The sequence below is a fragment of the Vigna unguiculata genome, chromosome 11, assembly GCF_004118075.2.
Source record: "Vigna unguiculata cultivar IT97K-499-35 chromosome 11, ASM411807v1, whole genome shotgun sequence".
Classification (NCBI taxonomy): Eukaryota; Viridiplantae; Streptophyta; class Magnoliopsida; order Fabales; family Fabaceae; genus Vigna; species Vigna unguiculata.
In genome coordinates this window covers 32742027-32886205 of record NC_040289.1, presented here as the reverse complement: position 1 = coordinate 32886205, position 144179 = coordinate 32742027, and the positions used below count along the sequence as shown (strand labels likewise).

The 144179-nt window shown below is 30.3% G+C and overlaps 8 protein-coding genes across 10 annotated transcripts; all 8 read left to right on the top strand.

Moving 5' to 3' along the window:
* Nucleotides 1-41466: 41466 nt before the first annotated feature.
* LOC114169766 (BEL1-like homeodomain protein 1) lies at nucleotides 41467-46089 on the top strand. Of its 2 annotated transcripts, none has more exons than XM_028055064.1 (6): nucleotides 41467-41717; nucleotides 42069-42147; nucleotides 42265-43268; nucleotides 43978-44351; nucleotides 44522-44582; nucleotides 44774-46089. In XM_028055064.1, exons 3-6 carry the CDS (start codon nucleotides 42312-42314, stop codon nucleotides 45590-45592), a joined length of 2211 nt encoding a protein of 736 aa, XP_027910865.1. In that variant the 5' UTR covers nucleotides 41467-41717; nucleotides 42069-42147; nucleotides 42265-42311; the 3' UTR covers nucleotides 45593-46089. The 2 variants fall into 2 exon arrangements, with proteins under 2 accessions (XP_027910865.1, XP_027910864.1); XM_028055063.1 differs by lacking the exon at nucleotides 41467-41717 and adding an exon at nucleotides 41727-41940.
* An 18332-nt stretch (nucleotides 46090-64421) lies between these two features.
* On the top strand, nucleotides 64422-68182 carry LOC114168357 (coiled-coil domain-containing protein R3HCC1L). 2 transcript variants are annotated; one of them, XM_028053140.1, is made up of 6 exons: nucleotides 64422-64776; nucleotides 64884-65023; nucleotides 65614-65862; nucleotides 66128-66289; nucleotides 67034-67123; nucleotides 67834-68182. In XM_028053140.1, the coding sequence occupies exons 1-6, from the start codon at nucleotides 64517-64519 to the stop codon at nucleotides 68022-68024; spliced, it is 1092 nt and encodes a 363-aa protein (XP_027908941.1). In that variant the 5' UTR covers nucleotides 64422-64516; the 3' UTR covers nucleotides 68025-68182. The 2 variants fall into 2 exon arrangements, with proteins under 2 accessions (XP_027908941.1, XP_027908940.1); XM_028053139.1 differs by having other exon boundaries at nucleotides 64426-64776; nucleotides 64881-65023.
* A 2458-nt stretch (nucleotides 68183-70640) lies between these two features.
* Nucleotides 70641-71381, top strand: LOC114170387. Its single transcript, XM_028055866.1, has 3 exons — nucleotides 70641-70738; nucleotides 70855-71042; nucleotides 71158-71381. Exons 1-3 carry the CDS (start codon nucleotides 70710-70712, stop codon nucleotides 71379-71381), a joined length of 441 nt encoding a protein of 146 aa, XP_027911667.1. The 5' UTR covers nucleotides 70641-70709.
* A 15772-nt stretch (nucleotides 71382-87153) lies between these two features.
* On the top strand, nucleotides 87154-88857 carry LOC114170386 (cytochrome P450 703A2-like). Its single transcript, XM_028055865.1, has 2 exons — nucleotides 87154-88080; nucleotides 88219-88857. Exons 1-2 carry the CDS (start codon nucleotides 87154-87156, stop codon nucleotides 88855-88857), a joined length of 1566 nt encoding a protein of 521 aa, XP_027911666.1.
* A 1982-nt stretch (nucleotides 88858-90839) lies between these two features.
* LOC114170028 (E3 ubiquitin-protein ligase PUB23-like) lies at nucleotides 90840-92620 on the top strand. The gene has a single exon (XM_028055495.1). It carries the CDS (start codon nucleotides 91125-91127, stop codon nucleotides 92358-92360), a length of 1236 nt encoding a protein of 411 aa, XP_027911296.1. The 5' UTR covers nucleotides 90840-91124; the 3' UTR covers nucleotides 92361-92620.
* Nucleotides 92621-110310: 17690 nt separating this feature from the next.
* LOC114170479 (E3 ubiquitin-protein ligase PUB23-like) lies at nucleotides 110311-111911 on the top strand. Its single transcript, XM_028055966.1, has one exon. The coding sequence runs from the start codon at nucleotides 110431-110433 to the stop codon at nucleotides 111631-111633; it is 1203 nt and encodes a 400-aa protein (XP_027911767.1). The 5' UTR covers nucleotides 110311-110430; the 3' UTR covers nucleotides 111634-111911.
* Nucleotides 111912-119564: 7653 nt separating this feature from the next.
* On the top strand, nucleotides 119565-121918 carry LOC114168224 (protein FAF-like, chloroplastic). The gene is made up of 2 exons (XM_028052970.1): nucleotides 119565-119664; nucleotides 120043-121918. Exon 2 carries the CDS (start codon nucleotides 120095-120097, stop codon nucleotides 121658-121660), a length of 1566 nt encoding a protein of 521 aa, XP_027908771.1. The 5' UTR covers nucleotides 119565-119664; nucleotides 120043-120094; the 3' UTR covers nucleotides 121661-121918.
* Nucleotides 121919-138044: 16126 nt separating this feature from the next.
* LOC114169799 (protein FAF-like, chloroplastic) lies at nucleotides 138045-140361 on the top strand. The gene is made up of 2 exons (XM_028055108.1): nucleotides 138045-138140; nucleotides 138472-140361. The coding sequence occupies exon 2, from the start codon at nucleotides 138503-138505 to the stop codon at nucleotides 140027-140029; it is 1527 nt and encodes a 508-aa protein (XP_027910909.1). The 5' UTR covers nucleotides 138045-138140; nucleotides 138472-138502; the 3' UTR covers nucleotides 140030-140361.
* Nucleotides 140362-144179: the final 3818 nt, after the last annotated feature.

Genomic DNA, 144179 nt, shown 5'->3' with positions numbered 1-144179 from the left:
ATTTATAATTTTTTTCCATGAACTTTTTAGTATCTTTTTTTTTCAAATTAATTAACTGTTTATTAATTTATTTATATGTAAAATCTTAATTTAGAGAAAACAGACAATTCATAGAGAAGTCTAACTTGACAGCACTTATAAGGTTTCTCGTGACTATTTAACTTTATTAATTCTATGATGTGTTTATTACTAATACACACGTATATATATATATATATATATATATATATATAATTTTCCAGTTTTATGTAATCATAAATGATTTCATAAGTAAACATGATTAAACTTTACAGTAGCCACATGAAAAAGTTGCATATTTGGAAAATTTGAGGGCATTTACTGATAATAATATATATAAAAAGAAAAAGAGTGATAATAGAGATGGAGGATAAGAGAAAGTTTGAAGAGATATGGAATAAAAGTGAGAAAGGTGATAAGCATGAAGAAGAATTAGAGAGTGAAGTGGATAAGGCAGAGAGAGAGACATAAGAGAGGACAAGGGAATTTGGCAGTTGCAGGCTTAATGTTTATAACAACAACACTTTCTCTTAAATCTGCCAATAAAGTGGGAGCAATTTGCATCTACATACTCCTGCTCCAGATCAGACCTGATGAATATTAGAGAGATTGGTGGGACAACATACCATGTTTCAAATACCACTCAAATAGTTAATAGCTCCTAACCCCACAAAATAAGAATTTAAGGGTTTATTATTCATCATGCCTCCTACGTAAAACTGCAACAGCCACCCAATAACCCAAATTCTGTCATTAATTTCTCAAAATTTTCCCTTTCACTATTTAATAATAACAAAAATAAATACTTAATAATAATATTATTTTTTATAATTTAGTATTTAATTAAAATTATTTCAATCAATAACATTTTATTTTAAATTAATTATATTTATTAACATTTTATTTTAACTAAATAAAGCTTATTTTTATTAATTTTAAATCAATTTTAAGTAATTAGATTTTATTTTACATTAATTTTAATTGTAAGACTGAAATTATAATCATAATATAATCTATGAAAACAATTTTCTTTTTTATCTATTACATGATGAAATCAATCATAAATTTTCCTTTTCAAATCTCTTCACTTTAAAACTAGTAACTCCACTCCGCCATCAAATCCATCCTAAAATATAAACAAAAACTAAAAAAATTCAATTCACGCAATTAGATATGACAATTAAATTTAACTTCATGAGTATTGTCCGAACTCGTCATCATTTTGACAGAGAATTCCTGCATTGATTGGGTATCGGTATAGGGAACCTCCGACTTTTGCAATTGGGTATTGGGATGAGTATGAAGATGTACATATCCTCATCATAATATCTGCCCCCGTCATACCTCCGTTCCCGTTTAAATTATTAAAATATTCACAATTAATAAAGTAACCATATATATATATATATATATATATATATATATATATATATATATATATATATATATATATATATATATATAATTGTTTGTTATGAAACTCATTCGCATCTCCAATATATTTTTTATCTTATCATAACTTTTATGTAATTTTATGTAATTATGTTAAAATGATGTATGTCAATTAAAAATTTTTTATTTCTCACATTTGAATATTTCTATTATTTTTTAATATTTTTATTTATTGTATATTTTTCATTTGACATGATAATGTTGGTTTACTATTCTCAATTTAAGTGTTTAATAGCATAAACATTTCATTTACTAGGTAATATAAAAAAAAATTTACTTATTATTATTAATTTTTGTTTCATTTGAAGAACTTTTGTTTCGCTAAAACAATTTTCGTTATTTTTCAACCATTGAGTATATATGTTGATATTTGAAAAGTTTTATTAGATCTCTAAAGTATTTTTCATCTTATCATACCCTTAATTATACATTTGTTTTCCTTTGTGCAATTTCTTTCAATAGTCTCTCAAATTATTTTTAAGACACACATTTGTTAATTTTTTATTTGTTGTTTATTTTCATCATGTAAAATACTATTTCAATATATTTATCTAATTATTTTTTATTTTCTAACTCATTATAAATCATACTATATTTTTTTCACTATAATTGTATAAATAACTTTTATTTACTACAGTATAAAAATTTAATGTAATTGTCATGAATATTTTTTATCACCATCCAACATATATTGGAGTTCAAAAGATACAAAATTTATGTCAAAATTCTATTATTATATTAATTATTTGTTCTTTGCATCATTGTGATCAAGTGATGTATTATAACTTTTATTAATGTATAAATAAGAGATTCATTAGAATTTAAAAAATTGAAGTAAATAAATATTTAAAAATATTTTAATTTGAATATTTGTTTTTCTTTTATATTTTAAAAAAATATTTTTAAATTTTATCAACTCGATTTCATTAATGTTTGTAAATTTAATAAATGTTTTGGTTCTCATAAAATTTTAGTTGGTATTTTAATCTAAAATATAAACAATTATAATTTATTTCAAAGTATTTGATATCGAAGAAACAAGTATCCTCCTAATATTGAATATATGATAATATTATGTTTTTTTTACCGTAATTTTTTATTGTTTTATAAAAATTAATTAAAATTGAAATAGTAAGAAAACAGATACGGGTATGGATATGAGATTATACCAGTTACCCGATGGGGATGGAGATGAAACAAAAATTTAATACATGTTGAATTTGGATATCAGGATGAGGATGAAATTTTTTCTATTTTTTCTACGAATGGAGTATGAAATAGTGAAATCCATTCCTATCCCGTCCCGTTGTCATCCTACTCGCAATGTGAAGTTCTCTTTTTTCTTTAAATATTGTTCTTCAATAATTTTAATAGCAAAATATACCATTTTGATGAAACTAAACTATGAATATGAGGATTACCTCATCCTAGCTACCTCTACGTTGACCTGCTTAATTTAGAGTTCGTCAAATATACTGTATTTACAATTTTTTAATTGTATAATTTATTTAAGTACTGTATGTACACGTTCCTTAGGTATTGTGACGTAACACCTAATTTTTTATTTATTTCATAAGTCACGAAAAAGCCACTGCAATAATGATTGATGTACATACATATCCGATGGTTGAATGTCATTAAGAATGAAGAAAATGGAAAATTGAAATATCCAAAAATCATGGATCGAAATAATTTACACTTGCATTAGAACTCTCATATTAAAGGAAAGAAAATATAACTTTTTATAGTTAAATAAATACTATAAATTAAAAAGGAAACTAATGTGCTTATGCATAACCCTTGAATTTAAGTCCTTGTCATTCCTCGGACCTACGTTAATGGTTTGGTTTCCTTAAAAAAATAAATAAAGATCTTGCACATCATGTTATCCACAAATTAAGATCACAAATATATGATGATTTCAAAAGAAAATCTTTACAATGATACGGGACCATAAGAAAAAGAAAAAAAAAAACTATGCATGCAATAATAAACAATTTCACATCATGAAGATTTTTATCCTTATCGGTTATTACAATTGGCTAATCCATAAAGATTATTTGTGTAGTTTTAATTAAAGCAAGAACCCTAATTTGATCAAGTGTGAACAAAAGGTGATTAAAATATTGATGTGCGTAAACTATAAAGTCTGCATGCTTTTATTATATTATTTTTCTACCTTCTTTCGGCTTCATTTCATAGACCAACTAATATTTAAGATTCAGAGTCCAAAACCTAAATGAATCGTACTTTTAAACGTAATCTACTTTTCTGTTCCAGAATCATATATGCATCAGCATCGTTGACAATTTTGGAACAAACTGTGAACACCAAGGAAGAAAAAGAAGAAGGAACACTCGATTGGATATAATTACAAAAATAAAATAAAATACTAACTCTCTGATGCAAATCATTTGTTTAAAAATTATACTTTTTTTATTTTAATTTAATTACATGTTTGTATTTAGTGTGTTACAAAAATAAAAGAATATTCTATTTTCTTCACAAAATTGATCCTAGAGCTAGCTAGTAACTTTTTCATTAGGATCACTTTTGTTAGTTTTTGCGTAAAAATATTAAAAAAAAAACACTACTTTCGTACTACAATTATTATTATAACTTTTAATTTTTTTACATAAACTATTAACTAACAACAATAATAAATGTGATATTTATTGAAGCAATTTATTAAAGCAACCACACTTTTTCAATAAATGTATTATTTTTATCTTTTGTAAATAAAAAAATTAACCAATTTATTTAAGAGAGAATTGTAAATATATTTTATTAGAAATTGAAAAAAAAAGAGTAATTAATTGTAACTTTTAAAAACTAAAACTAGGGTAGGCAAAATGAGGAAGTGAAAAAGATGAAAAAAAAACTATTACTGATTGATCAGATGCATTAATTAATAAAAATTGTTTCAATTTAACAAATGATCTAGACAGTATAACTATGTTAAACATATACTTTTTTTAAAATGTTAAACATAGTACTTTTTTTTATATTAAACCCTAAACATAATTATTTGTTATAGAAAGATACATGTAAAAGCATAGGAAGAACAAAAAAGATATAGTCACTAACAACAAGGTAAATGGTGTAAAATGAGTTTTAGGGCAGTGCAATGCAAGAACCCCTTTACACTAAAAATGAAGTGAAGCATGATGGTGCATCATTGTGTTTGCAAAAGCATTGATCTTCTACTCAAAAGATAGAATTGCAGCAACAGCTTTAACTTTTCTTCTTTAATCTTTTGCTATTTCTTGTTTGACTTTTTCATCTTGGATCACTTGTGCATTTTATATGATTGGCAAGTTATGTACATTGCATTGCTACATCATCATTCTTAACATGCCCACAAAGCAAAGTCAAGGAGACACCATAGCCACTACATAAATCATGATCATCATCCATCATGCATCACCATCTATGATCCATGACCATGATTGTGATAGATATTTTGAACAATAATGAGACCTGAGTTAAATCTACATAAAAGAATGACGATCCTTCCAACCAAAAGCTTTAAGATGATGAATTTATGAGTTTTCTATAAGATATATTTATATTCATCTTTCTCGTTTTTACTTAATATGGAACTTAGACTTACATTTGTATCGTGAACTTGTACATTATTGTTGGAAGTCCCACGTCGACTAGAGATAAGGCCAATTCAAAATATATAAAGTGGGTGCAATCCTCATCTTACAAGCCGGTTTTGTGGGGTTAAGTTAAGCTTAAAGTTCACTTCTAACATGGTATCAGAGCCAAGTTAGAGCCTATCCTAGCGAACTTTTTTTGACATTTTGTTCCACCCGATATCGTGCCACTAATAGACCACCCACTAATTTCTTGTCCCACGCACGAGATGAATATACCTCCAATTCATAATATATAAGTGGGTGCAATCCTCACCTTACAAGTCAGTTTTGTAGGGTTGAGTTAGGCTTAAAACTCTCTTCTAACACACTATGTTGTGGAATTTCTTGTTTGAAGGTTTTGATTGGTTGGGGGCAATGCTCATAGACGTGTTAAAGTGGGATACGTCTTAGTGGTTTTTAAGAAGCAATAATATAGTACCTGCTAAAGGGTTATAATTCATGTCTTCTAGTAAATAATTCAATGTGTGTGTTCACACCAATGTGATCGACTTTATTGTTTGGTACATGTATGATCCACTTACTAGGTCAACTCACGTTTTAACTGTTTTTTTCAAGCTGGTTTGACTAGTTTGAAATTAAAAATGAAAGGGGGAAATGATTCATTTATAAAAGAATATAAAATAAACTTCATTTATTAATTCCCATGAATGAATGTGTTTGTTATATTTAAAATGAACCAATGTACATGTCCCACTGGTGTATTTAATCTTTATTCGTACTAAACTATTTTACTTTAATTTCTTTGTTTTCTTCAATATTGGAACACTATATTCTCTTTCAAGATCTTGAAGCCCGAAGGGTTCTTATATCTTTTAGATTGATACCTTTATAATTAGTTTTTTATAACCTGCTTTCGGAAAAATATATTGAGGTTTTTTGACATCCATTTCCGTAATAATTTTTTTTTGAATATATTAAATAATGCATAACCAATAAAAATAATAAAGATGGAACCTTTTGGGTTGAATTAGCCTATTTTATAGTTGATATTTATTTATATTTTGAAAAGTATATAATGAAAATAAAATTCTTAATTTTTTTTAATTGTATAAAGTTTTATTTGTCTGATCTATGACTTGAGAAATAAGTGCTCCTCTATGGGCTCTCTTATTTTCTTTTAATTTTAATTTTAGTTAATTATTTAATGTATGATTTACATTTAAATTAAGTAAGAACGTAATTTTAATTTCTGACTTTATAATTAAATTATTTGAAGAGACACACCTATCCAAATTTTTGAAGAGAGATAATTCATTTATATGATTGAGGGAACATGCTTCAGAAATTATATCCTTTATTTTTTGTGAAACAAATTATTCCTGTTAAAGTGGCACAGTGAAATATCATTAACAAAATGGGCTCTGGCCCTTTTAGAGTAATACATAGAAACAGTAACAAGTACAAGTCGCGTAAAACATGAGATCATTTTTCGGATTTGTGTAAAAAATTATTTGGACTTTTAGATTTATATTATGACATGTAAAATACTTGTGTAATAATTTGATAGAGATATATAAAGCTAATACAGTAAATGTTGTTTATATTAATCAGTGTGTCTTATATAAAATATGAAAATCATAATTCGATTAATCGGTTTAAGTTTTATATTATATATAGTGTTGTTTTTCCTTGACCACCTCAATAACTATGATACTATTCAAATGGGATATAAATCAGCCTTTAATTATTAATTATAGGTTTTAATATGTTTTGGTCCCTTAATTTTCAGTTAAAATTAAAATTAGTCATTCTTCAAAATTTTTAGTCTAATTTAGTTCCCAAACTTTAGATATGTGTGAATTTAGTCCTTTTAATCAAATTTTGTTTAGTTTATTTGACGTTTCAAATGTGTTTCATGATAGTTTATTAGTTAACATTGAAGCTGAAATATGCCAAACAATGTTAACAACTCAATTACTATATGGACAATCGTTTGACGTCAAATAAATTTTACAAAATTTGAAATTTGGTTGAAAGGACTAAATCTAAACATTTATAAAGTGAAATGACTAAATTAGGCTAAAATTTCAAAGAGGGACTAATTCCAATTTTTAGTGAAAGTTGGAGGACCAAAAACATATTTAACCCTTAATTATAATATCAAGCAATAAAATTATTATTATTAACAGTCAAATAGGACTTTTTAAAGTCAAAACTTACCCTTTGAGCGAGGTGGAAGAATTTCTTCTTGATCGCTAAATAAACTCTTAATAGACCCAAATGAAAAAAATTAATGCAAAAACCAACCTTACTCTTACCAGCTAAGATACAAATTCTCAATTTCTAAATTTTTCTCTTCTTCTAGAAATAAAAAAAATGATCCAAACATGTTCTTGATTCCACACATAAAGTCTTTTTATTTCATCTTGATTTTTCATGAAAAGGGGACTTTTATGCATAAGTTTCATAATCAGAGCTTGCTTAAGGTATTGAAATTCAGATTTTGTGAGACCAATACAAGGTTGCCCTGTGCAGAGTTGACTGTAGCACTAGGAAAAAAAATGTCCGAAAGAAAAAAAATAATGAAATGGAAATGTTCCGAATAATTAGGCAATTGGCATAATTTTTGTTTTTTATAGGTTGAAGTTATGGGCTATCGAATCGAAGTAATGGACCTGGAAATGATTGAAGGACCACAAGAAGTTGTGTGAGGGTGAAGCCCATAAGAATGGTGGTTGGTGAGAAGGCCACTATTTTTATTTGGTCAATGGCGTGGGCCATTCAACAACTCACACAATCTTTCTCCATTTTCACTGTCACATTCACAACAGATACACAACCTTCACTATTGGATAAGCCATTGACATTTTCAAAATTCTTATTTCACAGTTTTTTTTTTTCTTTCAGAATTATGGAGAAAAGTTTTGTTGTTTTCTATATGCAGCAGACTCAGAAAATTTGTTACAGATGAGAGTAGTTTGCTATACACGCAAACACTTTTCATTAGATTTACATTACGAGAAAATTATTGCTGAGATAAAATTATTTTTTAATATTTTTTTATTTGTTGAATCTTATCCTTTTTTAATTGTTTAAGATTTAGTAGCTAATGAAATTGAGTTCTACTGAGATGTTTTGATGGTGGGATTTTTTTTTTTCTGGTGGATGATTGATATGAGCTATGGTTAGACTTTATAATAGGTTTTGATATAATATAGATATTTATAGGTGATTTAACATAATAGTTATAAATAACAACTTAGTAGATGAATTTATGTTTCATTTACTGTCGCAAATGTGAATATAAATTCCATGTTGGAGTTAGTTTATTCTGTAAAACAGCAGTCATTCTTTAATTTATTCAAAAACTGTTGCAATAAAAAAATTTTAAAAAATTAGTGGGAAACGTTTCAGGTCTGTTTGAATAATTTAAAAAAGAAAACTAATTGGAGAAAATAATAAAATTATAATAAATTTATAAATTAAAACTCGTTTGTTAAGAGTTACGATCAGAATATTTCTGTAAATTAAATTGTATATAAAATAATTTTAATTCATAAAAAAAATATTTTATTTTCATATTTTGTACTCGTTTTAGTATTTTTGAAGAAAAATATCTAAAAGTCAATTATCCAAACAACCTCTGTTTTGTTGGTTCATGCAACGGGTGATTGAATCTGGGTTTGTTTTGTGGCATTGTATTTGGATCAGACAAAAGCCCATGTTATAAGAATTTGGGCTCCAAGATAGACATGACATAGTGGGCCATTTCTTCTTACACCTCCATACACTTCATCCTGCATCCCTATACCCCTATACACTTGTGAAATTACCTATTTATCTTATTTTTTTTCCCTTTAACTCATCTATTTCTTCCTCCTCCAGCCAGCACCTTCTCCTCCAGATCCTCTCCCCGGGTTGTCTTTCCACCACTTTACATCTTTTTTCTATCGAAAAATATATCATGGATTTTTAAATTTAGAATACAATATTTTTTTATTTTATATTCTAAAATGTAAAATTCAAAATATAATTTTGAAATGCACAATTCAAAATACATTATATCCCACATTATATGTTTCAAAATGTCTCTAAATTGTATATTCTATAACATAAAATGAAAATCCTAAACTATAAGGAAGAATTGAAAAATTCAAATATATAAGGGTGCAAGATGAAATTATGGAGGTATAGGAAGAAATGGCCTCATGCCTGTCATCCCATAAGAGTCAAATTATAAAAAAAGGGCTTATGTGTCTTGAGAAACTTAATTCAATTTAAATGGTTGCCTTTTTAATTCATCATCTTTATTTTATATAATTTAAATTTAATATTGAGACAAATTTTAATTTTTAAAAGTGTAAATTCTATTTTACATTTATGACAAACAATTTATATTATAAAAAAGATTATTTTAACTTTCAGCATTTTTTGAAATATTAAAAAAAAATACAAAAAAGGTTATAGAGACAATGAATTAAGATTTTTTTTTTCAATGAATATCTGAATGAACAAAAGGTTGTAAAGACACTTCCATAGATGAATATCAAAGCAATTTGTGATGAGTGGTTCTAAATTAGACCATCTGCTAAATAGCTTATTCAAACAATTTAATTCTACAATGGAAGTGAATATTAGATTATCTACTAAAGACCATTAATTGTATTGAAATTTAATTAAACCGTATAGTGCATTTTGTTGTAACCGTATTAACGATTTTGTTTTCTTTTAATGGTGTTATTATGTTTTTTTTCTTAGTTTAAGTTAGTGACATTTATAAGCTTAAATCTTGTATTAGATTCTATATGTAGAATCTCTCAATATTAATGTGTGTTTTCTTTCAATTTTATTGTTGTGTTTTCTTATTTGTTTGTATATATTAACTACTGGTGTTACCTCTCTGAATTCACAAAGAAAATTAAAATGATTTGAAATGGTTAGTTGATTCATTGGTACTTATTCCTCCAAGTTTGCAAATTCTTGACCATATAAATTGTTTTCAACTTTTGATTTTCAAATAACATTAAGAATATGACATTTTAAATTCGTTTAGAAAAGTCCAAGTCTTCTTTGGCCTTTTCTGTGGAAGTTTTTATAGATAGAATTCCTATGAAAGAAATGTGTTCCCATAAACCACGTTTTGTATTTATCTCAGATAATAATTTTAGATTCAACTAATTTGATGTCTACCTACACATTTTTCTCATTTTCCCATGTATTAAAGTTTATGCATGGCTACCATTATTATGACTTTCTTCTTCATTCCACTAGATTTTGTTTTTTTAATTATATATATATATATATCTACGTCATATATATCTACCTTCTTCTAAGTAGAAAAACTAAGCAAATTGGGTTTCTTTCATGACTCACTTTTCTTAGGAAGAAAACAAAGCAAATTAGGTATCATTTATGGCACACATTACTAGGTCGCTTTGCCTAAAACTTTATAAAATTTGCAGAAAGACTTGTATATAAAATTTATTTTTACAATTTTTATAGAAGATTTGTGAAAAAAGTTTCAAAAAATATAAAAATTCTATTGGTCACTTTACAAGTTGAGGTGATATACTTATCCAAGGTGGTGTATATGAGCTTGTAATATATGTGTTGAAGTGATAGCAATGCAATTTTAGTCTTTGTTGATCTCTAGATGCGTGTAAATGAGGTTATGGGTCAAACTCACAACTCTATTTTTGTCACTAAACTATTTCTTATAAAAATATAATTGGAATTAATTTTATTTTCATACAATTTTAGACAATATTTCCTTGAGTTTTTTTGCATGTTTTTAATATATCATAATCAACTTAGTTCTAATTTACATAAAATGGTAAATAAGTGATGTGATTTAAATTCTTAAATCATGACAAAATCGAGATCATTACATTAATCCACATATGTCTAATCCATATAAAATAGTATAAGAAAGTGGTTCAATTAATCTAGATTCTTAAATCATTATGAGATCTAAACAATCAATTTGTATAAAATGGCGAGCTTCTAAATGATATCAAGAATGGAGCATTAGTTGTTAGAACTTGTTTTTTGATCTCATTCTAATTTAAGAAGGTTTAAGAGGCATGATATTGTTCCATAGCCCTAAGATTCATTAAAAAACATAACTGCTTCAACACTCGTTATTTTGGTGTTAGAATCCTGAAAACTTTGCCAACATGATCATACATATGCATGTGTAATACTTGTTAGGTGGATACATTAACATGTATGTTTGGTTGGAGCATCCATTAACATGTACGTGTCTAACACTTTATCAAGCAGACTTTTTTGTAGTACAAATCTGATATCTTATTACTAAATTTCAAACCCATTTCTGTCTCAGATAGGTCATACCACTAATCATATCACACAAATATATATTATATACACAATAACTTTCATGTTAACATAGGCTCACGAGCGTCGTTTTCTTTTTACCGACAAACGCACATAATTAACTTTCAAAAGTTAGGTTATACTGTTCCTTATCATCATGTGTGTATCAATTAATAATACACAAATCTTTATCCTATTTACTTCTCACCCCGGAAATGTATACAAAACTTTAATGAATGAATAAAGGGCATGATCACTAGCATACTTCCGAAAAGGAAAAACTAGCTTCAATACTTGTGAAAATCGTTTCTGAATGCTCATTTTCCATGTTTAATATCAGTAACGATTGAGAAAATGGCCTTTTTATATGTACTAGCTGAACAAGAAAAAGCAAGAAAGAAATCGCAGTGTTGCAGAACTTTCTTATGTCTGCAAAACCTGTCTAAATTTGACCTTATTATAAAAGAAGTGGCTTCATAAATAAGATCTATATTTTTAGGGCATTGGCTAAAAATAAACACACTATTGAATTTAAATTGATGTGATAAGTTGGCCATATATTAAAGGAGACGAAATAATAATAGGTTAAATATGGTTTTAGTATCTCAACTTTGATATATAATTAGATTTGTCCATTTTTAAAATTTTGATACATTTTGATCGTTAAATTTTTAAAATAAATGAATATAGTCTTTTTAATCCAATTATGTTGATGTGTCAGACGCATTTTTCAGTTAACATGTAAAATGTTAAATAATATAAATAACTCAAATATTAATATGAAAGATGTTTGACACGTAAAAAAATATATATTATAATTGACTTAAAAAAAGACTATTTTCATTCATTCTTAAAACTTTGTGATCAAAATCTCTCAAAATTTTATACAGGACTAACTTTAATTTTGTCTCAAAATCGTGAGTAAACGAATGTTTAAGCCATAACAATCATAAAAATAATGGAGTAAACCCGTGTTTGAAAATGTAGGTTTTTGATTGAAAAAACTGTACATGAGGCATCCCTTGCGTGTGGCTTAGCTCATGTTTACTCTGAGAGAGAAGGCGTAGAAAACAATCCAAGGTGAAGTTATTTTCAGAGAAAATTGAAAATTGTGTTGAAGAGACGACATGAACAATAATAAACCATAGATTCATGAACCAATACTACTCTGCAACACCTTTGTTTACTAGAAAACAAAATAAAGTTAGCCCCCTTTGAATAAAGAACTCTATCTATCACATCATAATTATATATATTTTTCCTTTTTCCCTCTCCTCTCTTTATCTTTATCTTTTTCCCTTGTCTCCAATTCCACCTTTCACTATTGACATTGATTAGTAACGCTCACTCCCATCTCTTTCATTTTTTTAACTTCAATAGTTAAATCATCATAATGCCCAAAATTTCAAATGACCTCCTCTAATTCCCTGTTCCAAAACCAGACAATAACAACTTTCACTTTCAATCCTTTTATCAGTACTTTCAGATTTTTTTACATGTTTATGCTTCACCTGCAATCAAAGAACAAAACATATATACTGGGGTTTTCTACCAGAACAAACACCAACGTTTCTTTTTAATTTAATTAGTTGGTTGAGATGGTGATGATGATAATATATTTTCTACTAAATTAGCACAAACAATTCAAAGTTAATTAAGTTGACTCTGAAGCAGTCTTTTTCAAAGTTAACTGCTAACTCCTAACCTGTGCCTGATAAAAGCCTTTTAGCTTTATACTACTATATATATATATATATACTTCAAAATAATTTTTTTTTATTGGAAAGGTCTGATTCTAAACCACCTAAAAACCCTAATTGAACAAAGCATTGAGAAACGTTGTTTCCCTTGAAGGGGACAGTACATTATGAGATGACCTAACAGAAGAAACTGGGTGCGAAAAAAATTGTAAAATTTGACCTTGTCAATCATATATAAATGCATGGTACTAAAATTTCATTGAAATGCTTTTGATGTGATTTGATATATTTTGGTGCAATGAGACCCCACAATGGGGGCTGCATATATGCTTTCATTTTATCACACAATCGCACGTGAAGAGCTTCCCAACCCCTTAATTTCTTTTGACATCATCAACTATATATATATAGTTAACACCACTCCCTCATAAAGTTTATTCAAAGTTTTACACATCCCAACCATATTATGCTAAGATGGCCGACTAACCCACGCCAAAACTTTATTAAAGCTCTTGCACATCATTTAACAACACTCACCCTTTTACTTTTGCAATCTTTTTCGATCAATACCAACAGTGCTCACAAAATATCATCATCTCCAACAACAACAACAGTCTTGTCAATTTTCCACCCCGAATAATGAATTTTGTACAGTCAATGAGATTTCTTTGCCAAATTGTGGAGATTAATTAACATCCAAATTCGCATATCAAGTAGCCATGCAAATGGAGTCGGATTTGTTAGGAATTTAAGTGTGAATTTAAGTCCTATAGTGAGTGAAAATGAGGAAGTAAAGAACTATACAAGGATAAAGACCCATAAATCTATTCTCTTAAGGTTTTGGATTGAGAATGGTATCAATGTCTTATATAGCTGAACTCAAGTCTCATGGGTGTGGTTGAAGTCTCACATCGACTGAATAAACCAATTCACAATATATAAGTGTCGACAAACATCTATTTATAAATTAGTTTTATGAAATTGAATTAAGTTTAAAACTCGATCTTTGCCCGAATAGTTACTGTTTTTTTTTTATTGATTTCAAAATTGTGAAAACTATGGATGTTGTTTTCATGGTATTCAACATTTCTGGGTAGAAATAAGAGATAGCAATGGCAAAGGAAGGAGTCAAAATAAATAATAAATGAGGATAGTCTCTCCATAAAATAATAGAGATCTTGGGGATTTGAAAGACCATTGATATCCTTAAAAAATTGGAATTCTTGACTGTGTGAGGACCAATTGAAAAATATAGATGGCAGTTGTGCAATAATTCTTAGACCACTCTGAATTAAGTTCAAAATATTGATATGTACTGGGATAAGCATGAGGAAAAATAAATGTGCTAAAGCATTAGTTAGCAATCAAATCTATGTATGGTATGAGAAAACTTTAAAAATGTCTGAAGACGCTATTAATTAGCTTGTACTTCTGGAATGTTTTCTTCTAACTGTGTCGTTACTTTTTTTTTTTTTTCTGGAACTAAATATGAATTATATTTTTCAAGTAAACCATCAAAGTGGGAATGGTGCATGTTACTATTTGTAACATGTGAATGTTTATTTACGATCATAACCATTTTTTTCCAACTTTTTGGATGAAAAAGAATAAGTACAAAAAACGCAATATTTCTAAAAACATGTGACATTTGCATCAAGTAATAGAAAGTTTTTGAATATATTTTGTGAGCTATTTTGGTATGAGAGACAGATTTTCAAAGTGGGAGATATGAAGTTTGGTGGGATAAGTATTTAGAATTGGTCAAAGTTTCGACTTTAACAAAGATGTTGGGTGCAAGACTCACTACCACCTTCGCAAATACCATGTCTTGTCCCTTTCAACTGAAAATATTGTTGTCATCTTGTTGGAGAGGTTGATGACAAACGCATTATAAAGGAGAGGAATCAAGTCTGTTATCATTTTCTAATTACATGCTTATGTATAAACAAGAAATTAACTCATTAATAGTTGTAATTATGCATACTTCCTTATATAGATTATGTAGGTTAGAAGAAGTAAGAGAGAAAAATAAAGTGAGAAGTAGAATGAAAATAAAGTGGTTTGGTCCAAAGAAAATAAATTGAAAGTTAATTTTTTAAAACAATTTAATTTTAATCTTGTTATTCTTGCTAATATTTTTTTTATAATTTAATTGTGCCTTTGTTCATATAAATTTGATAAGATTTAGAGATAATAGTATACTAGATAGTAACTATGCTTTTCAGCCCAATGTTTTAAGACCCAGCCTGATTCCTATGCCATGTCATACCAAAACATTGGTCAATTCTCATTGGGTCAAAGTTTTTTAACTTAATAAGTTGGCTCAGATAATTTTTTATAACCTTACTAATTTATTTTGAAACTGAAAAATTAGAAGAAACGTAATTTTTAAAATAAAAAATTTATTATTTGTTGAAAATTTTGACATTTACAACTGACAATATCCCAAATGAAACCTATACCTTTTGTAAAGATTATAAACTCTTCTTATCTAATATAGAAATGAAAGAAATTAATTGTACGTCCACTGTTTTGTCAAGAGTACTATAGTCAAAAGATGACATTTGTCATACTGTGTTGATTTTTTTTTCTTTTTATATAAGGAAGACAATCAAAGAGTACCTTATTATATTGTATTTTTCTTTTATGTTGATGATTTTTATTGATAACTTGTTTTCTGCCTTTTATTGATATTAAGTTTTGTGAATAAAATCAACTTTTACATAACTTTTATCTTGTTTAATCCTCTAGTTTATGTTGTTTTTACATTGTTTCGTATTTTAGTTCTTTTATGCTTTTTTACTTCTAATCTCTATTATGAGTGTGTGAAATAAAACAATAGAAAGCAATTCTAGTGAAGGAAAACAAGCTGAAACTCAAGGAAGCATGATTGGACATAAAAAATTGACTTTTACACAAATACCCATGTCGAGGGGCACCGAGATCAAGTCCAGCACTGCAAACATCGAGAAAGGACTCACTTATATGTATATACTGCCTTGGACCAACCTTGGAAGGCCAAAAAATGACCATTGGGCACCAGGGTCACTCGTTGGGCGAGCTGGTAGCTCGTTGGGCGAAAATGATAGACCAGAACTGCAGTATTTGAGTCGCTGGGCGAAAATATGGCTCGCCCAACGAGTTACATGTCCGTGAACGTCGATTTTAGGTCTCGCTGGGCGAGTGTGACGATGCTGGGCGAGAATATCGACCCCAATATGCGAATATGGTTATTTAATCATGTTTCTACGAGAGTATTATGAGATTCCTCATTTTTCAGGAATAGAAACACCTTGGGTGCTTGGGAGAGACTCTTGGAGGCTATTAGGGGTGTCGGAAAACTCTCTCTTCTCCTTCTTGGGTTTCTTTCTTCATCCATGGAGGTTTTACCCCTTTTGGGTTGGAGAGGATGATGGGCTACAAAATTGGAGGCGGAGATGCGAATGGGAGGTGCAATTGGAGCATGAAGCAGTATTCAAGAACCTTGGGAGAGGGATTATTTCTACTTTATGGTTCCAATTTCTTCCCTACTCTTCAATTTTGTAAAACCCTAGGTTCTCCCCCATGGAGAGCAATTTCTATTTGTTGAGATTAGATGTAAAACATTAAATTCTTGTGTAAAATTGTATTGTTAATTTATATGCTTTTCCAATTCATGTTAGTATTTGATTTCTGTGCTTAATGCTTGATGTGGATTGTTCCCATGCTTGATTTGTGATTCTTGAGGTGTTGGGAAACATCTTTAGAATCTAGATTTGAAATTAAATACCTAATGGATGCTTGTATCTAGGAATAAAACTTGGTTCATTAGTAATCTTAGATTCTTGAAACTAATGCATGATTTCACTTGTTGAGGATTCAAGGAATTGAAACTTGATGAATAATCATAAGCTCAAAGGCTCTAGGAATAGGATTTGAGTATTCTTGTGAATTGATTTTAACATGAATATGGAATTGGGATAATTTAGAATGCACAAGAATGAAATGGTTGAAGTTGACAAATTGTAAATACACTATGTTAATTTCTTGTTGCACACCAATTGTTTCATAAAATACAAAAAGAGTTTCCATTGTGTTTATGTGAACTTTGTGTCTAATTGAGTCATGAATTGCGAGAGTTATTATGTGTTGCACAAGTCCCTTGGAAGAGAACGATAAAATACTTATTACTTGTTATGTGCGACCGGTGCACTTGCCGTGTTGGTTTTTCACTAACATTTATGTATACGATTAATATATTTGTTTTTGTTTATAAAATAAAAGAAAAATATTTTTAACCATAAATTGTTTTTTACACATTGTAGTACTTATCAAAACATCCTACTAAATATTTTTAAATCTTTATCTTTACTTCAATTTTTCAAATGCAACAAAAATCATTAAGATAGAAAAATTTATATGTAAAAATCTTCTTAAATCGGTGAGATCTCCAATAAACTCTCTTAATGTTATACATTTACGTCGAAAATATTTAATGAGAGGTAATGTCTAAATCACAATATACATATATACTTAATAAAATAAAACAATTGAAAATTGATTTTATTTGTGATTCATGTAAAATCTTTAAGAAATTCTCAATCCGAGGACATCAAACATGAAAATTGTAGAAATCTTAATAGAAAATGACATTATATATCCAAATCTCGATAATGATAGACTCTAATTAACTTCAATACTATATTAAATAATAACGCTTAATTCAATCTCACTAAAGTGGGTTAATAAAATTTTAAAACAAAGACAGTGTGAAATTAAATTTAATAATATGAATAGAAGAAGTATGTGGTATGATAAATCCATCTAAAATATCCACATAATGTAAGGTCCAATTCAATATTCGTTTATCTTGTAGTTAAAATATGTTTAGGTTGGTCCAGCTCATGGACCTCTGAAATAACCTATCTAATTAAATAATAATTATATTCTTTTAAAAAAGATTATATCAAAATAACGTTTGTTTTTAAGCTTTTAAAAGTGGAGAATGTTCTCTCTTCCTTTTCTTTGAGGTTCTGGTACTGTGAACACATAAAAAATGTTCTTGATTCTTGAGTTTTAACAGGAAAAGAGGAATCGAACTAGTTTTCTAGATGTTTCTATGTTGTACTTTGAAGTTGTTGATTTTGGCCATGATCGATTTGCGATACGAATAATTTCCAAATTTTGCTAAATCTGATCAGCACAATCAAAGCCAGCCATGCAAAGAACGAGAGGTTTAAACATGGTCACATGGAGCCAAAAAAAGTAGCAAATATTCTTCTTGTTCCCGCTTCAGATACCACTCTCATTTAATTACAACCATCTTTCAAACGATGAAATTTTAAATCACATCGTACACAACATAATCACTTTATACAATTCTTTACAAGTCTTGCTCACAACTTTTTAAAATACTCAGAAGTTGAACAGATGCGAAAAACTACAAAACATTAATAGTGTATGATGAATAGTAAATCAAACACTGTATTTGTCTAAAACTAATGAGTGTGTTCTTATCTTTGGCACCAATTTAAAAGTAACTCATTAAGAAAATATCCACACTAGAGGACCCACATTTCCTCATCTTCAACTCATAGGATATATATATATATACGTTCAAACTTCAACTACAAGTCCAAATTTCCTTACCTACCGACCCCAGTAACCTAAAATTCAATATTTTGGATGAGTTCTACGTAAATTTTCAAACCAGTGTTGTGTATTCGATACTGAAAATAATAGGGTTGGACGAAAATGTTTCTCTTTCCTCCTTTTTCTCCACCTACGTATCATTTCATTTTCATGCAAGGTCTTTTTCCTGTAGTTTTATACAGGAAATGGATATAGTATAGTAGAACACGTCAATGAAGAATACACGAAGTTCTTCAGGGTTTACATGCATACAATAATTACGTAGTATATGATCCAATCAAGTGGATCTTATTTGGATTCTTCATAACGACAATCAGAAAGATATATGGTGATTTATGATTGATATATATATATATATATATATATATATATATATATATACTTTTTCCGTGTGTATTTGGTTTGAATAATTTATTTTTACAACTTAATAAATAAAATATTAAATAGCTTTGAAAAATATGTGTTTGTTTTTTACTTCATAAACTATGTAAATTTGACAACGGTGAAAGAAAGAACAGAGTTTTTAATCGTCATTTTCTGAAAATGATGTACTTGACAAACGTGTCAGAGCTCAAATACGAGGAAGAGATGGCCACCACTGGGTCGAGTCCTCTCTGACAATCACAGAAGAAACAACACTGAAGAAAAAAACAGAAAATGGAAAAGGGTGTTGTTAATCAACTTTTCAAATATTAATTACTTATTAAACACACTTCTATTTATAATAACTTTGAAAGTACTAATTAGTAAAATTAATTAATCATTGTATTCGTAGCTATTGGATTCGTAACCGTCAATAACTCTCTCTGCAAGATTGAACCTATCCGCTTACTTGCGTGTTGTGTTGAATTTGAAAAATTCGATAAAGTGGATTTGAAAGTAAAAAATTAGGTGAACGTGTAAGATTTAAGATTAATAAATGATAGAATAAATTTCACAAATTAAAATTTATTATAATTTTTTATGCATAAAAAATTAGATTTTGATAATAATTATTTTATTGACTAATACAATTTTTCCGTAAATCTTCTTCATTTAGCAAAGTTTATAATCAAAATTTGTCTCAATTTCTATAAAATTTCACGTTGATTTTCACACTTCGTGCCCATGCCCCTTTCTATTGCAAGGAAACAAACATTGTAACTACATGATAAACATTGTTATATTAGTAAAATAATATAATACATAAATGTAGAAAGAATAAAATTTTCAAAAAAAAAAATTAATTGTTTATGTTCACACTAAATAAGACCATAACAGTTCACAAAATATATGTAATACTGAACTAATTTAAATTTAAATGATATATATATATATATATATATATATATATATATATATATATATATATATAACTTAGATTTTCTTCCTTTATCTACCTATGGTTTTTATTTGTTTTAAGAAATGTAACTTAACTTTTCCGAGTGTTGAGCTACAATAACTAATCTTTGGCATTCTAATTGATGTGTCATGTATTTTTTTTCTCATATGACGCCATTTTGATACTTTATTTATAAAGTTTCTATTATTTATCTCTTTGAAATTATCTTTTAAGTAAAAGTCAATCTCACATGAAAAAAAATTAAATAAGCTCTTAATTTAATATAAAATGTATTTTAATGGTTTTTAAAAAATGTTAATGTCTATTTTATGAGAAATAATTTGGAAATAAATTTTAGAGAATTTTAATTATATTCAATAATTGTACACCCGTTCTCGTTTATAAAGAAAGAAAATTAACTTCACACAACATTACATTTTAGTAATTTATTGGTAATAATTTTGTTGAAGTATCCGCGGACACCATGCGGCAGAGAAAGAAGACACGCGACGAGCAGCGCGAGTGGGTGGAATCTGAGGGTGGGCCTGCACTTTGCGACAACCCTAGCAAGTGAGTGTGTCGAAGAGAAGGGAGAGCCACTCGACCTTCCATCTTCATCTTTCGACACGTGCCGACGCGATGTGCTGGGCCACTCTTCTTTTTCGCAAAGTCGCGCACGTGGGGCACCCTGGGACCCACCTCACTTCTCCATTAGTGCGTTTCCAAATCCCACCACGTGGCTTCATCTCAACCGTTCTTACTCCTTCTCATCTTAAAGCAAAACAAGATAAGGAATATGTTAACCTGCACGTGCCTCTATTGTCTACTTTTCCCTCCTTCGCTTCAGACCTTTCGATCAAACTTCTAATCTTCATCCTTTGCTTTATCTTTCGGTTCATTATGTTGCCAACGCTCTATCAACCTCACCAACAACACTAATTTAGTGCATGTTATTATTGTACTCAACACCAAACTCCTACTATCAAATTATCAAATTATCTTAAAACAATTTTTTTTTATTCCTATTTACTTTAATTAATTAATTAATTATTTGTATTCTTCTATATATCTTTCAACTTTTATCATTTTACAAGGTAATAATATTATTACCACATTTTTAACTATCCACACACACACACATCTAATATTCGTATCATATACATAATATAACAAATTAGATTGCTATAACTATTTATTTACAATAGTTTTATTACATTAAAAATGCATACTTTTTAGTAAATTATCCAAACTTTTTCATTACTCCTCGCCTGTTTAATACGTAAAAAGTGTACACAAATTAATGAGGTAATTTAAAATGAAAATAAAATGTTAATTGCTGACTCGTTTCACGATAATGAGTTTAAATATTCATTTAATCTTGTCGATAAATAGACTGCAGAATGAAAGAAAAAAAAAATAACATAAAGATTATAAAACTAAAAATATTCTTAAAGGAAAGAATAAATGTAACTGTTACTATCCTTTGTTCACTCGGTCCTTCATGTTTTTAGTATATTATTTTATTTCATTCCTCTTACTACTTTGTCATCAATGGTAACAAAACAATAGCAAAATTTTTCGCATGCACGAAATTTTTTTTAATTAGTCTTTTAATTCATGTTTTCATATAAAAAATGTTAAATATCCTTCGGTATTTTTAGTCGTAATTTTATCTTAATTTTTAAAAACCTAATGCAATTTAGTTATTTTTATTAACTCTATTGAAGTGTATCAATTATATTTTCATCAAAAATTGACATTAAAAATATGTTCAATACACCACCAAAACAAATCATCATTTAATTTTGACAAAAAATCATTGATTTCTTTCAAAAAAATTAATAAAAAGAATTAAATTGCATTAAATTTTTAAATTTAATAATGTAAATTATAACCCCTTAAAATATTAATTATTAATTATATTTCTATATATAATTATATCCTAAATAATAAAATCATAATAGAAATATATGTCATTTTTTTATTTTTAGTAATTGAATAGAAATATATTTAATGTTTCATTTATTTTAAATAAAATTACAAGATATTATATTTTTTATTGACATTTATAATACTTCATAAATATAATATTTTTATTCATAGATTTTTGCAAAAGATTATTATACTTGTAAAATAACTAAATTAAAAAATTATATAAATATTTATTTTATTATATTTTATATATTTATCTATAAAAAATAATGATTATTTTAAAGAATTAAATTTTACATTATTAAAAAGCTAATTAAATATAAAAAATTACAAACATTAATAATTTTATCTGCAACTGATAATATGGTATTAAAATTTGATTATTGTGAATAATATATTATATAACAATATTAAATTATTTACTTGTTTGAAGTTTAAATTTCTCGACATGAAATTGTTTTCTAATATTTTCTTCATTAACTAATTATTGAATTAATACTTATTAATAAATCGGAGAGAGAATATTGTAATACTCAAAAGTATATCGTAAAAAAAGTGGTTAATGATTCTATAATAAAAATTAAAGGCATGCATTATTTAATAATTTTAAAAAAGAAAATAAAAAATAGTCTATAGTAAGGGTGTAAGTTGAAGTTGGTTCATAAAAAAGTCACACAAATTTTCAGTTTAGTTGGATGGGCAATATTGCTACAATTAGTCCATCATATTTTGGATATTTTGTCCATTAAATAAAAACTTAAATAAACAATTTTTAATGAATAATTAAGTTATATTTTCTGTAGTAAAATTGTAACTCTGCCTATCGAATGAAATATACGTGTTTCATTAATCTGTTTTGTTAAAAACATATTTTCCCTTAATTTCCTGAAAAAGTCATTGAGAAGAAAACTATTATACTAAAATAACCAAATCTAAATACGCACCAAATCGACCGACTCAATGAAAATCTCATTTTAAATTAGACTCACTCAGCCTTTCAATTTTTTTAACAACCTAATTATAGGATTTTGGCATCTCGTCAATTTTTTTATTTAAAAAATGTATTCTTATTAATTTATTTGTATCAGAAATTAAATTTATTTTATCACAACTATAAACTATTTTATATCTTATCATAATAAAATAAATATTTTAAATCATATAACTAATAAACCATTTTTATTTAAAATATTTAATAAACTTTATTTATTATTTTTAATTATTATAATTTATAGGCTCTTACACCCAAACCCAACTTTTGAAATCGTTATCTAAATTTAATAAAAAGTTAAAAAAGAAATTAATGATAATTATTTTTCGTTAGTCTTTAAGGTTCTGTTCGCTTTAATGGATGATACTGTATATAATGATTTGAGGATGGATTTAAAAAAAATTTATGGTCGCATGGCATGATTTGAAAGAAAAATCAGAGATAGATTTGCAAATAACTTTCAAAAATTCATCCCACCTATTTTGCAATGATTTGAGTAGATCAGTAAACATTTCTCACTTATACCCTCTATAATTTTATATAAATATATATCTGCTAATATAATTATTAATCATAATATACTATTATTTAATCTATTTACAATAAATATTTTATTGTATGTTATTAATTATTAATAATTTTAATTATTTATTTACTACTATATTATATTTTATATATATACATATATTATTTATTATTATTAATTTATTATATAATATATATATATATATATTATATAATAAATTAATAATAATAAATAATTTTATTTAGAAATGATTATTATATTTTTTTTTCTAATTAATAATTCATTTATTGAAAAAAAAATATATATATATATATATAATAATTATTTTTAATAATGTATATAATATTTAATAAAACTAAAATTTGTATAAATGTCTATAATAATTAATAATAGTAATAAAAATTTTGTTAAGATTTAATATTTTATTTTATTCAATAATAATATTTTTATTTTTATTATTGATGTTTTAATGTATTTAATAATTTATAATAATAAATGATAATATATTTGAACTTAATAATTAGTTATGTATAAAATAATAATTAATATTAATAATAATAAAATATATGAATATGTATAATAATTAAAATGTTGTTAAAAATAATAATATATATAATTATTATTATTTAAATTTATGTATAATAATTAATAATATATATATATATATATATATGTATATGTATGTATATATATTAAAATATTGTTAAATTTTAATATTTTTAACTCTTCTAATAATTATTTAATTTTATTTTTATCATTAGGACTAATTTGGCAATTTTAAAATTTTATCTATTAAAACTTTTTTTTATCTATCACATCACTCAAATCATTCACTAACTTCTATCAAATTTATCTTCAAATCTAATTATTTTAACCTCTAAATCTACTCAAAAAACCACATATATTCATCAACTCAAATTCATAGAAGTCCATCTTCACACTCTCCCTCAAATTCATCTACAAATAGGAACACGGCCAAAAGTCTAGAAAATATCAATTGCAAAAAAAAAAAAAAACAACCACAATTTTTCGTTTAAACTTCGTTAAAAGTTATCTTTTAAAAAATAATATTACGTATCTTTGAGATTTAATGACGGATGAAGCTATAAATAACTTTGAATAAAGGTTCCTGAAACGACAACGGTTAATGTTATAACCTTGTTGTGTGTAATTTTTTTAACTTAATACATTTTCTTATATTTTAGAACCCTGAATTATACACTCACATTTGGACAAACAGTCACAAATTCACTATTCTAAACAAATGAATGAATCAGTACATGGTTATAAAATATTTGGCCCAAGTTGTTCTAACATATTTCCAATGCTTTTGAGTTAAGTAGTTATGAGCCATCGAAAAACATAATATATATATATATATATATATATATATATATATATATATATATATATATATATATATATATATATATATATATATTGAAGTTAACATAATCTAATGTAATTTATAAGCTTGGTTATAATAATACATTACCTTATCTTAACATATCTATTAATATCAACTTGTATAATGATCATTATTTACGGCATTACATTAAGTGTTAACTTAACTCATAATCTCCTATTTGTTTATTATTATAACTTAAAATAAGTATGATTAGATTATGAACCTCGATATAAAGGCAAGTGAGTCTTTATAATCTTTTCCTTTACCTCAATATATTATATTCAAATTAAACACTAAAATATTAAGATTTAAAATTAAAATACAAGTCATTATGCAAAATCTCAAATGAAATAATAAATGTTAAATAAAATTAGCTTACTAATATATTATTTGTTGAAAGTAGGTAGAAAAATCATGCCATGAGAAGAAGTGTGCAATATAGTATACTCATGAATCGATAGAATCAATAGTTCTCGTTCGATAGGAGTGACACCTAATAATGTCCAAAAAATTTTGTTAATTTGATATTGTGTTAAAAGTGGAGTTTAAACCTAATTCAACCTCACAAAATTGACTAGTAATGTGAGGTTTATACCTCATTTATATACTATGAAATTGTGTTATCTCTAGTCGATACGAAACTTCAAACAACTCTCTAAATTATTTAAATAAATTGTATCTTACAAAACAAAATTAACCTAACAACAGATATTCTAAACCTTTTATAAATATGGCACATAAAAACTTCAATTTGATTCTTTTTTTTATAGTTATAAGACTATGTTAAATTTGTCACCTATGTGGATGATTGAATACATGGAGCAGTGGACCACTTGCAAACACCCTTCAAGCACTTTAAGATCAAACGGTGCTTTGCCTGACACGTCTGACACATTGTTACACTTTCAAAATTCCTAGTTCTTACTAACAACATCACTCTGTTCAATTGCAACAATTCCATGTCTAAAAGAAACTTTGCTATATTTTTATGTCACAGTATTCATAATTTTAGGTTTGAGCCTAGATTCGTTTTTGGACGTATTTCTTTTTCCATGGTGAGGGAATGCCAGGATCAACCATCGAGGAGCTGCAAAAGTGCTTTTTTTGGCTGCAAAAGGGATTTTTTTGGAGAAAGCAAAAACACTACTACGATGAGTTATCGTCATTAGTTCAACATCACGCCACTCATAATTATATAGTACTGTTGCTTTCGAACTTTAGTTTATACTGTAACTTAACCTTAATGAAAAGACCATTTGACTTTGCAGAATAACCATCGTGGAAGAAAAGTTTTCGCTTCCTTCATCTAATTTCACTGTTTTCGAACCAAAGTACATTACTCCATTAATGTGGCTTCCCAAAAAGGACGAATCAGTTTGCCACACAGATATAATCCTCATTCCCAGAATCCCATCACACTTTTTATCCATTTGATACATCATTTTTGTTTGTTGCAAAAATATGTCCAAAGAAAGTGAATAAAATAATAACATATGAATTAGATATAGTCATTTTCTTTCAATGTTTAATATAAAGTGCTTTTATTTGTCTTTACACAAGCATGTATATATATTGCAATGATTTATGCTATATTTGATAGTGTGAAAGAAAAAAAGAAGACTACAAGAAGAAGGCAGAAGTTAAAAAAATTGTGCAAAGTTTGAAAACAATGAAAATTGTGCAAAGTATATATATGGTTAGATTTTTATTAATTATAAATAAATATTTTTATTGTATTTGTATGTTTATTTCTACTTCATAGATTTTATATCAGCATAATTTTTCATATTTCATGAAATATTTTATATCATTTTTGTTATCAGAAATTAATTTTTCTATGAACTTTGTAAAACCTTATAACATATTATCAGAAAACCTCTCTCAAGTTGAAAGTCCCACATCGATTAGAGATAAGATCAATTCACAATATATATAAGTGGATGTAATTCTCACCTTACAAACTGGTTTTGTGAAGTTGAGTTAGGCTTAAAGTCCATTTCTAACAAAAATATAGAAAATCACAATAGAGTTACATGCTTTTCTTCTTTTTCATTTTCATCTCTTCTATTGCTTGAACAAAACCCAAATAGATATCTACGTTACGAAATATAGATCAATCTCCAGAAACTAAACAGAAACTAATAATAAAAAGCTTTTATTTAAAGCTTGTCCAGAGTATACTAAAATCAAAGTGAAATAATTAATTAATAATACTCATTTTCCTCTTTTTTTCTTAACTTTTTAATGATTGTCCTAGCAACATTGATTATTGCAGCAAAAGCTAAATGCAATTGCGAGAAAAGTAAAGACTTGTTAGTAGATACATGCGCAGCAAGGACATGTTGATATATAATTGCAAGCCACATGCATATATATGTATATATCTGGCTATAGTTATAGTTAGGTACTTATTATTAGGTCAATTAAGCTAGGACTAGAATTAGGGCTACCTTTTTTGTTGTTATTGTTTGTTTCACAGAGTTTTTTTTCTGAGAAATATGCGTGTAGTTTGAGATAAGTGTAATAAGATGTGGTGTTGATGAATTAACAAGAGTTGAATAATGAAGAGGAATGCATGCTTGGCCCGCTACATATACGACCACAGCCGCATTACTCGGTAACTTAGGTTGATTCTCACGCGTTGCTTCATTAATACAAGGACGTGAAGACAAGGTTGTTTTTGTATAGTTATGGTGTGTACTGAGTAGTGGTGGTGACACTAATTAGGTTTCATATATATGTACTACGTTAAAGTCAAGGTTTTTCAAAACAAGAAGAAGACGAACGTGATGAGAGAGGCATGATTTACTCGTGCAATAGTTCTTCCATTTGGACTCTTTCTTTTGTCTTCTGGAGGAGGGATTTCATGCTTATATATATTCAATTCAAATATATATATATATATATATATATATATATATATATATATATATATAATTGTTTTTCTCAACACTATATATACTCTTACAAGAATGTTTTAAGGAGCCATAACTAAAGTATCTGAAAACTACTTATAAATTTTGTTATGAAAAAAATTTGCAAGAAATTACTGTCATTTTTGTGTAAAATATTTTGTATAAAATACTTTTCACAACAAATTTTGTAAGAAATACTTACTAATTTTATAATTTTATAAAATAATTATCTACCAAATAAAATTCTTAGAAAAAATAGCAGGAAAAAGTCTTTTCTTGTAATTTTTTTAAAAAAATTTACAAGAAAAATAACATGTAATATTAAAATTTTTAGTAATATGATTTGGTCTTTGAAAATTCATATAGATTGAATATTTAGAGTGTAAATTAAATATTTATGAATGATATTTTTGTGTAAGAGTAAAATATGACATGATAGATTTAATAAATTTCAGTAAAATAAACTTTGATCTTGTATCATGAAACCTAATTTAATCTTGTAAAACATATTTGTAAATAAGATTTATATGCTATGATTTTAATTTTATTTGTAATGAATATATAGAATAAACATTAATCTGACTAATATATAGGCTAAAGATGTGTAGTTGCAGAGTTTTAATGGAGTTTGGGATTGAGATTATGACATTGAAGCGTGGTGATAGTGAGTCCCACAATTTGTAAGCTTATGAATGAGCCAAGCGAACAACTACCTCAGTACCTCTGTGGTCCAATGGGCGTGCAACTACATATTTGGAACTAGTTAGGATATGGCTATTTTTTTTCCTCTTATATATGTTATATAGGCTACATTATTTCCTTAGTTTCTATTTTTGTTATTTTATTTTATTAAAATATTTGAAATTCGATTTTACTCCAAATTTTTGAGATGTTTGGTCATCAAACTTTTAAAATGATATAATCTGCTACGTTAATTTAGTTTTCTGACCTATCCAAAAGGATGATATTTGACTGTGTACACGATTTGAGATGAATCCGATTCAAATGTTAACCTCAGATATCATTTAACATATAAAGAAAGATAAAATCAAAACATTATATCATCTATTTTTTAAATTTGAATAAAATTGTATACAAATTTTAAAGTTTAAAATACATACAAATCTCAATTTCGCATCCAAATTTAGGACTACAAATAATAAAGGAATTGTTGTTACAATTATTATCATTTTAAAAACCTAATTAATAATTTGGTCCTACATTTTGTATTTTTCTGTTTATTTTGTTTCCTATATTTATTTTACTGAATCGTCCTTAAGTCTTTTTTTAGAAACATAGAGATTCAACTATGTAAAAGAAATAAAATAAAAAACAAAATGAATAAAAACTTAAATAAAAATTAAATTACTAATTTAACTAATTTTAGAATTTTAAAAATATAATTATAAAAATTAAAATAGAACGGTTAAATCTGAATGTTTAATTTGTGTGAATAATTAAAAAAGAGGATAATTGATATGTGAAAGCAGAGGATAATTTTTGAAGGAATGATGCGTTTTTTATGATAATTGATTTGAGGTACAGAAACACCTTTTGTGGACCAATAATACAATCATTATTTCGGCCACCATGCACATCACACTGTTATTGCTTCCTTCCGTAACCGTGACCACTGTTTGCTTATCCCTAATCACTACTCTATTTTTTTTATAATTAATTATGCTTTAAATCTTTTAAATTAAGCTGCATACTCGGTTCACAATCTTAATTATACAAGTTTTATCTTTGAAAAAATTATTTCTTTATAACTCAAAATATTTACTTCTCTGACTTTTATTTAAAGAGAAATGTTTTTTAACACGTAATACGATGCGATGCTTGACATTCACTTTTAAGAGTAATATAATTATTTAAAAAAAAAGAAGTTTAATATTAATAAAGAAGGAGATAAAGGTAAAAAAAGAAGAAGTGAAACTGAGGTGATGTAAACATTTGTGCGGTGTTAATGAAATGGAACCGTTATTTAAAATAATAAAATTTTCAGATAAGAAATTCAAATATATTAAATTTGAAATAATATTATTTTATCTTTAATTTATTTTATTTTTCAATAAGTCAACTTAAATTTAGGAAATTTAATTTTTTTAGTTAAATAAAATATTACAATTATTACCAAATTTAATTATAAATTAAAAAAGTTATTTAATGTTAAACAATCATAATTGATGTTTTTTTATTTTTTAATCAGCAATTAAAAAATTAAAAACAAGTTATTACTAAATAATAATATTATAATAAAAAAATCATTATATAAACTGAAAAAAAAAACATGAATTCAATAAAATAAAATTTAGTTCACATATGTCAAAAATAGTATAATTTACATTGGTAGCTAAATTCTTTCTGTTTTATTTTTTCTAAATATATTTATCTCGTTGTTTTTCATAGGTTCAACAATGTTAGGATCTTTAGGAATTTTGAACATAGGAGATATAATAGATATATTAGTTATTATTTTATTATTTTTATTCTATATAGAGAAAATTATAATAAAATATAAATATTTACAATATTTCAATTTTGATTTTTCTAAATCTAAATAATAATTAAAATAGTTTTTTTTTTATGAAATATAATTTAAAGTTAATACTTCCTTCATCAAATTCAAAGTAGATCAATTATTTTCTTATGAACTTTGAATACTTATAAGTTGTTTGTATCTTTTACATTTTCCATTATCAATGTTTACTTTCAAAATGCTCAATTATGAGTCATATGGTTTGTACAACTATTATCTATAAGCCAACATTTTGTATATTTGTTTGTCGTAACACATGATATTGCAAGTAGTTTATTTTTCATTATTCCTCTACAATCTTGACATCTTATTTGAGATCTTGCGATTTGCATATCTTTTTCACATTTTTCAAATGACAACATCTATGGCGTTCTGCATCTAGCCGCCACCAACACTTGTTGTGTTGATAAATATTTTTCTTACAATAGGGACAAGATTAAAAAACTTATACATTGTTGTATTTGTTCCTTCATGTTGTTCTTGACTTCAAAAGTACCTTTACCAGTATGAAATATAAAGTACCTTCAACTACATGATATTCTCTTATTAATCTTCATTGCACTTGTGTTTGTAAGGTATGTATAGGAATGTCAAAAAAATTTGTACCAACGAGTATCTGCGGATAAAACGATACTTGTGGGTAACGGGTACGGGTATTTCTTATACCTGCATATTAACGGAGCGAACACGGGTATCATAGTATCTGTACGCATGGATACACGTACACGCTATACTCTAATTTAAATTTAAAAAAAAAATTAAAATATTAAAAAAATGATTAAAATATTATCACATTGATTTTGAATTGGTTATTTTTTATCATTTGGTTTTAAGAAATCTTCATCTATTTGTAAATTATCATTCAACACTATTTAAATGGGTTATGTGTACTTTGTTTGAAATTTATAAATGTTATGCATTGTATTTTTATTTTAATTTATAGTTAAAATTTGTCATTAAATATTAAATTTTTATTTTTATAAATACCCGTGAGAACACGTGGATATCCGTGAATTTTAAAAAAATATGCGGGTACCCACATAATAGATACCCGTACGGTATGGGTACGGGGGACTACTACCCGTACCCTACCCGCCCCGTTGACATCCCTAGGTATGTATCACTTATGTCAAAGTAGTTGTAGACCAATCTTGTGTATTTCCCAAAAAGCAATATGTAAATTTTCTCAACGAGTATATAATTTGGAGATTTCTTTTCTAACAATTTGTTTGAGTGTTCTTTAATGGTCTCAAACTCTTTTATTCTTCGCCTCAAACTCACATATCAAGTTTAGAACTTTCATGTCCTTAACCTTTTGATCGTTTCCTTCATATTCTCCTTTCAAATAATCCCAAAACTTTTTTGGGTGACTTCATGATCCTAGTAAGAATCATTTGTGAAACACCTATAAACAAGCATGATTTTACTTTTGTCTTCTTTGCCTCTTTTTTCTTTTGCATTTTGATTTGGACCATGGTGGAATTTTCAGACAACATATCATTGTTTCCCTCCACAACTTTTCGTAAATATAGTCTCTCTACATAATTTTACATTTTTACTAGTCATAACTACATCACTGAAGTTAAATAATGACTTGTGAAGAATTATTTTTCATTCTACAAATCTCTTAAGAACGATGACTCTTAACACTACTGATAAAATTTATAAAATTTTTGACAATATAAAAGATATAAGAGATATATTAAATGAAATAACTTTTTGTTTTATTTTTTTAATATATATATATATATATATATATATAATTATAAAAAAATATAAAATATTTATGATATCTCAAACATATTTATACGAAAGATATTTCTAAAATAAAGATTTCTCATCAATGAATTTAAATATAAATGATATTAAGTAGATATTATCGATAAATAAATCCTCCTAGTAAGTTTAATTAGTTGTATGATTGGTGATCATTCTACATGCAATTAATGGAAGTAAAATAAATGGGATTTGATATTGTAAAGAACTAAATTGGATCCCTTAATTTGAATTAGTTATTATATTAGCATCTGTTGTTGGTGTCGTGTGCTTTTCTGAACTGTTTTCTTTTTTGATCATTGGGAGACAATCGTAAGTAACTCAGTGTCTTTCTTCATCATTACATTAAGTGTCGTTCTTAGCATTAAGATGGAAGCACGAATCATAAGAGTATTTGAAAACCATAAGTAACTCAATAGGTGAAAGCAAACATCATAACCTTTCCGCAACTGAATAGGTACATTAACATCACTTCCAAACCCATCTTACCTGTTTCTCTAATTTCGGTACAGCTATAGTACTATAGCAAATATTATTTTAATCATTCAAATGCTATGATTTTAAAGTTAAAAGTCACATTATTATTTCTATAACATTAATATATTCATACTTTAGATAACAACATTTTGTGGTCTAGGGTTTTTATACTCATTTTCTTTCTCAAATTCATTCAATTAGTTAAAATTTTCTCATTAATAATTAATTTTAGTGATCAAAAGTTATTAGTCACTGTAATGACCAATTTAGATACTAATTTACAAAATAAAAAAATGATTGATTACTAAAATAATCATTATTATGAATAAAAAATTATAATTAATTGCTAAATTGGTCACTAATTAATTAGAGACTAATTTAGAAACCAAATCCTTTTGGTAGCAAAAACTTTAGTAGCTAATGTTTAATGACCAATTTACTTTGGTAACTAAAATCTTAGTAGCTAAATTTTAGAAACTAATTTAGAGATCAATTATAATTTTTTATTTATAATGATAACTGTTTTAATAATCAATAATTTATTATTTTGTAAATTGGTATCTAAATTGGTCACTACAGTGACTAACAATCTTTTGTCACTGCAATTAATTGTTAATGAAACTTTTTCCAGTAGTGTAATTTCAATTACTAAAAATATTTTAATTTTTTTTTATTTTTTTCTCTTACTTTTTTTATTAGTTCCACTCTACCTTTTGTGTATTTAAACTTTCATAATTTTATTAATGTAAATAAAAATTTATAAGGACTTTTTTTTTAATATTAACCCGAAAGGGAGAAGATAGATTTATTTTTCTCTGCTTCTACTTTTTTTTATTACTTATGTTTTATTTATTTATATTTTTTATTTGAAAGTTTTTTACTATTTTCAATATTTTTCGTTTAAAGTTAACTCTCCCTAATGGTTGCTTTTATAATATAGTAATTGAATAATCTATATATTCTTTTCCGCATTCTATTAACATGTTTTCAGTATAAATGAGTCATTAAGAAAGTACATAAATACTTTATAGCAATAGTATTACGACTTAAAAAAAAAAAAAACTCATTACTATTTTTCTTTTGTAGAGATACGCAACATTAAAGGCAAGAGTGATGATTTGTGAATGAAAGAAGAGAAGTTGGACTACAAAAATCATAATTGCATTGCTTAACCGCTAATGACAATTAAGTCACGAGATTCATAATTTGATTAATTAATTAATTAGATATTATGGTGGGGTGGTGCAAAATGAACATCATGGAGAGTTATTGGTGAAAAAATATATTTAAGGAGGGAAAGTGACAAAGGTAGGTTGTGCCCATCATGGGTATCCTAAATTGAAAGTTCTAAGGTTAAATTATGCGACTAAAGACCTACAACTATCTTCTTTCAATAATCTTCCTTAATCCTGTTTTTAATAATGACTAATAGATTCCATCTCTTAATTGCCTTCTTCATTAGATATTCGATTTCAAAAGCGATGCTAACCATCGTTGAATAGTTGTAAAGTGAAACCACACCTGTCGTCAACCAATTCGAGTTTAAGACATCAATGGCGTACGTGGTTGTGTTTTAGGTTTTGTGGATCAGTTAAAGCATTCAATCATGTCTTTTTCTGTTGTCTCGTGTTGTGTTGTCAATGATTTATGTTATCACAGTTAAGGAAAATTTATAGTGTGTTTAGAAGAGGAGAAGATGTTTGAAGATTTACATCAACTAGAGATCATGTCAATTCATAATATGAGCGAGGTACAAACCTCACCTTACAAGCCGGTCTTTGTAGAGTTGAGTTAGGCTTAAAGTTTACTTCTAACATAGTCAAGTTAGAACTAAAGTGAATTTGCTTGGATAAAGATTTTAAGTGGATTTTCTAATTTGAATTTTCTATTTTAAAATAATAGATAAATGGTTTCATACATGATCCTTGAGGATCTTATAAAAATCACAGTTATTTGAATTATGAATTTCATAAATGATTAAAATGTATTTGAATGATTATATAAAAAGGTTTGTAAAACTAATATATAGTTTATATAAGTGATACTGTACTGAATTTTCTTAAATAAGGTTTAAGGATTATATTTATTGTGAATGAGGAGAAAAACTGTAATTAAGAGATAAGGTTTCATTAAAAATGGTCAAACGGTTTCTCCATGCTAATGAATACTTTGTATAAATAACATGGTTAGTCTAAATATATTTTTAAAACTGATTTAGTTTATTTTAAAATAGTAAATACACATACGCTATTGGATGTATTTACTTTTTTCATTTAATAAAAATTAATAAAATTATTATTATAAAACAATATAAAATTATAATTTTATTATATAGTTTTTTTATAGAAAAATATAATTAAATTTTGCAATTTTATTATAGATAGTATTTTTTTTTATTTTAAATATTTATTCTAATTTTAAAATATGGTTAAATTTGAAAACAAACGGTTATATTAAAGAAAAGTTATTTAAAGAATAGAATAGGAAATAAAATGAAAACTCCAAAAAGAGATAATTCTCTTTATTATATATATATATATATATATATATATATATATATATATATATTAAGTCGAAGAAATTATTTATCACGTTTAATAAAACTTTTAAAAAAAATATATATATAATTATAAGCGAGGTAGCGTGATATGACCAAAAATAAGGAATATATGTATAACATTTTTTTAATTAGAAAAAGTTAGATCGTTGGAAAGTTTTGTGAGAAATATAAATATATAAATTTATTGAAAAATAATATTTCATGGAAATGTAATTTTTTTAATAGTAACAAAAAAAAAATCCTTACCAGACGTTCGTAACACTTAAAATTAATGATTCTGATTACAGTGGTATTCACTTATTTTCATATATTATGTTTCTTATAACCTATTCATGAAAATTTGATTTCGATCTCTTTTTCAATATTATTAAAAATTTATTTGAATAACAATAACACTGACGGATCTCAAACATTTGAGCATCTATATTATGAGTTTTTTTTTTTTCCTAAACAATTGTCTTTATATCAAGTGTTGATTTAGCTTATTTAAAAATAAGAACACAATAACGGACATGATAACAGGTAAACGGAATCTTCATTTCCTGTCATTTTCTCTCAATCATATATTTTAGCTTTTTCTGATATTTAATCATCATACAATTAATAACAGAGGTTTAAATAAATTCAGGAAAGTATCCTAAATGCAACATTTTTCTATCCTACATCCTTAAACAGAATGTGATAATTTAGATGCTGCAGATCACATTTTTTCAAGCTGTTTTAGAATAAAGTAATACATTCTAAGCTGACGGGTTTAGTCTTTTAAATAAAAATTTCTACTTAATTAATAGTATATACATAAAATATGAATTTAATTAAAATATATCGATAGTATATGTAAAAGTTGAATTTTTTTACTAAATATTGCTACTCAGTTGTTTAAATTCTAAAAAAAGCTAAAAACTTTCTTATCATCTCTAAGATAACATCCATATCCTTTACAAGCATATAAGTAAAATCAACTTCAAATATTTGTCCTTTAACAAACATCAAATAATCTAGATAAGCAGAAGATGAAATTACGACACAGAGGTTAGTATACATACCAATAGATTGAGTTGAAACTCTCACAAAGGCAATCTCAAATTTTCAACAGATAAATATAACATAAAGAAGTATGTTGCTTCAAAATTATATAATGTTTTCAATGTTGAACATGCAAAACAACATGTAGCTTGTATTGAGTTATTGAATTGTGAAGTCTCAACTCCACTAATGGTAAACACTTAACCTATATAAGGCTTTGCTCATTACTTTGTGTTGTCATAAGTGGAAGTAAATCTCTTATTAGATCTAAAATCTCTTCAAAACATTCATCTATATCTCATTGACCAAAACAATGTTTACTCCTTTTATTTTAGAAAAAAACACTAATGTCTAGCTTAACATTAGCAAAGAAAACTATACCAAATATGAGTAGAAAGTACTTATCACGTGTATAAAGATATGACTCGAGTTCAATGAGTCAACATTTTTAACCTTCAAATATGCATCGATTCAACTCACCTAGTCCTTTAACTTAGTTGGCCATAAGTTAAATTATTTGTAGTTAGAGTTACCAACTATCTAAAACACGGTTCAAATTATAGGTTTTTTTACGACCATTTATCATTTAAACAACAAAAAAGAAAAAGAGAGTTACTCAGATCCATTACAAAATAAATATTATATCTATAGTTGAACATATGCATATGAATGCAAGTTAAAGAATGAAAGCTCATAAGAGTTAATAGAATTTATAGTTGCTTCTTCTTTTCTTTTTTTCAAATGCATTTATGTATGTTTACATTTAATTTTTTTTTAAATAGTTTTAGTTTTTTGCATATGTATTATGGGTACGAATATTTAAGTATCCACTTGCTAATGAAATAGGTATAAATATCATGGTATTTGACATGCAAATACATGCTACTCATTTGTAATTATTAGTGAATTTTATTTGAATACTAACATGAAAGAATTTTCTAAAATTTGATTTATATAATCCTAATTTTTTTATTTAGAATGATGAAATCGAAGTTACTTTAATAAAGATTAATCTTTAAAAACTTTATATCTTAACGTTACTCATTTATATATATTTTTCTGAAAAACCAAATTTATTTGCATTAATATATTTTAATTAATAATTTGATTTACTTTTTTAAATTATTTTTTCATCCGAATTTATAGTTTTAAGATTTTTCTTAAATAATTTAATTCAAAATTTTGAAAAAATAAAATATAAAAAATATATGTGGATATTATGAATATATCGTAAATATGAAAGAATCAAGAATATTCAACAAAGAAATAAATATATTTTTTAGACTCAACGAATCGTGGATAAGTAATATCTAACCAACCCAAAATCCTACATTAAACTGAGTCGTATATTATATCTTGTTAAAACAAAATCATGTTTGTTTCAGTTAATTAATTAAGTAATTGATAGTAGATCAGGTGAGTAAAATGGACTCACTTTTAACCACCATTGTTTGAATTGTATGAACTCCAAGTGTTTCCAACCGTTAATTTCCTCTATGTCTCTTCCCAACGTAAAGGTATGTTTAATAAGTTTTTAACGCAAACTATTTAGCTTTATGTCATTTAGACAACGATGTTAAATAATAAGTTTTTTTTCTCACTATTACTGTATAATTTGTAAAGCAGATGCTTAATTATCAAATAACTAGAGAGAAAAATGTAAGAAAATATATTTCTATAAAAGTGGTGCTTATATGAAATGGAAAATAAATTGGTTATAAATATATTTTACTAGTGCAAAATAGGCCTTTAACGTCAATTCAACAAACAATCAAGAAAAAAATGACCAGTGATATTTTCGAAATAAAATGTCAAAAATGACGTCTATCCACTTGAACCCGACATCAATCACCAAAATGATGACGTCAATGGACGTATGTGTTTGTAGCCTCGACATCAAATTGACGTCTGATAAGCACAACCTCGACTTTAATTTTGTTTTTACCTATAACAATGTGAGACTCATTCCAGTGCACTGTTCTTTCGTGGTCCTCTTCCCTGCCACTGCAGTGACAACAACGACCTTGTGCGGTGAGCTTGGTTCTTTTAAACTCAAATGTTTGTTGATTTCTTGCTTCACCATCGTTCTTGTGTTTTGAACTGATTGTTTTATGTATTTTTCATATTGCTTTAGGCTCCAACACTCCCTTTGTAGCAACGACGGTGACGAACCTTGCAAGCACCGGTGACAACGATAATCAACTAAGGTGTTCATTGAACTCAAATGCATGGTTTGTGGATGTTTTTGAACAAAAATTCTATGTTTTGAAGGCTAGTTTGTGGCGGTGCGACATCTCCTGTGGGCACCTTTCCGGTGGCAATATGATTTTGAGTTGTTATTTAGCTTATCTCCTTTTGAGTTTTAGTTGAGCTATCATCCATATATTGGTATTTCGATATATGTATAACTCAAGGTGAAAGATATTGTACTTTTATACAAAGATTATATTCATTCATTTTTAAAGTTTGAAGACTAAAATGTATAAAAATTTTAGACAGTAACGAATTTTAATTTTGCGTTAAATTTCATAGACTAAAAACATATTTAATATTTTATCTTGGCACCCCCTAAATTTCATCTGAAGATCCGCCACTGTCCACACTCTCCCCAAATTCATCTCTTTCAAAGGAACACAACCTTAGACTTACATCTCAAAACCATATCAATTATGTTAAAAATGTTTAAAAAAATATATAAGTACATGTAAAAACTAAACAAAAATCATGCAAAAACAAACAATTTCGAAAAAGCAAATCAACCAAATATTTTTAAAGAAAACTAAAACTAATAGCAAGAGGCAAAACATAAACCAAGTTTTTCTTTTATCACCAAAAGCATAAAACCTAGTAAAATTGTGTCTATTAATTAACATTCGCAAAACTAAATAAATTATCCACATATCGAATGTTTTCTCTATAAATGTGTTTAAAAGTAATATTTTTAATACATCTCAACCATATATCCCTTCGAATTCAATCAACAAACAATTTATTAATATAACATTTATGAATCAAATTTGTAGACTTATAAAAATGACATTTAATTTTATTAAAATTATTATTATATATTGAGTTTAAAAATATTTACGATATATAAGACGTTCGCTTTAGCACTTCCTTGCTTAAATTTCAGATTTCTTTAGTGGATTAATAATTTTTGCGCAAGTTATTTGTAATCGGTAAGAGGTCCACTTGATCTAAAATTCCACATAGAAAAATCAAACAAAATATTTTAGTTTTATATTTTTGATTTGGTAAACGATGAAAACATCACATTCCATTCATTCAACATCAAGTAATGAGCTTCAACAAAATTTCTTCGATTTTTGTTGTCCTTATTTCAATTTCACTTTTTTTAAATTAAATATTTACGTATGATTAACTCCAATCAAATCAACTATTGTTTGTTGAATTAATTTGAGTTAAGCTTTTCGTTTTTAAATAACACAAACTTCATGCAATCTAACCCAATCAAATTATTGGATTGAGTTATGAATTTAACTGAATTCAAAGCAACTCGAGTAGAATTAGTGTTAGTTAAAAGTCATTAAAAGTTGAAGTAATTTTGAGATATGTTTTGTGGTAATTAATTAACTAGTTGCTGGATATTTTAGAGACCGACAAGGCAATTAAACAAATGTGGCCCTAAACTCTTTGTAATTAATTGAGACCAACTTTTTATTTACCTTTCCAAGCAAAGATAAGAATTCATTGGTGGGTGATGGTTCATTAAGTTCGACACAGACATTTTGTGGGGACAATTTTGTTGTTCATATGTTTCTACAAATACGATTTTTCGTTTACATATTTCTGTGGCACATGCTAAGTCCTTAGTGGTGTCTGTACATGTATAGTGCATAACACGAGCATCATTAGTGGTTCTATAAGCATGCCTTCAGATATTAATTACAATATTTCTACATCATCAAATGCCTAATTAATCAATTTAATTTCAACCCCATCTCAAATCACTCCTATTCTTTCTCTTAATATATTCCTTTTTAATACATAATCTTCTATTTTAATTCAAATAAATTTAATATCTATAACTTAATATAACAATTATAATTGTTGGTTACGAATATAAAAAAGTATAACACATTTTAATTAAATAAAAAAAATTACATATAAAATGCATTCTCAATTTTTGTCTTTTCGTAGATACACTCGATCTTAATTAATCATCTATCTCATTTGTCTACTCTTCATTTCTAATATTTATGTAATTTTTCTTTTTTAAAAAAGACATGAACTTTTCATTATTTGATAATTACATAATATCGAAAATGTAATTTATACACTTAAATACACATACTTATTATGAAATTTAATTTTAATATAACTCATGTATGAAAACTATTTTCATAATAACTTTAATTATATGATAACGACCTTTCAGTTTGTATACTACGGTAGGTACATAAACTAGTTTGTTCCTGTGTTCTTTTGGATTATTACACCATTGAGAGTGAGAACACACATGGTTAATGCTTCCTATTAGTTTCTAATTATATCATTTTATCTTCTAACTCTTGTTTCCAACCACACAATAAAAAAAAAAGGGAAAAGGAACATTGACTTAAAACTACGAATTTAGAAAAAAAAAAAGAGTAAATGAGAAAAAGAAAAGTAGTAAATAGCAAAGGGTATAAACTATGCTGCTAAGGTTCGAATACCAAGGGCCAGATTTCGATCATGATCTACCCTTTTCTTACTACTTGCTTTTTTAAGTCTTCCATAGTATATGTACAAATATAAATATATATATATATATATATTTAGATTCTCTTATTTATAGAATTTCATGAATTGGTTGTGTGAATTAAACTATTGTACGAGGGGGTTTGGTTCATAAATTATTTATACGGTCACTATTATGTGGATATATATATATATATATATATATATATATATATATATATGTAGGTATTAATTATTATGTAAAAGGAAAGGAAAAAAGAAAAATAAAAATTGTGGAGGATATAAGATGCAGTGAGGTATAGCTAACACAATGGCGTGAGAGTAGAAGAAAAGAAGAAAATTACGCGCGAGCTATCTATATATATTATTGTTGATAAATAAAGTAATTAGGCAGACTAATTAATTGTCGATATTATTATTAGAAACTATAAAACGGACCACACTTTATGATTAAATTAATCTCACATCACTCATCACTCATCCACCAGCTGTCTTTTCTTGGAAATAAATAATATCTTGAATAAATATTTATATAACGAAAATAGAGATGAAGAAAATGCAGAGAATGGAATACTGAGAAAGAACAGCAGAAACTCTCCAAAGTTGGAACCCAATCCAATCCCCTTTGAAAGCAAAAGGGTGGCTAGCTTTTGCTCCCCATGCCCCGCGATGATGGACACTTTGTCTAGTTAGACAGCACCCTTTTATCTACCACCCTAACTAGCTTCTTCATTTTCCCTCCCTCGTGTCACAAACCAAACCTTGTAGCAACCTCTTCCTTTGTCAATCATTAACATCCAATGGTACGGCAACAATGAAAATTGTTCGGTTTAATTTCATCTTTTCGCACCCGAGATAATAGATACATACATCTACATATATACCACTTTTCATGCCATCTTTCGTTTTTACTTTACTTTATATCATATTCTCGTTTTTCTCCCTTTCTTATAAGATCTTCTGTCACTCTTTTCTATCTCTCTTCTCTTCTCTTCTCTTCTCTTCAACAACCCCCTCCTTCTAAAGGTTCTCTCTTTCTTCCCGGTGTTCCTATATTTCAAGTTTTCGCGTTTCCTTTTCATCTGGGTGCTTTTTTTTTTGGCAATTTAGCGGCTTCATTAACTGAAATAACTGTCTTCTGGTGTGTTTTTTAGGATCTGTCACTAAGGAACTAGTATAGCATCGAATTAAAGAGTTCAGATCGAGAAACACAGACAAGTTGAAAAGAAAAAGGTTTGATACTGTGATTGTTTGATTTGTTTTGTTGGCTTGACCCGGTATTTTGCATAGACTTTTGAGAAAGAAAGAGCAACTGTATATGTTGTTATGTGTGCATCATCATTGTGGCAGGTTTTTGTCGTGCGGTCACGAGAAACGGAATTTTTTGTGTGACAGACATGGCGACGTACTTTCATGGTAGCGCTTCGGAAATCCGTTCCTCCGCTGAAGGGTTGCAGACACTTTACCTTATGAATCCAAACTACGTACCGTACTCTGACGCGGCGCAACACCCAGCGCAAAACATGCTCCTCGTCAATCCCAATAACGCTAGTAATACTAGCCCCACTTCCGCCAACGCGCTCAACTTGGGTAACTTCACCCACGCGCCTCCACCGCCATCTCCCAACAACCACCGTGACCACCACCACCACCACCTGATTGGGCTTACCATTCCCTCTTCAAACATCATCGGATCGAATACCGCCGCCGGAGATCACGCTCGCCCATCGTTCCTTGGACAGCATGAATTCTCCGGCTTTCACGGCGGTGCTGCCGCGGCGGCAACAACAGCGTCAACTTCTCGTTCTAACTATAACCTATGGGGTTCCATATTCGATCAATCTGCTTCGAATATGGTGACAACAACAAACACGCCATCTGAAAATATAGGGTGTGTTGCTTCTGCTGTCAATCCATCGACCCAGATTGGTTTCCACAGGCCGAATCATTTGTCGCTAAGCCTTTCTTCGCAGCAAACACCTTACAGGTCTTTATCCGGGGACGTTCATGCTATATCTCCGGCGAGCCTCGGCGGCGAGGATATGAGGGGTTTGCAGAGCGGGGTTTCTAACATGCACAGTGTTGTTTTGGGTTCCAAGTATTTGAAATCAACACAGGAGCTTCTTGACGAAGTTGTGAATGTGGGGAGGGGAATCTCGAAAGGGGAGGAATCTATGGAAGGGGCTAAGAAAGAGAAGATGAAGGGGAATATTGAATCAACTTCTGGGGTTGGTGATGGTTCGAGCTGTGGAGGGGAGAACAATGACGGAGGGAAACAAGGAGGTGAACTCGGCACGGCACAGAGACAAGAGCTTCAGATGAAGAAATCGAAGCTTGTGAGCATGCTCGATGAGGTATATCGTATGTTTGTTTAAATCAATAAAAATGCATGCACGTAGTAATGATTAACTTTCCACTTAATGATGCTTGGGGATTTGGTATTGATTTCCAAGAATTTATGATTCGTGACTCTACAAATGCATTGGTTTGATCTTGCGGAAAGTACTACTGTACTTGAGTGTGTTATCGCTTCCTTGCGGTGCGGGGTGGGTTATGTTATGTTACGTTATGTCACACTTGCTCATCAGTCCAACAGCATGGTTGATTCAGTACTTGAATAAAATTTGTATGATTCAGCTTTTGACTGTGGGACTGAGGAAATAATAAAGAATGTGACAGTGCAAGAGGGACTGTGAAATTGACAGGATTGTCACTCATTATTTGATCTTAGGGAAAGGGAAACTGGTAAGAAAAAAGTCACATTCCGTCTGATGAATGTCAGAGAATAATTTCAGTTTGGGCCCATTTGGGTCTGTTCCCAGTTTATATCTGAAACTCCGAACCCATTATTGATCACTTCCACTGTTTACATAATAATATTTCTTTCATTTTACACATTTTTTTAATCATACAAATTTTTGCCCTTAAAAATTGCATGAACACAACAAAAGGGTAAAAAGTAAAAGTAAAAAAAATGCACACATGCATTGGGACAAATCAAGAAACTATAGCTATTACTATGATTAACAAGTTTTTTTTTTTCTTTTGCTACGAATTGTTTAGGTGGAGCAAAGGTACCGACAGTATCACCACCAAATGCAAATTGTGGTAACATCATTTGAACAGGCTGCGGGTGTTGGAGCGGCTAAGTCCTACACAGCCCTTGCGTTAAGGACAATATCAAAACAATTTCGGTGTCTGAAAGATGCTATCTCTTCGCAAATCAAGACAGCGAGCAAGACCTTGGGTGAAGATGATTGCTTGGGAGTTAAGGTAGAAGGTTCAAGGCTTAGGTATGTGGATCATCAACTGAGACAACAACGTGCGTTGCAGCAGCTAGGAATGATCCAACACAATGCTTGGAGACCCCAAAGAGGCTTGCCTGAACGTGCTGTTTCTGTTCTTCGTGCTTGGCTTTTTGAGCATTTCCTGCACCCGTAAGTATTTCCTATCCAACATCATACGAACTAGTTCCAAGTTCTCATGTTTTACTTTATTAAAACTTTATTTTATTTTCTATACATATCAAATTTAAAGAGTATTTTAATACTTTAGTTTCATGTTACTTCTGTTTTTTCTTACTCAATTTTGCATTCGTGACTTGCAGCTATCCTAAGGACTCCGACAAGGTTATGCTGGCAAAACAAACAGGACTTACTCGAAGCCAGGTAGATATACATATATATGAAGTAATCAAAAAAAAAAAACGTGATACCATCAATCACTTTCTATTTTCTCTTTACTTTTTTAGCTACTGTATTCACTGTTTCTACATCCATTCAATAGTTTTGTTCTTTCCTTTCTTACCAAACGGATCCATGAGGATGAGATGAGTTCATATGAGTTTATAATAACGCAGGTGTCTAACTGGTTTATAAATGCTCGAGTTCGGCTATGGAAGCCAATGGTTGAAGAAATGTACTTGGAAGAGGTGAAGCAAGAACCTAACAATGGCTCACAAGACAATAACACGAATAGATCAAAAGAAAACAACAAGGAGTTATGGTCAGAAGCTAATGCTGCTACCCAAGAATCCGGTGGCGTGAGACTTAATCAGATTAACGTTCTCCAATCAAAGGCAGAAAGTTTCAACAATAACAACCAAACCACTTCCCCAACAGAGATCTCGAATTCTAATTCACTCTCAACATCTCCAATGGGAGGAGGAGGTGGAGGAGGAGGGTCTCTTCAATCTGGTTTCCATCTTGGGGACATGCAAAGTCCAAACAAACCAAGAAGCACTTCTGAAATGCAAAACTCTCCGGGTAGCATCCTTTCAGTGGACATGGAAATGAAGCCTCATGGAGAGACAAACACCAGAGAAGGAACCAACACAAAGTTTGGCATCGAAAACCATGGAGGGGGTTTTGGAGCATTTCCCATGGAAGACATTGGAAGGTTCCATCATGTGACTGAACAACTGGCTCCAAGGTTTCATGGAAACGGAGTTTCTCTCACTCTTGGACTTCCACACAGTGAGAATCTTACTCTCTCAGGAACTCAACATGGATTCCTCTCACCGAACATGCACTTGGGAATGAGAACAACCAACGAAAATGAGTTTTGTGGTACCATCAACACCCCAACTTCTTCTCATTCAGCCACCAGTTACGACAACATCGACATCCAAAACAGAAAGAGGTTCGCCGCGCAGTTGTTGCGGGATTTCGTGGCCTGAGAATTCATATTCTTAACTCGCTAGCTAGTATATATAATGAGATACCCCACAAAGGATATGAAGAATTTTCTTTTTCTGATGTTGCAATCCACACACCACAATGCAGTTCAGAGTGTTTTCTCACGACACACTAACTTAGCAGAAGAAAAGAAAGTTAGCAAGGAAAAAGAAAGAACAAAAGAAATGGAGAAGCATATATGAATGTTTGTTCAAACCCGAACACTGCTTCGTTAAGTCACGTGCATGTCCTAGCATGGGAGGGAAATAAATTGCTCCAATGTATAAAAGTGGAAACTGCTCTAAGATTATATATATGAACTTGCAGGGGTTCAGTTTTACATGCATGTTCTGATATGAAATAGTTTAATTGAATTATTCAAGTTGAGTTGGGGAAGGTATATTGTTGTATATGGTATTGGAAAGTAGCTAGGTTCATACAAGGAATTTGATGATTTGTTTGGATAGGTTATATGAATATATATATTGGATTTTGTGTATGCTTTTGGAAATGAATTATTTCTGCATGTAGTTTCTGTTTCATGCGTAAATGTATCTGCATTTGTGGTTACTATGTGATAACTAGGTACCATGCATTACATAAATTTTGTGGATGTATATGCATAGATTAGGATCAATTATTATGGTGCTTGATTTTGATAACATGTTATAGTGTATTTATGTATAAATAAACGTTTAGATGGGATTTTTATTATTTATCAAACTAGTGATTTTTTAGTGAAATTTTTCTATATAGATCATTTAAAACGAAATACATAAATGAAAAAAAAAGTTAATAATGTGAAATCAAGATTTCAAAAAATGAAGAAACACTACTTTATACCCCACAAGTTCTCTTCTATTTTTTTTTCTTTACATTTCATACAAATCACTTCTTCTTGTTTCAATCTTTTTTGTATAAACATATTTTTATATCAAATTGATTTGAAAAATTTGATTAATGAAGCTTTTAAACTCTTATGTTTTTTATTATTTCATATATAATCATATTTTATTTTATTTTGAGATTTTTTTTAGTAATTTGATTAGTGAATTAATTTTTTTTCTCTTAATTATATATATATATATATATATATATATATATATTTGTATTTTTTGGAATAATTTAATTATTAAAATTATATATGTAAATTTTATTCATTAAAAATATATATCTCAATATTTTAAAAAGTATAACAATATTTTAATATTTAAATTTCAATTAATTAATGAAATTATGAAAAATATTTAAAAAAAATGTTTACCCAGAAAGAATACATCTAAAAAAATTAAAAAATAAAATAAAATGGAATTCATACAGTTAAAGTAGGACTCTCTTAAAAATAAACAGAAAATGTGAAGTTGTGTATTCAAAATTTGTTGTCCATGCAATTTTCGGAAGCGTTTTTACCATGCATTCGTAAGAAATAAGATAAAAATTACATGAAAACACCATTGATAAAAACACATGACTTTTCTTACTTAAACCACTGAAATTTTTTTACTCATGAGAGTAAGCAAATACATACATAAAGTAATCTAAATAATTGTGATAAATTTAAATTAAAGAAAAATGTATTTTAAACTATTCAACTATATAAATTTAGATTTGTCATCATTTTTTTTGTTAAAAAATATTGTTATAAAATGAAATAATTTTATGTTGGATAAATTAAATAAATAATTTTTGTTTTACTTTTATTCGTGCTTTATTTTATGTACACGACTTTTTAGTTGGTACTATCTACATCAAATTGTTAACCGATGTAATAGCTTCTGGATAGTCCAGTAATACGTGATGCTTGTAGTAGTGATTTTTTTATTTGGTGGTTTGATTTTGGTTTTAAATATCATGAAAGTAAAATAATACAAATTTTTGTATTTACATATTTTTACAAACAAACACTACAAAAATATCAATGTATTTATACAAACAAATGCCGAAAACAAAACAAAAGAGACTTTGATAAAATTCATGACGGAGTTTTCCAAATAGTGATAGTCCCAAATGGAAAATGAAAGATTATCAAACAAATCTCAACGGTGTAAAAATGAACCTGTAAACCCTTACTATTTCATCACCAGTGATCATATTTTAATTACACGAACATTTTCGTTGTTTTTACATAATGAAAAATGAGGAAGAAATTTGTTCAGATACATGAAAAAGTCTTTATATCAAAATTTTTTTGTCTGACGTAAAATAAATTATTTTACATCGAACACTTTAAAGTATAACATAAATTACTTGTCCACGTCGGACAATAGAATATTTGAAATTAATTACTTCAACTTTCTTATAAAAATGTCACCACATTTTTTTATGTGACTTCCTCAGTGTTAATCATAAATTAGGTAACATAAGTGTTCATTTTTGTGTTAGTATAACGATTATAACAATACAGGATTCAACCATTCGTGTGTTCAATCCACAATCATTGCACCATTTGTGGGATTTTTCTAGAAAAAATGCCAGGGATATTCAAAACCAATTAATATTCCATATAACAAAATTAATAGATTGCTTTCAACTCAAAATATTACCTTAAAAGAATGAATATGTGATTTTTTTTTTTCCTTATACGTTGTTCTTTAGGTTCATCACCAACCAAATTTATTAAAATTCTAATCACTTTCTTGTAAATATTTTAAACTCATATTTTTTTTATAATTCGATCAATAAATATCAATTTATCTAATAAATTAAGATAATGTTGGAAGGAGAAAAGTCCAAAAAAAAAGGTAATAAATGATTTGCTTTGCATTAAATGGAATTATTGTAACGCCCCATTTAATTTAAAGCGCAAAATTAAAGGAAACCGGGCACACCACTATGCCAAGGGAACACCAAATAAAAAAAAAAAATCTGACAAAAGAGAAAAGGGTAGCAAGGCTTTACATGGGCCGTAGCCCTAACGAAGAACATGAAGGAAAGAAATATAAAATCCAACTCCGATGGCTAAGCAGCGGAATCGCCATTTTCTTGTTGACCGCGGGAACCTCGCTCATCTGCTCCCATCAATTAAATTGATGATCATCACATACAATACAACCATACAACAAAACGGGTAAGCTAGAGCCAATAACATATTCATCATACAGTCAATTATATTTTCACCATCCCATACTTATGCAACAACCAAGCATGTCATGACTCTTCATTCAATACACTACGACTCGACTCGACTCGTCCGGATACGTATAACCTGGTCGGATTCAGCAGATGCTTGCACTTGTGGTGGATACCTCTGCTCACCCCCGAGCTATGTGTTACAAGTGTTACGATGGATCAATTTTCCCTCACCACAAGGTTAGCCCTTATGAATTTCAGGCCTCCTACTACTCTCACTACAGGAGTCAGTCCGCTCTAGGTGAGACTAACTGACCCCTTAGAGTATCAGGATGCAACCTTAACTTGAATCCTTACCTAGTTATACAAATGGGGCACCACCATGGACACCCACTACCAGGGGCCATGGGATTACGTCCCGACCACTGAAGCGCAACCCCGAAGATCTCACCTAGAGACCCCAAGGAATTTACACGCTGACACAGACCAACATTCATAAATCAGAAATAAAAGAACATTAAATCATATTTACAATTCCATACCAACCCCTGAGATTAATTCATCATACGTATCACATTTCGAATCCATACCTCTGATCATCACCACCCCATGAGTCTAGGGCCTCGTCTCATATCAATACCATGTTCCTTTAGTTTCAAACCACACATTCATCTCACATGCCAAGTTTCCCCCAACACCCATCATTCATCATTTATGAATCATGTCACGCATATATAGCAAACCATTAGGCATATATCCATACACATGTACATGCATCTCATCATGGTAGTCATACCCAAGCAATTCCAATCATAAGTGAGTAAATACACAACCCAACCCCACACTGTCTCGCCCAATCCCTCGCTCGGGCTGAAGGGTCTCGCTCAGGCGAGACAGTCTCGCTCAGGCGAGTCCCCTTCGCTTAGGCGAGGGCTCGAAAAGAGCATCAGGAAGCAATGCGGGATCTCGCTTTGGCGAGACCCCTCTCGCCTGGGCGAGATGCTCGCTCGCTCAAAAATTTGTGTGGGTCGCCTGGGCGACCTCTCGCGCAAACTGGTTTGGGCGAACCCCCGTTTGTCTCGCCTAGGCGAGACTGGCTCGCTTGGGCGAGATTAACAGGTCTCGCCACTGTTTCACCTGCAGCAACCATGTTTTTCAAACAAACCAAACACACAAGGTATTCTCACGCATCAAATCGAAGGATTAAACCATACAATCAGCAACCAACTCAACATAGACCAAAACGACTGGAATTAGAAACCCTAACTTCCCGTACCTGGAAAAGGGCTAACAGAACTTCGACACGGGACCTCAGAGCACAACAACTTGAAAGACGGACTTGCAGAACTGGCGAAACAGCGGAGGACACGATTATTTTCGAACTTTAATCGGTGGAAAAACGAATGTAAAACTTTAGAAGGTAAGTACAGTAGGTTTAGAGTCACTAACGTGGAGTAGAAATCACTACTTAAGCTCTTGGGACGAACTGGTTCGAGACGGGAACAAACCCTAACAGAGCTCTAGCGTACCAGTTAGGGAAACGGCTGAAGGTTCTGTGAATGCAAGGAACATGTAAGCATTAGGGTAACTGAAGCAAGTTTTATCAGTTGAGCCGGCTCTAGGCCCAAACACAAGGGACAGCCCTTTACTTTAGGGTAGAAGGTAATAAGCCAAAATTAATGGGCCTCACAATTGTTGTAATAAAAAAATTGCTGGACAAATATAAATTTCGCTCCAAAGATTGGATGTACGGAAAATTGATTTTTGTTGGCCAAATTTCAAGGATTCCTAAAAAAGTATTTCATCGCTTCATATTTTATATATATATATATATATATATATATATATATATATATATATATATATATATATATATATATATATATATATATATATATATATATATATAACCAATGCAATTTTATCCGTAGATGAAAAGAAATTATAAATAAACTAGAATATTTGTTTCTTAATCTTTATTTATGTATTTTATTTTCTTCATGTATATTGAGTTAAAATAGAAAACCTGCAATTAAATACCTGCTGAAATTGTATAATATTGACAAAATGGATTAGACATCTGAGTGAATCATATTATTATATTATTAGTAACAGGGGCGTGTATATATATATATATATATATATATATATATATATATATATATATATATATATATATATATATATATGTGTGTGTGTGTGATTTTATTTATATTTATATATTAATTTTTTATGTGTAAAAGTTTTTTTACAATTCTCTATAAATCTTAGCTCATTAATTCAACTAGAAGATAAGATGTTGGTTTCATTAAATTAGAAAAAAATTGTTAGCACAAACAAACTTTATGCAAAGATTTGATAAAACATAATGAAATTATTTTAAACTGGATTTCAATAATTATTCTAAAAAGATATAAGAATATATCATAATTTAAATTGTTTATTATAATTCAAATTGTAGTTTATTTAATCATAGCTATTTTCATTAAAAATTTAATATATTTATAAAAACATAATGAATAATAAAAATATTAATATTATTTATCCGTCAGAATTAAGCACTTATAAATCCATATGTTCTTAATTCAAGTAGAATCTTCAATGTTAAGTTACTTGATAAAGCCTTAAATTGAAAAGGAAAAAACTTTTGAAAGTTGTTTCCCCATGTGCATGTACAATGACCAAGATGGTCAAAATGACTATATTTTTAACAATTTACCAATAAAATGAAATTATATAATAAAAAGTTATGATATCTATTGATTAAATCTTCAAGCACTAGAAAAACAATAGTGTATTAGTGATGAATATAATTTATCAATAATTTAATTTTATTGATAAATTATTAATAATAAAAAATCCATTGGACAAATAGTAGTTAATAAATTTTATAAATAAATTAAAATTTGTTAAAAATTATCAATGATCACAAATTTAGCGATACATATTTATGAATAACTAATTATTGTGACATCCCATTTAAATAGATTAATCTACTAAAACAAAACATCGCATAGTTATAATATTAATGAGCAAAACTGACAAAAGAAACAAGAGTTAAAGAATGTACTTTAACAGTCATCCTTAGGAGTACTTAGAGGAAAACCTGGGCATACAACCATGCCCTAACAAAACAATTCTAAAGTTTAACTGTTGTGCAAAAGGAATGCTCTAAGAGCATGGAATTACGAGGCACTAGGGCCATAGACTGCTCCTGAGAGTCACACAGCAGATTCCTTAAGCGGCACCACTGCTACCACCAGTCCTACTCCCAGAGTTTCCTCCATCTGCTCCCACCAAGGGTGATCATCGCAAAAGGGAAACACAACCGGAACATAAACAGAAAAAAATGCAAGGGTAAGCTAGTGCAATTTAATCATATTATGATACAACAGACAAGTGCTTAAACATTCCTTAACATGTAACACAACAAACACAGGGCATCATATTGTAGCAAACAAGCAGGACACTATGACTCAATTATCCGGATAAATATATTAGGATCGGATTCACTGGACGCTTGCACTCGTGGTGGCCTCTACTGCTCTGCAGAGCCATTACCAATGGGTTTCACCCTACCACACACAAGGTTAGTCTTTAAGCGTCTAAGGCCATTATCCTGCCATAGACTAGGGCCTCCCGCTACTCTCACCACTTGGGTCAGTTTGCTCTACATGAGACTCACTAACCCTTTAGAGTTTCGGGATGCGGTCCTTACTTGAATACAATCTTAATATATACACTACACACCACCATGAGATCTCCCCACGAGACTCATGGAATTACGTCTATCACATACAAATTTCATGTTTATCACATCCCAACCACCACTTCCATCACATACATTAAATTCTCATTTCACCCAACCATAACATAAGAATCCCATGTCATTACTCATACCAAACATACCAATCCCAGTGCATATAACTCATACAGTTACCCCATAATCGTACATGTTCGAGATAAATAGCTACACACAATGTAAATGGAGATGTAACACATAAATCTGCACAATTCTCGCCCAGACTAGAAGTCCTCGCCTAAGTTACAACAACTGTCTCGCTTAGGCTAGGCCTTCTCGCCTAGGCGAGGCCTGGAATAGTGGCACTCTGCGAGCATCTCGCTTGGGCGAGACCAGCTCGCCTGGGCGAGACCGTCCTTCGCCCAAAAATAAAACACCTCGCCTGGACGAGGCTGCGAACAGAGCACACCAGCTTCTCCTTCGAGAACTCGCTTGGGCGAGGTACTCTCGCCTGAGCGAGACAACGCATCGCTCAAAGACAAGGGCCTTTCGCCTGGACGAGTTGCTCGAGTAGAACCTGGGTGAGTCTCAGGCGCTCTCGCCTAGGCGAGACGAGCTCGCCTGGGCGAGATCGACAGTTCTCGCCACTGTCCCCACACATGCAGCAGAGTAACAGTTCAATCCAACACCCAAAAACACATGCACCCAGTTTCAATCAATTACACATACTTCTCAAGCTTATAAACATGCAACAAACCAAAAAGACACCCAAAAACAGCTTTGAACGGTTAAATCTAGCTTCCCTTACCTCTGTTTTGAGTACCAAACGCAACAGACCCTAACTAAGGGAATACCACTGCTCCAAAACTGCGAGGAACGTGCTGAAACGTGATTACCAGGATAAACGAGGTAAATACATGGAACCCTAACCAACCAACATGCTCAAACAGTGAAATGAGGGAAAAAGAGGACCAAAGGCTCTAGAGTTTGACTTACTAGGAAGTACAGGGTCGATTGTGTTAGCTCAGGGTGGAAGAAGATTGTGCCCTAGCAAAGCTCTTGCTTCAGCCAAGAGTGTTTGAGGAAGATGAGTAGCTCTGGAAAACAGAAGAGTGAAGAATGAGTGAGTTGGAAGGGTATTTGGGTCCTACAGTAGGGCTGGCCTTGGGCCTCCGAAAAGGCCAGGCCCAAAACTTTATAACACTGAAAAAGGGGCTTACAATATCTCCCCAACAACAAAATTTTTCGTCCTCAAAAAATTAGACTTACCAGAACAGATGTGGGTATGAACTCCTCATGTCCTCCTCAAGCTCCCAAGTCGAGTCACCTGTCCTCTGGTCCCAGATGACCTTCACAAGACTACTGGCTCTTCCCTTGCGCTCCTTTACTTGGTGATCCTCTATAGCCACGGGCTGTACCACTACCTGGAGATTCTCCCTGACTTCCACATCCTCCGCCTCCAACACATGTGACGGGTCAAACACGTACTTCCGTAACTGTGAAACATGAAAGACTGGGTGTAGATTAGCCAACTGGGGTGGCAATGCAATCTCATAAACCACGGGCCCTATCCTCCTCAAGATCTGATACGGACCCAAGAACTTAGGAGACAACTTCCTTGAGCGGATAGCCCTCCCCACACCAGTGGTTCGGGTCACCCTCAAGAACACATGCTCCCCAGTCTCAAACTCTAGGGGCCTCCTTCTTCGGTCTACATATGCCTTCTGCCGACTCTGAGATGCTTGCAATCTATCCTTCACCAACTGCACCTTCTCTGTGGTTTGTTGCAACAACTCAGGTCCTACCAAAACTGACTCACCGTCCTGGTACCAACATAAAGGAGTCCTACACCTCCTCCCATACAAAGCCTCATAAGGCGCCATCCCTATACTCGCTTGGTAACTGTTGTTATAGGTAAACTCTACCAGCGGTAACACCTCGTCCCAACTGCCCAGGTGATCCAAGATACAAGTCCTCAGCAAGTCCTCCAAGGACTGAATCACTCTCTCTGACTGGCCATCAGTCTGAGGATGATAAGCAGAACTCATCCTCAGCCTGCTACCCATAGCCTCCTGCAGTGCCTGCCAGAACCTGGAAGTGAACCGGGGGTCTGTGTCAGACACTATGCTACTAGGCACTCCATGAAGTCTCACTATCTCACGGATGTAGAGCTGGGCCAACTTGGTCATAGACATTCTGAGATTCACTGCCAAAAAGTGAGCACTCTTCGTCAGACGATCCACCACTACCCATATAGCAGCATGCCCTCTCACGGTGCGAGGCAAGTGGGTAACAAAATCCATGGCTATGCTATCCCACTTCCACACCGGAATATCTAAGGGCTGGAGCGTTCCACCAGGTTTCTGATGCTCCACCTTAGCCTTTTGACAAGTCAAACAGGCCGACACAAACTGTGCAACTTCCTTTTTCATGCCCTGCTACCAAAAGTTCTCCTTAAGGTCTTGGTACATCTTAGTCATGCCAGGGTACAGACTAAGACGACTCTTGTGTCCCTCTTCAAAGATCAACTTCCTCAACTCAGCATCATCTGGTACACAAACCCTGCCTCTGAACCTCAACACACCGTCACTGCCCAAGGCAAACTCCTTGACCTGATCTGTCCCCAGTAGTTCTTTCACCTTCTGTAGACTAACATCCCTTGCTTGTCTTTCTCTGATTAAGCCCAGGAAGTCACTAGATATAACCAAGGTATTACACCTAATGAATTCCGACTCCAACTCAAACTGTAGCTTCATGTCTCTGAAGCTCTCTAGCAACTCCATCTCTTTTATCATCAAGTGTGCCACATGCACTGTCTTCCTACTCAGTGCGTCTGCCACCACATTCGCCTTCCCTGGGTGGTAGAGAAGTTCGAAGTCGTAGTCCTTCAAAAACTCTATCCACCGCCTCTGCCTCATATTCAGCTCTTTTTGATCAAAGAGGTACTTCAAGCTCTTATGGTCACTAAACACATGAAACTGTGCACCATACAAGTAGTGCCTCCATATCTTCAAAGCAAAAACCACCGCTGCTAACTCTAGGTCATGAGTGGGGTAGTTCTTCTCATGAACCTTCAACTGCCTCGAAGCATAAGCCACCACCTTCCTCTCTTGCATCAAGACACACCCAAGGCCCTGATGAGAGGCATCACAGTAAACCTCAAAAGGTTTACTCACATCTGGGATTACCAACACTGGAGCACTCGTCAGCCTCTGCTTAAGCTCCCTGAAGCTCTCCTCACACCTATCCGTCCATGCAAACGGTTGATCCTTCCTGGTTAGTTGTGTCAGGGGTGCCGCTATCTTGGAGAACCCCTCTATAAATCTCCTATAGTAGCCAGCCAAACCCACGAGGCTCCGAATCTCAGTCACTGACTTTGGACATTCCCACTGTATCACGGCCTCTACCTTAGCTGGATCCACAGCTATACCCTGAGCTGATATCACGTGCCCCAAGAACTGCACCTCCCTCATCCAGAAGTCGCACTTTGACAACTTGGCAAACAGTTGTTTCTCCCTCAAGATACCAAGCACTATCCTCAGATGCTCGGCATGTTCCCCATGCGTCCTGGAGTAGATGAGAATGTCGTCTATGAAGACCACGACAAACTTATCTAGAAACGGACGAAAGATCCGGTTCATGTAGTCCATGAACAAGGCTGGAGCATTGGTCACACCAAATGGCATAACCACGTACTCATAGTGCCCATATCTGGATCTGAAAGCAGTCTTCTCTACATCATCTGCCTTCACCAGAATCTGATGATAACCTGACCGAAGATCAATCTTGGAGAACACTGACGCCCCATGTAGCTGATCCATCAAATCATCTATTCTTGGCAAAGGATACTTGTTTTTTATAGTCAGCTTGTTCAGCTGCCTATAGTCCACACACAACCTTGAGCCGCCATCCTTCTTCTTTACCAACAAGACAGGCGCTCCCCACGGCGAAGCACTCGGTCGTATAAACTGTTTCTCTAGCAGTCCCTCTATCTGTTTCTTTAATTCCACCAACTCTGCTGGGGCCATGCGGTAGGGAGCTATCGACACAGGGCCGACTCCCGGTACCAAGTCTATGGAGAACTCAACTTCCCTCCTCGGGGGCAATCCTGGTACCTCTTCGGGGAATTCCTTGACCACTGGTATCACGGTGATCCTCTCTTCCTTCTCAACCTCTATCCTGGCAAAAACCATAAAGCACTGTGCGCCGCCCTGGATTTCCTTCATAACCCCATGAGAAGACAACAACTCAGGCTCCTCTGAGTTTGAGAACAACAGCTTCTTCTCCCGACAGTCTATGAGAACATGATTGGCAGAGAGCCAATCCATTCCCAAGATCACATCAAGCCCTTGCAGAGGGAGGCATATGAGATTGACTTTGTATACGCGCCCCTCTACCTCAACTGGACATCTAGCACACACAGAGGAAGTCTTAACCACGAGGTCAAACGAGGTCAAACGGTAGCTCACACACCGGTAGACCCAACTCCCGCACACACGACTTTGACATAAAAGAGTGTGTCGCTCCAGAATCAAAAAGAACACAACAGGACTTGCCAGATATCACACAACAACCAATCACAAGGTTACCTGAACCCGCTGCCTCTGACCCGGTCATCGCAAAAACTCTGCCTGTAGCCTGAGGCCTGCTGCCTCCTCTTCTCTGCTGAGTCTGACCAGACGTCTAGCTCGAAGTTTATGGTGAGGGTCGTGCAACTGTCCTCCTCAGAGTAGGACAATCCCTACCAAAGTGGCCCTCCCTGCCACAATGGTTGCACCTGCGGAAACCTGATAGCTGTGGACAGAAATTCTTCCCATGCGGCCCTCCGCAATGATAGCACTGGATCCTACTGGGTGGGGAAGGAAAGCCTCTAGACCCCTGTGGCTGTGGATGAGGCCTAGCATACGACTTCTTTTTCTCATCAACTCTCGGCCTGGACCCGGATGGTCCGCTAACCCTCTGTGGTGGCTGCTGGGCTTCCACTTCTACCTTCATACGCTCCATGACCCTGGCCTTTTCCACCAAGGCCGCAAAGTCCTTGATGGACAGCGGGGCCACCATCAACCGAATGTCTCCTCTGAGACCATTCTCAAACTTCCTGCAACGCCACTCCTCATCGAGCGGCATGGTGTAGAAACGCCCCAGATGCTTGAACCTCTCGGCGTACTCTGCTACTGATTTGTTCCCATGCGTCAGCTGGAGGAACTCCACCTCCTTAGCGTACCTCACGCTATCAGGGAAATACTCTGAAAGAAACCTCCTCTTGAAGGCTTCCCATGTGATATCCTCATGTTTCTCTTCCATCACTAGCCTCATGCTGGCCCACCAATGCTCAGCCTCTCCGGTGAGCATGTAGACAGCGAAAGCAAGCCTGCTCTCATCGGGGCACCTCTTGGCATCAAAGATGCGCTCCATATCCTTCATCCACTGGTCCACCTGGTCGGGACTCGTCTTGGCATCAAACTTGGCTGGGCGGTGCTTCAAGAAGTCTTCCAAACTCCATTCAGGGGGTGGAGGTTGGGGATGAGGACCATGCATCTGAGTACCAACAACATTCTCCCCTAATTGACGGAGAGCATCCACATGCTGCCTCTGAGCGTCCTCTGCAGCCTGCCTAGCAGCTTCCATCTGCTGCATCATGAAGTTCTGCTGCTCAAGAGAGGCTTCCTGGCGCTGCATCGCCGTCTCGTGCTGTTGCATCATAGCATTGCTTTGCTGGGTCAAAGCAGCAGCCATGGCCTCGATTGCCCAGGCCAGATCCTGCCCATCGCCCTGACGGGGTGGAGGAGGAGCGATACGTGGGGGTGCCATAACACTGGACACACAGAAAGAACCATTAGAACTCGGTTAGATTGGAAACTCATCTAAACATGACAAGAAAGACACAACGAAAGCTAAGCAAACACATAACCCACCGACGCTTAGGAACGAAGGCTCTGATACCATAAAAATGTGACATCCCATTTAAATAGATTAATCTACTAAAACAAAACATCGCATAGTTATAATATTAATGAGCAAAACTGACAAAAGAAACAATAGTTAAAGAATGTACTTTAACAGTCATCCTTAGGAGTACTTAGAGGGAAACCTGGGCATACAACCATGCCCTAACAAAACAATTCTAAAGTTTAACTGTTGTGCAAAAGGAATGCTCTAAGAGCATGGAATTACAAGGCACTAGGGTCATAGACTGCTCCTGAGAGTCACACAACAGATTCCTTAAGCGGCACCACTGCTACCACCAGTCCTACTCCCAGAGTTTCCTCCATCTGCTCCCACCAAGGGTGATCATCGCAAAAGGGAAACACAACCGGAACATAAACAGAAAAAATGCAAGGGTAAGCTAGTGCAATTTAATCATATTATGATACAACAGACAAGTGCTTAAACATTCCTTAACATGCAACACAACAAACACAGGGCATCATATTGTAGCAAACAAGTAAGACACTATGACTCAATTATCCGGATAAATATATTAGGATCGGATTCACTGGACGCTTGCACTCGTGGTGGCCTCTACTGCTCTGCAGAGCCATTACCAATGGGTTTCACCCTACCACACACAAGGTTAGCCTTTAAGCGTCTAAGGCCATTATCCTGGCATAGACTAGGGCCTCCCGCTACTCTCACCACTTGGGTCAGTTTGCTCTACATGAGACTCACTGACCCTTTAGAGTTTCGGGATGCGGTCCTTACTTGAATCCATATCTTAATATATACACTACACACCACCATGAGATCTCCCCACGAGACTCATGGAATTACGTCTATCACATACAAATTTCATGTTTATCATATCCCAACCACCACTTCCATAACATACATTAAATTCTCATTTCACCCAACCATAACATAAGAATCCTATGTCATTACTCATACCAAACATACCAATCCCAGTGCATATAACTCATACAGTTAACCCATAATCGTACATGTTCGAGATAAATAGCTACACACAATGTAAATGGAGATGTAACACATAAATCTGCACGATTCTCGCCCAGACTAGAAGTCCTCGCCTAAGTTACAACAACTGTCTCACTTAGGCTAGGCCTTCTCGCCTAGGCGAGGCCTGGAATAGTGGCACTCTGCGAGCATCTCGCTTGGGCGAGACCAGCTCGCCTGGGCGAGACCGTCCTTCGCCCAAAAATAAAACACCTCGCCTGGACGAGGCTGCGAACAGAGCACACCAGCTTCTCCTTCGAGAACTCGCTTGGGCGAGGTACTCTCGCCTGAGCGAGACAACGCATCGCTCAAAGACAAGGGCCTTTCGCCTGGGCGAGTTGCTCGAGTAGAACCTGGGTGAGTCTCAGGCGCTCTCGCCTAGGCGAGACGAGCTCGCCTGGGCGAGATCGACAGTTCTCGCCACTGTCCTCACACATGCAGCAGAGTAACAGTTCAATCCAACACCCAAAAACACATGCACCCAGTTTCAATCAATTACACATACTTCTCAAGCTTATGAACATGCAACAAACCAAAAAGACACCCAAAAACAGCTTTGAACGGTTAAATCTAGCTTCCCTTACCTCTGTTTTGAGTACCAAACGCAACAGACCCTAACTAAGGGAATACCACTGCTCCAGAACTGCGAGGAACGAGCTGAAACGTGATTACCAGGATAAACGAGGTAAATACATGGAACCCTAACCAACCAACATGCTCAAACAGTGAAATGAGGGAAAAAGAGGACCAAAGGCTCTAGAGTTTGACTTACTAGGAAGTACAGGGTCGATTGTGTTAGCTCAGGGTGGAAGAAGATTGTGCCCTAGCAAAGCTCTTGCTTCAGCCAAGAGTGTTTGAGGAAGAGGAGTAGCTCCGGAAAACAAAAGAGTGAAGAATGAGTGAGTTGGAAGGGTATTGGGGTCCTACAGTAGGGCTGGCCTTGGGCCTCCGAAAAGGCCAGGCCCAAAACTTTATAACACTGAAAAAGGGGCTTACAATTATTGATAGATTATAATTATTAATAAAATTTGTCGATAAAAATTATAAATTGGTCTTATTTTTCTTCTTTCTTCTTTCTCTCTTTTCTTCTATCCTCGTTGTCACGCTTCACGGCACCACAGTCACCTCATCATCTCTTCCTTTTTTTACCTTTTTTTTTATTATCTTTTTCTTCTTCACCTTCTCCTGCTTAGGCACCACTACTACCATCTAGGGGTGGCAATGCGGGCTGGGCTGGCCCATTTAGGCCCGGCCCGCATAAGGCCTGCACAACGCGGGCTGGCCTGCCCCGCCTCGCATACTTTATGCGGGCTGAAAACACTGGCCCGTCCCGCATACTCCTTGGCTCGCGGGCTCGCGGGCCGGCCCGCTTTTTTTTTTTAATTTTTTTAATTTTTTTTTAATTTTTATGATAAAACTTTCAATGTTTAAAAATTGGGAAACTTTAAGAAGTTCACAAAATTAAGTAAAGACTTTGGGGATTTAGATGATAAATTGATAATTCAACATTTTCTTTATATTCATACTATGACATACACAATGTATTCTTTAAATTTTAGCACATTAAAAATTACATAATACTTGTCTTTTCCAGTTATACAAGAATTTGAAATGTTAATGCAAGAGTCCATAAAAGAAGTAATTAATATACACAAGTGTAAGTTTTTTTTTTTAATTTTATGCGGGCTTGTGGGCCGACCTGCTGGCCTATGCAGGCTGAGCCCGCGCGGGCCTGTGGGCTTACTATCCTGGCCTGTCCCACGTTTTTTCTGCGGGCCTGCGGACCCGGCCCGCAGGCTAGGTCCTAATTGTCATCCCTACTATCATCAATTTTAAAAACCTGTTTTGCAATTAGTTAAAATTAAATTTATATGATTTTATTAAGAGATTAATTTTTGAAGTTTTATTAATATAATTATTATATCTAAGGATTCAAATTGCTTTTTTATTTACGTGACTTAAGTATAAAAGAATCACGATATCTTTTGAATCTACATTTTTTTATATAACCGACATAATGTAGCCCAATATAACAATGGACTATCTAAGAAAATCTCAACACGTGAAAATATGGCAAAAAATCATTTAATTACTCATTTTATTAAATAAATATTTTTTAATTTATTAAAATATGAAATTATACATTAAAAAAGTTACATGTCCATTTATATATTGATACAGAGTAAACTTATCATCGTAATTTTTTTTAATTAAATAAATAATCAATTTAATATAACCACTGATATATTTTATTTTTTATATAATTAAAAATGTGAGATTCTTTTTTTCTAAAGAGTTGGGTCAACTTTGGTAAAAGGGTCCAAGGGAATCCCACTTTGTTTTTCAAGACCTGACATTCAAATGTTCCTTTACTCTCATTTTATTCCCTCATTTGGCCACAACTCACTCTCTTTACTTCATTGTCTGAAACAGAAAGTTCTATTAGGACTTGAGCTACTTTTTCCTTCAAGCTTGTTGAATGTTCTCCTTCCGCATAAGTAGAACTCTAACTCTTGTCCTTGCGTTTCTTTTTTGTTTTGTAGCTTAAGTTCTTTGTAAATCTCTGTTGTGATCTCAGTCTCGTCTGTTTGTGCTTCTATTTTCAGCCCCTTAAGCTGTTCTTGGTTCTGGTGCTTCTCCTTTAAGGGGTTCTTGAGTTAGTTCTCAGTTTTGAGGTAAGGAAAACTAGGGTTTTGAATGTTTTAAGTTATTTTGGTCTATTTCACATCCTTGATGCGTGAATGTTGTTAATTGTGTAAAATTATTTTGTTTGTGTTTCTGGGTGTTTGATTTGGATTGTTTCTCTGCCTTGCATGTGTGAACAATGGTGAAGCCTAGTATTCTCGCCCAAGCGAGAGTAGCCGAAGTTCGACTTTTTTGTATTTAGGAGTTCTTTTAAATTCAAATTTGTAAAAATGGGTCAGTTGAATTTTTTTTTTTGCAAAATAGGGTCAAGGACGACATTACAGGTGAAGTCGTCCTCTACCGTGCCGGTTTCCTTTTTTTTCTTTTTCAAAAAGCAAAACTGTGCTCTGGGAAGCCGGATTCCATTCACTTTAAAAGTGAAGTCGTTCTTGGGCATGATAACTTCACTTTTTTTTTATGTTCAGCTTTATATGTATATTTTTAAATATATATTATTTAGTTTTTTTTAAATATTTGTTTATAGTAGAGAAACAAAATGATATCCTCCTTTCATCCAATGACGATTTTTCTGCCAATTTCTTCCGATTTGGTCAAAGCGCCCTCTACTTCTCCATTTGATTTTACAAATTTAGTATTTTATTAAATGATACTTTTTATTTGATAGTTAGTAGACTAAATAAAACACAAATAAAATAAACCTAAACAAATTAAATATTCAAATATAATTATTGAAGGATTTTTTAATATTTTTTAATTTGTATCATTTCATCTTTTTAATTTTGTATTAAGATTTAAAGATTAAGTATTTTAGAATTTTTTAAAACTATTTTTTTATATTTTTACTGTAGACAAATATTAAAAAAATTAAATAATATATATTTAAAAAAATATACATAAAGCTGAACGTAAAAAAAAAAAAAAACAAAAAGTGAAGTCGTCATCTGGCTTTCTAGAGCACGGTTTCGCTTTTTGGAAAAAAAAAAGGAAATCGGCACGGTGGAGGACGACTTCACTTGTAATGTCGTCCTCTACCATGACGACTTGACCCTATTTTGCAAAAAAAAAAATTCAATGGACCCATTTTTACAAATTTGAATTTAAAAGAACTCCTAAATACAAAAAAGCCCTGAAGTTCACTTCTAGTTTCTGCTCGTATTGTCGCTCAGACGATGAGCTTCCGTTTTTGAACAAGGAGTTATCTCGCTCAGGCGAGATTGTCTAGCTTAAGCGAGAACACTCTATCGCTTGAGCGAGGGCTTCTAGCTTAAGCGAGATAGGTGCATGGACACGTTTTATAAATTGTTCTCTGTTATTGTTGGCTGTTTAACTCATTAATGACATGATAAATAATGTTGAGCATGTATATTTTATGTGATGTGATGTGATGAGACTAAAATTGATGTGTTGGTATGAAATGAAACATGACTTGGTTGGTTGGTTGTGCATTGGCATGCGATTTTAATGCTTGAGATGGAGATGTCTAAATAAAAGAAGATATCATGAACTTTAATAATTCTTCACACTTATATAGAGTATAATGATTTATGTGGTGTGAGTGACAGGAGGTCCTAGTATTTGGCAGGATAATGACCTTAGATGATCACGGGATTAACCTTGGGGTGTGGTTGGGTGATAACCCCTTGTGTCTGAGTTAAGGATCTTGCATTGTGTGCCTTCACATGCTTTGTGTGCTTACTGAAATGCTTGTTTAAAAATCTGCTTGTATACTTGTATGATGAAAATTATTTTATCTCTAGCTCACCCTTTCTTTATGTGTCTGTGTGATTTTCTTTTTGCGATGATTATCAAATTCTTGGTGTGAGCAGATGTGGAGCTCGTAGTGATCGTAATGATGATGGAGATGCTACAATTTAGTTATGCTCGTTGAATTTTGCTCTACGAGTTTAATCTAATTTGTTATAATTTAAGATAACTTTTAAATGTTAATTCTAATATACTCTTTGTGGTTGTTCTATTTTATATTATAAATATGCGACGTTTTATTTATTTAAATTATTATATTAAATTAGGACATTAGAAAAAAATTTATAATTAAAATTTAATTTCATTAGTTTTGTGTAAATTTCATTAATAATTAATATAATTAAATACATATTTAGTCTTAATAATTATTACATGTTTATTAAATAAAAAATAACATTAATATATAATCAATATTAAATACTTATTTGTTTTGCCAAAAGTTTTAATTATTTTTGTAAAACTAACTACACATTAACGATCATACGTCCTTAATATATATATATATATATATATATATATATATATATATATATATATATATATATATATATATATATATATATATATATATATCGTGTTTTAGTCCTTTTTAATTTATCATCATAGAAATAAAAAAGAAAAATATTTCACTCATCTTAAACCTTCAAACTTTCAAACAGTAAAAGATTTGTTTATCTATCTTTTCACTCGTTAGTTGCAGCACAAGGCGTGTTGATTTTACCGGTTCGGTGAGAGTTTGGAAATCGGAATCGCAATGGAGAAAGAGAAAGGAATTGAAAACTGGAGCGAAAAGGTGGAAGACCTAGTAGACGCCGGCGACGTGGAATCCGCAATCTCACTCCTCGAATCAGTAGTCCAAACCCTAAACCCTTCCGATTCTACTTCGCAACTTCCCTTGGCTTCTGCTCTCTCCGACTTGGCCGACCTTTACTCTTCCAAAGGCTTCTCTCTCAAAGCCGATCACCTTCAATCTCATGCTTCTGTCCTTAAACAACTCCACAGTTCCAATTCCTCGTACCTCTCTCTCTCTCTCTCTCTCTGTATTTTCTATGTATTACAATTGTTTCATAATTTCCTTTTCTTCGACTCACGAATTTGTTGATTTTCAATTCCCTTAGCAGCGAGCAAGTTCCAAAAGAGTCCAACGAGGACGGAGTCGTTAAACCGACAACGTTTGCTTCGCGTCGTTCTGATGGAAGGGTTGAAAAGCGTGCGGAGTTGACTGCTCAGACCTCCGCCGCCGGTGGTTCTTCCGATGAAGGTACGAGATGTTTTTTGTCGCTGTCTCAGATTACACATGGACTTGCCGTGATAGTTTATATAAGTAGAGACATTACTTAGAGTTAGCTTTTGGATTTAAATTAAGTAAAAACTCATTCTACTGTATCAGATCATATAACTATTACTGATTGACCTACCGTATCACAAAATTCACATCGTCGAAATGGAGTGAGCTGAAGATTTCATATTAACTAGTAATATGGATAAAACAATGTATATAATTAGGAGATAACTCTTGAAATTAGATTAGGTCCAAATCCAAATTCTCATAATTATCTCAAAAGTGGGAAAAATTTGTGCGGGATTGTTGGACAAAATATAAGCGAACCGTAACTAGTTAATGAAACTATTCTCAAAGTACTCTTCATTTTATTGAGTGTATTTCGAATGTTTTTGTGCCTTCAGTGTGAAATAAAGAAAGGAAAGTTAATGATAGAAAGTTGTGCGAGAGTCTGAATAATTATTGGAAGTAATGATTGAAAGTCATCATCGGAATAACTGTATTTATTATTACAATCATGTGTTATTGCAATTGTGCAATGTAAATGATATTGTGAATTGTTAGTACAGATTGGGAAGCAATAGCTGATCGTGAACCTGATGAGTTACTTCCCACGGTATCCTCAGATATTGTATCTGGAAAATCAAATCTTAAATTGGAGAATGCCAAAAGTGGAACCCCAAAAAGGCGTGGAAGAGGAACATTCTCTTATGAGAAACAAGAGCTTTATAGTGATCAGTTACTTGACAGACCGGTCGCTGATGTTGAGCAGGCTGAGACACGCTGTAATTCAGAAGATAATAGAGATGTACAAAGCAGTAAGTGACACATCATGGATTTTCAATCTATGATGAAAAAACCAGTTATATGCGTATTTTTGTGCCACGGCAACTATTTTGTATATGCAATGGTGTTTAGCGTGCTTGTTGGTTTTGATTGCTATTTGCTTCCACTACACCAGATCATCATTTTTCCAGAGTTTCCGTACTCTTTTAAGATGTAATCTACCCTTCTGCTAGGTTTAGTCTTTACAAGATATTGTATTAAAACGCTTGTGTTATGATTATTGGTTGGTCATTTCAGCAAAATATGGTACAAACCATGTTATTGTTCTGGCTGATTTTTCACCAAGTACTAGGACAACAGAGCTGGAGAAGCTTTTTGAGGACTTCAAAGACCGTGGATTTGTGATCCGTTGGGTTAATGATACGGTTGCACTTGCAGTATTCCGAACACCCTCAGTTGGTAATAGCAAGTTACCTGATTTATTATTGTTTTTCCTATGCAATACTTGTCATGATATTTACATAAATCAGGATGTTTTTCTGAAGGCATTATGATGTTGAACTAAGGTTGCGTGTAGCTAAAGTTGGGTTTTAGATAAGATAACCATTGAAATTGGGGGACTGATGATACATGTATCTTTATGAAAATGAACATTTATATTTGGTTGTTTGTGTAAATAACTTTATAAATGGTGAAATCTGAAATTTGCATTGATCTGATGAGCATGGAAGTTGAAGATTCACATTATTTAAATGATGCTACGATCATTCAAAAGAAAGACATTTTGAATTTTCTCCTTGACTTTGCATATTGAAAAACAGAGTATGGTTGCGGGTTCATGTAACAGTTCTTCAAGATAGCTATCATGCTAGTCACTTTTGTAAAAATATGAGATGATATATGCACTGTGTGTTAAGAAGAGTTTTAATTAAAAGGATTCTCCCTTGAACGACATCTTTGTCATCGCCGATCACCAACAAATAGAAGCTAGGTATAACATACTGTTATGACCTTTTCCCTTTCTTCTTCGGATGACTGGCTGAATTGGCTTTAAGCTAATGATTTCTACATTATTTTTTCAAAAAGAAATAAGTCCCTGTGATTTACTGTTAATACTGCATCAGTTTTGGTAGATTGTCTACTCTTTCATTTGATCAGTTGGCCATTCAACACCTTTAATATTACCTTTAATATACAATGCAGCACTTGAGGCTCTAAACAGTGTTCGTTGTTCATTCACCACGAGGATACTTGATGAAGATGATACTCTCCTTACTTCAATTAAAGCAAGAGGTACGTACTTAACTGTTTTCCTTTCAGGGTGGTTTACCAATATATATAAAGATGATATCCATGTTTCATGTACACATTTTTTTTGACGTCTTTGTTCCTAAATTTTACTGTACAACATTATTTATACTATTTAAAGGATAAAATAGGAAATAATGTGAACACAAAATATAAACGACTACAAACAAAGTAACTCTCTTAGAAATGATTATGTGCTATTTTTACCCAAAAAACTGACAAACTGTTACAATTGAGTGTGCCCACTGTGCTCTCTCAAGTAAATTTTAGAACGAAAGAAAAATAGTAAATAAAAATGTGAACAGATAGGCGCGCTAAAATTGTGTTTCTGCCAGTTTACACTAAAATTCTCTTTGTTGTGCATTTACTTTCAAAATTGAAATGCTGGAAACCTGATAACAGTCATGTTAAAAGGCTATGAAGCTTTTATGAATTCATAATATTAGTGTGCTTTGCCTATATTGTGTGATTTCTTCTATATGGTAGTATTCAATTGAGTTGATCTAAGGATTGATTAGTGATTTCAAGTGTATTAATTTAAACTTGTTTATTATGTAACTATTTTTTATCATATTAAATCTTTACATTTTGGATGACGAGAAGCAAATTACGTGTTTATTGCACTTTCTATCAATTAATGGTAAGAATTATGGATTTTGCCTTACATGTTTTAGCTGTGTTTATTGTTCATCCAGACCTGGAACCACCACGACAACGGCCGAAAACTTCAGCCCAAGCAGCACAGAGGCTTATTGCTCATAGTATGGGCTTAAAATTGTCATCCACAAGCGGTGGGTCCCGAGAATATAGAAAGCAAGAAATTGATAGGAGGGAACGTATTGTGACCAGGCAAAAATTGAGAGACGAGGCTTGGGGAGACGATTAATATCTTATAATTTTACTCCGCTTTAGTTGTTGTACCACTCAAATTTCCCAACCTCCTATTCAAGGAATTTCTTATTCACCCTCTAAATTTCTAATTGCTTTTTATAAAACGTACTTCAAAGTATAAAATATAAATACTCAATAATTTATTTCATTTTATCGTAGAAATCAAATCAGTAATACTTACATATATAAGACTCGATTCATCGATTTTTTATATGAAAAAGTAAATTAAGAATCCATGTCGCATACAGAAACTAAATTATACATTTAGTCTATAAAATCAATAAATAATTCGAAAACCAACAAAATTCAATAAACCTTGTATGATTAAGAATTGTAGTGTGTCTGCGCAATCATTCATATATGTCTCAGTTGAGGTCCTGACCTGATATTTAAAAATAATATTAAATGTCTTAAAGACTATGGGTCCAAGAATTGGATTTAAATTCGTTTTATATTTAGTTTAAAATTTATCATGGCTTAAATATACATTAGATTCTTATTTTTGTTGTTTTTATTCGATTTTTATTTTTGTTTTGTGTTCAATTAGATTCTCATTTTCATCAAATTTTGGTTAATTTGGTCTTTTTTTACTAATGGTGTTTAAACGGTTAACATTTTTAAATAGTTTGCCACATGTAAACTCTTGGTTTTTTTACTTTTCTTTAACTTTTCTAAAAAAAAAATTTAATTTTTTTAATTTAAAAAAAATTGTCCATGTCAAGTCACAATTGTGTTACATGTCATTTTGTGATTGTGTTTTTTTTTTTCAGGTTAGTCTCTATTTTCGTATTTTTGTTCAATTTAGTCTCAATTTTTGTTAAAATAAATCAATTTTGTTCATTTCAAATTGACACCAAATTTAATATCTTTTATACAAATTATATTAATACTTTTTCTAAAATTGATATTTTTATTAATTATTTTTTAAATTCAATTATAAATTATTAAATTTAATTATAAATTGAATATAATGTTTATATTTAATTGTTAAATAGAATATAATTATTTAAAATATTATAAAAATATAATTATTAAATATTTTTTTCTAATATTTATATTTTAAAATATTTTTAAAATTGATAATTAAAAATATTTTAAATATTCAAAATATTTTAGAAAAGTAAATTAATATTTAAATATAAAATGTTTTAGATTTTAATACCTAAAAGGGTTAAATATGTTTTTGGCCCCTCAAACTTCAGTGAATTTTGGAATTAGTCCCTCATCAAAACTTTACACCAATTTAGTCCTTCATCTTTCAAAATACGTGAATTTAGTCCTTTAAACCAAATTTTGTTAAGTTTATCTGTCGTTTCAAGCACATTTCATGATAGTATTTAAGTTAACATTTAAGCAAAAATGTGTCAAACAATGTAAATAATTTAAATACTATCATGAAATGCGCTTGAAACATCAGATAAACTTAACAAAATTTGGTTTAAAGGACTAAATTCACGCATTTTGAAATATGAAGGACTAAATTGGTCAAAAGTTTTGATGGGGGACTAATTCCAAATTTCGCTGAAACTTGAGGGACCAAAAACATATTTAACCCTATCTAAAATTCAATAAAAATATTAAATATTTTAGGTTTAAATGTCAATTTTACAAATGTTAATATATATTTTTAAAATTTTAATAATATATAAGCGAATTGCGATTAATGCTACAGAGAAGCATGCCTGTTTATTCCTTTCAGTTTTTCACAAAGAATCATGCTCAGGGATTTTTTTTATACAAATAAAGACATATATAAAAATATATATAGTCGATAAATATATTATATAAGCTTGTAATGTAATTCGTTTATCTTAAATTTGACTTTAGTTTTTTATATGGTTTCTTTAAATTTAAATTGACTTAACTTTTTAAAACAATTAAAAGTGTTTTAGTGCTTTGATTCCACTAAAAACGTTATACAAAGTGAAAGAAAAAGGCTTACTTTTACTTTTAATTAAATTTATTTTAGTGATAAATACAATATTATTTTCTCACTTTATACACACCCTTTCACTAAACAGAAGTTAATTTAAATCTTAATGTTATAATGAGTACGTCTACAATATTAGTTAGCTTGGTATGTTCTTATGTATATTATTAATATCATCTGTTGCCTTAACAGCCATTTCACAACCTTTTTTCTTTTCCTTTTACACTCAGCCCACAACATTATGTTTGTCTTCGCTATATAATTTCATACCATATTCTTCAATTCTTTGCATGTTAAAATAATTCAAACTTATTCATTTTATTTAACTTGTTTATTTAAATAAATAAATTCGTATTTTAATTTTAAAAATTAGATCTGAATAGATTAATTTTAATTTCTGATGTATGTAATTTTTTACTTGCCCATTCAAAAATTAAATTTTATGAAAATAAACATAAGCTAATAAATAGAGAAGAGGAACAAAAAAGTGCAAAGAAAGGGTGAAAAAGGGGGAAACAAAGGAAGGATAAGATAGAAAAAAAGAGTGAAGATGACACAATCCACTTGAGAGAAACAAGTGTTGGCAATGTTATGATACACAATTTTGTTGTACCATATATGTCTTTTCAAAAACTTAGCTTGAACCACATGTTCAAAAGTCTTGCACTCCCAAATGGGAATTAGAAGCTGCCAAGAGTGCTGCTCCAATTCCAGAGCCATCATTAGAATACTCAACAACAATTGTATCAGATGCTTCATCTCCCAACAACTCCTTCGGTGTACTCTCCAACGAACTTCTGAATTCAGCATAGTTTTCAAACAATCCTCCATCCAGTGCTATTACTGATTTCTGTTTCTCCCCATCTTTTGTTGTGTCTCTTCCTATTTTCTTTAGGATGCCAGAAATACCAGCAGTAGAAAGACGCGCTCCCCGAGTAGCAACGATATCACAAACTTCAACTACAATCTTCCTTTGCACAAACAGAAGACATGTTAAGGATACTGAGGTTGTGCACTTGAAAAGAAATGTATCAAGCTTGATTCAGAGACCTATCAAAATATCACAAAAATGCAAGGATCCAAGTATGTTTTATGTTTCCTATGTGATAGGAAGTACTAAGTTTGATAATACCATGTTAGATTTATGAGCTTCTATAAATATGATACCTTTATCATTTTTTACTTATCTTCATCTTAGACCTCTTAAAACTACAAGTGTGGTCATTCAACTGGTCAACCGTAGCACAGTTAACCCATGCAAGTGTGCTTGAGGATGTACTTATCCATGTAGACAAGCTGATTTTTCCTACAAATTTCTACATCCTGGACATGAAAGATGATGAAGGAAAGAGTTTGACCACTATTATCTTGGGAAGATCGTTCATGATGACAGTACATACCCAAATAGATGTGCATGCATGATCATTGACTATGGAGATAGGAGATGAAAATGTGCAGTTCAATGTGCTGGAAGCCATGAAACGTCCGACTAAAGACCATTCTTTGTTTTGTATTGATCTACTGAATGATGTAGTTAACAATTTTGTTTCCGGTTTTTTAGACGTTTTTTTCTAGTTTTTCTTCTTCTTTGGATTTCTTTTTTTCGAATATGTCGTACACGATTTTAGACGAAAAAGAAAACTGTAAAACAAGTGATATTGAGGACGCGATGTCACTAGATGATACCTTTGTGGCGTTTGAGTATGATGCTGAGGTGGCTGAAATTACCTTAGGCAGTAAATTGTTGCCATCTGTGCAATAACCACCCCCTTTGGAGTTGAAACCTTTACCATCTCATTTGAAATATGCTTATCTTGAGAAGGATAGGAAACTCCTTGTTATTGTATCTACCTTGCTCACTGACGATGATATGCTGGATGATGGCAGATATTTTTGGTATCAGTCCTTCTTTTTGCACACGCATAATACTTTTGGAAGAGGATGCTAAGCCAGTAAGGCAATCTCAGAGGAGACTGAATCCTCAGCTGATGGAGGTTGTGAAGAAGGAAGTCACTAAGTTGCTACAAGTAGGTATTATATATCCTTTTCTTGACAACACTTGGGTAAGTCCTGTACATGTGGTCCCCAAGAAATTTGGGATCACTGTGGTTAAGAACGAGAAGGACGAGTTGATTCCTACTCGAATTCAGAATAACTGGAGGGTCTACATTGATTATAGGAGGCAGGTCACCATGAAGGACTACTTTCCCTTATCATTCATGGACCAAATGTTAGACCGATTGGTAGGTAAGTTTCATTACTGCTTTCTTAATGGATTCTCTAGGTATTTTCAGATTTGTATAACCCAGAGGATCAACATAAGACCACTTTTACTTGTCCTTTCGGTACATATGCCTATAGGAAAATGCCATTTGGTATTTGCTATGTTCCTGAAACATTTCAACGATGTATGATGAATATTTTTATAGATTTATTGGAGCATTGTATTAAGGTTTTTATGGATGATTTTAGTGTATATGGTTCATCTTTTGATCTTTACTTGTCTAGTCTTGCGAAAGTATTGGAAATGTGTGAATAAACTAACCTTGTTTTAAATTTTGAAAAATGTCATTTTATGGTGGAACAAGGTATAGTTTTAGGTCACGTTGTTTCCAAGAATGGTATATTTGTAGATCCTGCTAAATTGATATTATTTCACAGTTACTGTAAGACCCGCGGAATTTAATTAATTAAATAAATAAATAATTAATAAATGCGGGTAGTGACAGCCTTTATGATATTAAATTTTGATTGGTATGACGTAGAAAAGCATTAGCTCAAATGGTTGAAAGTACTTTAATTGTGTGAGAGGACTTGAGTTCAAGTCCTATGTATGCCAAGTATGTGTTATTTAATTGTTATTGTTTTAACATTATTATTGAACATGTTGACTGATGACATAATGATTGAATTGTATTAGTTAGCATGAAATATGAATTGGTTTGGTATTGATTTGGCATTGCATGGTTGTGGGTCCAAGTTTTGGAGAACTCAAATTAAACTTTACTTTTGCCATTTTGGGTTTTTGGTTTGAATGTGAAGAGTTGAAGGAACCCTAGATGAATGGGCAGCCTAGAAGTGGCTGAAAAATAGTCTATAATACAATTTATTTCATGAAATTCTGCATTTCTGGAAATTTTCCAGAAACCGTCTGGTGGGTGATGAACCACCGCCAGGCGACACATCTGTTTCGGACTGGTTCTGGGTTCTTGGAGAAGAACTGCCTAGCGGCACATTCCCGGCCGCCAGGAGACACATAGAAAATCAACCAATTTTTCTGGGTTTGGATGAAGCGCTTGGCGGTAGCAAGTGACTCTCCAGGCAACGCGAGCTAAATTGGCTCGTTTTTGTTATTTCTGGGCTAAATCTGAGCGGGGGAAAAGTTAGCTGTGATCCTTAAAGGATGGTTCAATGTGTAGAGGTAGGTATATTAATGAAATGGAGGGAGAAATTAAATGGAACAGTGGCGAGATACTTTAGGGTTTAATGATTTGGGAATTTTGGCCTTTGGAATCGAATAGAGGTAATTTAATTGAGTAATTTTATTATTGAAATGGGCTAATCATTTTGTTGTGGTTGCTAAAAAGTTGGAAGGGTGCGGTTAATCTGCATTGGGGAAAACTTAGGAGAAAAGAGAAATGTAGGTGCGGGGGTTCTGGGAATTTGCCCAGAACTGTATGCACCGCCTGGCGGCACGAGTCTTGCCGCCAAGCGCCATATCAGAGTATTGGGTTCAGGTGTTTTCGTACATATTGGAAATGGGGGAATTAATCTGCATCATATGGAATGGGAACTTTGAGGAGTTTGGAATATAGGGGTGGTCGTCGAGGATAGATATGTGATACAAATATTATCAAATGATGATGGGAATAATTCTATATCATATTGAAATATAGGAATTGGACATAAACAGTGGCAGTTGGATGACTAATAAGATGTTTTAACTTAAGTGATAATGAATGAGTAAGTGGAAAAATGGTTCCTTGAGAGTATTTGGGAAAATTCTTGTTTATAGGAAAGGTAGATGGGACTATGGTGTGAGATAACAGTAACTTTTTGAATGCCAATGTGGGTAACTAGTTCCATAAGTCCATAAAATTGGTACACATTTGTGAGTGGTACATCTAGCCTTAATTTTTAGCTAATTGATAAGCATATGTATGAGGAAGTGGTGGAAGGGAATATTTTGGAGATGCAGTATAAGTGTTACAAGTACAAACGTTTGGATAAAGATCTGCAGGGCCTGCAGAAAACCAACAATGCAAAATCACTAGTATGTCGCTTGGTGGCGAGCTAGGTTCCACTGGGCGAAAACTTCAAAACAGAGAGGATTGGAAGCTTGTGACGCCTGGCAACAGGGATAGCTCCTCCAGGCGATAGCTGCTCAACAGAGGGCTACTGGGACACGTGCGCCTGGTGGTGAGGGTCTTCCCGCCAAGCGAAACCTGCATCGTGACTGTTTTAGAGGCGTTACGCATCACCAGCCAGGGTCTGAGGCTAGCAGCGCCTGGCAGCACGTGTCCCTCGCTAGGCAATTTTGCTGCTGCAACCTTGGTTCTAAATGTCTGAGTGCGTGATCTACAACGCTTTTGGTGATGCTTCAAAGTTGGGATTGTTGGTGTTCCTTGAGTTGAGCTCGGAACGTGCCGAGCTCGGGATAGGGGTTAAGCACGTGGCATTCCTCGAGTTGATCTCGGAATGGCATCCCTCAAGTTGAGCTCGGGATGGCGGATGAACACGAGAAACCCTTGAGTTGAGCTCAAGTTCGTGAGTGTTGCTGGTGTGAGTGTGCTAGTTGTGGCCAATACGGATGAGTCCAGATGGATTGCCCTCCTCAGCAGATAGCTGACGAGTTTGGTAGTCTTGGAACGTTGCGAACTATGTTCGTATTTGGGAACTCCACCTGGCGTTACGGTGTATGATCCGTAGTAATTGTTCCCGCACGTGCTCTATCGATTGTGGCTGATAGGTATGGCAGCAAGTCACATTGGGGTAATCACTAAATGAGGTAGAACACGAATGACCTGGTTGTGGCCAGGTGATATGGAATTCAAGGAGGGATTTTTATTTGGGGTGTTTGCATGAAATTTATAAGAGACTTATATTTATGTATAGGAATATAATTGTATGTTGATGCTATTAAGCTCACCCTATCTGCTTATGTTTGGCGATGATCGTCTGCGCGGTACACGTGAGCAGTTGATGCTGATGCAAATGGTGATGGTGAGGCTTAGCCACAGAGCGGGGAAAAGCTTGGGAGTTTTATGTATTTTCATGTTTTATGATTTTGGCATAAGTTGTAAACTCTTATGAGATATCTTTGGGTTATTCCACTTTTGTAATTATGGATTTTGGTTTTATCCTTTGAATTTATAAAAATTTAAATTTTCCGCACTTTTGGGAAATGATGTATTATTCATAAATGAGATGTCTTTATGATTTTATCTATTTTATTTACTTAAAATCCGTAAAATCCTGACGGGATGTTACAGTTACCTTACACCTCTTATGTGAAAAAGGTTCGATATTTCTTGGACATGCAGGGTTTTGCAAGAGGTTTATCCAGGACTTTAGCAAAATAGTTAATCCTCTCTCCAACTTGTTGCAAAGGGATGTCCCATTTGACTTTAGAGAGGGGTCCAAAGATGCTTTTAATATTTTGAAAAATGCGCTCACCACCACTCCTATCATCCAGCCACCTGACTGAACATTTCCATTCGAGTTTATGTGTGATGCACCAAACTTTGCAATGGGAGTGGTGCTTGCAAAAGGAGATGGGAAGCTACCACATGTGATATATTATGCTTCCAAGACACTAGACATAGCGCATGCTAACTACATCGCAACTGAGAAGGAATTATTAGTTCTTGTTTGCCTTGGACAAATTTAAATCGTATATACTTGGTTCCAAGGTAATTATTTACACTGATCATGCTGCATTGAAATTCCTTCTGAATAAAGCAGATTCCAAGGCAAAGTTAATTAGATGGATGCTACTGCTCCAAGAATTTGACATTGAAATTCGAGACAAAAGTGAGACACATAACTTAGTAGCTGACCATCTTAGTAGGATTGAAAAGGAAGAAGATGACAGTCTTATCCAAGATAACTTTCCTGATGAAGTCCTCCTAGCTTTAACTTATGTTAAATGTATGTTTCCTGAATCTTGGTTTGCTGATATTGTTAACTATTTTGTTGTTTGTGCTATTCCTCTTTCCTTCTCCAAGTCTGAAAGAACCAAGTTGAAAAGTGTGGCAAAGCACTATGTATGGGAAGATCCAATCTTATGGCGCATTGGTAGTGACCAAGTCATAAGGAAGTGTGCTCCAGATAACAAGATACCTAATGTGCTAGAGTTCTGTCATTCGTCTCCTTGTGGTGGACAATATGGCACACAAAGGACAAGTAGAAAGGTGTTGGATTGTGGTTTGTATTGGCCTACCTTTTTTAAGGATGCAAGGAGGGTGTATGTGAACAATGTCAGAGAGTAGCTAGATCCATTACTAACATGCATGAGACACTTCAACAACCCAAATTATTTTGTGAGGTATTTGATATTTGGGGTATTGACTTTATGGGTCCTTTTCGTTCTTCTTCTGGGTTTACTTATATTTTGCTTGTTGTAGACTATATCTCCAAATGGGTGGAAGCCATAGCTACAAGGACTATTGATGCTCGAGTTGTCATGAGTTTTGTCAGGTCTAACATTTTCTATAGGTTTATGATACCACGAGCTATCATCAATAACCATGAAACTCATTTTTGTAATAAGTTGCTTGAGAACATGTTGAAGAAATATGGGGTGACACATCACGTTGCTACACCATATCACCCCAGACTAATGGACAAGCAGAGATATCTAATAGAGAGATTAGAAAGATACTAAAGAAAATAGTGAAGCCAAACAAAAAGGATTGGGCCATAAGATTGGATGATTCACTTTGGGCACATAGGACAACTTATAAAGAACCTATAGGTATGTCACCTTTTAGTGTTTTTTTTTTTTGGAAAGGCTTGACATCTACCTGTAGAGATTGAGCATCGGGCCTATTGGGCCGTGAAAGCTTATAACTTGGACTTGGAAGAAGCAGGAAAATAATGAAAACTTCAGTTGCAAGAATTAGAGGAGATTAGGCTTGTGGCCTATGAAAAATCAAAGTTCTACAAAGAGAAGACCAAACAATTTCATGACCAAAATCTTGCTCCTAGGAAGGACTTTAAGGTAAGCCAAAATGTTTACTATATAAGTCTAGGTTAGGTCACATGAGTGGTAAGTTACACTCTAAATGGGAAGGGTCATTTATTGTTATAGAAGTATTTCCTTATGGAGAAGTGGAGATCAAGGAAGAATATTCAAATAACACTTTTAAAGTTAATGAACATCGTTTTCGGATATTCAATGAAAATCAAGATATGTTGAATAAGATGATTGATGGGATGAACTTGACTTCTCCTGCATACCTTCCGCCTTGAGGAGGTAAGTACCCTTCATACTTTTTCTTTACATTTTATATATATTGAATACATTGAAACATTTTATTTTGTTCCTCCTTTTTCTAATTTTGTTTTCTGTTTGTTTTGTTTTTCTTTTGAAAAAAAATCTGTGATTTCTTTTTGAGAAAATTGTGAAATTATTAACTTTCTAGTGAAACTTTTAAACAATATGTCTCATAAGAAATTCAGCAAAAATATTTCCTTGCTTTCAATAGAACATATTTGCATGGATTTTAGGATTTGGTTTAGTAACTGGGATGATCATAATGTTGGAAAAAATAAAAGTCATGTACTATGAGTGGATTATTTCTATGATTTACTAATTGAGTTGATTTGAGAATTTCTGAAATAAATATTTTGTGAAATAGTTTTGACCTTGTGAGTTTTGGACTTTATTGTAAAGGATGGACTATCATGTGTCATTTTTATTTTTCTTGAGTGACTTACTCGTGTTTTGTTTATAATCAAATATTTAACTTGATTCTTTTGTTGTGCAACTTAGGTGAATATGTATAGTTTGATATGACTAAGACATTTCTTGTTTTTAGCTACTTGGCCAAATAAGTTAATCTTGATATTGATTCATTGGTAACTCCTTTAAGCTTTAAACCTCTTTTTTTTTTTTAAATCCATTATAAATTCTTAAAAAGAAAAGACAATATTTTTCCTTACCTTAAAAAGAAAAAAGGAACTAATGAATTATGATAGGATTGGTTGTGGAATAAAGTGTGTGGATAAGTATCTCACTCATAAATTAAAAAAAAAGTGACAAAGAAATGATGAAAGAATTTTGAAAAAATATAGACAAATGATTGTTTTGTAAATTTTTCTTTTGTTAAATACGAGAATGGAGACATGATAAGAAACATTGCTTTAAAATTACTATCAATAGTTTCAATCACATCGATCAAAATTAAATTCATATAAAAAATATATTTCATTGCGTTAGTTTGACTAACACTAAACCGTTTTAATTAAAAATAATTTAAAAACTAGTAATAAGTACACCTGGATTCAACAAACACTACTTAGAAATAATCTTAAAAAATTGATACAATAAATTATTGTCCATAGTTTTAGTTCGGGTTGCACATCTGAGACACAAATATGATGTTATTAATTAATTAGCATCTAGTTTTACTTTTAAACTGATATCTATTTTTTTAATGTAAAATTTGATTTATTTCATCCTCATGAAATTAACTATCTTCACCACTTTTAGTTAAATTAATTAAAAATAAATAAATCTAATTATAATTATAATTATTGTTATTATTATTTAACTTATTATTCAAACGATTTAAATTTTACTATCATCCTAAGCACGCCCATAATTGAAACACCCTTTTACACTCATCCAATCAAAATAACTGAGGTCATAAAATATTAACAAACTACGATTTATGTCATTTGTGATTAGAGAAGGGGTAAAAGTGTTTTACATGCAGACATTTCAAAAATTATTAAATAATTTCAAATTTTTCACTCTCATTTTTTTTTAATGTAATTTAGTATGATATATTAATTCTTTTAAAAAAATAGTAACACATTAATCAATAATTTATACTAGATTATATAAAAATAAAAAATGAGAGTAGAAAATAAGGATGTAATATTATTCTGCATACATTATTTCGTGAGAAAAGGGCTTCTAGAAATAAAATAGCTTCCAAAAAAGTTAATTCTTGTAATGAATTCTTTGCTGTTGCTATCTAAAATAGAAATTACGAATGAGAAGTATATTTTGACCCAATCGTTTCGATGTGGGTTTAAACTTTTCAGGTTTCAAATTGAGATTTGGTTTGAATTCAACCTAATCACTGTGACATCAATGGCTGCAATGTCGGTTTACAGAAACCAAATTAAATTAACAAAGCACAAAAGTTAATCGGTGCTATTGCTATATACAATGTTATCCAACTTTGATTTTTCTCTCATCTTACTTTCTTTTTCTTACATTCTTTTTAACACCATTTTTTTATTTTCTTTGTCACATCACAATACTCATTATTTTGTATTATTGTGTTGCAACTTTTTTCTTTCTTTCACTCTTCTGGATGCTAATCACCTTTGAAAATATGAGAGACTGAACTAAGTAACACGTGGTAGCCAAAGAAAATTAAGTTTAGAAATTGTGATAAACACGGCATTTGAGTCCACATCATGTGGGCCTCTTGTGGTGGGGTGTGGGCCTCACAATGATAGACTAGACACCATTTTCCATTGAGACCTAATAAAATTTAAATTTTAGGTTTATGAAAAAAAAAACATGTGATTCAATTTTAGGTTTGAGTCTTCATCTAATCTTTAAAATTTTCCTAAGTTTAAGGGATTATTATTTTTCAAATTAGAGGATAAAACTATATTTTTTTAGAAAAATGTAGATATATAAAACACAGTTAAGTCTCTTTTTTATTTTTTTCAATTCACTGATTTGTTTTTTTGTGTAGAACTTGCACATGAAAGACATGCATGCATGCTTTATACGATGGTTGTTAAAAATGGAAAAAAGGAATGGAAACAATTAACAATGGAGACTTTGGGGGACGCCGTAGGCTGAAATAATCCAATAGACCATTTATGCATTACATTTTAGTAACATATGCTCAAATTAACAAACTTCTTTTACATGTTAAGTTCTCACTGCATACGGATGCTAAAGGGACTTTTTGGTTTCTCAATTTGTTAAAATTTGGTAAATCAAGTTAGGGCTTTTAACCTTTTAAAATATGGTTAAATATTTTTTAGTTTCTGAATTTTAATGCGAAATTGAAATTTGTTATTGTAGAATTTTGATATATTTTGGTTTCTGAACTTTGAAAATGAATTGATATACTTCTTTTAATTCAATTATCTTATTTCTTTTTTAGTATAATGCGTTTCATACTAGTATTTGACTTACATGTATCATTTGACGTGTTTCAGTTTCAATGTTAGCTGGAAAACGTGTTTGACATGTCAAAGAAATTAACCTAATTGAGTTAAAAGGACTATGTTCATTCATTTTTAAAGTATGGAGATAAAAATGTATAAAAGTTTTTTATAGTGACAAATTTCAATTTCGCATCAAAATTCGGGGATCAAAATCATATTTAACTCTTTAAACTACTATGAATGGGGACGAGATGAACTAATCTACCTTTTTTTTAAAATTAAAAATAAAAATAATTTAAAAAGTAATTTTTTTTATATTACACTACAAAGATAAAATTATAATAATATTGTAATTTAAATCATTAATATTTATAAATTAAATTATAATTATAACACAAAAATTTAATATAAAAATATAATAATTATTTTAATTAAAAATTTAAAAATACTTATACAATTAAATATGTTTCTAATATTAATATATATATATATATATATATATATATATATATATATTATCATCAAAATTGATTATGTTAATTATACCAACGAAACAAATCATCCATATTAACAACTTCAATTTTAATAAAAAGTATTTGATTCATTTCAATAAATTTAACGGAAATGATCAAATTGCATTAATTTTTCACAAATCAAAATCAAATTGTATCAATTTTCATAAATTCAAACTAAAAGAAATTAGAGAAACAACTTGAAGTTTTTAAACAAAAACAATAAAATGAGTAATTATATTTTGTATTTTTAATTTGTCGCTCTAACTTTATTTTATCTTAATTTGACTCATGTTTACATACATATTTTCACAACAACAAAAACAATCAGTATTATTAAACTTTAAGTCCTTAATAAATTTAGTTATTTTAAATTAAACCCTATTACAAATTTTCATTTCATTATGATCTAAAATATTTATATGTTTTATTAATTCACTATTATATGTGACTGTTTGATTATACAATTTCAAATACAATATCATAGTTTTGAATAAGAAATCATAACTTTTTTTTTTTTGTAAAATAGGACATCATTTTATCTTTTTAATTAAACACTAAACTAAAAATTTAAAATAAAACACTAAATATGAAAATGTTGAATTACCCACATATAATTACCCATGGAAAAAAAGTTAATCTGTAAAGTTTTGTTATTTACATATTACTCATTGATTTTATTAATATTAATAAAAAAATAAAAAATAAGCAAAGCTATAGTTGCATAATAAACTTATCTACCATGGAAAAGAAAATCCATAAATAAACTAATTAATTCATGGGTAAAAAAAAATTAATTAAAAACAAAAATGTCAATATGTTTCCCCCAAAATTCATCACACGTCCTGAAAATTTTCTAAACCTTTCCTCCAAACTCTTTCCTCCAATCTTTCAAAATCTCTCAAAACCTTCAAATCTTCTAAAACCTCTAATGATCTCAAGTGAAATATGATGGTGAGCCAAATTTGTGAAAAATGTGTCATGTCGTCACTTTAGGTCGAGGCAAAGATGAACCTCACATAAAGGACGAACTGCACGAACCACAAAAGAACCTCAAATGAAATTTGTTGTTAACGAACCTCAACCATGTCGTTGATGTTGGGACGAACTTCAATAACGAAGGATTGTTGTTGTTGGTACGAACTTTGGTGACGAAGGATTACTACTGCGGCGATGTGAGTGTTCCTAGACAAGCAAAACAAAGGACTAGCAATACTCAATGACGAAGTTAAACCCTAAATTCTCAAATTTAGTAGTGTTAAATTGTAAAATAAAATAAAATTATATTTTTAATAAAAAATTATATTATGATAAGTTACACACAGAGTATTTTTGTAGGTAATAATTTTTAAAATAATTTTTATATATTTTTTGTATTATATTTATTTTCTACGCCAAATTGTGTAGGTAAAGTTTCATAAAATAAATTACTTATGAAATTTTCGTATGTAATTGATTTTTTTGTTACCTACGAACTCTTACTTTATCTATGACCTTTTTTTCGTAGATAAAATGAAATTATCTACGAAAATTATTTCGTAGATAATTCTCATATTTCTTGTAGTGTCAGTCCTTGTGAACCTGTCACGCCATCAAGCTCTCGTGTCGTCCAATCAGGAAAAACACCTTTCAGCTCTCACGTCGTCCAACTCTGTTCTTGTTGTCGTCAATCTCTCGTGTCATCTAGTCTTTGCATCAAGAACCCTTCACGTTGCGAGTCCTAATGTCGTTAAGACCTCTTTTTGACAAAAGTTACCAATGGAAGGTGGTCGTATGTATTACCCACAAAATTTAAGTGGTTGGTAATTACCCGCAGACTGTGGTCCATATGTATTACCCACAACGTGACATTTTTCACGAACCAGAAATCCATTAAAATTTACTTATGCCACCATTACACACGGATTTAAAGTCATCGATAATCCGTAAGTAATTTGTAATTACCACCAAAGATGGTTATTTCTTTATATATGTAGTTGTATTATTATTATTATTATTATTATTATTATTATTATTATTATTATTATAGTTAAATACACATTTTACATTTATTTACTACGAGATCATATCTCAATTACTTGCACTTTTTATTTGTTTTGTTGTTCATTTTATCTTTACATCAGTGTAATTATTTTAATTAAAAAAATAGTTACTAAAATTATTAAAATGATAAAATGGACAAATAGTTTTTATTATGAATAATTATTTTAATGTAACAAATAATAATTAAGAGGATAAAATTGTATGAACAAAAGAGAAAAAAATGTGCATCTCTTTGTATATGCAGTTATTGTATTATTATTATTTTTATTACTACGACATATTATTATAATGGTATTATTATTATTATTATTTTTTATCATTATAAGTGTATTTTTTTTAATTATAAAAAATGTTATTATACTAAATACTTTTGCTAAATAGAGTTTTAATCTTTTAAAATTTTTAAAATTTAAAATGTAAAATTTATATTAATATTATTATTAGTACTTTTAATGGTTAAATAAATATAATAACAATTATATAATTATTCTAAAAATATTTAAACAAAAAAAAATTTCGTACGGATCATAGACTATTATAATTATTTCGTAAAATAAATTAAATGTACTATATTGTGATATCAATTTTATTTATTATATTTAAAACTAAAATTATTATTGCATCACTTAAATTTACTATTTCATTACTTTAATAACAATATTTATAATAATATAACTTAATTTTCATAATATTTTATTATATAATATTTTCACTATTTTATTATTTTAATATACAAAATAAATAAAAAATACGTCTCATGCGTATGCACTTGTCAATATACTAGTTTGTTATCAAATATTTAACTTTCTTATCTCTATCCAATATGAGATTTAGCCAAATACAATACCAATGAGACATTATTTTAATCTACACATAAAATATTAACTTACCTCTCACTCAAAATCATAAGATAACAAGTTTATGAGTTTTATTTATTATTAGGTATTTAACTATTTCTTCTTCTTTTTTTTTTTTACTTTTAATCAACGTGGGAGTTAAACTTAATTCTCAACAAGTAAGTATGTGTATTTTTAATGTATAGATAGTTTACATAATATTTTACATCATTGTTTTTTAACTAATAGTTATATAGTCATTTATCTATATTATTATATAAAAAGGATTATCCATTTTGGTGTACAAATTTATTTTTTAATTTTATCCTTAAATATACGTTTTAAGTGTTTTTTTTAATTTAACAATGTTTTCAAATTTAATCATTTTCTAATATTAAAATAACTGTTTATAATAAAAAACTTTACCTACGAATTAAACAAAAATATCTACAATAAAATTATAAAAAATATTTATATTTATCTATACTATTATACAAAGAAGATTCTCCATTTCTGTATGTACATTCTTTTTTCAATTTTTCCTTTAAATATATGTTTTAAGTGATTTTCTTTTTAATTTAAGGATTTTTTGAAATTTAATCATTTTCTAAAACTAAACTAAGTTTTGATAATAAAAAATTAGATAAGAAATAAATAAAATTATCTACAAAAAAATTGTAAAAGTTTTTTTATTTATTTATAATTATGCTGAAAATTTTATTACTCTGTTATTGTAACAAAAATGAACAAAACAGATATGTTTTCTCTTGTTGTTTTAAGAAGAGATGTCTACCATATGTTTTATTTAGAGTTCTCAAACTGAGTTGGAATTTGCGAGCTAATCCGACGGGTTGAGTTGGGTTGGAAATTTTTTACAAATTTTAATATGAGTTAATTTTTTACCCGACCCACCTAGAATTCGGTTCATCCGAGTTGAACTTGTGGTGAGTCAGATTGGCTCACCAACCCGCAAGTAAAGGGTCACATGTTTTATCTTAAGTTGAGTTTTTCATTTTGGTCATGTTAGGTTATTTTTCTTTAGCAAACACATAGATAATTTGTATTTTTATAATTTTGGTTTGTTTGGATTGTATCAAAGTTTATTTAGATTTTAATTAGAATTAGAATTTATTTTGACTAAAAAATATTGTATTTTTTTTAATTAAGTGAGTCCGTGAGCCAACTCGTTTAACCCACCGACCCGTGGTGGACCGGACTGGATTCAATTTGTTTTGGCTCGTTAATAAGTGAGTCAGGTTTGGTTAACTTACTAAGTGATCAATCTATGGTTGGTCAAGTCGAACTAGGCCGAATTACCTGATTTTACAACATCAGTTTTATTTATCGATAGTAATTTTTTATACTAATAATAAATAAACAAGTATATAATGAATAAAATATCATTTTATTTATTTAATTGCAATACATTCGCATTACAAATATTTTATATTGTCCTTTTCAGATTAAATTGTCTTATAATTGAAAATTTTATAACTATTATTGGTTAATATGTATTAAAATTAAATTTTCTTTTTAAATATGATGAAACTAATCTATTCATGATGGATATTATTAAAATCATAGAATATCTATGACAAATTAATTAAAGTAAATAGAAAGAAAATAAATGAATTTAATTATATTTTTTAAGAGAGAAGAAAGTACAATAATATTTAAAGCTATGAGATAGTATAATAATTTGTGTGTTTATGCATGTTTTTGATAAACAACACATATTTGGGAAAAAAAATAAATAAATCACGTTGATGTGTTGAAATATAACAAAAAATAATAATATGAATATTACATTCAGGTGAGAGTAAGAAGATGCACATGAATTTCATATTCAATTGATAGATGTCAAGAGAATGAAAAAAGTAAAATAAAGTACAAAATAGAGACGCTATTCATTGCAGAATGAAGTGTTAACAAACATGATAAAAGAATAAAAAATATAATGAAGATAAACATACACCTTATAATAGAGAAACTAATATGTCTCTTTTGTGATTAGGTAAAAATAATATAACTTAAATAAAATGATTTAAATTGTTACACTATTATAAAACTTATTAAACATTAATCTTGAATGTTATGAACAAAAATAATGGGGTTTACTTTCTCTTTTCTCTTTGATTGAATGAATAAGAATTTAGGATTTATTGAATACTTAGTTTGTTAATTTAGCCTTATATATATATATATATATATATATATATATATATATATATATATATATATATATATATTATATTTAAAATGAGGAGATACAAATGTGTTTGATCTAATATAATAAATTCATTTAATAGATTATTATAGGTGATTTTAGTTTCAGTATTTTTTTATTTTTTCTTGCGTGTTGCATTATAACTCCACAAAACAATATAAGTTATATTAATTACTTTAATTTTTATAAGTGAAATATACTAAATTTTTAAAAGTAAAAGATACTGATGTTTAATATTATAAAAATAATTTAAAATATATTTTAGTTTACCATTCTCTTCGGTTAGTTATTAATTGTAATTGAATTTTATTAAAAAAATTAAAAAAAAATGGTTAAAAGTCAGTTAACAACAATTATATCATAAGAAGTAAAATAGGAATGTGAAATATCTAATTTTCAATTAATATCTTATTATATAATAACTTATTATCACATTCTTTTATATTTCTAAGATATTATAATAATAATAATAATAATAATAATAATAATAATTTATTATCTAATATTTTCAAAATATTATGATATAATAATTGATTATATAATATTTTCATAATATAATACTTTATTATCTTCAAGTAATTACTCTCTTTAATATTTCTATTTACTTGTGATCTAAGAAGTCATGCATACATACTATCATAGGAAGTATAATAATTATTTGTGACCTAAGAAGCCCATACATACATGCTATTACAAGAAGTATACATGCTATTACAAGAAATATGATAATCTCATAACTACTAAGTAGTTAACCTAACAAAATATCTCTTGATTTCACAACCAAATGGAGATCATGCATATGTAATCATTATAAAAAGTTGAAGTAGGAGAAATGCAAAATTTGTGTCTTTAACAAGAAAGAAACTTACAACAAAAACATCATGCCCATCATGTCCTACCCAACATACATCACTCTTTTACCTTAAAAAAACAGACTTCTCAACAAGAAATCAATAAGATAAAACAACAACCAAGAACACAAGATCACATAAAGATTGTGAACTATTAAACTACCTTAGCATTAAAAGGTAACTACTTTCATCATCTTAAATATTATATAAAAAGCTTCAAACCATAACTGAAAACAGGGCAACCATTCAATTCAACGTTTGCAAAATGCATCTCAAGATCATTGAAACCAAAGGCTGTTCTTGAAACAAATTTCTTTGCTTTGATAAAGCATTTGTTTTAGATAAAGCACTTAGAAAATGGTTTTGGCAACGTTTATTTCAGCCCTACTGCTAGCTGCATTAGCCTCCAAAATCGTTAGACATTGGCTTATGAGAAAGTCTCTTTCTTCTCACATGACCAACGGGCTTCCTCCAGGCCCACCAAGGTGGCCCATTGTTGGTAACCTCCTCCAATTGGGCCAACTTCCACATAGAGACTTAGCATCTTTTTGTGAGAAATATGGACCCTTGGTGTACCTAAAATTGGGCAACATTGATGCCATCACCACCAATGATCCTAAGATTATACATGAAATTCTTGTTTCCCAAGATGATGTTTTTGCCTCTCGACCACAAACTCTTGCAGCAGTTCATTTAGCATATGGGTGTGGTGATGTTGCATTGGCCCCTTTGGGCCCACATTGGAAGCGCATGAGAAGAATTTGCATGGAACATTTGTTAACAACAAAGAGACTTGAGTCCTTCTCAAAACACCGTTCGGAGGAAGCCCAACACCTTGTCAAGGATGTTTTGGGCCGGGCCCAAGGTGGGAGACCCATTAACTTGAGGGAGGTTTTGGGTGCTTTCTCAATGAACAATGTGACTAGAATGTTGTTGGGCAAACAATATTTTGGGTCCAAATCTTCAGGCCCACAAGAGGCTATGGAGTTCATGCATATAACCCATGAGTTGTTTTGGTTATTGGGTGTGATATATTTGGGTGACTACTTGCCAATGTGGAGGTGGTTTGATCCTTATGGTTGTGAAAAGAAAATGAGGGAAGTGGAAAAAAGAGTGGATGATTTCCATTCCAAGATTATTGAAGAGCATAGAAAGGCAAGGGAATATAAGGTGAGAAGAGAAGAAAGTGATGGAGATATGGATTTTGTTGATGTTTTACTATCTTTACCGGGTGAAGATGGAAAAGAGCACATGGATGATGTAGAAATCAAAGCCTTGATTCAGGTATGATCATTTTTTATTCAATGAATTTTTCTCCTTTTATGCTTATAAATTGAATAAATTATATAATCTTTCTAGCTATATTTTCAATTACAAATTGAATAAATTAAATAAATCATAATGATTGGGAAAATTGTTTAGGACATGATAGCTGCAGCAACAGACACTTCAGCGGTAACAAACGAATGGGCCATGGCAGAGGTAATCAAACACCCACACATTCTTCAAAAGGTCCAACAAGAACTGGACTCAGTGGTTGGCCCAAATAGAATGGTCTTAGAATCAGATTTGCCACACCTCAATTACCTACGTTGCGTCGTACGTGAAACCTTCCGCATGCACCCGGCGGGGCCGTTCCTGATTCCGCACGAGTCTCTCCGCGCCACCACCATCAACGGCTACCACATCCCGGCCAAGACACGTGTGTTCATCAACACCCATGGACTGGGCCGCAACACGGAGATTTGGGACAACGTGGGGGAGTTCAGGCCCGAGAGACACTGGCCCAGTAACGGAGGTAGGGTTGAGATTAGTCATGGCGTTGACTTCAAGATTTTGCCTTTCAGTGCTGGAAAACGCAAGTGCCCTGGTGCACCGCTTGGGGTGAATTTGGTTTTGATGGCTTTGGCCACACTCTTTCACTGCTTTGAGTGGACCCCACCGGAGGGTTTGAACCCTCAAGACATTGATACTACAGAAGTTTATGGAATGACTATGCCCAAGGCTAATCCTTTGTTTGCTGTTGCTGTTCCAAGGTTGTCAAAGGATTTGTATGGATGATGTAAGAAATTATTTTATTAGGTTAAAGTTGGAATGAATAATTTTAATGAAAAGAAGATTGTTTTTTTATTTTATTTTATTTAGACTTGTAATTGTTGTAACTTTGTTTTTTATATTTTTATATTATCTTGAGAGCAAGAAAACTGGCTTCAATGACGACGGATGAGATGCACACACATGCTTCAACCTTTAAGCCACACACCAGCCTCCCACGGTGAAGAGGAAGAAAGTGAGGGAAAGTTAGGATTAAATAATATATAGGTATAATTACTCATTTAGTATCCCAATTTTTTTTAGTTAAGTTCAATTTGGTTCCCGTGTACATTTGGTTTGTTCAATTTAATACTCTAATTATCTAAAAAGATTCAAGTTGGTTTTCTCTGTTAGGTTGGAGTTAGCATCATGTCAAACCATAAAATTATTTATTTTTTTAAAAAGAAAAATTAATTTTTTTAAAAAAATTTAATTGTTTTTTTTTTTTAATTTTAAAATTGTCACATGTCAATTTACTATCGTTAGACGAGACACGGCCACGACAAAGGAAAGCAAAGCAGCACTGCACTTGTTTCTAAAACATTGAAATTTACAAAAGAAATAAAATGAAAAAGTTAATTAAAAATTGAATTTTATTGGGGTTCCTTAAAAAAACCCCGTACTTAATTGGGGCTTTTAAAACCTCTGGTACATTAGATTTTTCTGGAGATTATTATAACCCCAACTAACTAACCCTTGTTAAAATTAAATATTTTTGTAGTGCATAAAGGGAGACTTATTCTTATTTTTTAATTTTTTTTAATCTAATGATTTTAACAACAATCGAATTAATTAAAAGAAATTGAAAGATAAAAATGAAAAAAAAAATCGTTTAAAAGAATTTTAAAATAACTTAATCCATCCTTTTTATTATGTTATTCGATCAACTTTAGTTAATTGGTCAACTTATCCCTTCTTGATTAAGACAGATGAAGCATGTCCACTCACCTTATTATTCTTGTTAGAGCATCTAGTAAAGTTTAAATAAGTTATTTAATTTAACTTTTTAGATTTTATAATATTACATAAGTTTAAGTACCAAATACAAAAACCATTACATTGGTGAAATTGGTAAGATGAATAACTTAAATTTGTGACTCCTACAATTGAATTTATAAATTAATACTTTTTAAAAATTATTATCTCCTCAATTTCTCTCCTTCAAACTCTTAAAATATTTCTTTTATTTTGTTTTAAAAAGATTTTAAACAATGCTGTTTGTAGTATAAGCAATATACACCAATCATAATTTTGGTTAAACAATATTCTTCAACTTAAAATAATCTTTTTAAACAGTAATATTAAAGATAATCTTATAAGTACAATTTATTTAACACACTTATCGAAATCTAATTGGATTAGTTACTATTTTATTGATTAAATATTCAATCTTGTAATTTTGTTTCCACATTTTTACCCAATTAAACCTAAAATTTTATAATAAATAAATATGTGTATAAACTTAACTAATTTAATTTACGCATCATGATAATTTATAATCAACAGAAAATAAAAAATTATGAATTTAATGACGTTATTTGTAGTACAAATTTATACTGTTGCAGTTTTTGAAAACTGAAAGTATTATTAACATAGAGAGAAATTCAATAAAATAAATAAATAATATTGGATTTAATCATTAAAAATGTTTATAATCTCGGAATTTTTAAAAGGTTAAAAAGAACAATAAAAATATTAAAAGAGAAATAATGAAGGAGCATTATTTTAGCGTGAATTTAACTCCCCACCACCGAAATTGAGAAATTTCGTGACGTTGCTGGTTTGAATCAGAAGCAGGCAATGCAGCAGAGTATTAGAAAAAGTTGACCAAACAAACAAACGGCCATTGGGAAAACGACACGTGGCAATGCATGATGCACATTGCACACTTGAAAGATTCATTCATGCATCTAAATTCAATTCAAAACCCACAAAATAAAGTAGTCGATGCAGTTACTACACACACAAATTAAGGTTTGACCATCCAACACAACATTGACAAACAAAAAGTAGTGATGATGAACATATATGACCATGACTGGTAAAACCAAAGAAAAAATGAGCCATGCTTTTGCACATTCTCATCATCATCATCATCACTTTATCGTTATAATCTGTATAATATATATAAACCTTCTCATACCTTAATATTTATTCAACACCAATCTCTTACCAAAAGAAGCAACTCCTTTTCCTGTTCTGCAGAACCATCATTCAGTTCTGAACAACTTTTAATGGCAGAAGTTGAAATCCCTCAGTATTTTGTTTGTCCCATTTCGTTTCAGATCATGGAAGACCCTGTGACTACAGTGACAGGGATTACATATGACAGAGAAAGCATTGAAGAGTGGTTGCGTAAGGCCAAGGATTGTGTCTGTCCTGTTACCAAACAATCACTTCCAAGAAGCTCTCAATACTTAACCCCTAACCACACGCTTCGAAGGCTTATCCAAGCTTGGTGTTCAGCAAACACAGCCAATGGTGTTGATCCAATTCCAACCCCGAAAACCCCTTTAAGCATGATCCAAGTTCAGAAACTCGTGAAGGGTCTTGATGCTCCTCATTCTTTTGGAACATCGTTGGAGAAGTTGCATGCTTTGGCTGCACAAAGCCAGAGGAACAGAACCTGCATGGCTGAGGCTGGTGTAGCCAAGGCCATGGTGAAACTGATTAACAACAATTTCAAAGATGGAAATACAAAAACCAGTTCCGTGGAAGAAGCTTTGAGAATTGTTCATCTGCTTTGGAACAACAACCACAGCAGCATGAAACCACTAGTTGGTGAGAGCTTGGACTTCATCAACTCGTTGACTTGGGTTTTGAAGCTTCATTTGGATGACAGCAACATCAAGATGGTGAACGAAGCAATGCCCCTTGTGAAGTTGACAATCGAGGTTGCTGATTCAACCCTTTTGGGAAATTTAAGCCTTGACTTCTTCAAGGAAATGGTGAGGGTATTGAAGAAAAGAGCACTATCTCAGCAAACTATAAAATCTGCTTTGCATGTTCTTGTACAAACCTGCGTTTTGGGTAGAAACAGAACGAGGATCGTTGAAGCAGGTGCAGTGGCAGAAGTCATAGAGCTTGAGCTTGAGAAGCCGGAGAAGAACATGACAGAGCTCATATTCAACCTTTTGGCTCATCTGTGTTGTTGTGCTGAGGGAAGAGAACAGTTTCTAAGACATGCTGCGGGCATTGCAGTGGTTTCAAAGAGGGTTTTGAGGGTTTCTGCTCTCACGGACGATAGAGCAATTCATGTGTTTTCAGTGATTGCTAAGTTTTCAGCATCGAACGAGGTTGTTCTAGAGATGTTAAGGGTTGGAGCTGTGTCAAAGCTTTGCATGGTGATGCAAGCAGATTGTGCTGGTTATTTGAAAGAGAAAGCAAGAGACATCCTTAGGTTGCACTCCAAAGTTTGGAACAATTCTCCTTGTATACAACTGTATTTGTTTACTAGACACCAACGGTGATCAAAATTGAACACCGATGTCGTTTACATGAAAATGTTATTATATGATCCAAAATCGTTAGTCTCCACAACATGTAACTTGTAGTTGAGTATTATTAACGTTTTTATAAATTAAAAACCTAGATTACATGTTATGTGAAGATTAATTAGAAGCATGAACATTAGTAGTGAGGAATCATGTACATAAACTTTGGAGAAATTCTAGTAGATTAATCCTGAAGTTGAGAAAAAAGAAAAGGTGAGCAAATCCAAATAGTACAAAAAAATTATTTTTCTTAGAACATGAAAACCTAGCTAGGTAAAGAGTTTATCATTCGGATTGAGCATAAACGAATGAAGTGTGTAATTTGAAGAGAAGAAACTTATCTTTTATTTCAGATGAAAAAATCTTAGGTAGCTTAAAGATCAAGATTACCATACTTGGTAAATGAAAATATGATGTTGACATTAAGAAATGTATATATTGTTAAGTGTTATTTCATTGATGTGTATAGAAGTTTTGTATAATGGATGAGAAGGACACACGGAGAAATATGGGAAGACAAATTACATTTCCACACTTTCTTAAATAAAACATCCACTTGATAACTTTATTTTAATAATATCATAATATATAAATAATTCAATTTAAAAATAAAAAATATAATTAAAATATTAATATAATTAGTTAGCAAATACTTTATTCATTATTATACACTGTCAACTCACCAATGTTTTCTTATAGAAAATTACTAAATATAGAGTTAAAAAAATTGGGGAATACGTGACTTGATTTTTCTACTCCTTACTTTTCTGTTTATTTATTTATAAGAATTATAGAGATTAAATGTCATATAAATAATCGGATCTATGGCTCTTTTTTTTTTTTTAATAATACACAGTGGCGGATCTTGCCCAATAATATTGGGGGAGCCAAAAAATATACTCAAATTTTATATTTTTAATTATTGTCACTATACAATAAAACTTAATACATGATTTAATATAACTGTAACTACAAAACAAATCACACAGATAAAGTATTGTTTTTTCAGATTCTTGAATTCATCAATAATTAAATAAAAACTAAAATTTTCAGCTATTTATTTTTATATAAATATGAAAACATTTCTAAATAATTAATAGGAAATTTCTCATGTAACTCGTTGAACTTTAAGAAAAAGATCTTCTAATTGAACAATATGATCATTAGTATTATGTTTCAGACTATGTAAAAAATTGAATTAGTTTCCTTTTATCACTTTAAAACAATGAATCTATTATCTTATTCTTCATTAATATTTATCACAACCTAATAAGAGATTGAGAGTTCCTAAAATGGATTAAAATCAAAAAATAAGTTATTACAATCTAATAAAAAATGAGAATTCCTACAAAAATCTATGATAATAAAGTCACAATTCAAAATCGGTTATAAAAAAACACATCATACATTACTTTTACTTCTATATTCATAAAAAATAAATATAAGACTCATGAGATAAAAGATAATGCTAACTATTAAACAAATATTTTAGGATGAAGTAAGATATAAGAATTTCCTTTTTTTCTTCAATTGTAAAAGAGAAAAAATAAAATTAAAAGAAAAAAAATAATAAGTTTGTATCCAATTTTTTTTTTAAAAGCGAAAAAAAAAACATGTGAGAATAAGAGATAAATCTAATATGTAAAAAAACTCAAAAAGATAATAAAAAAGGATGTATCTTAATAAATATTTTTAATTTTTATTATATTTGATTTATGTTTTATCATTTATTATTAAATGTTATACTTTATAAAATTTTAAAAAAAATACCTAATTTAATAATCATATTTTTTTTAATATAAACTACATATAATTTAAAAAATTTTTAAAAATATTAAAATTTTCTAAATTACATATAATATAAAAAAAAATGGGAGGGGATGCCATGGCCACTCCCTGCCCCTCAAAACATCCGCCACTGCATGGAATGAAAAACAGTGAGTATTTTTTTGCATCCAATATCATAAATATTTTCATTGCATTTTTCCTGTTTATTAACATGTACGTGCCTAAAATAACAGAAAAATCTAATAAATAAATCTAATATTTTAGATTTTATAAAAATTTCATGCAACTTTGTAATACATCTACTATCTTTTATATTAATTACATTATATCCACATGTATTTATTTCCTATTTTCTCATTCTATAATAAATAATTGAGAATACAATAGAAAATATGTAATCATTGATACTATAAAATAAAAGTTAAAAAATGACAAAGTATTTTTTGGTGGAACGTTGAAACATTAAATAAAATGCAAGAGTAGGGATAATAAAGGAAAGCAGTATTTTAATTTTGAGGGATGGAGAACGGAAAGGAAAGATAGTGTCAATGAAATAAAACATAGGTATAATTACTCATTTGGTCTGGTCTCCTAATTTTTTTAGTTCAATTTAATCCCATATTTTTTGTTGGTTCAATTTAGTATCTTAATTATTTGAAGGAGTTCAATTTGGTCATCTCCAAAGTTAATATCGTGTCTGTGAAGGACAAGTGTCAAACTGCGAAATTTTTTAATTTTTTTCTAAAACTTTATAATCTGTCATATGATCAAATTTTTTCCTTTCCAATTTGAGAATAAAGTAGTAAATAAGGTTAATTATAACTTATATATAAGTATTAAAATAATTTTTTTTTTGAATTTATACATAATTAATAACACATCCTTAAAAATCAATAACACAACAATTACACATAATTGGCATACTTAGGACTCGAACCCAAGTCCTCTTAACAATACTTTTCCACATCACATTAAACAACAATTAATGCCATAAAGACGTCTTCTACCCGCATTTATTAATTAATTAATTATTTAATTAATTAATTTTCCCGGGTCTTACAAAAAGTGTTTTATACAAAATATTTTGCAATAAAATTGGTAGCAATTTCTTGCAAATTTTTGTTCACAACAAAATTTGTAAGTATTTCCTACGAAAAAAATTTCAAAATAAAATTGGTAGAAAATATGAGTTTTTTAAGTAGTGATTGTAAAAAATATGGGTACTAATAAAAATTATAAATTCAACAGCTTGTCATGTGGCACGTGGCAAATTATAAATTTTTAGAAAAATAAAATAAAATTTTAAAAATTTTTAAAAAATTAAAAATTCAACAGCTTGTCATGTGTCATTTACAGACACAGTGTTAATTCTAACTTAACAGAAATGATCAAATTGAACTCTTTTAAATAATTGAGGTACTAAATTGAACCAACTAAAAATATGACACCAAATTGAACTAAATTAAAAAGTAGAGGACTAAATAAGTAATTACACCTAAAACATAAAATTAATTAATGAAAGGAGAGTAAATGTATAATACGTTGTTATAGTTTTTTTAATGATATTTACCTAAAGTTATAGTAAAAAATTGTTGGAAAATGGTGATAGAATATTTTATTGATGTTTTATTAAGGTCTTAATTTTATTTTTTTTACATAAATGTATCTTATTTTAACGTAAAAGTATATGAAACTTTACTTTACATATTACTATATACTGACCAATATAAACTCTTTAATGAATTTATAATTTAAAAGCCAGAGCCTTTAAAGTCACATTTTTTTTATTAATCATTATACAAATTCTATTCAACGCTTAACACCCTATAAAATAAATTCTACCAATTTCAACTAACTTATTTTCCATAACTACAATTTTTAAGATATATTTAGAAAGTTGATTTTAAACCTAATTCTTAATTTCTGCATCAAAAGGAGAAAGGTAGATTGGTGGTGTGAATGATTTGAAAGCCGAAAAAAAGGCGAAGATGTTAATGGATGAATATACTGCATTAGCCCAAGCACAGAACACGTGCGTCAATTCTCATGTGTTACTTTAACTGCTTATTATGTTCATAACTGATTTAGCCAAAACACACGTCAATGTTTTGTCTTTTTTCAAATAACATACACGTGCTATTATTATTATAAAAGGTTGTTAAAAAAAAAATATGTTTTAAAGGTGTGAAAATAAAAGGCTAAAATATATATTTGATTTTTATTTTCGTTGAGTTTTGTCAATTTAGTCTTAATATTTTTTTTTTCGATCTTAATTTTCGTCAATTTTAATTCATTGTTAATGTTGTTTAAATAATTAACAGTAATGGATAGTGACTGTCACGTGTTACTTTGTGATTTTTTTTATTTTTTATTTTTAATTTCTGAAAAAAAATATCCATATGTCAATCTAACGTTGTGTCACGGGTTAGAGTCAATGTTTTTATATTCAATTTTATACCTATGTTTGTTAATTTTGTTCATTTTAATCATAATTTTTAAAAATGGAGCAATTTTGTCTCTCTCTCCAAATTAAGACTAAATTTAATTTTCATATAGAAGTTATAATGATGTTTTCGTTATAATTCATATTTTTATTAAATATTGTTTATTTAAGGTTACGATTAGTTTAAAATTAGGATGAAAATTTTAAGAATGAAGGCGAACATAATCTAAAATTTTAAGAGGTTATTCCTCGTCCTTAAAATTTTCGTTCAATTTTGTACATAGGTGTATATGTGTGATGTCACTGACAATATGAGGCTGAATGATGTATACGGGTTCATAGACCCCTCAACTCACTCATGAAGACAATAAGTTTGATGACATCTAAGCATATGTGACAAAATGCCTTCAATGGAGAAAGGAAAACTATTTTGTTCCTTATATTGTTGGGTAAGTGTACTTTGTTAACTTATGAATATAATATGGCATTTTAATGCATAATAATGAACTTATTTTCTTCTCAGGCATCGTTGGGAGCTACTTGTGGTTGATAGATTTGGATTGTAGATGATGTTGAGTTTGATAAAATGTATTATGTTGTTTCTATTCTGGTCTGGTTTGAAAATATGTGAAGGTTTAAAATGTGAAAACTAACCAAAACAAAAAAATCATTTAAAAAAAAACACCCACATATTACATTGGTTGTTACTCCAATCGAAGCAAAAAACCACATTTAGTCTTGGTTCCTACCATAACCGAAGCCAAAAGTTCCCCACATATGGCCTCGGTTCAACAATAACCGAAACCAAAAAATCATCATATTTTAAAATAATTACGTAATTTTAGGGCCATTGACTTTGGTTGCTAGTTGAACTGGAGCAGAATATGAAGCTTTTTCTTCAGTTGTAAATCAAAGCCAAAAGCTAACCCTTTTTTACCTCACTTAAATATGTCTTGGTTCTAGAACCACATCAGAATGACAAAAATAATCGCAGCCAAAACTTTTTCCTACATTATTGACTTCTTCGATTGCCTCTAAAGAGTAAAGGTTATCTCTTCTGTGAAGTTTTTTATGTGGTGAGTTATTCTAAATGGAATATCCATAAAGGTTAATTTAAGACATAAAGTGATCATCTTAAACAACAAAAATTGTGTTATGTGTGGTGAGTCAGGGATTTTGGGGGTAAGTCATAACCAGGTTTCAAGCACATTATGAACATTTCCACCTTTTGAACCTCAACCATAAAGGAAATATGTTATAGAGAGGGGAGGGGGGGTTGGAAGGCTTCCTATAGTGTGGAATCTCCAGAATCATAGGAATTAAGAAAATTTCAGTTTTCACCCAGTTAAGAGTATGGACATGGTTAAAACATAAAAATGCAAATGTAACCTTTTCATTTTTTGATTGGTGTTTTTGTCCCATAAATTGTTTAAGATCAATAAGATAGGTACCCATCACATACTTAGGATTGTTGGTATATTAGGAAGTAGGAATTTACTCAGTTTTGAGGGAGTTTTTTTACCATAGGAAAGTTATACATTAGAAGGTGTAGCAAGATGGGAGAGGATTAAGGCATTTGTGAGTTAAGAAGAATAACTTGGTATTTGTAAAGGGATCTATGATCTATCACCTGGATTTTGTGGTCTATAGTTCTTTGTTTTTGCTACAGGTATAGTTTTCAACTTCTACCAAGGAAGACTCACTTATGAAAATCTCTTATGGATGCAACATTATTCATGCCAAAGTTATTAATAAAGTTGTTGTACGTGTTTAAATAAGAAGAGTTCTCTATAAGCATGTATACATAGGCAAATTTTGTGACGTGAGCCTATAAGTGAAGGATTATTATTCTGTTCTAGTATCTTAATAGATAAATGTGTTGTGTACTTCTCTTGACAAGTTGTTTGATTATATAGTATATTTTGTGGTAGTTTTGTTATACATGAATACAATTTTCATAGACTTTTTGTTTAAAATACAACCTTTAAAACTTATCATATGAATATTATGTATTTAGAAAATCTTATAAATATGTGTATAAGAATTAGATAAGTTAGAGTACCCTGAATATTCTGTTATATATCTATACATAAGCCGAAAAAAAAAACAATTGTACCAATAAAAACTAATAAGTGGAAAAGACCACCTGTAATATAATTTGAAAAGAATAACTCTAGATCAATTCTGTTGGGAATTTGAATCCACTTTTGTCTTTACTGAATTGTATTCTAGAAACCCTTTTGCACTTATTATAATGATAGGAAAATACAGATTAAACAAAGGTAAATAATAATGAATTTCAACCTACCATCACCAATTAAGATAATATATATTAATAATACCATAAATTAATATATTTAAATATCTGTACTAATAATAACAATAAATAAACTTTCAAGAACCCTTAACCGTCTACATCTTTGGTAAATAGACCAAAGTTAATTGGGACTTAGATTAAATTACAGAAGCATGTAAGAATTAAACATCAGAAAATAAACTTCATTCATTTTCACTACCCTTATTATATACATACAGGTATATATTTCCATGGAATAAAATAGCATGAATTTATGAACTTCCATGTAAGTCGAAACTATATTGAATTTATCAGATTTCTTGACCTCTGTATTTCATTTTATAGACTTTCATATTAGTTAAGATTATTGAATTTATCAGATTTATTTAATGTGACGGAAATTATAGGAATGGGTGAAGATTAGTTAAAAACTATGGGTATGGTGGTGCAAGAGTATCTATATATTATTACTTTTCTGTTCCAAAGGTCTTCCCTCGACGTAGAGCAAGATGAAGATGTAGTAGATGTAGGCGTAGACGTACACGTATACATCTTCTAACTTTTCAATCAAAAACATAAAAATTATCGTATGAAACTTAATAATTAATTAATGAATTTCAGTACTTCCATTTTTTGAAAAAGTCAATATTTTTGTGTTTTGTGAGAGGGATAAAGTCCAACCTAACATCGCATCATGTTGCCCTATTTTTCATGGCCAAATAATAATCATATAGACTTTGATAAATAAGTTGATCTTTGGTGGAAAAAAATTCTTGCCATCATTTATGCGTGAGCTATAGATTAAAGACTTTAGACAAAATTTCAAATCAGAAAAGGATATTGACTTAAGAATATATAAATAGAAGAAATTTCTCATCTCGTGACCCAGTTTTGTAGGTTTAATCTCAAAAAGTTATAGTACAACATTAGAACTTATATTTATATTTGTTATTCAAATTAAGAAAGAATTAACGTTGAAGAAAGATAATTTGGATTCTTATATAAGACAGTTTGGTTAAAAACAATGAGAAAAGGAAAATAATGGCTCAAATATGCATTGTCATGAATCACGATTACCTTCACAGTCAAATACTCATTAAATTGAATTCAATAGAATACATCTTTGTTGATTTGTTCTTATATGACCGTCATACGTGTTGCTTAGTTATAATTTTTTTTACTACAGTTCTAGTAAAAATTAGAAACAACCGTCATATTATTTATGTGATGAGAGTCGTAAGAGGTTTTTATTTTAAAATTTATTCTTTGGTCTTAAACGTAAATGGGATTAACTTTGTGTGGTTTGGTGATAACTACTTGAGACTATGAACTCAGAGGAGTATAGGTACTATAAGAGAGAGCACCTTTAATGAATTTTATATTATGAACAAATGAATTCAATATTAATTTTTTTTTTCATTTTCTTATATAAAATGATTAATTCTAATTTGAATTTTGACGTTATATATATTGGAAACATAATAGAAATAATAACTAATAGAAACAAAATTTAAATCAAAACTTTTTATGTAAATATACAAAATAATGGAATACACAAAATAAAAAAGAGGGAACAACCACACAAAATTTTTAACATGAAAAATTTTCAATATGAAGAAAAAATATATGGAACTTAGTTTAGAAAAAAGAATTTGTTAATAATAAATAATAGGTATAGGTACATCACAAATGCTCTTAGAGTTTTTTAAGATCAGCCAAAAAATGTTTTCTTCAACAAAGTAAATAATAATACAAAAAAGCACTAATAAATATTTAACTAAACAAAAGAAGAAATAAAATATAAGAAATGTGGTATGAAACTTTTTTTCTCCAAATTAATTTATCTGCATAAATTTATGTGGAATATTGATTACTTTTTTTCTCCTTTTTCACTCTCTCTTAGTTTCTTTTTTTTTCTTCACCATATTGTCATACGAAGGATTACATTATTTTAAGATGTACAATGAACTCGACTCGTAACTCATAAAAGAATTTTTTTTTTAATTAAGTCAGAATACCACTGGGTTTAATCTCGTGATCTATGTTGTTTATTACTAATGAATTAAGTCTTTAACTTCATTATACCAAAAAGAATGCCCTACACTTCACACTTATACGAGTCTTCGTGCACAGCATTGGACCATAGAGTGTGGTAAAGGGAGCTTTCTTCCTGCACTCTCAAATTTCAACTTGCACCCCCATGAAGTTTGTAAAATGCCCGTTTATCTTTATGTTTTTCACATTATTTTTTCTTTTTCTTCCTACACCAGCAAGGCAACCTCTGTATCCTATTCTTCCTTGAATTTTTGTTTCAGATTCATTGTGAAAATCCTTTGTCACTGTCGGAACAGTCTTGCGCACTCATTGTTCCACCGCATCTATGTAAGAGATTGGTTTTCATAACTATTGTCATTCTCATTGTTGTTTATGTTTATTCCAAATTAGTTATCTGTAAAGTATTCCAAATATAATCTAAAAGGTTTCCAAAAGTGAAAATCCTAAACAATAGGATAAATTCGAAAATTTCAAGTACAAGGGGTTGCGGGTTGAAATTATGGGCGTGCAGGAAGAAATGTCTATGATAAAGTTATATATTGGGCTTTCAAGCACTGCGGCAACACATGTTTTAGGTAATTGCTATATAAACCCCCTTAAGTATTACATGCACACACCCTTTATATTTTTATAAGAATATCCCTTTCAAACTAATTGTGAAAATTATTTGTCATAGCTTAATCAACTAACTAAATTTTATCAATTATGAAGTTATAATTCAAATAATCGATTTAGTTAAATTAGTCAATTATATAATAGTTCTAGGCAACTGCTAGGGTAGACAAAAGGTATTCGTTTTTATGTTATACTAATAGTAATGCTTAAGATTTTTAGGTTTAATTAGTCGAATGATATCTACTTTTGTTTAAATGTGTTAGTTTGGTACCCACTTTTAAAAATGTGTCAATCTAGTCTCAACTTTTGAAAAATTATCTTAATCAGGTCCCTTTCAAAAACAAAAATTACTAGAGTCGTTAATTTAATTTATGATTTTTACCACTAAATTTTAATATAAATATCAATACTTAATTTTATAAATCATTTTAAATATCAATATTATTAACGGTGTTAATAATTTTTAGCTTAAAATGACCTAATTGGGACATTTATTCAAAAGTTGAGACTCAATTAACATTTTTTTAATAGCGATACCAAACTGACATATCTAAATAAAAGTGACATCATCTGAATAATTAAACCAAATTTTTATTATAATCATAATTTCACTGTGCACCATAAATTGCTACCAGATTAATGGAATAATCCCTTCAAGTTATGCTCACTTCATCGTTTGTTATACGAGGGAGCGCAATTTCCAACTGTTCCACCTGATTAGCATGTATCAGATTTCTCATAAACAATATTGGAATCATACTAGTAGTTTTACACCCTAAAATCTCAATCCCATGATTAAACAGATTTAAAATATATGTGTTAATCTATATTTGTGTTATTAAAGATATTTGTGTTAATTATTTTCAATGAAAATATGCATGTTAAGGATGTTATTAAAGTAATTTATTAATTTTATTAATAATTAATTGTTTAATTTATCTTAAATTCATGAAAGTCACACGTGCATTTACTCAATTAATATAAATTATTGATTGATTAAATTATAATTTAATCAATTAGATTGATTAAACAAATTAATAGATGATTATTATCAAATTAAAAGTATATTTTAAGAAATAATTAATTTTCCTTTTTTCAACTAATACTTTTATAACCGAAAATGTTTAGATTTTAAAGACGAAACACATGCGCACATGTGTCAATTTTTTTTTCTATTCCAACAAAAATTTATGAAATTATTTTATCAAAATTAATTACAAAAATGAATAATTTGTATAATTTATTATTATTAAATATCTTTTTATTATAAATAACTATTTGAATTTAAGAATAGTATTAATTGAAATGATAAAATAATTATTTTAATTTATAAAATAATTAAATTTAAATTAACGATCGTTAAAAGTGAAAATGTAAATATAACTATTTTAGTTTAAACTAATGGCTACTTAAAGAATAAAATTGAAAAAAAAAGTACAATATATATATATATATATATATATATATATGAATAATTTTAATATTACACTAAAAGTAACCGACTTAACATCTACATCAACCTTCTATTCAAACCAGATTACCTTATTTTCTATTCATTTTCTTTAGTGTCCACCTTGCTAAAATTTAAAATCAAAACATAAGTAAAGACTTATCATCCTTAAATCTTATTTTCGCACATTGGTCGATTCACTGTTTCACTTTTTCGAAACTTTGTGAATAATGTTCATAGGAGGAGACAATTTTTTTTGTTCATCATTCTTCTTTAATCTCTCACTAACACAAGAAAAAATGACATCTATGTCACTGATTTACGTTTGACATGAAAATAATATACTTAAAAAATACACGTGATATTTTTATAAATAAATAAATAATATTTACATCTTATCTGTAATAACTAAACATAAAAAATGTTTTTTTATGTATGACCTATGAAGAGGATATACACAAATTTATTAAGGTTATTATTGTTGAGAATTTATGTGTGAGTCTAAGTTCTACATTGAATAAAAATGAGAATGAAAACTCATAAATACATTGTTTTAAGATTTTTGGTTAAGAGTGGTGTCAATAATTTATGTGGTTAAGTTTAGGTGTTGTATATGAACATAAACCTAATTATTAGTCACTAAAAAAGTTAAATATCTAAAAGATTTTAAGGATAAATTACTCTTTTGGTATTTGTTTTTGTATGGCTTCTTCATTTTTTCTATTGTCTCAATTTAGTCTTGATTTTTGTAAAAGTGATTCAATTTAACACTTATTGCCAAAAATTAAGGACTAAAAGAGTAATTTAGCAAAATTTTAATGACCGATAATCAGGTTTAGGTTCACATGAAACCTAATAATAGACATGTCAAAATGGTCAGAACCTATGAGTCAATCCGGCTCACCACAGGTTTGAACCGGTCAGGTTAAAAAATTTAAAAGTTTTCAATTATGGACGAAAATGTGTTGGGCTCACTTAACCCACATGTTATGTGGATTTGAGCCAGGTTAGGCTGACTTAACAACCCATAACCAACTTATTTTTTAAAAAATCTTTTTTTTTTATCTTTGAATCAAAAAAATAAACCATGATTTCATTGTATTTATTTGCATTTCTTAATATCTTTGAGATCCTGCAAATTTCAATATCCGATAAAAAAAATTGTTTACATCCAACAAATTTGAATATTTGAAAATTATTTTGTTTTTATATGAATTATTGAGGCAACTCACTTAATTCACCAACTCGTTGTAAATTAAGTGGATTGTAAAATATCTAACTCACCAAATTGGACTCACTCATTTTTAATCTTGTGATAAATACACTCACACTACTTAATAAGGTGATTTCTAGACAACAATAAACATATACTCAATTGGTTTAGAACTTGGATTAAAAATTAAATTTTGAGCCACATCAATAAATATTGATGTTTTGTCTTAACTATTCACTTTTAGTCATGTCTCTTTACAAAAAAAAATATTTAAATGAAAATCACTTATAATATCATATAAAAAATAAAATAATTTATTAAATGAAGATAAATCTTTTTATAAGGCCCATTTAATTTCTGCCTTTTATTTTAAGGGTTGCCCCAAACGATTGGGCTTAAGGGTTGGCCCAAAAAGAAGATTATGACCTAATCTGCCCTAGTCTCACCTTTTTCCCTTCACTCTGCAGAAAACACAACTATCACGTTCCTTACTCTCTCCAAGAGCTCTGCTAGGGTTTAATCCCAACCTCGATCCTGTGAGTCCAGCTTTGTCTCCTTGATTCGTGTAAGTATTCACAACTTCCTCATCCCTTTCCGTTCGTATGTTCGTGTTCCTAGCTAGGGTTTCATGGTGAATCACTCTAAAAACTCGCTTCGCTTTTCTGTTCCAGCTGGTTCGTCTATCCCGGGAACTGTCGTGTCCCCGCTGTTGGAGTCGAACCCTTCCTCTAGCTATTTCCAGGTAAGGGAAGCTAGGGTCCGTGTGTCTAGTCGTTTTTTTTGCTTGCTCTAATATTATTGTATGATTCTGTGGACTGCATGCTACTGTGAGTTGATGAAAATGTCGTTGTAGCCTTTTGGTTTGATGTTTGCATGACTATTGTGTGAACGAACAGTGGCGGGCACGGGTTTTCTCTCCCAAGCGAGCATGCCTCGTCTAGGCGAGACTAACAGAGGCTCGCCCAAGCATTTCTGTGCGAACGGTCGCTCAAGCGACCTGGTTTCTTTTTGAGCGAGGTGCAGTCTCGCTTAGGTGAGAAGGGACTCGCCTGAGCGAGACATCGCAAAATCCACTATTCCCCTGTCGCGCCCTCGCCTGGGCGAGAAGGGTTTCGCCTGAGCGATAAGGCCTCTCTCGCCTGAGCGAGGCCTGTTAGCTTGAGTGAGACTGCAAGTAGGTTTTGGTGCTTTTGTTGAATGGTTCATTGATGTGTAGTTTGCTTGTCTGATCTAAATGCTTTACTGAAAGGGTTACGGGATGATGCCATGATTAATATATGAGTTTGAGATGGAAATGGTATGTTACCTTATTGGGTATGAATTGGAAAGCATGAGTTATATGATTTGTTGCTTATACATGATATTAGTGTTATGGGAATTTCCTGATTTGGTGGGTGGAACATGTATAAAGTGTGGGTAGGGCGTAATTCCATGACTCTTGTAGTGAGAGCTCTTGGTGACGCCTCATCTGTTGGACGTAATCCCATGGACCCTCTTAAGGGGAGTCCCTGGTGGTTCCTCAACGTAAGGACGTAATTCCACGCGAGTATCGTGGTGGTGCCTTGAGGTCAGGACGTAATTCCACGAAGGCCACGTGGTGGTGCCTCTTGTAAGGGTATAATTTCGCGAAAGCCTCGTGGTGACGCCTCATTGCTAGGACATAATTCCACTGCCACGTGGTGGTGCCTCATTATGCGTATCCGGATAGTCAAGTCTTGGGGGTCTTAAATGATTTTGGTAATCCACGTGTGAATGTCTGCTATTCATGTTTGACTTTGAGATTGCATGTTGACTGTTGTGATATAAGATTTCTTTACACTAGCTTACCCTGTTTGCTTGTTTGGTTGTCTTGTATGTGGCTCTTCTCTTATTGCGATGATAATCAATTCTATTGATGTGAGCAGATGGGAGAACCTCTGGTATTGGTGATGATGATAGGAATGATACAACTTGATGAACTGGACGAGTATTAGGCCCACCATGAGGCTCATCGCTGAAGAATTTATTTGCTATGTTTTTCTTGTTTGTACAAGACCTAGTACTATTAGTTCACTAGTGTATTTTGTTTTAGACCGTGTGAGACCTCCTTTATATTTTATGAATATGTTGGAATACAAAGTACTTCATATCCTAAATCTTCGTAGTAAATATTATGTATGTAACATTTTTATTAAATGGGATTTACCTATTTATTCGACATTACGCTTTTACATAAAAATAATAAATAATAAGTATATATATAACAAATCATACGACCACACTAAAAAGCCAAAAAATAACTAATTATATATAATAATTAAAATATCTAAAAATTAAACAATTAGTTATATATGTGTGAACTGTGTGTGAATTGTGTTGATGCCTTCAGAATTTCCGAGTGACAGCAATCCGCCATATATGAAATAAATGCTTTCCCATTTTTCGTTGCACTTTTTGACTGTTTCTAATCTCTTACCATACTTTCACTGTCGGTTTTCAGTGTCATGTACCCATCAAAGCGCGTCAGATACTTACAGAAAGTTTTTCTAATAAAATATATATATATAATGATGCCTGTATATTTTATTTTATTTTATTTTTTAAAGAAAAATAGATTAAACAAAAAGTCGTTTCATTTAATTGGGATACATAAATTATTATCTCTCCCAATTCTTCATATATATATATATATATATATATATATATATATATATATATATTTTTTTTTTTTTTCATTGGCTCATGCTATCAGAAAATTATCAACATGTAAAGTATTTTATACAATTTGTAGTACAAGCAAGAATAAACATATATACGGATAAAATTTCAAACAAAACATTTATAGTCTTATATTAGCGGAATCACATGCGAATGTAATTTTTTTAATTTAAAATAAAAATGATTTCAATGATAAAATAAAATAAAAAATTGAACACAAACAGAAAATTCCCTTTTTATATAGTTATATCTTAAAACTTAGTTATTAGTTCTCAAATGAATTATAGTCTATTGGTATATATATGAAAAACAAATAAAGTAATACGAGAACAAATTTATAGTACTTTAGAAAAATATATTAAAAATGATGTTAAAATAATACAAAAAAAAATTACATGCGAATGGAAAATAAAACTCTCTAAAAAATAAAAAATAATCCTTGAATATTACTGGCTCTAATATTAGACCTCACCAATTAAAAATTAATTTTTAACATTAAAATATTATATAAGAAAATTTTAAGGGGCTCAGAAAGTAGTATTAAAATACTATAAACATGTTTAAAATACTAACAACAACAATAATAACAATTTTTTTATTGATATCAATAATACAACTGAAAGAAGTATTTTGTACCTCTATATATTTTAAGAAAAATATATTATTAATAATAAGTGATATATATTATATTATATAGGTAATACTAGCACAAATATAAAAGTAAAAATAACAATATATTGATACAATAACATTTTAAAATAATACAATAATACAAATACCAATAAAAAGAAAATATTATTTGTGCCAGCATATTAAAATAATATCACTTTTGATAAAAACTTTCAAAAAATTTATATATTTTTCTGATGGTGTAATGTAAGTGGAGATAATCATATTGAGTCTACATTTCTCTCAACGGTAACAATAATTTGTTAGTATAGTAAAAATATTTATGTTTAATTAACTTTTTTATCTTTATTTTTGTCCAAAAATTTTAAATTGGTCTTCTAATTTTTTAAAGTTTTAATTTTATTTTAATTTTAAAAAAATTGATACAATTTGATATTTTTATTAAATTTTTTGAAATAAATTAATGATTTTTTATCAAAATTTGCACTATGGTTATGTTACTTATATTAATAACCCAAATCATTTTTTATTAACCATTTCAATTTTGATGAAATTTTTTTGTCCATTTCAAAATATTTAACAAAAAAATCAAGATACAACATTTTTAAATAAAAATAAAGAAAAAAATAATTAAACCAAATATATAATATAACAAACTTATGAAATAAGAAATATAAGTGCTGTTGTAGATAGAAAAGTCCGCAGTCAAACCCACTTTATTTATTTGTTTATTTTGAACATCTGGGTCTCTTTGACTTAAATTTGTTGCTATTCGGACAACTCACACATTTATTATTTTTATTTGTTTCTTTTTTTCCATGATTAAATATCCTGAGAAATTATTGTATTACCATCTGCCAACATCCCAATCTGTGTAATTTTCCTAGAAAAAGTACCTTAAATTTAAAAACATTACGAGATTGACAAGTACAAACCAAATCATCACCAACAACAACTACAAATATCATAGATGCAATTCCAACGACACAACCCTCAACATTGTCTTATCTGTTTTTTTTTTTTCTCAGAAAAACAACGACAAGATTCTCCAAAAGCAAAAAATTATATTTCTCGTCATTTAAAAGAGCTTTTTAGTCTAATTTAATTTTAAAAAAAAAGTTTGTAAGATAAAATTTAACACTAATATATAAATTATTTATACAAATTATTTGATATCACTATTAAGGCTCGACATTTATAAATTTTATACTTTCTATACATCAGTTAAAATTGAAAAAAAGTAATAATTAAAATAGAAGTCAAAATAGGGTTTAATTGCAATTGCAATTTGCAACGGAAGCTGGTATAGTAATAAAGAAAAATGGAAGGTCTTTATATTTGATCATTTAATATGCTATCTCCCACGTACCCAAACCTAAAGCTCTTAACTTGTTCACCATCACCATCTCTTCCTTTTAATTTCCATGTGTTGACCTTATCATTCACAACAACTTGTATAAACTATTCCTACCTTATCTACCACTCTCTTTTTTCTCACTACGTGTCTTCAACATATGCTACATATATTAAAAAATGCTAATACAATATTTTGCATTCTTTTTATTATTTTTATCGTTGGATAAAGTCTCTTGAGTACATTATTAAATGTTGATATGGAGAATAAGTGAATAGATATAACAACAAATTTAATCTAATGACAAAAAATGTTTTCTTGCAATTTCTACTCTTTAACTATAAAATAAAGTTTGTATAAATTAGAGTTATTAAAACAGGTAGAGGACTCATTTATTATAGTGTTTTAGCTTTATTATTTTTCCTATAATCTATTTTTTTTCTAATAATGAAAATTGATCTAAATTTCAAATTAGTGAAATGATTATGAAAAAAAAAAAACATAATATTAAATGCATTGAGATTTTGGTTTTGATTTTAAGAATAAAGAAATAAGGAAGAAGGAGCAATGGAAAGGAGAGGATTCGTCGTGGATCATGTATATTTCTTCCATCCATTTTTTTTTTTTATAATTATGTTGGTTGTTGTTCGACTGTGTTAAGATGTTTGTTTTAACCTTTTTTTTTATAATTAATTGATGACTAACCACGAACACTCACGTAAATCAGATTCTTTGGTAAGCTAAATTTAATTTCGGACCATTTTAAAATTTATAACTTTTTTAATCTAACTAGTATCTATGGTGTGCCAAATTGGTTTAAGTTTTAGCTTATGAAGTTCTACTTACTTTAATACTATAATATTAATGAATCCATCTATTGATAAAATAAATATTAAAGAACTATATATTTATGTTTATTTTATATTATTGCCTTAAATAGTGAGTTAGTTTCGATAAGGGGAGTGATGCGAAAATCTTGATTTATCAAACACACTTTTTTATTCTCTTTTCAAATATTGTGTGCTAAAATTTACTCATGAATTTCAACTAAATGGGACCATTAAATATATATATATGTATATATTATTTACGCCTTTTCATGAATTTTAATAATAATAATAAATACGTTATTCTAATTTAGTCGGTATTTTTGAACTTAAGTTTAGAGTACATAACATTAATTAATTTTTTTTATCTTTTTCCTTGTTTATAAATAGTCTTCCTTAACTCAAACAACATTATTTTGTTATAAAAAATAATGTGACATGTTGAAATTGTAATCATAAAATTGAAAATATATTAAAACGTGAATTCTTATACTTTAGAGTTGATACAATATATTTATAGTATTCATCTTATTTTGTAGCTAATTTATGGCTGTCATTTATTTCTTGTTCTTTTCTCTGACTCCTCCATAATAGAATTCAAAGGAAGACCAAAAAAGCTAACACTATTTGTTTCATGTCATTTCTTTTTAGTTGGAACTGAGTTGAATCCAACTAACCATGGATGAAATGGAGGTTCCTGCACTTTTCCTGTGTCCAGTTTCTTTGCAGCTTATGAGAGAACCCGTGACAGTGTGCACAGGAATCACATACGACAGAGAAAACATAGAGCGATGGTTATTTTCATGCAAGAACAACAAAACCTGCCCTGTCACTAGGCAATCACTGTCACACACAGATCTTACTCCAAACCACACTCTCCGACGTTTGATCCAAGCATGGTGCGACCACAATGTCTGTCTCGGACATGAAACCTTTTCATCTCCAAACCCAACAACCATTGACCAAACCGAGATTGTCAAACTTCTCTTAGAGGCAAAGAAGTTCCCGGAAAAACAGCTCAAGTGTCTCAGTAGGCTTCAATGTATTGCTCTCGAAAGTGAAAGTAGCAAAATCTGTTTGGAGTCTGCTGGGGCAATCGATTTCTTGGCTTCCACCATGATGATAAACTCAACTGGTATGAGTGAAGCAGCTATAGAAATCATGTTTCACCTAAACCCTTCTGAATCTCAGCTTAAAAACCTGATGAACAACGAAGGGATTCAGTTTGTTGAGTCTTTGGTTCATGTGTTGAAGCTTGGAAAGCACCAATCTCGAGGTTATACAACTTTGCTATTGAAGTCAGCATTTAAGGTGGCTAGCCCAACCCAATTGAACAATGCCACCCGAGAAGTGTTTGTGGAGATAGTTAGAGTGTTGAGGGATCAGATTTCAATGGAGGCTTCAAAGGCAGCTTTGAAGCTTCTGGTTGAGTTGTGTTCATGGGGCAGGAACAAGATCAAAGCAGTTGAGAGTGGTGGGGTTTTAGTCCTCGTTGAGCTACTTCTTGAGGTGTCTGAGAGGAGAGCATGTGAACTCATGTTGATAGCTTTGGAGAAACTATGTGGTTGTGCAGAAGGAAGGGCTGAATTGGTGAACCATGGAGCTGGATTTGCTGTTGTGGCAAAGAAAATTCTGAGGGTTTCACAAGTGGCAAGTGATAGAGGGGTCAAAATTTTGAGCTCCATTTGTAGGTATTCAGCCACCCCTAGAGTTCTTCATGAAATGCTGCTGTTTGGGGCTGTGTCAAAGTTGTGTTTGGTGCTTCAAGTGGAGGGTTGTTTCAAGGCCAAAGAAAGGGCAAGGGAGACACTCAAATTGCACTCTCTGGTTTGGAGGAACTCTACATGCATTCCTCTTCCTTTGCTTGCATCTTATCCATGATCTAATGGATCATTTCATATCGTATCATAGGCTTTGTCATTATCAACGTCAAAGTATTGAAATATGTTTGTTGTTGTCCCTGATCTTTTCTAACACTTTATTGTGGAATTATGTATATGTCAATGAACCTCTCAAGTGCTGTGAATGGAAAATGAATCGCAGTATCCATGTTTGTGAACATGAAGCTCAAGAACTGTAATTAAGTTTTCATTGGATTGTCATGTGCATTCTTTCATATGCATTGACCCACAGAAAAGGTGAGATTGATTTTGGTTGGTTGTGCTGAGCTTTTAGCTGAACATGATGTTTCAATATTGAAGTATTAGTTTTACCTAATCCACTTCGTAGTGATATAAAGACAAAGAGCCATTGATGTAAGCTTAAAATCAATTTTGTTGCTTGAGCTACTTTTGGAAACACCTATGAACATATTTTTAAATTATTTTAAATATTATTTTTAAAGTAATTATTACAAAAAAAATTGTTTTCAATTATATCATAATTTTTATATATATATATATATATATATATATATATATATATATATATATATATATATATATATATATTACAAACAATATTTAATCATGTTAATCATGTTAATGTATTTTAATTAAATTCTTAACGTTATTATAATTTTGGTTTACGTTGGCTTATCTTGATCTTCAGCTAGATTGAGTAACGTTGACATGCAGCTTGGGACGACCATTCTCGACCTTCAACCCAAGTCGACCCATCTCGAAATTCAACCTGGGTTGGTCCAAGTGGACCTTCGACTTGAGTTGGGTTGACTAGTCTCTTCCTTCAACGTAGGTTCCACCAATCTTGACCTTCGACCTAAACAAGTTGTCTTGAACTTCGGCGTTAGCCGACCCATCTCAACCATCGATATAATTCGACCCATCTCGACCATCGATATAATTCGACCCATCTCCACCTTCAGTCCGGACAAACCTATATCAAATTTCTGCTAAGGGTGGGGCAAAATATGGGTTGGGGACCGACTCGGCCGAATTTAGCTAAATTTCAAACGAGGCAAAGTCGACCAAATTTAAGTCAAAATCGATTTTATCGAAATTTGATCAAGCCCAACTAGGTCGAATTTGTCCGAACTTCCCTTATATGTACTAAGCCGAATTCAAGAAAATTTTGGACAAGACAAACTCGACTGCATTTTGGTCGGGGCTTAATCGACTAAACTTTGTTGAATTTAAATAGGAGCCGGCTTAGTAGAAATTCAGACGGACCCGAATTGGCTGAATTTTTGTGTGGGCCAGCTGAAATTTGGTTAGGGCTGACTTAGCTTAATTATACCGAATTTTGGCCAGGGTTGACTCGACATAATTTTGACGAATTTTGACCAGAGAAAACTAAATTGAAATTCGACTCAGTTGAAATTCGGTAGGACCAATTTAGTTGAATTTCGGTTGAGACCGATTTTTTTGAATTTCGGTCGAGATCGACTCTGTTGAATTTTAGTTGAATTTTGCTTAGAGCCAAATCATCTGAAACTCGGTCGGGACCAAATAGGTTGAATTTAGCCAAAATTCAACGGATTTATGGGTTTTGATCCTTATATGGTAGTCCACTTTTTCATTTCTACCTAATACCACTTATACCACTTGTTAGGTTTTTCGAGAGAGAAGGTTCACTAAAGACTTTTGATACAGGGACTTGCACTTGTCTGAGCTAGTTTTAACCATCAACCATCGATTCTGTTACCACTTGTTAGGTTTTTCGAGGGGAGGAGGTTCACTAGGGAGATATAACAACAATTAGACCTGCGCCCAACAACATAAAACATTGACACCACTCTCAATCCAAAACTTTCAGACAATGAGTTTATGAGTTTTCATCCTTATATGGTGCTCAACTTTCTCATTTCTATTCAATATGGGATTTAGACTCACACTTGAATTTTTAATAGAGATCAATTCTTTTAGTAAGCAAAACCTAGGTAATTAATGTTAATGACCAATTTAAAGATCAATTCATACTAGAAATTATTCTAGTTACCAATTTAGAGACCAATTATAATTTTTGAAACTATTTTAGTTACCAATAATTTTTAGTTTATAAATTAATATCTAAATTGGTCACTACACTGACTAATTATTTTTTATCACTAAAATTGATGATCAATTATTTTTTTTTTCATAATGTTTATTTTAGGTTATGAATTAAAAGTGAAAGCTTACAGTTAACATATTATATATATATATATATATATATATATATATATATATAAACATATTAGTATTAATTTTGAATTTACATAAAAAAATATTATCCGATCATCTTTCATTAGCTGCTGAATCTAAGTTTACACGCATAAGACAAATGATATCATGAAATTATTAGTGTTTCTGTGACCTATTTTCTTCGGCACAGCTTCGTAATGGAAGTGTATATAACCCACTTGCTTTTTGCAGCTTCAAGGATAATGCGTATTAATTTTTTAGGTTGAGATTGAGATTATCAAAATACCTTACTAAAAGTCACATAGTTAATGAGGATATAATTAGCGTAAGATCCAAATTTAAATAAATTTAAAAAATAATGATATTTTGAGATACTTTTAATTTACCATTTTGATCACTCTTTAGTTATAATATTATACTATTTAAAAAATATATTAAAATAAATAATTAAAAAGTTATAAAATTAATAAATTAAAAATAAGTTAAAGAAATTATCAAAATATCATTATCTTTTCTTATCGATAGTACCACTTACATTTGACTAAATTACTAAAAAAACGCAATTACCATACTTGTTCACCAAATTTTCCACATAATTTAATATTCAATTAACTATCCGTCAAGAATATTAGAGTTGTTAACGTATTACTCACGACGTTAAAAAATGTCAACTACTTAATATTTCGCTTCAATAACTATTTAATATTTAAACATGAATGAAATCAGATGAAGATACTCAATGTTTTTTTTTTTTATTTCAATTCTTAGAGTATTAGAATAAAATATAATTAAATGTTATATATAATCAATTATTTAGCTTTTAAATATTTTAATTTATTTTGTTATTATATATAGTTATCACTTTTATATAAATAATATATTTTGATTTGATAAATTTATTTTATCTTTTTGTGTTTTAATATGGTATAAAAAAGATCTTTTTGCATTCATTTCAATAATATATCTAACTATAATTTATTTTAATATAAAATAAATTAAATAGTCCTCTTTAAAATAAATTAAATTGTCCTCTACTTTTATCCAATTCTAAACTCTTAACACTAAAATGTTTAAAATAGTTAAGAATACTAGCTAGGGTTCCATGAATAATCAATAAACTTAATGAAGTCAACTCTTGATCTCAACTTTCCCATCAATATGATATCATAAATTGGTAATGTTGATGATAAACATGATGATTTGGCCTTCTTGGCATAATGAATGGCCAGAATAGAGTCAACCCAATAGGTTGCAAAATATTCAACTAAAAAACACATGGTCAAAGAGTTTACGTTTGACCAAACTTCACATGTTATTGGATTAAGCATACAATAACTAGGGCCCAAACCAGGGGAAGAACGAGTCACAAGTTGAAACCCAACATATGGTGAAAATTTGAAAGAAATAAACGACTTTTTTTTTTGTAATTAGAGAGAAAAATGTTTTTTTGATAGATTTGATCATAGTATCAAAAATAATAAAATGATCATTATTATATGTATGATCTGGACCAACCCAACTGATACTTTAATTTTAGATGACTCGATTTATCTCTTGATTCAGACTAATTTGACTCAATTTAATCTTAAATTATCTTATCTAGACTTGGATGCATCTTAATTTTAAATTTTTAAAATCCAAAAAATTATCCAATCTAAATACAATCCAAATCTAATTAAATTGATTTGATCTAAAATTAAAAAATATAATTTTGAATTAGGAAGAAATCCCTTTAAATAGACTAATAAATTATAACTTACGAATTTAATTTCACAATTTATACTTTTCTCACCCTTAATAAATTGAATGCAATAAAGTGCACAATAATTGCAATTCGGGGGACATAAGATTGAGCTGGCTCATCATTTTACTTAAGCTCGAAGGTATTTTCTATTGTTAAAAATGAGTTAAGCATTATTAAAAAAAGAAAGAGAATATAAGATAATAGTTACTTAAAAAAATAGCATTTTATAAATAGAAAATGATACTATGATTTTTTACTCTCTGATGTATCCCTAATGTGGCTTAGTATGGATCATTACTTAATGTATCACCAGTGGCGGAACTTGAACCCAAATTTTAGGGAGGCCAAATTATATTTTTTATATTTAAATTATTTTTTTATATTAAAAAAAATTACTTCCTCACATTATTTTCTCTATTCAAAACAAGCACATATGATAATAAAATCCAAAAAAATATGATAATAATATATATAAAAGTGTAACGTAAAGTTTATTATCAACAATCATATATTAAAAAAAAGCAAAAGTTACTATAGGTAAATTTTAAAAACTTGAATAATTGAATCAGAAATGAAGTTTGTTGTAATATCCCTTGCAATATAGATTATCATAGTCCTTGTTATAAAAACTTTTAAAACCTATAAAAAAAACACTCAAAAAAAGATAAAACATGTTGATGAAAATCAACTCAATGTCAATTAGAATTCGATGAAAATCAACTCAATTACATGTAACAATGAAAACATTTGAGTCAGGTCGTCCACTTGATTTTTTACTAAAAAGATAGCACGATAAACAATACGCAACATCTTTTAATAGCAAATAACGAATACTCTAACCATGAAGGAAATAAACTAAACCATGTGTATTGATATCTTCTTGGATAACCATCTTTACTAGACAACGGATAGTTTTCTAGATACATTTGATATAGACCCCATTTTAGATAAGTCCTTCGTACCTTATCAATTTGATTTGGTGGGTATTGCCAAGTTTGAGGACGTTTACCTGATAGGAACTTTAGATAGTTTTTTTTTCATTTTCTTCAATTTTTGGATTATCGTGAAGTTTTTTCAAGTTTAGATGATGTAAATGCATTTTTTTCATCTTCATCACAAACATCCATCTTGTAAAAAGAATCAATTCTTCTACTCTTTATCATAATTTTTCTAATATAAATTTGTCACCTCTCACCTATTTAGGAAAAAATAAAATTATGAATACCCCAAATTAAATATCAAAACCAAGACTCAATATATTAAGAAAATTAACACCTTCTAAATAATTAGCTTCCTTTATCTTAAAGTAGATTCCTAATATTGTTCTTCCCCTATACAACTTCAAAAGCTAAAACATCTCTATCTACACAAAGAGAGTTTGATCAACAATTAGAGCATGACTTTATAATTATAAAGATATGCCTAGAGCGTAGAAAAGTCACATACAAGAGGAAAACATACTGTTTCGAAAAAAAAAGGGTAAAAAATAAACTTACTCAAAAGAAAGAATTGTTCAGTCCAAAATGTTCCTTAACTTTTCAATTTTGTTGTAATGTCGTTTGATTTTGAAAATAATAAGAGATTGATGATAAAAAATGGAATAGAAAGAAGAACAGAAAAAGAGATGGAAGTACCGAAGATAAAGAAATCAAATAAAGAAGTAAAATAAATTACAAAAGAGAAGGAAAACCTGATTTTTAAATTTAAATAAAACTTTTAAAAATTAAATTATATAAATAATATAATAATATATAAATATATTTTTAAAATATATATATAACAAAAAAAAATTTTGAGAGAGCCGTGGTTCTCCACTGTCTGTCAGACTTAAATCTCACTCCTGTATATCATTGTTATTTTTTTCTTTAAAAGAATCAATAATTCATAATAATAAACTATGTGAGAGAATAAATAATGAAAGTAAAAAATAGTTATAATATATTTTTCTTTATAAATTTTGTTGTCCGTAGACATGATGCATGAAAATCGTCCAACCGACAGGTTTTACGGAATTAATTTAGACAGTGAGCCTAGATACAAAGAATTTCTGTTAATATCCCAAACAGTATGACAACCAACCTTAATGGGCCAACCATAGAAGACAAGTATCCACTCACAAATCTCTATGTTTGCTTCCCCCACCACCCCATCCATATCTTTCACAACTTTCCACCCTTCTCAAATTTACTCACACTATTATGCCACACTCCTTTTCTTTTCTTTTATTCAATAGATTAGATATAAATAAATAAATATAGAATTTAGTCCCTAAAATAAAAGTTTGACACGTTGAAAATAAAAGTTATTTAAAGTTGGACGATGATGATTAATTCCCGTTTAACGTGAAATGGATGAATGTTTGGGTTGATTGAGATTTTTGTGTGGAGTGAATGAAAGAAGAGATTTTGTAAGATTTTGGCGAGGACAACTAGTTATTTAATCCACCAACATAGAACGTAAGAAGGGTATATAGTATTGAACGAAATTTTCCGTATATAATATTGGATGGAAAATAGAGCAGCACGTGTAGATAATGTTTTGTTGGAGCCACTAATTTTTGTTCGCTGCTGTTTATTTTTCCCTTCTTTTCAATAATTTGACGAATTTATAAAAATAGTATTATACGAACTAGGGTTGGGTAGCTAAATGAAGTATATGTTTTTACCCCAAAAAGAAAAAAACACTGAAAAGGGTTTGATGAGCATTCATTCTTAATGTCGGCCACCTTTTTGGATAAAGCTGTGGAAATACAACAAATAGAATTGTCGTACGTAAGCTAAATATTAGTCAATCCATGCCATTACCATGCCACTAACATTAACATTAACATTAACATTAACATTATTTCTTTCACATGTTGCTTCTTTCAGGTTGTTAACAAAAGTGGTCGTAGTCTAACGTAAATGAGTGGACGTACGTATATATCCTTGCATGTTAAACTTTTCAGTGACATATATTCTATTTCTATATATATTCCTCCAACCAAATATATCATGTCATATACATCATGCATATGCATGCATGCATTCATGAATGATTCCTCCACTCACATACATCTCTTTCTTTCATCAACTTTGGTACATGTATAACTCACCAACTTAACTGTCACCTATTCAGTTATACATATTTTAAGTTTAATTCGATTCTGGTTGTCTACGTTTCAAATTATAAAATATATATTTTTTTAATTTTACAAAATAGGAAGGATAAGAAATAGCAATTTCAAAACAGGAAATAAAAACAAGCTTCTTCTTTTTATGTATACTGAATAATACTTTTAAAAATTATAAAGAAAAGGGGTATAGCCATGAATTTTGTGAAACATCATAATTTTGCAGCTAGCCTTTGTGGTAAAAGTAATTGATGTTTAAGTTTTATATATATCCACGCATAAGAAAAATTCCGCGGAAGTTTTATCATCAATGTGTATTCTCTTCAAAAGACTAGGATGAAGCATTGTCACTTTCTATTTTTATTCCAATAGAAAATGAAAAAAGGAATAAAGAAAGTATATGGTTAAAGTTTACATAAAATTTCATTCCCACCTTAGTCAAAAATCATATTTATTATTTAAATACCAAAAATATTGTAATAAATTGTTGAAATAAAGAGGAAAATATTATAAAACAAGAAAAATTAAGGAATTTTATTAATTGAAAAATTATCTTTTTAACAAAAAAGTCTTAAAAGTTGAAAGCGTTATTATGAGGCAATATATTTTTTGGGGGCCACTGGCTTTAAAAGATCCGGCCTTTCTAGCGGGCCGATGATCCACCGTATGTCCTGTAAAATTTGTAGAATATTTTTCTTAGAATATAACTTTATTCATCAAATTATAAAAATACTAAGCTTATTTTAATAACATCTTAATTAATTTCCAATCTACTCAAACTATACAAATTGTTACTTAAATTATTCTAAGTAACACTTCTAAAATATTCTCATTCCCCTCCCTATAAATACCCTCATTCTCCCCTTCCTCCATTCTTATCATCAACCACAAACCAAACCATACCATTCAATTCCTCTCACACTGGTCTCTCTCAAGAGACCTCTGTTGGAAGCTGTTGCCTTGCTTCCTTCAAGGTATATTTTCTTAATTCAATTCTTGTACAAAATTTAGATACAATTTTTTTACTGATTTTTTGTTGTCTTTTCTAGTTAGATTAAGATAAAATTACATTTCTGATAAGAAAACAAAACCAGAATCACTTAGAAAAATGTATCTAAGTTTTGTGCATGTATTTTCCCTACACCTCATTTATAACCTGTGTTTTCCAAAACCTCATGCACGTTACCTATTTGACTCCACTTTGAATCTTGAAAACTCTTGTATTGAAACACTTGTGACTCACTTCACTACTTTATTTATGGTTATCGTCACGTACACTTCTAGGGGAGTGTTTATGATGTTGTTATTGCTACTTGGCGTTTTGTTCTAAATTTTGTGACTTTTATGTGCAGCTAGCTAAGTAAGAAGCACTTTATATTGCACACGTCAGCACCTTCTATTGCCATGACCAACAACGACAACATCAACAATGTCAACGACAAGCTCCAAGGCCAAAGCATGTTATATTCCTCTGCTTCTTCTTCTTCTTCCTCTGTGAGGAGAGAAGAAGATACCATGATGCAGAAGCAGGGTATCATCACCATTTTGGACTCAAACGCTAACACAATTTCTTCTGCTTCTTCTCTGCGAAGAACTCTCTCAGCAGACATGTCCTCAAAGAATTGGCTCTCTCAAACTATTGCTCCTTCCCAAGAACTCCTGCATGCCAAAACCATTGGTGACTCGGAAGATGATGAGAGCAATAACAAGGAGCTTGACGATGAAGCCGAAAGAGAGAGGCTCGAGATTTGGAGTTCCATCCAACGGAACAAGAAGGAGGAACAAGAGAAATCAGCGTCATTTGATACGTGGAGCTCAATCATTTCCCTGAAAGGGAAAGATGAAATCTCGAAATCTCTTCCTGCGTCACCTTATGTTCACCCTCTCGTGAAAAGGTCCAAGAGTTGTTTGAGCGAGAAGAGCCTCCAAATCTGCACTGAGAGTCTCGGATCCGAGACCGGCTCTGATGGGTTGTTGTTCTCTTCTTACTCTTCTTCTGAGACAGGGGATGCAGAGGAAGAAGAGAAAGTTGTAGAACCAACAATCCAAGAAGAAGAAGAAGAAGAAGAGATGAACAATTATGCTTCAGTGGTGGCTACAAAGAAGGCTTTGCCACCAACACGTGCTTTCCCTCCACCACTCCCTTCACTTCACATGCGTTCACGCCGCGACAATGGAAGGTTGGTTCTAGAAGCTGTTTCTGTTCCTTCTCATAACAATTTCAGCATTCAGCGCCAAGGTGGTCGCCTTGTCCTCTCTTTCTCCAATCACCAAGAGGAGGAGGAGGAAGAAGAAGAGAATGACGGTTCTCCGGAGCAAGAATACCTCGGACGGTTGGAGATTGAGGAAGAAGAGTACTCTTTTGGGACGAAATCACGAGTATCTTCCACTGGATTCAATTCTGGCTTCATGGAATATGAGAGTGTAATGGAGAAAGGACGCTTACTGTCTGGTGGGGTGACAACAAGTAGTGTTCAAGGGTTGGCTTTGATGATGAATAATAAGAATAAGCCAATCGGGGCAGTAAACAGGAATCCAAAGTGGTCGGAGAAGTTCAGTGAGATGACCAATTTTAATGATGTTAATGCGGCACAATCACTGCCTCCGAGGCCTAGGGTGGCGAGGTTGATTCCATCAGCACCAGCAGTGGCTGCAGCTGCAGCTGCAGCTTCTCTCAATTTGAATGCCTATGAGTACTATTGGAGGACTAACTCTGCTCCATCAAAAGGTACCAGTGTTAAACTTGACCCACTTGACCAAAACAAAAAACATCATCCCAATCATCAAGAGAACACGAAGAACAAGGTTGTTGTCTCGAGGGACATGAACAAGATGGTCCCAAGGGAGCAACAACAGGTGTTGGTTCTAAGAGGGAAAAATGGTGATTACTTGGTTCACAATCTGAAGAGTTGCAAGGATTCTAGAAGGTCGTTTCTGTTCTGGGAACCCTATTGCATTGCCACCTCTTGAATCCGTCACAAACAACTAATTAATCCAGAATCCATTGCTGAAAACACTATTTATTGCTTCACCATCATTTTATCTCTACCTGGTTCCAGTCTTGGCGGGAGCTGTTTAGTGTTGTCAAATAAAGGAAAAGGGAGTGGGAGAAAAGGATAGTGAGAGAGAGAGAGAGAGAGAAGAGAAAAATACTTTATTTGTGTTGTAAGATAAGAAATGACTTGAACAGTGTTATCATATATATATAATACTATTTATCTGTCTGTATTTGCTATTGGCTAATCGTTTAATACATACATAAAGTAATCTTAGTTCATCTTTGACTTGGTCGATTGTCTGTCTTGTCTTGCTCTAAAGCTACTGATTTTTTTTAGAAAGTAAAGATTATATAGTAAATAGCTGTGGGAATAATTTAGATTTTTTGTTTCTTAACACAGAAAGGAACTGAAAGATGGCATGGTAATTACAAAGTTGTTGAATAAGTATAATTGTATGGTGGTGCGGTGGATAGGTTAGAAACATAAAATATGCAGAAATTTGAGGAGTATTTATGCATAATCCATAGTTAGAGGACATTTATAGGTGTTGTCAAAATCAGAGTGATACGAAAAATAAGATAAAAAAGGCGAATGAATTCTGAAGCAGTATTGAGAAGAAAAGAGGTGGGGGAATAAAGGTGGGAAAATAACAGTAATCTTTGTTGTGAGACAGTCTGGAAGATAGGGTTATAGATTGGAGGAGGAGCAAACAAACGTATAATATATATGTGGAGTGATGCAGTTCGTGAATTGAGATTAAGCCTCATCGAGAATTTCTGAGACATACCCTTCTGATTCTATCACCAAAAACAGTAAGAAAATGAGTTTTTTCTTTTATATATAATTCCATGCACACATGTCATGAAATGAGACGTAAAAAATTTAAGCCTAAGGAATATACATAAATTCTGCTAGGCTGGCTAACAATATATACCAGTTGAATGGAATGAAAATAGCGAGGTAGTGGCTAGTGGTGGCTCATTCACTACCACCACCCCCAATGAGCTTGACCATGATGATCAAAAAGCCAAAGCTAAGGGATTCAACCATTTTGGACCATCAAAAACAAATAACAAAGGAACTGTGTTTTGTCTTTTCTTTCTGTTTCTGTTTTCACAAATTTTTTTAGTTAGAGAAAAGGGAGGATGGAAAATGGACACTTATACCAAGTTTATACCTCATCACATGCAACATCACTGTACATCACTCATACAACTCAACTATAAGATTACAAGATGGAAGAAGAAAGTGAGAAAAGATCCCTTCTCTTTTTTGCTTTTTCGGTTTTTGAAAATATGCTTCTTTTCAAAATTCAAAAGATTTACCTCACAAATCTTTGATTTTTAGTACAATACAAATGCCTTTGGTTAATACTTTGTTTCAGTTTTTTCTTGAATGTCACCTTTCATTTATTAAAATATGTTATGCATACCATAATCCTTCTCTTCTTAAACAAGAAGTTAGAATGTTTTTTATTGGTAAAAAAGATTTAAAAATAAAGAAGTACTTCGTTTGTAATAAACTAAACTATTTATAATAAAGATAAAAAAAATCATTTATTATAAAATGAAATGATTAAATATATTTGTAATCTCTAAATTTGGATGCAAAATTGAAATTTGTTCTTGTCTTAAATTTTGATATAATTTAGACTCCAAACTTAAAAAATAATAAATATAATTCTTTTAACCTAAACAACCTTACATTTCAAACTGATGTTAGAGTTGAAACGTGTCAAATGATGTTAACGTCTGATCTAAAATGTTATTTAACATGTAAAAGTATTCAACATAATGGAATTGAAAGAATTATAATTTATATATATCTATTATTTTTAAAATTTAAAAACACAAACTATATAAAGCCAAAGTAGTTAGTTAGAAAAAGGAAAAACCCTAGTTGAAGTTGAAGTTGAAGAACATGCCGTAGAACACAGACTATCGTGTTCATTGTGTTTATGCAGCAGATGGCAGTGGGCGATTGGGAAAATAGAGTTATTCCCATATTTAGTGTCGATCTGAATTAATTGAAAAGAATAGCAGAAACAATTTGTATGGATATATGTAATGGAATGGATTGGAATAGTTGGAAACATATTCCAGCATTTAAATTTTCTGTCTTTGTTTCTGTGCCACCATAACGTATCATCCAATCAAAGAGATAATGGGAGAAGAACTTCTTCCTTGATGAGAATAATTTTGTGTTAAAGAAGTCTTTATTAGAAAAGGAACACTTGTTGCTATGGCGAATATCTCCCTTTTCTTTTATCCCTACACTTTGTTTGAACAAATTTGAACGAAATATAATGAGCTTCCAAAAAGTATCTGGAAAGTAGAGATGCTAGCAGCTGCTTCGGATGACGTATATATATATATGTTTTAGCTATCTTTCGGTTTAAAAGCTGCAAATTCTGATAAACTAGAATTTTCACTTCTTCATTCTATAATTATTATTATGTACCACTCTAATTCATACCTAGCTACACCTTCCCTCAATTATTCCCTCTAATTAAATCAAATTTTATATAACATTCAATTTAAATTCTCTCCCTTCATCTTCTTCTATATCTTCTAATTTATCTGTCAAACACAACGCAGATGCATGTAATATTGAGTTATGGAATATTTTTCTAAATTTTGAAAATGAATTACTAAATCTTGTAATTCAAATCATTTAATAAAATTATCTCAGGGATTTTCTACTCAGATGATTATAAGTTTATATAGTTTTCTATCTACTTCATTTCAAGAAAAAGTATGTAGGCATTAATTATAATACTAAACTCATTAATAAATTCGGATTAACATAGTTGGAGTTCTCATATTACATAAGTAAGAATAAACTTTCTTTTACAAATCAATTCTATTGGATTAAATTAAATTTAAAGTTCAATGTTTACCATCAAAAACCATTTAAAAAGTTTATCATTATTTAAAAAAATGCGCTCATGACTTATTTCATAAAATTTCATCAAATTTAATCAATATCATTTTTTTTTTCACAAATAAATATCTAATCCATTCACAAAAATATACAACAAGCAAATATCCAATTAGTAAAAATAATTAATAAGTTAATTTCAATTAATAATTTCATAATTTAAAATTTAATTTTAAAGTTAAAAAATTAAATAATTAAAATGATAGTGATGTTTGATAACACTATTCATAATGTTCATAACTTAAAAGAATAATTTTTGAAAAAAATAGAATTGAGTTATATGGTATGATTCAATAAATTCATTCATAATAATATTGGACATTATTATTATGAATTTCGATATCTTAATTACGTTATACCTCAAAATTCATACATTATAAATAACATAACATACAATATAAAAACAGTATAAATAACACAAGATGATGCCTCACCAAGTGGAATTTAATTCAAGATTTTGGAAGGAGAAAAGAAATAATTTTGAGAGTATATATATATATATATATATATATATATATATATATATATATATATATATATATATATATGAATGAGATTAATGATATTATGTTATTTATACCGAATATTATAATATTTAATATATTTTAAAAAATTACTATTGAATTGGAAGTATTTTTCACAAAAAATTATCAATAAATAATTAAATTAATCTAAAATTATTTTATAACTTATTTTCTATATATTAAAATTGAAATAATAAATATTTTGATCGGCTTTCGGTATTATAAATATTTATGCTGACTTTGTGGTGTTTTGTACAAGTAATAGGTAAGATGAAACAAAAACAAAATAATTATTTAAAAAAACGCTTACATTACATTTTGGTTATAGTAAAAAACTAAAGTATAAAAGGTATATCAGGCCTCGATTTTTATAATGATTGAAGCGCCTAATTTAAATTTTTAATTTAATTTTAAGGGTATTAACTTTTGGTTTAAGTCTCGATCGAACTGTAATACCTTTAAAATTAAATAAAAGTATAAATAAAAAAGGAATTAGATTTGAGTTATTATCAAAATTGAGACCTAACATTTTTAAAATTAAATAAAATTCTATATGAAAAAGAATATTATATTTTGAGTATTATCAGAATTGATGTCTAATATTCATTTCTTCATTTTCTTTTATTTATGTATTGTTTTATTTTTCAGTTTTTATAGAACCGAAATATAATGTGAAACTTTATTTTTCGGTTGATAACCAAGATCAAAAAATTACAATTTTTTACCTCATTTTAATATGTTTCTGTTCGACAAGTAAAGTATTATGTTCAAAATAAGATATGAAAATCATTTCTTTCTTTAGTATTAATATTTAATATGTATTCTTTAGTGTTAATATGTATAATTAAAATAATAAATGGTAATAATATTTTTCTATATGACGTTGTAAATATACTCTTACAGTAGCATTAGATATCATTTTCATTTAAGACTAAATTTTATTGTAATCGATATCATATATCAGTCCAAATAACATGTTTAAAAGTAAATTATATATATATATATATATATATATATATATATATATATTCAAATAAAACAAGAGTTTATGGTCTCTTCCAACCTTCATAATTATATTTGCACAGATATTTTAAATTTTGTGATTTTTATTTATGTCTCTAAATGATAATCGACATCAATGAAATAAGAACACAGCTAGTAATCCCACAACAAAAAAGTCACAATAGTAAACTAAAATTTACTATTAATCTATCTTATGCAATTTTTATCTTTCTTTTTGATGAGTTATTTTGATATTTCTAAATTTTTTACCATAAAAGTCACAAATTTTAAAAAATATATGTAACTCTGGTTCAATTAATCTTCATTTATATGCATTTTTTTTTTGTTATACATTTTAATAAGTTACATTTATTTTTGTCACGTAAGATGAATATATTAGGTTTAAAAACGTAACTTTTATAAAGCAAAATATATAAAATAAATAAAATTAAACGAAAATTAAAAATTTTTCCAAATCTGAAAAGTAAAATTGAGAAAAGTTGCTCGTTAAAAATTGATATCTAGACATAAAAAATAAAAAAGCAGAATTGTAAAAATTGTAAATATAAAACAATAAGATAAGTAATTTAAAAAAAAATTATTAAGAGAAAACAAGAGAAGATATTTAAATTTATGATAGAAATAACACACTCCAATCTAGTGGTGAAGATGTGATAGTGTGTGGTATATTCTAATTTCAATGTCATTATTACATATTAGACTTTTTTTTAATGATAGAGATTGGAATAAGATGAAAATAGCATTGACAATAATTAATTGAGTGAAAAGTAGTTGTCGTACAGAAAAAAAAAAAAAACAGTGAGACATGATGAATTCATGCATACATGAACGTGATTTTATGTTCAAAAAGTCTAAACTTACTTTGAGCATATACTGAATATATATGCATCTGTTCTAAAACCAAACACGAAGTCATTAAATTCGGAAAATGACTTCTATCGTGTGCATTAGAGCATCATTCTAGTTTCAAATTTTTGTTCTTGTGTTTTTTAATTCAATACTAATTATATTTTTTATAATTTCAAACACTATATTGATAATACTCTACAATTTGAGAAACTAAATAGTTAATAAATTATTGTAATTAGAGCTTTATGAACGTGCTTCTACGTATAATATATGATTTAAGTTTGTGCTAAAAGGGAATAAAGATAATTAATCGGTGTTGGTGCAGTGAATATTTTAGTTATTAAAAAAGTTTTAGTTTTTTTATTTATAATTAAAAGATAAAATAATAGATATAAAATATGTATACAAAATTATTGAGTGTCAAAATAATAATTTCTCCCTAAATATAGAACATCGAAATACCAAGAAGAACCTCAACAATTATAATTATTATGGATAACAAACAAAAATTGGGAAAGCAACTCATACAACAACTTTACAACATATAATAAATTATTCAAAATATCTTTTGTATCACCTGCTTTCGGTCTGCATGTAGACGTAGTAAAATACATTATCACATAATCAATCTTTGTTGCTTATCAGATAAACGTCGTTTTGTGAATAGTGTGACGAGTTTAATGTAATGATAAGGAATTGTTAGGATTTTAAGGAGGGGGTATGGGCCTTGATCCTTATATGGTGCTCTACTTTCTTATTTCTGGTCAATGTGTTGTATTCGGATCTGATACCACTTGTTAGGATTTTAAGGAGGGGTATCACTGGGGAGACGCAACACCAATGAGACCTGAGCCCAACCACATAAGGCATTAACATCACTCTCAACCCAAAATCTTAAGGCAATGGGTTTATGGGCCTTGATCCTTATATGGTGCTCTATTTTCTCATTTCTGGTCAATGTGGGACTTAGACTCACACTTGGATTCCTAACAGGAATTAATTTTTGTTTAAATTAAAGTTTATTGTATGATAGATAAACAGCCGTTTAAGGAACGTGCTTTTATAATAACTATATATATCTAAATATAAATTACTTACCCTATGACGTGTTTATCGTTCATAATTCAAAACTTGACTTTTCACGACTTAATGGCAAAAAGTAAGAGTTATACTTTTGTATATTAAACATGTTATTTTTATACAGTAATTTTCTAAAAGTGTACTTGAAATAATCCTGTTCCATCCAAATTATAGGTAGCCCATTGTTTCTTGACAAAATCGTAAAACCCACTATGTTTCAGCCACATATCCAAGGTTTTGAAAGGTTTAGGTCCCCTGATTTTACTAATAAGGCACAATGGTCCAATATTGTTTTGTCCAAAACATTCTATTTGCCTCCAAACCATGTTCCCTTCCGATCTCTTGAAACCAGAATTTGGTCTATTCTACTAATAATAACCACTCATTGGAACACTGTAAATATTACACAAATAAACATGTTATTACTCATTAACATTTAGTTTGCTAAATATGAGTGGCACAAAGAGGTTAGATTTATATGCATAATCTAAATAAGTCATTTCCCATAAATCTATTACTAACCAATCGATTATCTTATGTAATCTTGATTAGTTAATATTATAACACTTTCGTCAAACAGTTTCTTAGTCATAAAAATAAAATAGAATTATTTACATAAATATATAACTTCTAAAACAATATGTCTACTTAATTTATACTTTATCAATCATTTTATATTTAATTTACCTTTCACATTTTTTCAATTTGCCAGTAAACTCATGCCAGACAACAATACCATCACATAAAAATTTTATTAAAAAATAATATAAAAAAAGAAAAACATAAAAAAACCTAATAAAACCCATGATAAAAAATACATTATATGCCACGTAAACAAATTATATCTGTTAGCACTCTCCAAATACTTTCTATATTCATTCAATTTTTTTTTTATCTCCGATAAAAAAAATAAAAAAAATAAAAAAATGAGATAATCTTTTTCACCTCCATGTTTGCATAAGACTGTGTTAGCAAGTGGGAAGGAGGGACAGAATCGTATGCTTTCCCTTTACATATTTTCCATAACGATTGGTTTCCCTTTAAATGACAATTGTTTATTAGGTAAAGCAAAGTAGTGGTCTATGTTCTTAAACTTTTCATGTTCTTCACACGTGCCATTTTCTCACTCGTCATATTTCTCAATGCCTTTGCCACTCACAAATGCTATTGTATAACTAATAATATACTAAAAACATTCATTTTTTATCCAATAGGGTGAGGGGACAAAATTAAATATATACAAATAAAAAGCCTCTTTTCAACAAAAACATAAATTCACATTTAATATTCCACTTCTCAAACTAGGGTTTTTACAATTACTTGGTATTTAGACAAAGTTAATTCAAACGGAGCTTAGGTTAAAAACAATGTTATCACACACTATAAAAGAATCACTACATTTTATTTACATAATATAATAATAACAATAATATGTTAAAAAATTTAAATATATGGATCTAAATCTTGTGTTGAATAAAATATAACAATTGAACGATTTATAAAGTAGAAGAATTATAAATCTATTGTCTTAGTCTTACGCAATCTTTAACTGTTTTTAAAAAAACAAGGAGTTCTTCAGCTGCTTTTCTATAATGGGAAAGGAACTATAAATTAAGACGATAGTGTGTACCGACTAATTAATCAACTAACCTAAGAACGAAAAGAAAAATTGTGGAAGAACGAATACAAATAGAAAAATTTTGTTTCGATAATTTAATTGTTTTTCATATGTGTGCGAAAGGGCACCAAGGTTTGCTTCAATTTGGTACATGCAATAGTTAATTCAAAGTTTTAGGTCAAACACTATACTAACGAACCTTTATAGGTTAAAATAATTGGTAAAAAGTTTGAAATAGTGAATTAAGCTTTATTTTGAAGCTTAATTAGGTCCTTTAATGATGCATGCTAATCTAAAATACTATTATAGCTATGATGAGACTTAGAAACAATAGTGTTTAGGTTGACGGAATCAATTAAACAATAATGAAAGCATTAACGATGTGGTTAATTATAGTAGTTGAATTAATTAGTGGCACAAACTCGTATATGCTTGTGAATATTATATTATTATACTGCGTAATAGCTAGTTATGCTAAATGATAGCTTGGTATTAACATATACCTGTTTTAGTTATGAATATAAGTGAAAGAAGTTTGAAAGTAAAATTCTGATTCAAAGAATGTAAACGTCGATAAACTGAACTCAGAAGTGGAGTCAACTCCGAATCAAACCGTCCAGGCCATTGCATGTTAACACTCCATTACCAAATTCTAATGAATATTAAATCACTAACACTACTTTTTCCCATTAAATATCAGCTTCAACATTGCTTTTGAGGATTTTTCTATTCTAAAATCAAAACTTTGATTAAAAATATTAACTAGTTATAGGGGTGGCAATGCGGGCTGGTCCGGCCCGTTTAGGCCCGCACAACGCGGGCTGGCTCGCTCCGTCCCGCATACTTTATGCGGGCTGAAAACATTGACCCACTCCGCATACTCCTTGGCCTGCGGGCCCGCTTTTTTTTTTTTTTTTAATTTTTATGATAAAACTTTCAATGTTTAAAAATTGGGAAACTTTAAGAAGTTCACAAAATTAAGTAAAGACTTTGGAGAATTAGATGATAAATTGATAATTCAACATTTTCATCATATTCATATTATGACATACACAATGTATTTTTTAAATTTTAGCACATTAAAAATTACATAATACTTGTCTTTTCCAATTATACAAGAATTTGAAACGTTAATGCAAGAGTCCATAAAAGAAGTAATTAATATACACAAGTGCAAGTTTTTTTATTTTAATTTTATGCGGATTTGTGGGCCTATGCGGGCCGGGTCCGCGCGGGCCTGCAAGCTCACTATCTTGGCCCGCCCCGCATTTTTTTTGCGGGCCTGCGGGCCGGGCTCGCGGACCAAGTCCTAATTGTCATCCCTAGCTAGTTATGTTGTAATACATGTTTAATTAAGTTTTGAGTCTATCATAAATTTGATTATTTTTAATTGAGTTCTGTTATTTTTTTTTTGGGTACTCAAAAATCTTATATCTTTTAATTGAGTTGTTTTTGTTTAACTTTTTTTATTAATTTTGAATGATGTGATTGTTATATTAGTCTCTCAGCTTATTTTAATATCTTCACATATTAAGAAATAAGATTTTGTGATTAATAAAATAATATTGCAGTGTGACAATAAATGACTTTTACTACTATAATATCGTTAAGATCAAAATCTCATATTTCTTATTATGTAGAGATAAAAAAAATAAGATGATAAAATATTATAAACTCAATTAACGAAAACACTAACGAAGACTCGATTAGATTAAAAAGTATACAAATTTCAAATAACCACTAATAATTTAAAAGTAGACAGCATTCACTCATGAATGTTTTTAAGGAAGTATCATCGGATAAATTTATTATAAATGAATTATGAGTAAACTCATATAAGAGATTAATACATTACTTTTAATTTAAAAGAGTTTGTCATAATTTATTTTCTATATATTATTTAAATTTTTTATGTTTTTACATAATGTGAGGCCTGCTATAAGAAATATATATTTTTAGGAAAAAATAGTTATTATAATATAATCTTAATTAAAATATAGGTGTGAAAAGAAAGAAATAGGTGGAAGTAACATGTGGACATCTGAGTTGTAGCAGTGTTGTAAGATTTGTTAAATGAGAAATGATATTCGAAACAGCATAGAAGTTGTTCGATGAAATGTCACGTCACTTTTTGTGTTATTTGAGCTTTGTTTAAACGTACGTATATCCATCAATTCCTTAATTCTCTTCTGTTTATCCTTATCAAAAGAATTTGTGAAATGAATCCTTTGCAGCTACCACAACCGCTTATTTTCCCCTTTAATTTTATTTTACTTTACTAATGTAAAAGCTTATATGAATCTTCGCTCACTAATCTCACACTTTGCTTAGCACAAGATTCCCACAGATTTTTAAATTTATATGCCAATTGCTACCTATATATATACTTTCTTCCACTAATATCAGATGACCTAAATCAGAAACTAATGCTCTACAAATGCCATTTTTCATCATCTTTTTTTTCTTCACACCTGCATTCTGGATTCCACTTCAATGCCACTTCAACACATATGTCAATACCCACAGCTACACTAATATTATATTTCATGTGCCATCAAATAAATATTATATTTTAGGTTAAATGTACAAACCCTGTTATGCTTTTGCTTCTGCTTACTATTGTATATTCGACATAATGAATTAATTAATGATTGTAGCTCGTGACTTTTTTTTGGTTACCAGTTCACTTTATTAAGATACTATATTTATTCAATATTGAGATTAAATGACTTATAATTTTAAAAAAGTATATCACTAAATATTGATTTAATAATAAAATTTAGTTAAAAACTTTTTATTTATAGTTTAGTGTTATAGATAATCCGATAGTTTAATACGGTTTATAGTTCAACATCGTTTGATAGTTGAAGAGTGAATGGTGCCCTATAACAAAATGTTTAATTAGTGATAAAAATTATTAGTCAATATAATGACCAATTTAGTTATTAATTTATAAAATAAAAGATTATTGATTACTAAAATAGTCACTATTATGAATGAAAAATTATAATTGATCTTTAAATTAGTTTTGAAAATTTAGCTACCAAGGTTCTAGTTATTAAAAAAAAAATTCACTAAACATTAGCTACCTTGGTTTTTGTTACTAAATGAATTGGTTTGTAAATTATTTTTTAAATAATTAGTGACCAATTTAACGACCAATTATAATTTTTTATTCATAATAGTGACTATTTTAATAACTAATAATTTTTTATTTTGTAAATTGATATCTAAATTTATTACTATAGTAACTAATAATAATTTTTAGTTACTAAAATCGGTCGTTAACGAAGAATTTTCTAGCCGTGGTGGTTTATCATTTGTCTTGATGAGTTTATCTATGTTCATCAATTTAGTTGCATTGAATTAGATCTTAATTAACTTTCTTTGTTGGTAATAAGAGAATCCTTCTATATGATATTAATTTTATGAGTCATTTATGAAAGGTAGTTATTAGAGTTATTTATGCATACATAAGATCTTATATTAACAATTTTGATTAATTGAGAGTTGTGAGTTCAACTTTACAATAAAAAAATTGGTTGTTGGGAGAGAAACTTCAAATTACAATTTTTGTTTCATAATGAATTTGTGTCGTGAACATATATTAAAGTTCGATAGCATTCCAATTAAAAACGTTAATCTTTTGTATGTTTTCTCTTATTAACCTTTTAAGTGTTCTTCATAATTTTTTTTATAGTATGGATTTATTGTTTGTATGGTAGACTATTTGAATGAATTTATTTAAGTTATTTTCACTACATAATCGCATTTCATCGTTTAATTTGTTGTCTTATAGAAATCTATCATTAATTTGGACAATTTTAGTGAGCCTGGAATATATAAAATATGTTGGTCCAAAACATTATATATTAGCTAAATTAATATTTTTGAATCTTTGTGATTGATTATGAAATATATTAGATGGAAAAAAAAAAACAACTCAAGACCATCAATTATTGTTTTATAACAATTTGAATCTCTTAGAGTCGTAATTAGATATATACATAAGTTTTTTTCTCAGCAATTTTTTGTATTAAAGAAACATTTTATGCATATTTAATTTAATCATATATGTTATACGTTTGTAAAACTAACATTAACCACGGTATATAAATTTAATTATGTGAAATTAAACTAAAACACAAGTAAGATATAATAACATTTTTTAATAAGAAAAAGCGAACAAAACATTACCAATCCATACAACATTAATTAAACCTCCTTCAACTCAACTCAAAATGCAATATTTAAAAGAAAGGAGTAACATGTTTTTTGCAAGAGGACTAAAATACACCAACAAATATTAGAATACGCGGATTGGAGTAGAGAATATATAGTGTATGCTATTATGATACGTATACACACGACTTTTATATATAAAAAAAAATTAAAGAACCTCAAATTATTCTCTATTTATTTAATTTATATTGTCGATAAATTTAAAAAAAAAAAACATGTTTTTTCAACAAATAATTTAATTATTTTTTTCTTATAAGTTACAGTATAACACCTTAACAATTGAAATAATTTTAAACAGTGGGTACTATATTCTGAATAATGAGTTATGTGAAAACCATAGTGTTGTTTATCCTTTTCACACCCGAAATAAATAATCGGAATGTGATTCCTGCTTCATTTTGTTTATTAAAAGGATAAAGAAATTGATGAGCATTTAAAAGGACATTTGAATGTTGCAAAGGCCATGCTCCTCCCAATTTGGTACCCAACCATCCCAATCTATCAATTTTTAGGATCAGCCTTCCCTTTTTTGCTTCCTCAACCTCACCACAATCATTAGCCTTCACTGCCACTTAATTATGAACCTCTCTCTCTGTGCTTGCTCAGTGGTGCTTGCCAGTTGCCATGGAAATATCTTGGAGCAGCATCTGGGTATATAGATCACCATTTTTTTCTGGTTAAAATTGAAAAGAAATTTTTAAAAATAAAAAATTGTAGAGGGTATACTATAGCGTTGAACGTAGTAGATAAGCTTTTGTAGGTTGAGTGGCTTAGCTTTTTAGTTTTTATAGGCGGACAAAGAGCATCTACTTACCATCTTTGCGTTCCTCAGTTCGTGGCAAAGGATACTACTTGCCTTTCAATTCCTCTATCTATTCATTCATTCCTTCATATATACTTTCTTTATGCTATTTCGTATTTCATATATACATCGTATATATTATTCTTATTTTTATCATATCCAATAGTTACACATCATTTAGAAGTCAAGATCAAAAAGACGATTTAAATACTTTTTTTTTATTTATTAAACTATTTTTGAATAACAAGATCGTAAAGAAATTTTATACTAAAAATAAATAATATCTCAGATGCATGATGATTGATCCTCAGATGCATGATGATTGATCCTTACGATATTACTTAATAGACTTGGGATCGAAACACTTCTTTGTTTTTTCCTCTCTGTCTAAATATACTCTTTGAAAATCATCAACATCATCACCTTTTAGATGGTGGGTGTATATATTTGTATAGAGAAACCCTAATATGAGTATTTTATACACGCACGAATAATGCAAAAACTACAGTGATCGATCGAAGATGGAGAGAGAGAGAGAAAAAAAGAAGAAGTGAGAGTTGTATCCAAAGAGGGTCCCTCAAAATCAAGAAGTGACGCGCGTTCATTTGTTTCCACATACAATATTCCTTGTGATTAAACTATTGTGAGTTTTAAATTTGTAATATTTATTTATTATTATGTGTGTGTGTGTGTGTGCATGTAAGTGATGATGTATTCTCTTTCTCTTGTGTTGTGGGTTTGTTTGTAGCAGCCAATCGTGTTTTCCTCCTACAAAGGTGATTCCTTTGCTTCCTTCTTAAGCCAATTTCGACCAAAAAAAAACCCCACTTTCTGTCTTACCTAATTGGTATGATTAGTAATGTGCATGAAACTGTGTTTTTCTCCATTGAGTAAGGTTATGGTGCTAATTAATTACCTCACTTTTCTTGTCTTCCTCTTATTGCCATTTCCCCTACCAATATCACTTTTATGTTCCTTTCCCAATTTTTTTACAAAAATAATACTTTTTCTTTTGTGGGAGAGGAAGATGATGAGTTATACTTTCACTCTGAAAATTCTATGTAATTTGTTCCCATATACAATTTTCCAACTTTCTCCAATCCACAGAATATATATAATTAAAAATTACTTGGTTAGTTTACGAACTACACTTTGAGTTTTTTTTTTTTTAAGGTTTCTAAAACTAAAAAATAATAATAATTAATTTGACTCTTCATCATGTAAAAATTCTTAATCTAAAACACCCTTATATTATCGATCTTTAGCAGTTTAAAACTGTGGGAACTTACCAAGGTGACTTATTTTTTAAGTTTAGAGACCCATTTTTTTTAAAAAAAAAAAAAGAATAGTTTTCAATAATTTAACCTAAAAGTAAATAACTTTTTAATTTTTTTACTTTTATGGACGGTATTAATTTTAATGTTAATCTAAAGGAAGTACTTTAGATAACTGGAGCAGGAGATTTCACCTACGATGCTTTTAAGATATTTTCATTCTCAAAGTAATTAAAAATCTTAATTAGTGAAAGAGACCTAGCTAATTGCATGAACCAAATAAACTAATACACATCATGATATATAATATCAATCAAACATGAATAACTCACTCACCACTTCTAATTCAAAACTTTAAAATAACAAATTTATGAGTTTTTATTAATAGTATTTAACTTTTTTATTTTCATTTAATATACAAGTTAAACTCATACTTAGATTATATGAACATATTTATATACCAAAAATGGTTGTGAAACTAAATCTTCTTATGTTACTATTACCTCAATTTTCACACATGGGTTTCAACTTGCAAAGAATATATTTAACCATATTAAGATGGTTTGGCAGGTACATATATGCTTGATAGTATCAATAACTTCTGAAATATGACTCAATTTAACATTAGCATTTAGGTTTTTGTCGGAATATCATTATTGATAAGACATAGAATTTAAAATTAATCACGTTTTTATTTTATGTATTTTTCTTAATTTTCCTTTTGAGAGTTTGTCATTTAATGTTAAATGTTTTAAAGCTATCCATACGAAATTACAGAATAAAACTGAATTTTCATACGATAAAAGTCAAGTTAAACAAAAAAGGTCACCAGTAAAATCACTTGATTTACTTCTGAGCCAACAATTTATATTATTATATATGGTTATTTGTTGATTTTTTTTCTTAAAAAAAAAATCTAATTTTATTAAAATTGAAACAAACTTATTTTTTATATTAATTTTGTTTATAATAATTTTGTATGTAACACGTGACGTGATTATGCATATCCATTTTCACTGTTCATTATCGCCATCCATTTTCATTTGTTCACCAATGTAATTAATTTCAGAAAACAAGTAAACAGCACATAACATATATTGCGTGACAGATCACAGTGTATTTAATATCCAACACGGATCCTGTTTCTGTTCTCAAGAGAATTAATTCCTATTTTATTTAAATTCACTATATTTTTATTTTTGGTTTTCTATTTTTTTTTATATTTTTATTCATTTATGGTTTTCAATTATAAAGATTGATAATTTATTTTTTTAAAGATTAAAATTTATATAATAATATTTGAATTTTTATATGTTTAATTGTAAAATTGATATTTTATTTATAATGTACTAAACATATAAAATAAAATTAGAGAAAAATCTTACTTAAATGAATTAACTCATCGATTTATAATTAATCGAGTTATATTATAAAAATTTTAACTCTAAAAATTAAATCAAATCAAATTAACTATATATTTTCTTTACTTAATCCTACATATTCATTTAGTTTATATTTTTTTATATACATTTAACTGAGTTTTAATATATTTTAATTAAAGTTAATTTGGTCTTTTTGTAGAATTGATATGTCACGTGTAAAAAAATGGAAATATCTTTTACTTTATTATTTTTTTTATTTAACAAATAATACTTTCAAATAATTTGACATGAGACATTTTTAATATTTCGATACATGACAGTTTTCATCGATATTAAACTTTAATAAATTTTGAGTTAAATATTTTTATTTAAAAAATGGAGTGAAATTCAGTAGGGGTCACATCTTTTCCTATTATCAAGTGCAAAGTATCGATAAATTTTGACAACATGCATGAATTTATATCTTGAAATTATCTATAATAAATAGGCACATCAACATTTTCCAGAATCCTTCTCAAACCTGTGTCCATAATAAAAATGGGAAAAGGGAAAGAAAAATAAAATAGAAATTGATAAAGGAGTGTTTTCCTGGTGCGTAAGTAGGGTCCACTGAACACGGTTCTTAGAGCTTTTGGCCCCTTACAAATACCCTCATTCTCCCCTTCCACCATTCCCATCATCACTCACCCTTTCTTCCATCTTCTTCCTTCTTTCAAGGTACAAAATGTGCATTCAATTTTTTAATTCATTTTTTTTCTTCTTTTTTCTACTCAGAATTAAGATAAAACTTCATTTCTGACACTAAAATCACCTACATAAATGTATCTAAGTTTTGTACACGTATTTTCCCTGCACCTTATTTATATTGTACGTTTTCCAAAACCTCATGCATGTTACCTATCTGACTCCACTTTGAAACTTGAAAACTCTTGTTTTTAAACACTCTTCACTACTTTATAGTTATCATCTACACTTCTAGGGGAGTGTTTATGATGTTGTTTTTACTATTTGGCGTTTTGTTCTAATTTCTAGTGACTTTTTTGTGCAGCTAGCTAAGTAAGAAACACTTTCTATTGGACATGTCAGCACCTTCTGTTGCCATGACCAACTTCAACAACAAGCTTCAAGGACAAACTCTATTATTTTCTTCTTCTTCTTCTTCTTCCTCTGTGAAGAGAGAAGAAGAGACCATGATGCAGGATCAAGGCTTCATCACCATTTTGGACTCAAACACAAACACAAACACAGTTTCTTCTGCTTCTTCTATGCGAAGAGCTCTCTCGGCAGACATGTCCTCAAACAACTTCCTCTCTCAAACCATTGCTCTTTCCGAAGAACTCGTGCATGCCAAAACCATTGGTGACTCGGGAGATGAAGAGAGCAACAACAAGGAGCTTGAAGATGAAGCTGAAAGAGAGAGGCTCGAGATTTGGAGTTCCATCCAACGGAACAAGAAGGAGGAGCAAGAGAAATCAGGGTCATTTGATACGTGGAGCTCAATCATTTCCCTGAAAGGAAAAGAAGAAATCTCGAAATCTCTTCCTGCGTCTCTTTATGTTCATCCTCTTGTGAAGAGGTCCAAGAGTTGTTTGAGTGAGAAGAGCCTCCAAATCTGCACAGAGAGTCTCGGATCCGAGACCGGCTCTGATGGGTTGTTGTCCTCTTCTTATTCTTCTACTGAGACAGGGGATGCAGAGGAAGAAGAGAAAGTTGCAGAACCAACACACCAAGAAGAAGAAGAGATGAACAATTATGCATCGGTGGTGGCTACAAAGAAGGTTTCGTCACCAACACGTGCTTTCCCTCCACCACTCCCTTCACTCTCTCATCAACAAGCAGGTCCTTCACTTCACATGCGTTCACGCCGTGACAATGGAAGGTTGGTTCTAGAAGCTGTTTCTGTCCCTTCTCACAACAATTTCAGCATTCAGCGCCAAGGTGGTCGCCTTCTTCTCTCATTCTCCAATCACCAAGAAGAGGATGAGGAGGAGGAAGAAGAAGAAGAGAATGATGATTGTGTGGAGCAAGAATACTTAGGAGGGTTGGAGTTTGAGGAAGATGAAGCAGACGAGGAAAAAGAATACACTTTTGGGAGGAAAGAACACCTATTGTCTAGTGGGGTGACAAGTAATGTTCAAGGGTTGGCTTTGATGACGAACAATAAGAAAAAGGCAATCGGGGTAGTGAACAGGAATCCGAAGTGGTCGGAGAAGTTTAATGATGTTAATGTGTCACAATCGTTGCCTCCGAGGCCAAGGGTGGCAAGGTTGATTCCATCGGCACCAGCGGTGGCTGCAGCTGCAGCTTCTTTCAATTTGAATGCTTATGAGTACTATTGGAGGACCAACTCTGCTCCGTCAAAAGGTAGCAGTGTTAAACTTGACCCACTTGACCAAAACAAAAAACATCATCACAATCATCAAGAGAACATGAAGAACAAGGTTGTTGTCTCGAGGGACATGAACAAGATGGTCCCAAGGGAGCAACAACAGGTGTTGGTTCTAAGAGGGAAGAATGGTGATTACTTGGTTCACAATCTGAAGAGTTGCAAGGATTCTAGAAGGTCGTTTCTGTTCTGGGAACCCTATTGCATTGCCACCTCTTGAGTCCGTCACAAACAACTAATTAATCCAAAATCCGTTGCTGAAAACACTAATTATTGTTTCATCATCCTTTTATCTCTACCTGGTTCTGGTTGCAGTGTTTGAGGGAGTTGTTTAGTGCAATCAAATAAAGGAAAAGGGAGTGGAAGAAAAGGATAGTGAGAAAGAGAGAGAGAGAGAGAGAGAAAGGAGAAAATAGTTTATTTGTGTTGTAAGATGAGAGAAATGAGTTGAACAGTGTTGTGATATATAATACTATTTATCTGTCTGTATTTGTTATTGGTTAATCGTTTAATACGTACACAACGTAATCTTAGCTCATCTTTGACTTGGTCGATTGTCTTGTCTTGCTCTAAGATTATCATAACTTCTTAGCTTTTCAACTTTCTTACTTTTGTAATCCTAACCAATGGGGTTTCAGAATCAGTCCTGTCTTGCCTAATTGGTCTTATTTTTTGGGAACACCATGATCATTCCCTGATATGCCTTTCCCTTCCTCGCTGTTAAACTAACACAGTGACAGCAAAATTAAAATCATATTTTTCTTTATTTGAAGAACAAGAAAACATATGATTTTGTTAATAGAGACTAATCTATACTGCAGTTAATGGTTGTACGTACGTCCACTGGTTCATGCTTTTGGTTTAGAGAAATAAAGTTGGGAAAAGAGGGTAGCACTAAAAAAGGAAAATGTAGCCATATGTGTCATGCAACATCACCGATGCATTTTTGAATGATATTATTAAACAATGTGAGACAACTATGGAAAGGAAGATGACAGCATCACCAACTTCATCTGATATATATATATATTTTAGCTGTCAATTTTATGTGGGTGGAGATGACGAATTATCAATAGAAAACAGAAATGCACAAACTTAGGAATAAAAAATTAACATCAAGTGTGATTTTACTTCCAATATGTTGCTAATGGTAAGCCATGGATTGCATGCTACTTATTTTGTTTTTCTGTAGTAAACTACGTTTTCTAAGCTTATCTCTTTATTCTCTTGGGCCACAAGACAGAAAACCATTCATTTTGTTTACTATTGTCTGATTATACATCCACAGATAGGAATTCTCTCCTTCAAAAATTTTCGTAACGACTTGAAATAGGGAGGGTAAGATATAGGTTTCATCTAGGGAAGTGATAGTTTAATAAAGTTTTTGCTAACAAACTTTTGACAAATTACCAATGTATTATTTTATTTTGGTTAAAAAATAAAATGATAATCCATTTTAATTCTATTTATAGTAACTTTCTCAACTTTGTCAACTTTTTTTGTCAAAACATAATTTTCTTTTTTTATTTATAGACAAAAAGTGGCATCATTTAATAAGGATCGTTCTAATTTAGTTACATGTGGAGGTAAGGTGAATATGTAGGTGACTTTTTAGTCCTTTTGGGAATGTTATACTAGCTTTATGGGATCATTTAAGTTTTGGAGGTAGGAATTTCACATGTTTTGGTTTGAGAATGATTTTAGTTTACTTTGTCATGACTTCTTGATCAATGAGTAACTCCTTGAAGTTTTACTAGGAGATGATATTGATATTTATATTTTTGTAAGTATAAAATTTTGAAGTTTCTTATGTTTTTTGTGAAAAAAAAATCATTATGCTCATAAGTTAAATAATTAAGCTTTGACTAAAATCCCTTTTTAGTCCTCTAATTTGTTTAAAAAATTCAATTAGGTTTACAAATTTTATTTGGTTCAATTAAATCTTTTAATTTTTTAAAAATGATCCAATTTAATTGTAATTAATGACAACATTTAAATGACTGCATATGTGATAGGTGTGTTCAACGTGGTAATGTAATTTGTTTTATGCTATGGAGACCACACAAGAGGCCTCCATCTTCCTTTCAAATAGGGAGGGAAAGCACACAAAATAGACATACATCTTCCCCTTTCTCTTCTTTCTTCTTCTACAAAATCACACATAGGCCGTCTCTCCTCTTCTTTTGTTTCTTCCCTTAAATCACATCATAAAAATATGTATATAAATTGAACTCTTAGTTGTTGATAATGTTAAATATTAGTAGTACATTTTATTAAATTCCATTCCAAATATTCAAAGGTCCAATTTTAAATAATATTAACCTGAAAAATTTGTCACACAACTACCCATATAGGATTAGGCACATAAATCACAATGACACTAACAATAACAAGATTATACATAACTAATACTTCACCTCTCAATCTGTTTAAAGGTATGAGGATTAACGTCAATATTCGAACTAGGAGTGATCTTCTTTTTCATAACCTAATTCCTCCATTCCAACTTGTTCATGGTTACATCCCCACACCACAAGATCCCCTCAACCACATGTTCAGACTCTACAACAATCATCCTTGCAGTGGTTCCACTATGATCCTCCACATCGGTGTCAAAGTGGTCCAATACGTAGAGCACCACTCCTTCATAATCTCCTTCTTCTTCCCCAACTTTAAATCCTTTGATGAAACCTCCTTCGCCACGCTAGAATGTTGTTTGATCAAATGGATGAGAGAGATGTGGAGGTGCAGCAACAAAGGATTTTTCTAATCAAAGATGCACTTGCTACTGCTAGCACCAATATATCTAAGAATGCTTAATTCATTGATTTAAATAGTCTTAAACTGTCAAACAAATGAGTATCCCAAACCTACACTAAAGTATTAATGATAATTCTCAAATATCATAGGGAAGCAAATTATTAAATATGTTCCTCCTCCTCCTCTTCTCTTCTTCATCCTTCTTTTCTTCTTTTTGTTCTTCTTCTTCTTCCTCTTCTTCCTCTTCCTCTTCCTTTCCCTCTCCTTCTTCCCCTTCTTCTTCTTCCTCCTCCTCCTCTTCTTCTTCTTACAACAACCAAATAATATATAACACAATTTTTTTAAAAGTGGCATTAAAAAGCTTAGTACATAATATAACATCAACAAAATTAGAAATAGCAAAGAACAATTTTACTACTAAGTACCAAGAAAAAAAAAAACACAATTGATAGTAGGATGACAAGACAACTTTTATACAAGGAAACAAAACAAGAGACAAATTAACAAAATATCAATATCAAGGACACTTAATTTAGCAAACTTAATTTTTTTTTTGCTATATATAATAACAATGAACTTCCAAAAGTTGCCACAAGCAACAATTTTTTTTTTCTTTTTGTGTTTTCTTTCTTTTGCTTTTTTTTTTTTAACAACAATACATCCCTTAAATAAATAAATAAACTGTACTAACCTGACTCTAATATTAAACGATAAAGATTATTCTTAGTCTATATAAATTATAAACTTAATTAAGATTTGAACGAAACTCATAGTACCAATGAAATCATAACAAACATGAGATTTACACAAGGATATTAATTATTGTCCTAACACTTGAAGAATTGAGAAATATAAGTTCTGACCTATAGAATTGCAATTGGACGGAAAAAGATATAAAAATAGATGCCACAATGAGGCTTGATAAGTCTCAGAATATCGCCACAAAAAATAACAAATTCTTTATAAGATAAAAATAATTCAAGAAAGACCTTAACAAAGAATTTCTATCACTTCAAATGATAATTAAAACATTTTTTCTATTTCCTTCGTTCAAAATTATTTATATCCCTTTTTTTACAAAAGAAAAAAAATTCAAATATTTTATTCAAAATTTAACAATTGAGCTGGACCTGTAACTGAACGTCACCATTTTCCGCAAATTTTCTTGAATCAATTTAACTCTTGTTTTTGTGATGAACCCTTTATATTGGGTCTGGAACTTCTCGTTATCTTGAGTATAGACTTCACTGATCTGCATTTTGGAAGTTTTATTTTTTATTTATACGCGTTTCGAAATATGACAACAGTCCTTTTATCTTAGTAAATAAATGAGTACATGTAAATTACCTTCACGATTTAAAATATATTGAAAATTCCATTACTGTTCAGTATAGGCCAGTCAAGTATTTTCTTAGTTTCACTATTTTTACTTTTAATTAAACAGTATTCTCCGCATGTACATTTCACATCTGAAATTAACCAAAAAATGTTCTTCGACCATTTCAAACTTTTTATTTTATCTCAAGATATCTATATCTAAATTTCCTAAGTGCTATCACTTTCAATGTCCCTTTTTATCACCATCCTATCTTTTTAAGAAACATTGGTAG

Bases quoted from the DNA above. Each gene is read 5' to 3' on its own strand.
- LOC114170028 (XM_028055495.1), top strand. From the start codon at position 91,125: ATGGCAGAAGTTGAAATCCCTCAGTATTTTGTTTGTCCCATTTCGTTT.
- LOC114170479 (XM_028055966.1), top strand. From the start codon at position 110,431: ATGGATGAAATGGAGGTTCCTGCACTTTTCCTGTGTCCAGTTTCTTTG.
- LOC114169799 (XM_028055108.1), top strand. From the start codon at position 138,503: ATGTCAGCACCTTCTGTTGCCATGACCAACTTCAACAACAAGCTTCAA.
- LOC114168357 (XM_028053139.1), top strand. From the start codon at position 64,517: ATGGAGAAAGAGAAAGGAATTGAAAACTGGAGCGAAAAGGTGGAAGAC. The intron at 65,024-65,613 runs GTACGAGATGTT...TTGTTAGTACAG, and splicing joins CGGTGGTTCTTCCGATGAAG to ATTGGGAAGCAATAGCTGAT. The intron at 65,863-66,127 runs GTAAGTGACACA...TGGTCATTTCAG, and splicing joins TAATAGAGATGTACAAAGCA to CAAAATATGGTACAAACCAT.
- LOC114170387 (XM_028055866.1), top strand. From the start codon at position 70,710: ATGCTTCATCTCCCAACAACTCCTTCGGT. The intron at 70,739-70,854 runs GTACTCTCCAAC...TATTTTCTTTAG, and splicing joins CTCCCAACAACTCCTTCGGT to GATGCCAGAAATACCAGCAG. The intron at 71,043-71,157 runs GTATGTTTTATG...TCTTCATCTTAG, and splicing joins ACAAAAATGCAAGGATCCAA to ACCTCTTAAAACTACAAGTG.
- LOC114168224 (XM_028052970.1), top strand. From the start codon at position 120,095: ATGACCAACAACGACAACATCAACAATGTCAACGACAAGCTCCAAGGC.
- LOC114169766 (XM_028055064.1), top strand. From the start codon at position 42,312: ATGGCGACGTACTTTCATGGTAGCGCTTCGGAAATCCGTTCCTCCGCT. The intron at 43,269-43,977 runs GTATATCGTATG...CGAATTGTTTAG, and splicing joins TTGTGAGCATGCTCGATGAG to GTGGAGCAAAGGTACCGACA. The intron at 44,352-44,521 runs GTAAGTATTTCC...CGTGACTTGCAG, and splicing joins TTTGAGCATTTCCTGCACCC to CTATCCTAAGGACTCCGACA.
- LOC114170386 (XM_028055865.1), top strand. From the start codon at position 87,154: ATGGTTTTGGCAACGTTTATTTCAGCCCTACTGCTAGCTGCATTAGCC. The intron at 88,081-88,218 runs GTATGATCATTT...AAAATTGTTTAG, and splicing joins AAATCAAAGCCTTGATTCAG to GACATGATAGCTGCAGCAAC.